Source organism: Dermacentor silvarum, chromosome 5 (assembly GCF_013339745.2).
Source record: "Dermacentor silvarum isolate Dsil-2018 chromosome 5, BIME_Dsil_1.4, whole genome shotgun sequence".
NCBI lineage: Eukaryota > Metazoa > Arthropoda > Arachnida > Ixodida > Ixodidae > Dermacentor > Dermacentor silvarum.
This window is the reverse complement of record NC_051158.1, coordinates 136,842,857-136,977,047: the sequence shown is the minus strand read 5'-3', so window position 1 is coordinate 136,977,047 and position 134,191 is coordinate 136,842,857. Positions and strand designations below refer to the sequence as shown.

The 134,191-nt window shown below is 46.4% G+C and overlaps 1 protein-coding gene across 1 annotated transcript; it reads right to left on the bottom strand.

Annotated features, from left to right (window-relative positions):
• Positions 1-24,355: 24,355 nt before the first annotated feature.
• LOC125946027 (uncharacterized) lies at positions 24,356-112,656 on the bottom strand. The gene is made up of 8 exons (XM_049668501.1): positions 112,533-112,656; positions 71,203-71,355; positions 58,482-58,507; positions 50,850-51,005; positions 44,284-44,309; positions 39,845-39,906; positions 28,652-28,744; positions 24,356-24,528 (listed from the first exon to the last, which is right to left on the bottom strand). Exons 1-8 carry the CDS (start codon positions 112,597-112,599, stop codon positions 24,392-24,394), a joined length of 720 nt encoding a protein of 239 aa, XP_049524458.1. The 5' UTR covers positions 112,600-112,656; the 3' UTR covers positions 24,356-24,391.
• Between the last annotated feature and the right edge of the window lie 21,535 nt (positions 112,657-134,191).

Genomic DNA, 134,191 nt, shown 5'->3' with positions numbered 1-134,191 from the left:
GTATTCGCTGTTCTTTCGACATTTAGTTCGCGTTGACGCGAGAGAGCGCGAAGGTCAATTTGCCCGCTGATGCTGGCGCGCCTTCTTACTCCGGCGTTTTCACAGCGATTCTTTCGAGATGTGTTCATGTTTCCTGTGCGCACGTGACAACATGCTTCTTTATTTAGTTAGTAAGCAAATGTTTACAACTTTATAGGGCCCATTAAACTACTATCCTTCCTTCGTATAGTCCTCTACTAATTTGCTATCGGAAGCGATGCTTCGTCTTTTGGGCGAAACTTCAACTTTTTTTTTAGGGCGATGGTTTCTTGCTGATTTCAAGGCACGTTTTAGTACGCATCTGACTTTGCAAACTCATCAATTCTGTTATAATTATTGAATATAATTAAATGAACATTGATAAAGCTGTCCGAGATCAGGAATCGAGCACATGACCTCTAGCACACAAGTTTGATATTGAATCCATAACGCCACAGACTTGTTTAATTGCAAATAGCATTATTTGCCTACTTCGGCCGTTTTGAGCCTATCTATATATCTTTCTTTCTATCTATCTATATATCTAGCCACTAACGCCGACCCGCTGTCCCAAGTTCACCTGAATGGGCTCCTGGTGGTGACGCGTCGTGGTCGTTCCACTGTTGTCTTTCCAGCTTCGTGACATCTTACTGACATCATGCCTTTTATCCCTCCCCTATGGATCAAGTTGTCTAATAGCTTGGGCTACTAGTCATGGGCTCGTTGTTGTGATGCCTTCATGATCACTGCATCAACGTCATTCCAGCTTTGCCATCCGGCACTCATCATGTCGCCGTTGTCACGCCATCACCGTCATATAGTAGTCATGCATTCGTTGTGTCACCGCCACTAGTCATGCCGTCGCCGTGGTTTCATTATCCTCATTCAAGCTTCGTGATCTGACGATCGTCATGTTGCCGTCGTCATTCCTTCCACTCCCACCCATTGTCCCAAGTTGTGTAATAACTTGGTCCAAAAATATGCGTTCGGGGACGTCAAACTGTGGTTATCATTGCGTCGTCGTCAGTCTAGCTTTGTCGTCCGACTCTCGTCATGCCGTGATCATCATGCCATCGTGGTCACAAAAGCGTCGTCATGCCTTCGTCGTCGAACTTCCGTTTTATCGTTGTCATCACTTAAATAATACAATTCCGTTATCGTCATGTAGTCGCCGTCATACCACCTTCCTCGTTTCATCAACGTCAATGTTTCTGCGTCATTGTATTGTGATAATATTTCCGTCGTCGATTCGTATTGATGCTGCTCTTGTCATGCTGTCATTCTCAGACAGTCGCTATCATGCCTCCCGTCAGATCGTCGTCGTCATTCCGCAGTAGTCGTGCCATCAATGTCTCTCCAGCCTCGGCGTCCGACTCTCATCCTGCCTTCGCCATAACACCCGCGTCGTCATGCAGATCTCGTGACTACGCCAGTATTATCATACACTCGGCGTCATTACATTGTACTCATACCGTTCTCATGCCATCGCCGTCACTGTGCCACAGTCATACAGTCGTCGTCGTGTATTCGTTGTCATACTATCGTCGGGATGCCATCGTGGTCGTTTCATCGTCATCATTGTAACTTCGACATCTTACTCTCGTCATGCAGTCGTCATCATACCTTTTTCGTCATTCCATAGTCATCACGCAGTCGTCCTCATACCACCTTCGTCAATCCATCGATGTCATGCTTTGTTCATCCTTCTATCGTGATCATACTGTCGTCAATCAATCGTAATTATGCCAATGTTTTCATGCGGTCGTCGTCATTGCATCGTCGTCACAGAGACGCTATCATGCTTTCGTTGTCATACCGTCGTCGTGGTGTCGTCTTGGTCGACCCATCGTCGTCATTGGCGTTTCTTCCTCCGGTTCTCGTCACGCCATTGTCGTAAGATAGTCATGGTCCTCTCATTGTCCTCATGCTGTCGTCTTGAGGTTGTCATCGTTACACCAGCATCATAGTTTAAATAACATCTTGTAGTTATGCCGTCGTCGTTATACGCTTATCTTTGTAGTTCCATCGATATCATTCCTTCTTCGTCAATCCATCATCACTGCGTTGGCGTCATATGCAGTGGTCGTCATGCCTCCATGCTCATGGGCCACCATGGCAAGTGAGTGCCACAGCAAAGTGGGACAATATCGGAGTATGTGGCATTTAGCCGAAGCAGCGAAAGCTTTATAATTACCGCTGCACGCGGTAAATAAGGAGGCTTAAGAAATTTGATCTGTCGGTACATTGCTCTATTGCCATTCGCATTACCATCGACAGTGATCATGGGACGAGTTCTGTCGAAATTTTTCTTTATTACCTTTTTTACTGAACGAACAATTACACAGTGTTTAAGTGCATCAGCTGTTTTGTGGCGGACACGTATTAAAACTTTCTGAGTGCTACCAAATCATCAAACAGGTGATCCACTCTGGTGGATTGGGTTGATACCTGAACGCCTCTCTAACACGAACTGCATTCTCAGTCACCAGAAGGCGGCGATTGGACCCATTTAGGGACGAGCGCAGGATATACCCTAAGCTAGAGCACTGCACGGGCCGATTTTTGCGGCCCGGGCCCGGCCCGGGCCCGTTTTCACATTGGGCGGCCCGCCCGAGCCCGATCAAAACTTTTATGGCGAGACCCGGGCCCGGCCCGGGCCCGGAAATAATCTACGTTACCCGCCCGGCCCGGCCCGCCGCCCTTTCACCTTAAGCCCGAGCCTGGCCCGAGCCCGACTCGAAACCGGCCCGAACCCGGCCCGAGACCGAAAAATACATGTTTTTCAGAGTTGAGAAGCCCGAGAATAACTCGCAGAAAGCCCGAGCCCGGCCCGGGCCCGCGTCAAAAAACCAGAGCCCGGCCCGGGCCCGGGTCAAAAAGCACACGCCGTGCCCGAGCCCGGCCCGAGCCCGTGAAAAAACTCGTCTACCGGACGAGTTTCAGGTAAGCCCGAGCCCGTGTAGTGCTCTACCCTAAGCTACACCAAGACATTACAAGGACACAGGGCACACTCATCCGACAAGCCCTGACAAACACCCTGCTCACTCCAGCACGGAAACACCTCCTCCAAGGCATACTTACTGAAGACCTCCCTCGCTGTAGCCACTGTGGTGCCTATCCTCCCAACACATCACATATCCTATGGCAATTTCATTCAAAACTACCTCCCTTACCCAAACCTTCATCCCTCCCACCTACCCCTTCCTCCGAGTGGCTGACCGCCGCAACCACCCTTCACGACCAACGATTCCTTCCGGACTTCATCGGTCTAGCGCTGAAGCACGCCGCAAGCGACGCCCTGGACTGAGGGCGTCGATGAATTTTTTAATCGCAGAATAAAATGATTTCTTTCTCTCTCTCTCAGTCACTGGAGCACCACAGGCGCATACGTGTACAAGAGACATAGAACATCATTGCTCGGGGGCAAGCCAGCGCACTGAGACGCTTGGCGCGTTTTTATTTGGCCACCTCGACAGGCGTTACCGCTGCAAATAATAGCGAGTTCGCAGAGTCTTATTGTGATCTGCATTTAGGAAAGTATATATGGCTCCGAAGTTTAGGCCCATTAGGGCAGATATTCCGTAATAAACAAACATGCTGATATTTAATACTACCATTTATACCTCTAAAACCACACTTCACATAAATACACATGGTTTGTGAGTCAATCAGGCCAAGAATGATGCGCATTACGTAGATTTTCAACTAAAGTTGAGTCTGGCTGATCTGCTTCCGCCCTGTTTTGAGACAAAGCTAACCGCAGGCCATGTTCCCGAACCGTCGCACTTAATATGAGCTTCCACACGGTGCCTGTCGTCAAAGGGCTCCAAGACTACATGTCGCCCTTGGGTGATGAAAGAAAGAGAGAGAGAGAGAGAAAGCGAAGAGAAGAAAGGTAGGGAGGTCAACCAGACGAACGTCTGGTTTGCTACCCTACACAAGGGGTAAGGGAAAGGGGAATAAAAAGAGGAGCAGAAGAAGACAATAAGCATTGTGTGTGCAGCTAATCACCACGACACCAAAGCCAAGTCCCATAGCTGGTGATGTGCGTTGAAGACATCTGACATTAACCAAGGGCCAGTGGTAGTTGCGTGAATAGGAGGCTGCGGGCAAGCCATTGGGCTTGCTCGAGACAGTTCGGCAGCCGGTTACACTCCTGAACCACGTGAAGGCGAAAGCCTCCTCCACACTTAGTAATGCGCCGTCTCGCATCTTCGTGTTGCTGATTCCTCAGTTCAGCTTTTAACAGTGACGCTTTTAGGGGCGAAGCTCCTTATAGCGGAACCCGTTCGTCCCCGTCGTAGTAGGTAGCCACGTCTAGTTTTATGAATTGCTCAATAGATGGCGTTGTGTGTCCCTATACGTATGTATACCCATATATACATATATATGTATATGTATAGTATAACCGGAAGCCGACTTCCGCTTCCGGTTCCACTTCCGGTTCCGCTTCCGGCGTTTTAGGGGCGAAGCTCCTTATAGCGGCACCTTATAGATCACACATCTTATAGAAGCGCACAGGAACACACGCACCACGACGACAATAAATACCCAACATTAACGAAAGACTGCGCGTTTCTAACGCGTTTGTGCTAGGCGTTACGGCCCGTGTAAGAAGCTGGTGTAAGACGCTGTGGCCTCTCCGCCTTAATCCCGTATTCATAAAACGCTCCTCGACTTGACTTGCCACCGCCTTGGGCTGCGCGTTCGAAACGCGTTGAAGGCGGTGGCAAGTCAAGTTCAAGTCGAGGAGCGTTTATGAATACGGGGGTTCTACTCTCTCAGCAGTCATGTGATGGCGTCGGCAAACGCGGTGCACGTTCCGGCATTTGTAAACGGCTGCGTAAGACGCTGTGGCGTCTCCCCCTTACTAGAGAGTACTGCACGTTTGTAACGCGTTTGTGCTAGCGTCCCCTTAAGCGGGAGATGGTGCAATTATAATGAAGGGTGCTGTTATAAAATAGGAATGACGTCACATATGGCGCGTGTCATTGGTGGAAGTCAATCGTTCGATTTAGTGCGGCGAGACTGGGCGAATTACACGGAAGATTCACGGTTTAGCGATGATGCCCTCCGGAGCTTCGCCCACTCATCATCATTCACCCCGTGGATGTGCGGTGTTTTTTTAAGCCAGCCGTAATTTGTGGTGCGTAGCCGTGGTAGCCATGGCAACCCGGAGGAGGAGGAGGAGCAGACCACCTCTCTTCACTCCGCGGCGCCCTGAGCCAGGAGAAAAAAAAATTACAGCATATCCACGGGGTGAATGATGATGAGTGGGCGAAGCTCCGGAGGGAATCATCGGATCTCCCGCTTAAGGGGACGCTAGCACAAACGCGTTAGAGACGTGCAGTACTCTCTAGTAAGGGGGAGCGGCCACAGCGTCTTACGCAGCCATTTACACATGCCGGAACGTGCACCGCGTTTGCCGACGCCATCACATGACTGCTGAGAGAGTATACCCCCCCGTATTCATAAACTCTCCTCGACTTGACTTGCCACCGCCTTGGGCAGCGCGTTCAAAACGCGTTGAAGGTAAGGATGATAAGTGGTTCTTGAGGGAAAGGGAAAGGTTGGCGCTATCTTCTGCAGCCCTTGAGGGAGCACGGCTCAGCGCCAATAAGGTAAGGCAAAGAGGCCACAGCGTCTTACACCACCTCCTTACACGGGCCGTAACGCGCTAGCACAAACGCGTTAGAAACGCGCTAGAAACGCGGCCTTTCGTTAATGTTGGGTATTTATTGCCATCGTGGTGCTCGTGTCTATGTGTGCTCCGTGGCCTAGTGGGCTAACGCCGCGCGCTCGGAAGCGAGGGGTCCCTGGTTCGATTCCGCGCTACGGACACATCGGAATTTTTTTTCTCATTTTTCTCAGACTGGTTACACACTACTACTACGACGAGGGACGAACGGGTGCCGCCTTAAGGAGCTTCGCCCCTAAAAAGGAGACAGCTTGCACTAGGCCGCGCAAAGCTCAAGACACAGCGAAGCGGGCCGATTGATATCGAGCGGCTAGCCTCTAACGCGCTCGGCCTCGGCAAGCAGCAGCGTTCTTGGCACTGTGCCAACCTTGGTTAGACTGCCTGCGTTTGTGGCATGCCAGGAGCACGGCCGCTGGATAAAAAAAAAAAGTGCGGGCTGCCGCGTCGGACGCGTTGCAATGGGAGCGAATGTGACAGCCGTAGTTGCATTGTCGGCCGCTTGGCTGGGCCGAACGGCGCTAGTCATCGGCGATGGAACGCGCCGTTGGCTGGCACGCCCGATGGCGTTCCAAGCGCGTTCCTGACGCATTTGCTATGCCGATGCCAGACAACAGCCCCCGACGTGTGGCGCCGCGGTGGATCACACAGTTTTCGATGCAAGCGGCAGGCCGCACCTTTTTTTATCCAGCGGCCGTGGTCGGCCGCTCGGCTGGGCTGAACGGCGCTAGTCATCGGCGATGGAACGCGCCGTTGGCTGGCACGCGCGACGGCGTTCCAAGCGCGTTCCTGACGCATTTGTTATGCCGATGCCAGACAACAGCCCCCGACGTGTGGCGCCACGGCGGATCACACAGTTTTCGATGCAAGCGGCAGGCCGCACCTTTTTTTTTATCCAGCGGCCGTGCTCTTTGACTACGTCTAAAAACGTTGATCAGAACGGGACACTCGTCGAGCAGCGTCGGTAGTCTTTACCACATTCTCGTCTGGCAATGTTTTTTATATAAAGATAGCCATTTGGTGCAGCAACTACACGTCGCCTCCCCTCCCTCCATCCCGTCCCCCAACGGCCTTTCGCGCGACGGGAGAAGTCGGGTTTGCTCTGTATATATGGCGATTGTAAAGGAGGAGAGAGATGCTTAATTCTGCAGCCCTTCAAGGAGCACGGCGCAGAACGCGCGTTCGCTCCCTGTGAAAGCGCGCGTCCCTCGCGCGCTTTTACTCGAACATACAGCATACGGCGCGGGGTGACGATTCTATCACGTTGACGTCATACGGAGCCTCACGGCGACGGCGACGACAGAAATCCGCTTTGGAGTGTCCATATAATTGCTGTCGAAATAAAAATAATAATGTTTGCCGTTCTAGGCTTGTAGCACCAAGTCAGCTCATATCACATCGCATTCACACAGTACACAACAGTAGAAATGAAGCATAAGAAAGTGAGAATAATATTTGCCTCAACGTCGCGTCGCAATCCAATATAAATATAACCATAGCCCTCATTCAATAATCTCAGATCTTACACCGGTGAGCCTTGAGAGTTTTGCATGAATTCAGCGCAATAGGTTCAGCCAGAGTTTTAACGAAAAAATTAAAAAAATAAAATATGGGGTTTACGTGCCAAAACCACGATCTGATTATGAGGCACGCCGTGGTCGGGGACTCCGGAAAGTTGGACCACCTGGGGTTCTTTAACGTGGAGTTTTAACGAATTACCACGTAAATTTGTCATTAGAGCCAACACACATCTGACATTTCGATGTAAAGATTAAATCAACAATACATTGAAATAATTACCAAAAACACACTTTAATCTACTCTAACCGCACGCGTGCAACCTGTAGGTGTTGTCTAAAACATGCTACTTAGAGAAAAGGCGGGTAAAAAATAAACTTGCAGATCAAATCTTTTAATGTTAATACTATATTTATTGCCTTACATTTTATGGCTATGCATAAGGGCGTTCTGACGGCATTACAGTGTTAAATACGGCAATGCAATCTCACAATATCTCAGAACGCACCGCCACAAGCAAATTTCAAAAACCCTGCAATGTTTCCTATCCATAAATATTCGTCGATGAATGCAAACAGCCTGTGACTTCAAATTTTACTATTCCATATAATAACATTGCCTGTGCTTTTTCAAACGTTTCCATTATTGGCACATTACATGCGTAATTTTCATGAACTAGTGTTTCGCGCCGTGAGATGTAGTCGCGCTTCAATCGCACTACCATAACTGAGAACACTGCTCTTTGGTTTAAGCCGCATTTTAGCCTCTCGAAGTCGAGGTTGAAATGAGAATTGACGATGGGAAGTGACCTGGACGTACGCTTACGTGCGTCAACTGCCTTGCCCTCCACGTCCGCTCACTGCGGCTCCCTACTAATACGAAGTAATTATATGCCCCATGACGCGGAAGCGTCCGGCGTTCACATCTGATGGTACCAAACCCACGTGACCAAGTGTTGACGTCATGTTCCCGTTGCTGTAACTGCTGCGGCTCGGACTGTGAAATCCCACGGTGAACAGCAACGGCGTCGGATGGACGCCGTGGAACACACCAAAAAAAAATGGACTTTGCCCAATTCAAAATTTACTTGACCCACATTCTAAACCGACCTGGCCCACTGCCAAAATTGACTTGGCCCACCCACATAATTTGTTTGGACCACCCCAACATTCACTGAGAGCAGATCCGACATGTCACTCGGATTCCCCCACACAATCTTGCTTGCTTTCCTGCAAAGAGGCAATATTCAACGTTTGCCAAAAATATTGTAAGAGATCAGTTCTACTTGCCATCAGAATTCGCGCCTGCTACACGATTATCAGCCCCATTCTGATGTCTCCACCGGCCGCAAGTGCAATTGACAATTCCGGGCATCAAAAAGAAAGGTGGAGCACCGCTGCAAGCTTTCAAGCAAGCAACCTTGGAACACATTTACAACGTCCACTCATTCCGGCAACATGTATACACAGATGGTTCGATAAAACTCAACAGCTCTGCTACTGCAGCCATCATCCCAGCGAAATCTGAAGAAGTCAAGTTAACTTCATGCGTTACCACCTCGACGGGTGCAGAACTTGGGGCACTCCATGTTGCACTTGATTTCATTAATCAGCAACCACCGCAACAACGGACAGTCTTTAGTGATTCCAAGGCGAAATTGGCTTACGCAACCACGACTTTTGTGGAAGCGAGCTAACCGCTTCCTTCCCACCCCCAATTTTGCCCCTTCAGAGAGTAGAAGGTCGTTTAACATTTTCCCTACCGAGGGTGAAATGGGTATTTTTGTAGGTTACGGCACACTTTTTTTTATCAAGGAACTACTGCACTCAATATTTTATGTAATACAATAACGAAAAGGAGAATGGACGCATTTTCCGCGCATGAAAGCTTTATTAACGAGATGTTATGTCATACAAAGGTATAAATTGCCAGAGTCAAGATTGTGGGACAAAATTGAACAATGTTTGTAAAGACACGCTTGTATCTACTAAGGAAGAAATGCAACAAAAATTAAGAGATACAAAATGCATTGTCGTCTAATAGGCACTATCTCTGAAAATTTTTTATTTCGTTGAACAGGCGTGCGGGGCTGCGGCCGCCGATGTTGTGAGCTGGTTTGCATTGTCGTCGCTCTGAGTCAAAATCCGAGAAAAAGGCAGAAGCGTCACACTCACTGCTGCTCAACCCATTGTTAAAGTCAGCCGCAAACGCAGCGGAATCACGAGATCTACGATCTTTCGAAGCGGGCGCACCGCTGCCGGAGGCGGCCATCTTTATTTTCTGCTTTGACGATCGCAAACCTTCGGAGCGCGTTGAAAAATTACCGCCGGCCGGGGAAAATGCGAACTGCTTAGAAAAACTATGACATATTTAGCCTCTTTCACGTCCGATCGCGCAGTGTGTCCGTGAGCGGCGCGAAAGGTATAGTAAGCGGCGTTTCAAACTATCGATAGCGCGCTAACGATTCTCAATGGGCGCGGAAGGGAAAGAGTTACATAAGCGGGGCCTTCAGCGGGGCAGCAAGGAGGGAGCCTTCGCTTCGCCCTCCTTTACGCAGACACACGTTTTCCCTTACTCCGCACTGCTATGTTCGGAGACCGTACTGGTACGAGCCACCTTTCAGTGTCCATAGATGTGGAAATCGCCCAGTGCCCTTCAAACTTGCGCATTTCGTTGCACACAGTGGCTTTTACTCATGCTCCAAAATACGGCAGCACAAGTCACTTTCAGTGCCTCATATAAACAAATAATTTGGCGGCAACCAACTCGCACAACGTAAGGCGCCCGAGGCGTAGTTTCTTTTTCAAATTTTCGCAATTACTACTTCTTATATATGTAATACAGCGGATAAAATTTATGGCACTGCCCTTTGTGAATCACCTAAGTTTCAATGCAGGATGAAGGTCAAATCTAGGAAATGGGACGTTAGGATGCTCACACATTTTCTCGACATTGCTGTCTGCAATGGGTGAGTCGAATACCCTGCGAAGCAACAGCTTTGCACCTACATCAAAAAGAGGTGCGGTCTCTCCGATCTTTAAAGCAAGATGTGCCGAAACATTACCTACATCTAACCCAAATCAAGATAGTAACAGGGAATAAAGATGCTCAAGTAGACCAGCAGCTCCAAAGACCGGATTAGCCGAGCTGCCAGACGGCGGCACGAGAAATTTGTTTTGACCACTCCCCAGAATTTTGTAAAATTGAAAATGCCATGCGATGCAGGAACAAAAAATTACAAGCAAAGTCAACAATTTGGTGCATGAAATGTGATGTTTTCTTGGGACTGCAAGGGTAAAATTAATTGTTTTTATTTTTACCACGCGCACAACTAAAGTCCATGTTTGTAGACACTGATTTGTACCGTTTGAACACGAAACTTTATGCATGGTTCTCGTCTCTGTATTTCTGAAACCATTTCAAATGAAATGTTGAAAATCTTTGTCTTTCTTGCCTTAATTTTTTTTCGGTAGTGAAGATGTTAAGTGTGATTTGGTACCTCCCTCATATCTTTCCGTCCAGCTTACTGTGCCGCATGAAGCGGAAAAGTTGTAGAACGATCGACGGTTTCTGGAGTGCAGTTGCCTAGAAGACCCTCCAACTTTTCCGGTCATACCAGACGTACGAAGACATAATTTCCAGCCCCTTCTTTGTGACGCCTAGATGAGAATGATGGGAATACTGACTGCATGCAGAACACCGAATACGAAAGCAAAAGATTGGGCGCCACGCTATTGACAGACAGTGAAAGTGGAGGCACTTCTTTAGTGGCGGTTTCATTGAACATTGAATACTTAGCAGAAAGGCAAGTTGACAACTTCTCTGAGAGGCGCTTGTTAGAGTCAAATTGGCAGTCGCCAGAATTTTAAACCTTCCCCCACTCCCTCCACAAGAAAGGCGGCAAAGAGGAGAGGAGATGCTTGAGCCACTGGCATTTGCTTAAACTTAAGTGGCTTGTTCTGTCGGACAGTCAAAGAGGTACCTATTGCAAACACTGCGCATTGTTAGTAACGGGCAGCGTAGTAGCCTACAATAGAAAATCTTCCACTTCAAAAAATTATGACGAGGTCACTTAAATCATTTGCGAGGCCACTAGGCAAGGACGGTGATCGTCCTCTGCATTAAGCAACCACATACCTCAAGGAAGCCATGGAGGCCACAGAGAACTTTGTTGCGTGTGTTGATGCACCTGAAAAATTTCGTCAACCAAGTTTCTAACCAGCGTCTTCTCCGAGTGACTGAGAACAGAAACCGCCTGCTACCTATCGTAGAATTCATCATATTGTTACAGTATGGTATGTGCCGGCAGCGCGAGAACGGATGCAGACGAGGTGACTGTTTTCCGATACTATGGCTGTGGACCCGACAAGGTCCGTGGTGGGAAAGAATTTCCTCTTCCACGCTCGTCAAACGATGTCCGTAGCTTTACAGCACCATGTTCCTTCTTTCGAGGCTTCATGGAGAACTTCGCGGACATCACCGGCACCTTGACTGGTCTTGTCAAGAAGTGCGTTTATTTTTCCTGGGGACCTGATCAGGCCACAGCATTTTCCGAACTTATTGATAGACTCATGAATCCGCCCATTTTGGCTCATTTCGACCCGACCGCCGAAACCGAAATTCGTACAGATGCTAGTGGTCGTAGCATCGGTGATATTCTTGCCCAATGACGGAATGGCTTGTCCCACGTTATTGCCTACGCTAGCCGACTCCTCTCTAGATCTGAGCAGAATTACTCAGTAACCGAACGTGAATGTCTCGCTATTGTGTAGGCCACCACGAAGTTTCGCCCCTACCTTTACAGGCTACACTTTTGTGTTGTTACGGATCACCATGCCCTTTGTTGGCTATCTTCCCTGAAAGACCCCACCGGACGCCTCGGCCGCTGGGCATTACCGTTACAGGAATACTCATTTTATGTGACATATAAACCAGGGCGACTTTATCAGGACGCCGACTGCCTGTCTCGCCACCCAGCTTGCCCACCTTACCTCACCGACGATAACACTGATGCCTATGTACTATCCATTTTGGACTTTCTCAACATCGCCATCGAACAGCGTCGGGACCGTGCTTGCGATCTAACATCGATTGCCTCACCACACAACCCTCCCCTCCCCTCCTCGGGGCCTTCGTTTTAAAAGACAACGTGTTGTACAGGCGCAATATTTATCCCAACGGCGCCGAGCTTTTTCTTGTCGTTCCAGAACACCTACGCTCGGACGTGCACGGGCAGCTTCACAATGCCCCCACCGCTGGCCACTTAAGCGTCACTCGCACTTATGACCGAGTCCGTCGGCGCTTCTTCTGGCCTGACCTTCACCGTTCCGTTCGACGATAAGTTTCAACCTGCCAGAGCTGTCAACGCCCCAAAAAACTCTCCTTTGTCCAGCTGGCTTACTCCAGCCGATCGACATTCCCGGCGAGCCGTTTTACCGTGTTGACTTGGACGTACTAAAACCTTTCCCTGCATCAGCCCTTGGCAACCAATGGATTACGGTCGCCACGAATTACGCGACTCGCTTGGCTATCACGCGAGCTTTCCCCACGAGCTGCGCTACCGATGTCGCCAATTTTCTTCGAGTTGTTATTCTCCACCACGGTGCTCCTCGTCAGCTCCTAACGGAACGCGGCCGTTGCTTCCTCTCCAAGGTCGTTGACGATCTTCTACAATCCTGCTGTAGAAAACTAACGATACGCGAAGATCCAGGCAGAGAGCTCATCATTCCAACTTCTCTTCGCAGTGCCCGCCTGAGCGCGTTTATTCGTCTTTTTCTACATATTCCCGCTCCCCAGTAGCGTTGTCCAATTCAAGCTTGTACATTTTCTGCACTGGCCTTCTTATAAACTTGCCATCTTGAGCTTTCACACGGCAGGCTCGGATTATTCCATCTTGACCAGGGAAGATGTCCACGACACATCCCATTGGCCAAATACCTCTAGACACGTTAGTGTCCTCGATAAGTACTGCATCATCTGCTTGTAGACTGCTACTAGGCTGCGATTTGTAGAGGTTAAGTGCCCGCAGCTCGAGGAGGTATTCTTTCTTCAATCGGATCCACAGGTGTTCCACGAGCTTCTGGCGGTATCGCAACTTCTTCCTGAGGTAACGTCGCGTAGCCTGAGCACTTGGAGCTTTTTTGTCACTGTTGGTTCGCTCTGGAGAGGCAAGAAATGAGCTCCCGACCAGAAAATGAGCACGACATAGTGGAGGAGGCTTTCTAGCGTCCGTATACGTATAGGTCAGGGGTTTTGAATTGATAACCGCTTCTACCTCCAGCAGTATGGTCTCAGTTTGTTCGGGGTTGAGCTTGCTCTTTCCCAGCACTTTGCGTAAAGATGACTTGACTGATTGGACATGTCTCTCCCACCAGCCGCCCCACCAAGGCGCACCTGGCATAATAAATTTCCATTCTATGCGATGCGTCAGGAGCAAAGAGGCAAATAGAGAGCTCTTCATGGTGTTCCAAATGTCCCATAGGTCTCGTGATGCTCTCTTAAATGCGAGAGCATTATCGGAGTACAGTGTTGCTGGCACTCCTCTACGATCGAAAAACCTACGGAACGCTAGCAAGAAGGAGCTTGTAGAGATTCCACTCTTCAATTCAAGGAGTACATTTCTCGTGGTCGTACATGGGAACAACAGAATATAAGCTTTGTATCTAACTTCATCAGTCTCATGTTGCTTTACATATAGTGGGCCTGCAAAGTCTTATCCCACAACTTAAAACGGCCGTGATGTAAAAAGCCTGTCTTCAGTCATTGGTGCATATTGCACCTTTACAGGTTTGACGTTGTATTTTTTGCAGAGAAAGCAAGCATTGATGATCCGTTTAACTTCTTGTCGAGCACGTATAACCCAGTAACGCTGTCGAATATGCATCATAGTGATTGCCACTCCGCCATGTAAAGCTCTACAGTGAGCCTCAGAAGCAACTAAGGCCGTAAAGGGATGTCTTTGCGGTAGAATAACTGGGTGCTTTTCGTCATACGTAGCGTTCATTCTTTCAAGTCGGCCACCAAGTCGAAGCTGCCCGCTGTGATCAAGGTAAGGATGGAGATCGCGCAGTACGGAGTGTTTCTTGACAGTGTCTCTAAGCCGAAGGTGTTCAATATCATTCTTGAATACTTCCGAGCTGGGTACGGCAGATCTAGAACATTTCAGTCTTGTTTAGCTCCTCTGTCGAAATGGTTCCACCGGGCGACGTTTGAACACGACGACATCGGTCCACAAATCGAAATACCCAGGTGGTAACGCGAAGGAACTTCTGTAGGTTGCCAAACTTCCTTAAGTCAATCACAGTGTCCACTACTCTCGGTGCTTGAAGAAGTACATGATGCGTGTCACACTCTGACTTTTCGTAGATCGATGTGCTCAGGTCTGAGTTTGTAGGCCAGGTTGATCTTGGCTGGGATAGCCATTGAGGTCCCCTCCACCAGCTGCGACATGTACATAGAACCTTTAAAGATACGCCCCTAGTCAATAAATCTGACGGGTTGTCTTCTCCTGGGCCGTAACGCCATGACAGTGGGTCAACAATTGCTGCGATATCATTCACTCTGTGCATTACAAACTGACCCAACTTGTTACGGTCACCCCGGATCCAGCTGAGTATGATCGTTTAGTCTGTCCAGATGACGCAGGGAAAATGCATTGAATCCCACGATAAGCAGATGTATTTCAATAGTCTTGCTCCTACTACCGCGGCCATAAGCTCGAGCTTCGGCTATGTTAAAATCTTGGTAGGTGCTACTCGAGACTTCGCTGCTATTAGTGATGTAGCTGTATTTCTACCATCATCAACTGTTCTCTAATAGGCACATGCTCCATAACCCTTCAGGCTAGCGTCGACGAATATATGCAGCTCTGCCTTGTCGACCGCTCCATATTGCCCATCTCTCACGCAAGCCGGAATCTTGATGAAGCCAAGCTGGATTACGTCTGCGCACCATGCTGTCCATGGTGTCTTGATCTCCTCTGGTAACTGGTCACCCCAAGACTGGCCTCAAACACACAGGCGTTGAAACAAAAGCTTTGCAGTGACGGTGAAAGGCGATAGAATACCAAAGGGGTCGAAAATTTGGGAAGAAGCCTTGAGAAGCGTATGTTTTGTGTCCGGCTGAGCTGAGGCTAAATATTGGGCTATAGATTTGGAAGAAAAGTTGAAGTAATCAGTTTCGGTATCCCATTGCATTCGCAAAACTGCCGTTACCGTGATGCACCTTACACTTGATCCTCCTGGTGGTCAAAAATGTTCTAGAGTTGCTGGTTATTGGTATTTCATTTTCTGAAATTCATGCCTGCATCTCGCATAATTGCCTTCGATCGCTCATAGATGCTCAGACCATCTTCGAATGTCTCCGCACCCACCAGTAAATCGTCTACATAAAAGGACTTCTTCAAAATAGAGCAATCGCTTTGTCCCCACAAGCATTGTCCAAGTGGTGATGAATAGTGGCCATGAGCAAGAAAGGGCTTGATGTTGATCCAAATGGTACCCGGGTCATGCGCCACTCTACAATGTTACTGTTTTGGCTGACGGGAATGGCATCTAACCAGAGAAACCGGAATGCATCTCGGTCGGTCTCCTGTATCTCAATGTGTAAGAATGCCTTCTCAATATCCGAGTTGATGGCAACCGGAAACCATCGAAAGCGAAGTAGTACTTGTAGTAACTCTGGATTGAGGTTCACGCTTTTATCCAGGTAGTCGTTGAGTGATGGAAAGCCTTGAGCGTGTGACGATGCATCAAATACGACCCGGTGCTTGGTGGTCAGTGATTCCTGCTGTATAACATCCCGATGTGGCATATAATAGGTGGTGCGAACAATAGGAACATTCTTAGGTCCCACTTCAGCGTGTCCTAGCTCTAGGTATTGTCGGATGACTGCGTCGTATCGCTCCAATAATCCTTCATTCATCAATAGCCTCTTTGCCAGTTTTTGTAGATGTGTGAACGTGGTATCATGGTTGCTTCAAAGAAGCTGTTTCTGATCTTCTTTTCAAGGCAGCGCCACGGTGTATCTGCCATTTTTATTGCGAATTGTTTCTCGGAAGCGTGCAATGGACTCAGTAGAGGGACGTTCGGCAAAATCTGTGATGCCCATTGCTTCGAGCTGCCAGAACGACTGCAGAAACTGCGAGGTTGTGTCATCGTCAATAATTGTTTCCAGTCGCAGAACACAGACCATAATGTCACGTAGTTGTGACGGTAAAGAAAACAGTCGTAAAACTGTGTATGACGCAACTGGTTGTTTATTGGGCGAACCTGTGCCCACAAAAGCAAGCTACACTCAAAGCACAACGATAGCGGCGAACACAGTCGGCGATCGTCGAAAATCTGATCAGCGGCGAAACGCGTTGGCTTTTATACATGAGTCATCGAATGTTCCAGGTTATTCCCTGGTGCCCGCGTGTCTTCCAGAAAGTTCTAGACAATTCGCGTCGGTCAAGCAATCTGATAACATAAGCGTCGGTAAATACAGACAACGGAAAGAAGCATCGATAACGTTCGAGAAACTTCCGATACATGCAGGCGCGTTCTGCGCCGTGCGATAACGGTTAACATTTGTGAGCCGGTGAAGAGCTGTCACCGGTTAAAGATAAACAAGTACACGTGGCAATAATGGTAGCGTCGCATTAAGAAAGGCTTTTTGGCGACTCGGTCCTTACAGTGTCCATCCGAATGCCTTGTTGAGTGCGACCAGTTCTGAAATGTTTATGCTCCTTGCAACTTCTCCCGTCATGATTTCCCAGAGATGGTCAGCTCCAATAAACAAGTTGAGGCCGTTCTCTGTCTCCGCTTCAAGAAAATTCTTGTCATCAGCAAGAAATTTGCTCTCACGTCGCAGCTTCTGAATGAAGTTGTCATCAGCTGTCGGCGGAGCAATGTCGCGACAGATAAGTGGAACTATAATTGCTTGAACAATATGGATGTCGCAACAGTGTTGACTACGCAGTGGTATTTGAACAACCTTGCGTATTTCAGCAGAACTTGGGGATGCGTTGCCAAACGTGTTGAATGCAATTCGGGTTTCTCCAAGTATCTGCAGTTGCAGTTTTACAGCGAGACATTCTGTGATGAATGATCTCTGACTGCCTCCATCCAGAATCCCTCTGATGTATCTGGACCTGTTATTTTTAACGGCAAAAGTGCGCAAAGTCTGCAGGTACACTTCTTTGTCAATCTTTGCGCAAGCATCTGTGGAATCTCTGTCGCAAAGCATTACTGATTGCGACGAGACTATCCCTGCTGTGCTACCGAAGCCACCGCTGTTCGCGAAGTTTCCGCTGTAGTGTCTTTCTTTCTGTAGTTAGGGTCACACGTACTCGAGGCGTGTCTTCCGTGACAAGCTGAGCACGTGAGTTTGACATGGCAAGACCGTGCCTGGTGACCTCGTGATGTGCACCTATAACAGCGGTTATCCTTAGCGAGCTTCTCTTTCTTCAAAACAAGAGATAGGTTTGCGTCGCAGGAGCGTGTACCGTGCTTCTTAGATCGACAGAAGAAACACTCGTGCCAGCTGTATGATGCACTGTGCAGTATGGAAACGGTGCTGCTGCCGCGAGTTATCTCAGCATGGTCATCGACAGATCGTTGTGACCATGTGTTGCACTGCTCTCGGCTTTCTACCTCAACACGTGTGAACATGAACAGCTCTTTTAACTCTGCTTCCAATGTTGCAGCTGCTAGTGCTGACTCCGAGACCTTCGTATTAGACCCGTGTACTCGTAAAGTCTGACTCCGCTCTCCTCGCGTATATGCAAGGGCGATCTCGTATGGCAATGCTTTCTGTAAAATATCAATCAGCATTGCAGAGAAACTGACAGTGGGTACGTTTAGTGCAGTCAGACAGCGGATATTTAGTTGCGCGGCATCATACAGCTGCTTGAGGCCGCGTACATCGCTTCCGGACTTTGCATGAGATATATGGCGAAGCGCTGTCAGATGGTGCTGTACTATCCTTTTACGATAGCCAAAACGTTCTTTGAGAAGTTCTACGGCATCTGCGTAGCAAGCTTCACAAGTCGGTGAACCGACAATTGCCGCTGCCGCTTCCCTGGCAAGATAATGCCGTAAACATAAAAACTTCGTCATTGTCGATATAGCGTTGTTCAGATGAACAGTCTGCTCGAACTGCTCCCAGAAAGCTGCCCATTTGTGAATGTCGCCTTTAAATGTTAGCATATCAAGATTAGGTAGCCTGGGCCCAATTCTGGGCATAGCGTCAGGAAATGTCGGGCTTGAATTCTGAGAAGCAGTCTCTGCTGTACTATCCACGCGTTCCAAAGCGTCGATCTTGCACCGAATCTTGGCACGCATGCTGATACCTCGACCGTTATTTTTCTGCAGCTGCGACGTATTCTGCTTCAAGCTCATCGTCGGCAATGTGCTCTTCGAGTGCATCATTAAGTTTCGAGAGCTCGTTGTTGCTAACCGATAAACAGTCGAAAATACCTGAAAGCTTGGGCTTGTCCACGGTTGGATCTGTAAGCAGCAGCTGAGCTTCCTGCAGAATGTTCGTACTCTGTGCTCGTCGAGCCGACCGCTTGGTCTTGAGGCGATCCATCCGACTCTTGATAGAGGTCTGCTCTCCACGCCGATCATGAACGATGCGTTATCCAGTCAGTCCTCGCCGCCCGCAGCGCCAAGCGGTAGAGTAGAAGGTCCTTGGAGACGTGCGATGAAGGTAACGAGCCCGCACGGAGGTTTTCGGCACCGGAATGCAGAAAACTAACGATACGCGAAGAAACCAGAACGAGAGCTCATCGTTCCAACTTCTTCTTTTCGCAGTGCCTGCCTGCGCGCGTTATTTCGTCTTTTTCTACACCTGCTCCACTCATTATCAGTTCACGACAGCTTACCATCCCCGAACTAATCGGCTGACTGAGCGCTTCAGCCGCACGCCCACCAACATGTGCGTGATGTAGGTGTCGGAAGATGATAGGGATTGGGACTGTGCATTGCCTTTTGACACGTTCACTTGTAACTTTTCGTTACATGACACTGCGGGTCATTCACCTTTCTATCTTATTTATGGCCGCAACGCACTCCTGCAACGCACTCCTACTAACAAATGTAAAATATTTCTTTCGAACGTAAGCGTGACGTTTCCATTTTTTCCTACCACATACAGGGAGACAAGCTTTCGTGGGCATCATGTTATAAATATCTTGGGGTTTACCTTACACCAGGCCTCTCCTGGTTTGAACACATCACTGCTGCGTGCGCGAAAGCCTCAAAAACTTTAGGGTATTTACGACGTAACCTCCGTCATTGCCCCTCAAACGTTCGCAAATTATCGTATCTAACTTTCGTCCGCCCACAACTTGAGTAAGCCTCATCTGTTTGGTCCCCTTCCGCTCATTATCAAATTAACATGCTTGAAGCAGTTCAGAACAGAGCCGGCCGTTACATTTCAAGGAACTATGACAATCATTCAAGTGTGACTCAACTTAAACTTGATCATTCTCTTAAACCATTGGCCATTCGCCGTCAAATGTCTCTCCTACACCTGTTTCACAAGTACGTCTACAGCAATAAAATGGCCTCGTTACATCTTGAACCCCCCCCCCCCCCCCTTTTCATGTCACGCAGGCTACATAATCACCTCAGCTTCAAGCGCATCATTGGCAATACGAACGCTTTTAAGACATTCGCACTTCCACAAGCCATCCGCATGTGGAATGATCTTCCCGATGATATCGTCTGTGATAATAACCTTAACACATTTCGCCACAAGCTTGAGGTACATATTTTTTTGTTAAATAGTGCTGTAACATGGTCTCGTCGTTTAAGTTCTTTTGTTTATTTTGCTATGTGTTGCGTTCTTGTTTTTTTTTTCTTCTTCACTTGCACTCAAAGGCTCTTTTAGTGCATATTTCGGAAACGTTTTCTGTTGTGCCGCATTTTTTTGTTGTTCTTCACTTGCGTGGGAGACTTGTCTTGCATTTCGCAATTTAATCTGTTGCTCTGCGTTTTGATGTTCACTTACATTGTAACCCTGTTCCATACTAGTTTGCTTGCGCTTTCATTGTATTAAGTAAACCCCCCTTACTCAATGCCCTTTGGGCCTGTAAGGTATTTTTAAATAAATAAATAACTAAATAAATAAATACATTTGATTTCTTGCTTCCAACAGATTCGTCTTCGACTTGCTCCTACGTCCTGGATGCCATTGCCTCGCTGAAACTGCCCAACGCATTGCCGTGACCGTATTGTAGAACCTCAGACTACTCACAAAACGCTTTACGATCGCCACCACCGAGATGCCCACTTCGATCCCGTTTCACTGGTCCTCCTCTGGCGTCCTTCTCGTCGCGAGGGCCTCTGCGAAACGCTGATGGCTGTTACGTTGGACCCTATCGCGTGGTGCGCCCAGTGACTGACTTGGCATACGAGGTCTTTCCAGTGGCTGCCCTGCGTATGCGGCCCCGGCTTCAGAACTTACACACATATCAAGGCTAAAGGCCTACCTCTCGGACTAGCACCGTATGTCTTAGGAAGCACCGGGACGGCGCTTTTGCTTCCGGGGATTTATTTTACAGTATGGTATGTGCCAGCAGCGCGAGAACGGAAGACGAGGTTGACAGTTTTCTGATACTGTGGCTAGGAGCAGTCGCTATGGCGTGTAAGTAAACACCGGTGCAGACCTCCCACTCCGTCACAATATTTCTAGGGAGTGAAGGCACATCGCTTCGTGGAAATAGAGACGATGGCTTCCTTCTCGATAGCTCACAGGAGGCTTCGTCAGTCGCTAACGAGGGCAATTTTCGCGAGCTTTTGCGCTTTTTGGTATCCAGTGGGGACAAGGAACTTCAGAAGAATCTTGCCAAAGCGTCAACTTTGGCCACATATATTAGCAAGGCGAATCGGAATGAGCTGATCAAGTGCGGTGGGGAAGAAGTCCTTGCTAGGGTCATTCAACAGGTACAAGAATCCTGCATGTACAGTGTTATGTTCGATGAAACCACTGACGTAGCCATATGTCACAGTTGTATCTTGTTCTGGGATATGTCCACAACAACATGGTTCGAGAAGACTTTGTGCAGTTCGTAGACATTCGTAGTCAAATTGGTAGCTCGGGTCATGGCACCGGTATAAGAGAACACGTTATTGAGGCTATGGAGGCACTGAAACTTGATCTTGAAAAGTGCGTTGATGTAGGTACCGACGGCTGCAGCATCACAGTCTCTGTGTATTGTGGAGCTGTACCTGAAATAAAGCGGTCTGCACCCAATGCTGCGTAGCGTGCTTGCTTCAACCATGCGCTTAATATGTCGTAGTCAGCAAGGGTTCAGTCAATTAGGAACACTGTTGGTGTTATGAAGGAGATAATTTTCTTCTTTGCAGCGTCACCAAAACGAACTGTTGTTCTAAAGGCTATCATTGGTGGCCAACCTAAAGGCCTCTGCGAAAACAAGATGGGTTGAGCGACACAACAGCGTTATCCGGTTTTGGGATTCACTGGGAGCGTGGCGAAAGCTCTGGATTACGCTTCCAGCTGGACAGAAACACACAGCTCTGCGTAAGTTACGACCCTTCGTACAACTATCAGCGACGGCGATTTCCTGGTTGCAATTATTTGCTTGACAGATGTGCTGACGCATACGCTTCTGGTTAGTGGCCTATTCCATAAAGAGTACGTTGACGTCTGAAATGATAAGAACGCGTTTGTAGACACCATGGCTCTTCTTGATAATCAAAGAGTGGACTCTGCCGAAACATTTCCTCAGCTCTACAAAGATGCCGTCACTTTGGTGGATGATATGGAAACGGATAATCGGTCCCCACATGTAACTAAAAGACAGGCGTACAGGTGCAACGTGCCTACGTTTGATGTAGAGAGCTACTACTGAACGGCAGTGTACACTTCATTGCACGACATTGTGCTGACCGATTTAAAAGCGAGATTTACAGTTGAGGCGAAAGTGCCTAAGAACTGTTCCTTTTTGTGACATCTGAAATATGCGCCAAGAGGATGACCAAAAATCTTCTGCAAGTGTTGCTCAGTGATATGCCGCATTTGGGGGGACCTTAGCATCCACGACAGCAGAGATAGGTCAGACTTAGATAGAATTATCGCATAAGAAATGGAAATGCGAAGCTGAAGCCGGAGCGGAAGTTACCACTACTACTGTTTTGGCGCTGGGCGTGTGCGACAGGGCAGTCTTTCCTTTGTTCCATACATTCCTGCAGGTACTGGCCACCCAACCTGTGAGCGTTGCCATTTGCGAAAGGACTTTCTTTGCTCTACGCCCCTTGAAGACTTGGATGCGTTCTCAAATGAGCGAAGGGCGCTTGACTGGACTGGCATTGTTGCATACTCATAGGGACATTGCCATTGACACGACAAAAGTATCTTAGTGGTTTGCAACCAAACATAGCGGACAACAGAGGTTACAGTTTATCATCTAAGTAGCTTGCATAGGTTGGGTCTTTGCGAGGTTAATTGCCTTAAGATTCAAACCCTAATTTAAATAACAAACACACCTGAACCTTGTTATCGCAAATGTACATCTGTGTTCTTGTGTAAATATTGTCTTTCCGTTATATGTGCAGCTGTTCGATTTTTCCGTTTTCGTTGGTAAAGATTTTCGCCAGTTCCGATGTAGATGTGTTTGTTTTTAGCATACTTTGCTGTAGCAGTTTTGCTTCTCTCTACACATCTTTATAATATTTGAATTTTGTTCTCCCAGAGTTTACTTGTTGTGCATGGCTCATGAGTGTTACTCTACTTCCCTATAGGCAAAGCTCGGCAGGGCATTTAGGGTAAATGAAGAAATAGCCGCACTCTACAGGGTATTGCTGTTTCTATAATTTTTCTAATTACTAATTGTGTTCATATATGTAGGCGTTATTATCCAGACTCCTGTACAAAATTTTTGTTTTAGATTTCAGTGCGGTTACAAAGTTTCAGCATGGCCACCGGGGCCATTAAATTATTTTCAATTGGTCGCATGGTTGTCTGCAAGATGTTGTTGATGAAAAATGCACTAAGCGATGCAACTGAGAACCAATCATGCCAATTTGGTTACGGCCGTGTGCTTAGTTGCGCAACCCTCCACCAAACCACATAAGGACCCTCCACCAGCCGACCCCCCCCCCCTTAACGTAGGAACCTAGATCCGCCCCTGGCGCAATTCAAGTAGCTCGTTGAAGGGATACCGGCTGATAGTTATATGTAGATGCCTCTAGTTATCTTCTTTTGTTCGAGTGAGAAGTGAGAAATCACCGGAGCTTCACTGCTCATGTTTATGTGTGAAATATGTGCGAATGTTGCTGCTGATTAAAGAAAAAGAAGTACACCGTAAAAAACGAAGACGGCAGGACGACAAGGCATTGTCATTTCTCTGCTCTTATACGATGTTTCTTTTATCGCGGTAGCAAATAAATGGACAGTCCAAGGAAATGTTTGCCGTCGGCGTAGGCGTGTGCGTAAGGTACCGCGCATATTTAGGTATATATATGGTATATGCTATGCCATATACCGTGCTGCCTGTGCGGGTAACATTGCTACACTACTCTATCGCTAAAATTGCTAATACCAGTTCTTACATTCTTTACTAAATTATTTCTCCGAATATTGAAGGTGGCCGCCCGCAGACAAACGCCATCAATCATAATACACACATCGCATGCTTATTGACCTAAATCTTCCGAGTCTAATGATTATTAAAAGTGCCAAACAACATCAGAGTTCAAACCTGAAAGTGATATAATTGTACTGGCGTGGCTCCTTACTGACAGCGTAATGGAGCCTGTAATATGTCGTTACAGGCTCTACATAGTGTGGCAAACCTTTTAAGGGTGCCTGGAATTTTGTCGCACCCGTGTCTATCGCGTCCGCATTATTCGGACTTGCGTATACTCAGAAGAACGTTCAAGAAATTTAAGCGCAAGTCTAAACCTTGATATCGCACTCGGTGCTTGGCCAGTTCTTCTTTTTTTCGATGGAGCGCTGGAAATGTATTAGGTGTCCACGTTCGCCCTAGCTAAGCTTTTTGCAGTAAGCACTCTGCGTTTTTGTTCAAGTATGGTTGATTAAATGCTTTTACACTTTTGTCAGGGGACTACCGCTATTTATTAAAAAAAACTTAGTGCAACAGCATACATGTTGAGGTCACACGGACAGCATATTTATTTAAGCGAAGCGAGCTTAAAGGCATAAGTCATGACCTTGTAGAATCCCATGAATCAGGGGCATACAGTAGAGTTTAATTATAAAAGTGCACTGCAAAGATAGTTTTGTTATATTTCTTTCCCAGGACCATACCATACATGGCATTTTATGTTCTGCAAAAAAAGAAAAGAAAAAAAAGGTTTTCAAGCACACTACTCTAAGGTTCAGTACTCGCATATCGGTGAACTTAGGGTAATGGGTGTCTGGAGCAAAAAGTTCACAATGAGCGCATGGAGAGCTTTAGAGAAAAAAATTCCACGAACGAATATTCAGTTTACAAGAGCCAAGAAAATGCCGACATCCAATGTAGATATTGTAACCTTCCGACGTTGAAGAATGACACCGAGGCACAACAGCGAGCCACAAAACTATTTGTTGGGCGAAACTGTACCTACTAAAACAAGTTGCACTTTGGCAAAATGGTAGTTACAGACATATGCGTCAATCGTACATAATTTGATCTTTGTATCAGACGTGTCGGCTATTACTACACAGCTCAGTGAAACTCACGCGTGATCGCTGGTGTTCGCAAAAATTCTAGAATGTGCACACTACACGCGTCATGTGTGTAAAATGAAAACTCGGGAGACAACATATGAAACAGATAGAACCAGCAATAACATTAGGAAAACTTGCAATACTGCTGCGCGCGTTTTGTGCTCAGCGTTAACATATAATCATGAAAATTAAAGGTGCGTTATACGTGCTGAAATGGCGATAATATTGTTACGTAAAACGACACAAGGCGGGACTATTGACACTGTATTTACAGTATGGGAGAGACACAGTAGCCAAGATGGTTGTTGTAGTTGTTGACCTGAGAGGTTGTGGCGCATACCCACAGTGGGGGATTGGCCATGAATCGGGTGGTTATATTTGGTGCATAAATACAAGGGAATTAACAAATAGAATACTGGAGTTTAGAAACGAAGATTTTGTGAGACGAGAAGAAGAAAAAAAACTAAATAATAATAGGTTTAAAAAATGAATAAAAGAAAACTTTGGTGGGAAAGGTGACAATAAGTTTAGCATGGTAATCGATTTGATTCTATGAGATAATTTTGGATTGCCAAGAAAGCATTTCTGCGGCTGAACCCAATAATAGAGGCTCCAAACGATAGAATTACAGGTTCCGATAAATCTACGCCAATATTGCGAAGCGGGATTTTCAGTAGTCTTTTCCTACAACGTGCACAACAAAGCAAGCACACGGGCGTTTTCGCGTTTCGCCTCCATCGAAATGCGGCCACCACGGCTGGGATTCGATCCCGCGACCTCGTGCTCAGCAGTGCAACGCCTAAGCTAACTAACCCACCGCGGAGAGCAGGATTCACCGGTAATGAAGGCAACGCAACAGTAAATTTTCAATATACGACAGCATAAGTTTTAGCCAGAAAAAGCTTTTGTACTTAGGCTGTTTTATTCCGTTATATGCCGAAAAGTTCTTTTAGTACTCCGAAGACCCTCATTCCACACGTGAAGTGATACGCCGGCTGGCTGAGACACCAAGAACATTCACTCTGTCAGCAAAAGAGACTTCACCTGAGATTGTATCAGGAGACACCAAACCGCAAAGCGGCCCCTTGGATCACGCCGGATATCCTTAATAATCGTTAAAAGTTATTAAGTTCTAGAAAGTGTAGGAGTCACGAAAAAAAAAACAGGCATGCTGTCTGCATTGGCTGATGTATTAGGCTGATGTAGTTAGAGGAAAACTCGTCACGCTTAAGCCTGAAGCTCCTGCACATAGTAAAGAGTCTAGGCATAAAATAATAACAATCGTCCTAAAGGAAATCCCTACCACACATGAGGGGGCCATGAAATGTCCAATAAGATCCACCATTTAAATAGGTACACTTGATGTTTCAGAGTACAAGGTATCATATGCATTTGTAGATATATATACGGAGGTACATATGTCCGCCGAATGAATGTTCCAGCGAGCTGGCTCATATCACCGTTGTATGGCTGACCAAGTGTGCGCACCTGTTAACTGATTTAAATTACTTCTTACATTATACATGAACATATAATGCAGGCTCACAGGATTCTATAAAGCATACGAATGTGTTATTTGAATGGTGAAATATATTTAACGAATTCTTTGACTTCCTTTATCTTGTTTGATTTAGCCATTCAGTATTTTCCACTGAATGTATGTCTGTTCTTGGCTAATCCTCCAGAATGGGCTTTCCCCACTATGTACGATTCCTACATCAAGCCTAAACATATAATACTGTACCACAGATATCTCTGAAGCACATAGGACTGGTTATAGATATGTGAGCTATACGTCATAGATTCGTTCATTTATTTTTTCTTTGATATAAATATCAGGTATGTGCCACTGGCGGTGTCCGCGTTCTTGTCCAATATTCCAGATTGTGCATGTACCACTGTACACAAGAACAAAATCTCTACGTTTTGCTGAATACGTGACATTTTAGGTGCGAAGCACCTTATGCGTTCGCTCGGTCTGCCAGCGTCTCCTGTCGACGTCGCCACGGTAAGCAAGCGGCTCGTGCTCGCGCTCGGTACGCCCTCGTGCCACAGATCGCACCTAACGCGCTCGGGCTGTCGGCGTCTCCTGTCGTCGTCGAAGCAAGCGGCTCGTGCTCGCGCTCGGCACGTGCTCATGTCACTGCCCATACGTTCGTCGTCGTCGTCGTCGTCTTCCACAGCTGACTGCGTTGCCGCTCATTATTCCAGCGTATAATTTGACTTCTCTTCCGTCGTCCTAATGGGGAGGCCGCGTTTACGGGGTTATGAGCCATTTCTGGGCAGTATGAACCCATTAGCGGTGCATCACTGCATGCTTCGCACCTCTCCACGTTTCACGTTAGTGGAGCTGCATTTCCCTAAATGGGTCATTTGACAATTACACATAAAATTTATTTGACCCTCAGATTATTCCAAACAGGCTCGTATCTCAGCCCAGCTTTATTCCACAAGCTTTATCCGGACACTTATGCCAGTAGGTCTTGCAGGCACTGAAATGACTTCGCTAGCCTAGACCATATGCTCTGGCGTTGCCCCTCGTTGCGAGGCACGAGACAAATCAATGAAGACAAGTGGCTCTTTGCTATCAAGATCCCCGATGGTGGGGCGCAACTATGGGCTGTCCAGAGGGCCCACGATGTGGCACTCGGGCATCGCCTGACTTTCCAACGTGGGAGTGGCCCGTAGCGCGCTGAGTTGCGTACCTCAGGACTTTCAATAAAGTTTTGCATCCGTCCATTCAACCACTCAAACCGAGCCTACGACATAACTCGTGCTAATTGTAATAACTTATAAAAACTAAAAACTGTTTTTGTGCATACACGTGCCATCCGCATCCTTCTCTCGGAAAGCATCATACATCGCATTCGACGTTGTGGCATGGCTGCGTAACAATGCGCATACTGCCTGATTTGAGTTTGCACTGCGGCATCGTTTTTGAAGGATGCAGAGCATAAACATTGCATCACAATAATGTTGTGACCCGAGTGTTGCATAACCATACATATTCCGTGAGATTAAACGTTCCATATGAAGAAAGTAAACGATCTTTACTAAGGCTACGCTTCACATAAACTACAACATGCTCATTGGTTCTGCAGAATTTCTTCTCTAATGTAATTCCACATTTATGACGTAAAAAGTCAGATGGTTCTGTAACTCTGCAATGCCAGGTAAAGGCTCACTTTATGAAAGAATTAGGTTCTTGGCATACATTTCTGCAGCGGTACTATTTAGGTAGCGTTTTTCGCACAGTTCTTAGGCGTGAGCATATTTGTGTAGAGTTTGTTCTTTTATTCAGTGATTTCGTAGAATAGAGTCTGCGACCGCCTCATTTGTACACTTAATAAATTCGGTTGTTCATCTAAACCAACTTGTAACATGTGTATGGTCCTTGAGCCAGAGCTAGTCGTCAATACAACAGAGCCACGCTAAGCAAAGTCACAGATGGTTCACAAAGAAGGCTTCAATTTATTAGACGCTATTAGGCGCTTCATGGCATCTGAACACCTTTTGGTCTCCCCTGAACCCCGAGTGTACAGATATCCGAAACAGCGCGTCGTAGACACCTAAGTATTTGCATAGTTAGCTTCGCAGACTTGAATATGCCCTTTAAATAGGTGAACATTTTAGCCTATTTCGACATATATTATTGATACGAAACAAGAGGCATCCGTTCAAATAATCGTACACAGCAATGTGATAGTGTTATGGCAGACTTGCCTATTTCGCACTCACCTTCCTGAAATGGATGGATGTAACCCATAATTAGGCAGTCAGCGGTGCAGTAGGTGCGCGGAAAATCGGTTTGCAATGTTGACGGCTGATGGCCTGTAAGAAATTCACCTTTTATGCAACTTGTTTCCGTTGTTATGATTTGTTCATCCTGAAACTATGGGTGTGGATAATTAGAGCATATAACGAGACGTAACGTTATTTAAGATGATTATTGATCCCCTTGAAATGCCTTAAAAAGTACATCCTTGGTTTTTCGAAGACTATAGTTTTGATTTTCATCAAATGTCACGCACGCTGAGTAAGCCAAGTGTGGCACTTATCTAGTAATGTCTACTGAGGAAGGAGTTGTGCTTGAAGGTTGGGACGATGGAGCCATTATTTATTTAAAAATTGTATTATTTATTTATTTAGAGCACCCTCAAGACGTTAGAGCAATGCAGAGGTGAGGAGCACAGAAAGAACATTTACAAATTTGACAAGGAGCATTTTACTTAAAACAAAAATTAAAAAAAGCGTAAAAAAATTGAGAGTGATAGATGATAGCATGTAGTCATAAGGTACATGGAATTGCAAAGATAGTGACACACAGGTCATTGCGATATGCACGCATACACGGGCAAAATAGTGAAATACCAATGGAAGAAAAATAAATGTAAAAACAAAAAAAAGTCACGCACCATTCCACTGCTATGAAGGTTTGCTGTGAAGCGAAGCAGTTTAGTACACGACATAGAGGTAACATAGAATTGCGATCAAAGTTATGAGCAAATTTAATTTCTCTTGAGCGGTGATGGCGGTAATACCGAAGAAGGACACACGCACACTCCATTTCATTTCGTCGGCAGTCTTGATCGGTGGCATACATTCGCGTGGAAGACAACCGCCATCTTTGGGAGCCGTAGGAAACTAGACACGCGCGACGGGACCCCCATGCTGAGAGAGCGGAAGAAAACTAGGCACGCAAGCGCTTCGAGCTGCACCAAAATCAGAGCGGTGTGAGCGTACAAATGGCTGACGCGGGTCGCACAGGGCAAATCTTTGAGAAACCCTTATCTACCTGGGAGTCTACTAATGTTAACAATGGTGACTAATAATAACAATTCTACTGAAAATGCATATCCATGTGATGAGACGTATGATCTTTTGCATAGAATTTTGCAAGTGTTTTCGCATCAGATTCGGGGGGTGACTTTTTGCACACGCAGAATGGTTGACGGACGCGAAAAATGTACATAACCCTAGCCAAAGACAGCTTTGCTGTAGAAAGACACCAAACAGACCTGCCAAGTTCTTCGCGGAATCTGTCTGGGCAGGTGATTCCAGTCATAGCAAGTTTTGGGTAAAATTTTTATTAATTTTGAAGAGAGTTCGCTTTGTTATGAAGAATGTAAAGCGAGAACTCTTCGCCGGACTGATCGGCAACCCGACCAAGATCATCGCAAAATTTCTTACGGGTCCACGACCATCAAAATAACGCTAAAAGTGCGATCTAGGCACTACAATCACCAAGTGCTTACCCCAAAGTCGGAAGTCCAAGCACAAGCCTCCGACGACCTCCAAGAGACCATCAAGGCAAGTGTAACAAGAAAATGTTGCCGGCTTTCTAGCCTCAAGTGACCTCGATCTCTGACATCGTCCGAAAAGAAATTCAGCAGTCGCTGGGAGCTCCTGAACCACCTATGACTTTTACGGTGAACATGGACAATCAACAACGTTTTGTCGATTCAGACCACCTCGTAGAGGCAACATTTCCTTTTGCAGTGCTTCGACTTGTTCAGGTGGCTCGTCACCATGGGCTGCTTGCTCTCCAAATATAGGCAGACGCCGTCCCCGTCCAGTTCCTCAGCCTACCGACGCCACACCGTGACGCAACCGAACCTGCCAAGATCTCTTTGTTGAACACACAGCATGAACCAAGAAGTTCACAAGCCGAAGTTTCTATTAGCGGCACGATGGAAGCAACTGTTACTGAATACCATGACCTCAGCCACCCAGGCTTGGACAACGCAGTGGCACCAAGGCCATTGCGTTTTCGGAAAAGCACAAGACAACGTCAACAGCCGTATTTTTGGCGTCATATTTATTCGTCTTCTCCCCCATCAAGCAGCAACCTACATTACTGTTTTCACCTGTCCACCTGTTCCTGACGGAGACTATGTCCTCACTCCCGCGACTTCAGTCCTTCTTTCCAACAATATCCCCTTCCCACACACCGTCATTTCTGTAGCGGTAAATCAGACCTGTCTTCCCATCCTAAATTTCGGCCATTGCCCTCGGGTACTTTTACGAGGAATGTCGCTTGCCACGTTATCACTGTCCCGCGAGTGCCATATTTCAGCTCTAGCTGTTCCGCCATCTTCAACCAGTGCTCGTTCTGCACCTTCTGCCCCTGCCCCGCCCGACGACATTGCAAGGATGATTGCGTCGGACCTCGACCCCCAATCCACTGCAGAGCTTTGTGACCTCTTCGAGGATTACGCCGACATTTTCGACCTGAACGATAGTTCTCGGGGTCAAACTACGGTTGTGAAGCATTGTATAAATACCGGCAGTGCAGCACCTGTTCGCCGACGCCCGTACCGGGTGTCGCCCTCTGAGCGACAAGTTATCTAGAGCGAAGTTGACAAAATGCTTGGCGAAAGGATTATTGAACACTTTTCTAGCCCATGGGCTTCCCTGTATTACTCGTCAAAAAGAAGGACAACAGCTGGCGATTCTGAGTGGACTATCGTCATCTAAACCAGATCACCAAGAAAGATGTCTACCCGCTTCCATGGATCAATGATGCTCTGGATTGTCTCCACGGTGCCACTTATTTCTATCAATAGACCTTCACTCCGGACATTGGCAAATTGCCGTGGATGAAATGGACCGCGAGAACACCGCATGCGTTACACCTGACGGCCTCTATGAGTTTAGGGTAACGCCTTTCCGCTTGTGCAATGCCCCGGCGACCTTTGAACCCTGCAACCGTGTGTCTGTTACGTGTGTCTTTCCACACGTAACAGTATGATGGACATGCTCTTGCGTGGCTTGAAATGGTCCATCTGTTTGTGCTACTTGGATGACGTCAACGTATTCTCTCCAACTTTTGCGGCACATCTTGAAGGACTTTCATCTGTTGTTTTTTTTTGCGCGCCGGTGGCCTGCTGCTCAACTCGTCCAAGTGCCACTTCGGTCACCACCCAATAACCCTGCTCGGACATCTCGTCGATTCGTCAGGCATTCGCCCCCACCCCGCTAAAGTTCGTGCCGTGCATAATTTTCTTGTGCCAACCTCTGCCAAAGATGAGTGATTGAGTGAAATAACTTTATTGAGGTCCAGAGAAGACGCAGGGGACACCCCGCGCCACGTAGTCCCACGTAGGGACCGGCAAGCCGAGCTTGACGGCCCGATCGCCGGCACTCTGGACGGCCAGGGTTTGGTCGTTGAGTTCGGGGCTGCCCAAAAGCGCAGCCCACCTATCCTCGCTGAAGGCGAAGCCGATGGCTTCACACTCGCACAACACATGGTTAAATGTTGCCGTTAGTCCACAGGCAGGGCAGTCCGCACTGGGATACCTTTCAGGGTATATAGCATGAAGAACCGCAAGGTTAGGATACGCACGAGATTGTAAAAGTCGAAGGGTCAAAAGTCAAAGATGGTTGCAATTTTATCAGTCTTCGCTCCTACTTCCGCCGGTTGGTGAAAAATTTCGCGCATGCTGCTCGTCCCCTGAATGACCTCAAGAAGGACGTTCTTTTCTGTTGGGGCTCTGAACAAGCGACTTCTTTCTCGCGCCTAATCACGCTACTCACCACACCTCCTGTTCTAGCCCATTTTGATGCCTCCGCTCAGACAGAAATTCGCACTGACGCCAGTGGATACGGCATCGGAGGAATTTTAGCCCAGTGCCAACGTGGGCACAACCGCGTTATCGCCTGCGCCAGCCGCGTCCTGTCCCCATCCTAGCGCAATTATTCGATCACCGAGCGAGAATGTCTCGCCCTCATTTGGGCTGCGGACAAGTTTCGACCCTACATATATGGTCGACCATTTATGGTTACAACCGATCACCACGCCCTTTGTTGGCCTTCTCCCCTCAAGGATCCTACCGGATACCTCGGTCGCTGGGCCCTACGCCTTCAGGAATACACATACACTGTAGTCTACAAGTCGGGTCGTTTACATCTGGACACCGACTGCCTGTCTTGTCACCCCGTCGATGCACCGAACGATTTAGTGGATGTCGCACCGATCTGCGTTCTCTCGCTTTCCGCCTTGAAAGACATTGGGGATGAACAACGACCAGATTAATCGTTACGGCAGCTTATCGAACGCCTGCTCTCTGACCCGTCTGACCTATACCTGCACATGTTCGTGCTACAAAATGACACCCTGTATCGCCGCAACATGCACCCAGACGGGCCTGAGTTACTAATCGTCATTCCGTCTCATCTTCAGCAGACTGGACTCTAGCAACTGCACGACGTTCCAATCGCTAGACACCTTGGCGTCTCTCGAACCTATGACCAAATTCGGCGACGATTTTTCTCGCCCGTTCTGAACCGCTGCGTTCGTCGCTATGTCGCCGCGTGTGAGTTGTGTCAACGCCGAAAATGACCAGCTGTAGATCCTGCAGGTCTGCTGCAGCCTCTGGATGCACGACCCTCTTTTCGCGTTGGCCTTGAACTTCTCGGACCATTCCCTAAACATTTTTTTTCTGAGCAAATTTATGTGAAGATACCGCATGTATTTATAAAATGTTTCTTTCTTTACCATAGCGTTGTTGCAATTTTTTTTGTAGCGTAATGAATAGCGCCGTTTCTTTCCTAGTGTCTTTTTTTTGTTTTTTTTTTGTTTTTTATGAAAAAGTACCCTTTGTCGTTGGTCTGCTGTACTTCTAAGTTGAAAGCGGGGCAGGACCTCTGTCAAGCTTGCGAGCTTTTAGTCCTGTTTTCTTCTTTATTTCAGAGAAAATAAAAGATTGATGGATTGAATGATCAATTGACGGAAATAAGTAAATTTCCGTCGCTACTAGAGCCCTTCCCACCAGTTGCGCTACAGACGTCGCTGACTTCTTGCTCCACGACGTTATCTTACACCACGGCGCACCTCATCAACTTCTCACCGATTGCGGATGATACTTTCTTGACAACGTCATCGACGACTTACTTCGATCCTGTGCTACTAAATACAAGCTTACTACAGCCTATCATCGTCAAACTAACGGTCTTCCTGAACGCCTGAACCAGACAACTGACATGCTCACGATGTATGTTTCTGCCGATCATCGTGGCTGGGGACACTGCTGTGCCATTTGTCACGTTTGCGTACGATTCCTCGCGCCACAACACAGCTGGCTATTCGCCCTTCTACCTTCTATACGGCCGTGAACCGACCTTGCCTTTCGAGACTCTTCTTTCGACCACACTCGACTCGGCGACAGAGTACGCTCGTGATGTCATAAGCACAACGACCCAAGCACGCCAGATTGCCCGTCTTCGTCTCTGCTTCACAGACACGCCAGAAGTGCCGTTACGATCAGCGCCACCACGACGTCGAATATAAACCGCGTGCTCTTGTGCTAGTTTGGTCTCCATCTCGACGTGTCGGTCTTTCGGAGGAACTCCTCTCGCGATACAACGGCCTCATCGCATCCCCCGCCAGGTGACGCCTATCACATATGAAGTGTCTCCACTGGATGCTACCGTGCCTTCACCTCTATCTGGCATCATCCACGTCAGCCGCCTCAAACCGTTCCTTTCTAGAACCAATGAGTCGCACCGGTAAGGTGCTTCTTCCGACGGGGGTAATGTCACAGTATGTAATGTGGAAAGAAAAGGACATTGTTGGTGCACTGGGGGACGACGAAGAATATTCTGGTTTTCGCTTCTCTACACAGCCATTAAAACCCATCTATAAATACTAGTACTCTTCTTCCTTCCCGTAACAATATTTAACCGAAAGAGGGAAGCGTGTTGCATCATCACACCGGCACCAACTTTCCCGAGTACGCCTGCGCGGCGAGAGTACGTGAGCGTGGTGCATTTCCGAATAAGTGGTAGGGCTTAGCCAGGAACTGCATCACATCCTCCTCAATAACGGAGCCGGCAGATGGAGTAGCACAGTGCGGTATAACATTTACACACAGGGATAAGAAGCCTCATAAAGGCTGGCGAAATTTTCGGTAGAAAGAACTGTCTTCATCAAAGGCGGCCTCGTCATCCTCGGCAGGTTACTTTAACAGGTTAGTAGTGTGACGTCTCGTGCGGTCGCTGTCGGCGGTGGCTGGCTGTAAAGAAAGAGACTAAACATAAATGGACGCTGTCGTTTGACGTCTGTAGCCATGGCTTCTAATACGATGGGACAACGGCAGGGAAGAGCTGGAAAATGAGGACTAGGTGAGCTTAATAATTCTGAAGCTCACCTATTCCTTAGTTTTGAGCTCTTTCCTACCGCTCCCCTATCACTCAATTTAATGTTTTCTTTTCCGTGCTTCTGCGCCTATATCAACCATGGTGCCCTTTTGCCATACACACCTGCCCCCACCCACTTCTGCTGTTTCACTCGTATATCTTCTGCCTTTTATATCCTCGTTTTCTTTTTTTAGACCACCATCACTGACACTTTCCAAAGTCCCAGACGCCCGAATATCTTTTTCAGTGCCTCCACCACACAGGATGGTGCCATTTCTGTATGCCTCCGCGACGACGCCTACGCCGAACTACTCAGGCTAACGTCTCTTGAAAGACCAAGCCGCTTCCTTCCAACTATCCCCAGGTCCCTTGCCCCCAGATTCCAGGTTGGCATCTTAATACCTTCCACGTTACCTGTCACACTGCTGCTTGGTTACAAGTCATTCTTTCTACTCGAGTCATTTTGTTACTCGCACACTGACCTGCTCTTCTAAAATCACAAATACACGCTACCTATATACGATACCAACGGTTTCTGTTCAGTTCTCTGAAATCTTCCTAACCTGTCGCTACCACAGCAACCACCTCAGTCTTTTTATTTTCTTCTCCTGCCACCTTCTTACTTTTCTGCTCTTGTCCCTTCGTTTTAGAAACCACGCCTAGAGACGTCAAATGGCGGCGCTCATTTTTCTTTTCAGACTCCTCCTTTATAGCCAGCCACCGCCGACAACGACTGCACGTGACGTCACCCTACTAAGCTGGTAAAACTAACCTGCCGAGCATGGTATGGTCACTTTTAATAAGGTCCTCCTATGTAAACGTTGGCCAGCAATCATGCGGCACTTTATCGGGGTTTGCAACTTTAAACCTACCCTTCTGAAAATCGTTAAAACTCTCGTCTTTATTTGTCGTCACAGTGATGATGTCACAGCCTTCCTTTGCTGTCACAAGCTGAAGCTGTTGTTAGAGAGGTTGTCGCCAACAAATGGTTGCCTATTCTAAAGGGTTTATGTCGAATGAAACTTTTGTAGAGCAAAGAAGGAATTCCTTTCCAGTCTTGGAAAAACGGTCCGCTTGTGAAAGCAACCACACGTTGGAACTGCTATTGACTGTAGTGACGAACTGTGCATGCAACATTTTGCTCAGCAACTATTTCATACAGGGGAAGGTCCTGCTGATGTTGCACTAGTGGGGAAAATCTGAGAAACGGAAAGCGATTGCTTCGACACAAAAACATGTTTGCTGATCGGCGCTGCATGTGAACTTACTGTGTATATGTCACTGTCATCATTTCATGGTGTTTTGGTCCGGCTTGGAACAGATCACGTATTCTGTAGTCACGGTCATAGATATGTATTCTTGGCATATACCGTAAGACCTACTTCATTTGAATTTTACTTGTCACATTTAAATTTCTTTTGTTCAATACACCAACGCCCTAACGCCTTTCTATCTTCCAAATATAATTCATGCTGTTCACGTTTGCCAACAACCATCAACATTTAGGCAAGAAGATAGAAAGCAGTTTTTTGTGGCTCGTCAGACTAAAGAATTGTTACCAAACGAATATTGCCCCCAAACTTATTGGCGTAGCATAGCGGCTGTTCTTGTTTTACTATCACCATGGCACACTTACCACCTAATTTAGGACGTTCAAAATGCACTGTGTGCACAATGCTTTCCCTTCATGTTCCTTTCTGAAGAACGTATCTCGTGCCTACAAAGACTAGGCGAAGCCCGCCAGCGGACGTCAATGTGGCTGATGTCCTGTCATGTGATTAACAAGCCTCAAAATTATTCTGAAAGGTGTTGGTTCGTTCAAAAAAAGTTACGTTCACGTGCCTGCACCAGAATCCGATATCACACGAGGCACGCTGCAGTGGGGACCTTGGAATAATTTTAAGGACCTGTGGTTTTTGAACGGGCATTGGCACCTAAATACGAGACTGTTTTTGCATTTCGCTGACATCCTAATAGGATCACCGCTGCCGGCAACGAATCTGCGACCTCGAGCTCTGAAGCGCAACGCGATAATTACGGGGCTTTCGCTGGAGACATCTGCAAGGTCGGTTTGTTTAAAGCGCCGATGATAGTTCAATGATAACATCCGCAAGAAAGAGCTGATGAATAGAAAGAAAGCGCATGCCATGAAGCCAACCCTTTTGGCATAGGCACGTGCCTACTGCATTAGGGTATTTCGACACTGAACGAAAGTGGCGGTTGCGCAGAAACGGCTGGTGCATCGGCAGCGTTTGGCTTCTTCTTCTTCTTTCTGGGGTTTTATGTGCCAAAACCAGTTCTGATTATGAGGCACGCCGTAGTGGAGGACTCCGGATTAATTTTGACCACCTGGGGTTCTTTAACGTGCACTACAACGCAAGCACACAGGCGTTTCTGCATTTCGCCTCCATCGAAATGCGGCCGCCGGGGCCGGGATCCGATCCCGCGACCTCGTGCTCAGCAGCGCAACGCCTTAGCTGACAGAGCCACCCCGGCGGGTAGCGTTTGGCTAAAGACCCACAAAGTCAACTATCGCTCAGCATTGTTCAGCATAACAAGCCATCTTTTTACACATCCACAAATTTCAGCATACCTAAACATCCGCACTGAATGGTACTGCCGAGTCCCGACCACCCTCTTCACAGTTGGTGTCTCAATACCCCTCTAAAGTCTGTGATTAGGTTGTGCTGAGTTACACTGGCAAATAATTTATGGCGAAGACGGGCAGAAAGACGGGGATGGACAAAGTGCAGACAGCCAACTATTTTTTTTGTTAAAGAACACTTTAATATAGACAGTGAAAAAGGGGGCGCGGAGGTAGGGAGCGGACACTGATATGTCATGTGACAACGTGATAGCCAGAACCGCAGAGTTCAAATGCACCCATTCCGTCCTGCGAACTCGATTTCGGCTTCTGTAAGCGTGATGGAAGGAGTGCTTACGCACTGGATTCTTTCTTTTTGGATCGTGAGAGCTTCCCATATCTTTTTTTTTTCTTTTCATGATAAATGTTATCTGCGCACTACTTGAAACGAGGACTAGAAACGAGAGACACAAGCGCAAACTTTCAACTGGTTTTAACTCTTTCCCTACCATGTGGAAAATAGGTGTTTTTTGTATGATACCGCAGTAGCTTTTTCTAAGAGAACTACTTCACTCAATATTTACTGTTATGCATAAACTGAAAGCCAAATTAATGCACTTGTCACGCATAAAGGTTTTATTAACGAGATGTATGTCGTTAAAAAGATATAAATTGTTAAAATTAAGATTGTGCGATAAGATTGAACAAAGTTTCTAGAGACACGCTTGGTATCTACAAAAAAAAATGTTACGAAAATTATAAGATATACGAAATGTATAGCCGTCTATTAAGCACTGCCACCGAAAAGATCAAACTTTTTCATTGCACAGGTATTCCGCTACAAAAATTTAACTGCAAGCACTACACTTTGGGTGCCGGGCTGCGGCTGCCAATGTTCCGGGCTGGTTTGCGTCGTCGTCGCTTTCAGACTCAAAGTCCGACGAAAATTCAGTGTCCTCTGACTCGCTGCTATTCGATGTATCTATAAGATTAGCTGCAGAGGCAGCGGAATGGTGACATCTGCGATCTCCCGAAGCGCGCGCGCCGTTTCCGCAGCCGGACATTTTTGCGTTCTGCTTTGAAGATCGCGAAACTTCCGAGCGCGTTTAAAAATCACTTCCTGGCGGGGAATAAGCGAACTACTTATAAAACAAACATACAGTTTCTCCTCTTTCAGTTCCGATGGCGTAGTGTTTCCGTGAGCAACACGGAAGGTATCTAAAGCAGCGTTTCAAACCATCGATAGAGCGGTAATGATGCCCAATGGGCGCGGGACAGAAAGAGTTAATGGTAGGAAGTCGAATGGTTTTATACATACATGTGACAACACACGAAAAAAACATTTTAAAATATGCATGTGTAATCAACATAACAGACTTGTACGCGTACATTCGCAATAGCCAGATATCCAGATAAATTCTAACTAATAGGACTCAAGACACACATATCGATGTGTGTCTTGAGTAACATGTTTCGCAAAATTAGGCCCCGTTAAGATAACTAAGGTCTTTTGTGATAGTCCCAACGAAGCCGCTCTGACGCAGTTTCTCTCAAGACGTAGAATTTCTGCCACATCAATTATATCTCGTGTCATCTGATTATTGTTCCTGGGTGTAACCTTGCAGTCATCGAACAACGGCTGACTACCAAAATCCCGGCAATGGAAACCCAGGTGCACTTGCACCATCCTATGTACAACACTGTTACGTTCCCGAAGCATATCGTTTAACAGACCGGCATATCGCTTAACAAGAACGCTCCGCAGCATGGCCTAGACCGGCTTCGACTGTCGCCAGCGCCGCGAAATGTTGCGCGCTGTTATCTTGGTATGTCTGCGGCGGCTCACAATAGCTTGAGCGCAGCTCGATTTGACTGGTCGACCTGTCTTTCGCTTGTGTCTGACCGGCGGGAAGAGCGCGCTCACTTGACAGGTCCGTTTCGCAACGTTTCTCTCGTGGCTGCGGTCTCACGCGCGGCCCGACAATACGTGGCGGTTTGCTTATCTTGGCAAAACCCTGAGCTATTTCGATCGAAAAACTTTCGAGAAATCGACAAACTTGGCGTCAAAATGGTGTTCTACACTCCGCTACAGAAAAGCCGAGGCACATTCTACACCTAACGTTTTCATAGGCTTGTCGCATTTTTCAATGTAATTACTTCGTGACAACCTTATTCCAGGCATGGTATTGAGAAATCGCATGAATACTTACGTTTAAATACAAGATGCACACTCTGCTTGCTACCGTAGTTTCTCAACTTAAGTTCGAATCTTCTACAAAGAAAAAGAACAATGCTTTTGTGAATGTAGTTTTTGATTTATACCTATGTTTACACTGTCTCAACAGTGGACAAGTTTACAAGTTCATGTATTTCTGCTCCATGAAGAGCACGCCCGGTAGTAGCGTACCATAATATCGCATTCGATCTATTAATATCTTCCAATAATAATTACACTTACTTTCCTGAGTACACGTGATTTTTATAGGTGTAGAAATCCTTTCCAAAGTTTTCTTTAAAATGCCTAATTGTAGAAATTTTTGATATGTAGTGAAAGAATTAAATTTGTGCAAACTTTCATATTTGTCAATCTGCAATCCCGTGATGTCGTGTACGATCAAGACACAAAGCACACACGCCCCATTTCTTGGTTCTAGGTTGTGCAGAGAAGTTTTTATTGTTTGCCCGTTCAACAAAACACCGCATGTCCGTCTCTTATATCGAATTCACTTTGTCTTGAGCTTCAGGCCCTGCAAATCTGCCACTGGGAAAGGCTGTTTCAGTGGTGCAACGACGGGGGGGGGGGGGGGGGGGGTTGTTCGGGTGTTGTAATTAACCCCCACCCCCCGCCCCCGCGCTTCAAGCCCCACCAGTCCAACGTGTTCCTTCAGCGCTCCGTTCACATTGTCATTACAATTCAGGAGGTGGCTTGAGGTCGAACTTTCCTGATTAACAACAACACTCTATCACTGTCTCGTATTTATTCATTCACTCTTTAATTACCTTGAGTAAAACGCTCAAGAAATAAACATCGTAATCAGCCTTGGTGTCATTATTATGCTTATTACGCATTTTATTGGTTGTTGGATTCCTCTGGCTACAGCAAGGAAATTGCATATCATAGAAAGTGCTTGCTTCCCCCCCCCCCCAAACACAAATTTACCCCCCCCCCCTTTGGCACAGATCCTATGTGTGCTGGTGGGCGGTTTAGTCATGAACATAACCGGAGAACATTAAGAGCACAGCTTCGTAATGCAAAAGAATTTCCTTGGAAGTTGTTAGGCTTCGAATCACACAGGCACACGAAGGGCAAGGCGAATCGTGTTATAGAGAAAAAAAAAACGAGTGCGTAGGTGACATATTTGCAAAATTGGTGCCACTAGTAGATCAGATTTTGCTAGAGTAGAGGAATTGTGGAGCTACATTCAGGCTGGGCAACGCTTCCACTGAAATAGGAGTGTTCCTTGATTATTGCATTATATGCTGGAACAGCTACACCAGACTTTGGGACGTTCTTGAGGGTCGGCAGGCGGGGTCAAATTACGTGTGACATGAACACGCACTGTCTCTGCCGCCACATATCTCGTGGCTGTTGAGTGCTGATTGATAAATATAATTGCTTGCGTTGCCATGCCCAGCTGCATGCTGACAAAGTACTACATGCCTCAGCTAATAAATCTGCGCTCTCATAAAGATTACCTGCAACAAAATTCGTTAACTTGTACAGAGGCTAGTTTCACAAAGTTTAGATAGAGAACGCCTTCCAGGCTAAATATTAACGCGAGAGCGTTGAGGGCCCCGTGTCGCAGAATATCCGGCGTCAGCGTCGGCACCCGCGGCCGAGAAAATCATCCCCAGCCACGCAGGACCTCCAAATATATTTAGGTGTGCCACACCATTTTATCATTAATATTGCTGATACCTTGTCTTGCATTCTTGGCAAGGCTATTCCTCGGAATTTTGAGAATGGCAATCCACAAACAAATGTCATGAAACAAAACACCAACAGCGCATGCCTTTTATGTTAAATCTTCTCAGAATGAAATAAGAAATCTACGTAACAAAAACAGAAACCTGAAAATTATGAAATTTTTTTTTTCGCCGCGGCTGTGCAATATCTCCGGGATCGCCCTACGCAACAGGCCGCGTTTCTACCAGAAAGCTCGCCTTCGTGCATAGCGTTCGCCGCGAGTGTTTCGCGGTAACCATCACGGTTGCTTAAGTTGTTGTCGGGAAGCGCGAGAAGCAGTCAGGGATCTTTGAATGCTATCGCGTTCCACTCTTAAAAGCGAAGCTTAAGCGTCCTCCCTATTTTACATCCGGAATACGAGTGCATACGTCACGAAAAGCTTTGAAAAAGTGACATCTTGACAAACTAACAAACTAGTGACAAACCAAAGAAAACGTCACCATGACTAGTCTCCGGGGGACAGAGAACCTGGAAGGTTGAGAACCGACGTGATTATTCAGCATGACCTTCGAGATTACTTGGTGCTAGCGAAGCGCTGAGAAGCTCGTAGGCGACACGCTAGGAATTGCGTTGCTTGTGCTATCCACGAGGGGCGAGTATAGTCTGCTTAGGGGCTACAAAAATTGTTATAGATAAAGTTATACAACTAGCAGTCCCGCATTTTTGCCCCACTCACAGCAATAGTATCTACAACTGTTTCTATAACTAATTAGGTAAAATCGAAATGTGGTTGCAGTCGGCCTTTGCGTATGGCACTTTCTAAGGCGCATGTTGCACAACACGTAGAGTGTACAAAAAAAGAAAGCAGAAGGAACACGCCTGCAGGAATTACAATCTTATGAGCACTGAACAATCCGGCGCATACTGTTTTACAAGAAATTCGCAGCGGGAGTTCCTCGCTCTTTCTTCAACGTTGTGAAAATAAGTGCTGCAATAAACAGGAGTTACAATCTCTTGAACATGTAACCTAATCCGGCCTGCTTGGTCCAGATTCGGGCAAAGTTTGGTGATTGCCAAGGAGCCAGAGATGTGAAGGCACACATGTAAGAAAGTAGACCATTTTTTCTTCAGATTATACGATGACACAGAGAGCCAAGTTTAGTGTAGGCAATGCGTGGCGTGTGTAGCAGATTCAAATATTCGCCGTGTGGAGTGACGGTAGTTGTTCTCCTGATTTGTGATATCTGTAAACTGGCTTCCTTGATGTCATCTTTATCTGCAGCACCAATTTCCTCCATGCAGAGGGGCGCCATACGATAAAAATCTAGGTAAGGAGTCTATTGATGCATACTGATGACACTTCAAGGTAACAGCGTGAAAACAATTTCAATACGAATTTTTGCGCCGGTTACACATTTAGGTGCTGGCGGATTTGTGACACACTGAGAATCTGGCAAATCTGTTCTGCAGAAGCTTGCAAGCTGATGGAAGATTAATGAAATTAAAGAAAATGGCATCCTGCAGAACTGCAGTGCAAAGCTACAAAGAAAACACTACGAGCTTAACACAGAAAAATACTCAAGCTGACGATGAATATTTCCTGGCCCGAGGATGCAACCCACAGCCAACGCCTTTGCTGGACGCTCGCTCTCACATGGAGATAACCAGGAGATTAGCAAACTTAAGGACGTGGCCAAATTATTCATCAATTTCAAGCTTATCGATAAAACGAATGGCAAATCAGGTCTGCGAAACCTGAATGTGGCACAAAAAGTGTGAAATGAAAAAAAAAATGTCATCCACCAAGCTGTAGCCGAAGCTACAAAGGAAACCCGCACTTGTTTCAAAAATAGAAAAATTGGTGTTGAGAAAAAATTCCGCTCATCCTCACTACGGCAAAATGGTAGATGGTGGACAAAAATAGTGGCGTAAAGCTGATGAAAGCATGACAGTCGCAAATAATGCATGGAGTAGCAGTAATATTTATGTTAAAAAGAACACCTTTGACCTAGACTGATTTACAAATTTTGTTATCTCTTTATTTCCATGTGTTTTTACATACTGCATCCAAGTAAGGTCTATTCTAGAACCGCGCTGGAGCTATTCCGCACTCAAAATGTGTTTAGCGGGCGCTCATTTTGAGGCGCACCGATCTCAATGAGATGTCGAAGACAGTGGGGCGCGTTCAGTGTTTGTCGTTATTCCAATTGCCATGTTTGGCAGTGATAGTCCACGAAGTAAGAGTTGCTCGAGTTATCGTAAACCGATGTATATATTCTGAATATACGAAGTGTCTAGTGCGGCCGATGCACATACCATTTGTTACAAATGTTGGCAATGAACGGGTCCTAAACTTCACCTCAGTTACGGTCACCTCTATTTTGTTACATCGCCAGCTATTCTCACCGGCAAGTCATGTCGCAACACCAGGACGACACCGCCAACAGTACTGTTCAGCCTCACTGCGATAAAAAAGCTATTGTGAAGCTCCCGTGAGCTACACAAATACGGATAAGAAACAAGAAAGAAAACAAAGTTTTGTCATATGCGTTTCGAAAACGATGCGTGATACTTTGATGAATCTTTAAGAAAAGCTGTTGATATGCAAAAATAAAGACAGACACATCGAAATTTTTATACTGACTTCTTTTGGGGACATACGCACGTATATGGTAAAGTTTTTCAAAACTTTTTTTTAATATTCAAATGTTCTCATACATAAAAATTTGTTTTCGGACTTACCTTCTTACCCATTTCTTCCCTGCATTCTGGAAAAGAGTGTGCGTGCCACTGTAATATCTCAACAGTTACCGCAAAGTCAGCATAAACTGACGTAGTTTCTCTCTTAGTGTCTGCCAACACGATGCATAAGGATAGTTATGTTCGTCCCCCAAAATATAAAGGTATGGAAGGGCTGTTATGAAAAAATTGCCCAGAAATGAGTAAAGATGATTATCAAAGTAAGAGCGGAACACTCTTAAAGCGCCATTGGCTTTATCAAGTCCAGCAATCTGGGACATCGAATACTGAGGCAAAGCCGACCCTAGGGCAATGCGGTCGGCATAACTCTATGGGCAGCATTTTTAAAAAATCCATTGCTAAGCAATGGCTTGTTTTTCGCAATTTGCACTTGAGGCACTTAATTTCGACCACGCTCTCACGCTATATGTCGAGTGTAGTTTAATTCCGCTGGGTGGATTTTTTTCCTGGGCACTTTTGCAGACCCGTTTAAAATGCATGGGGTGATTTTTAAAATGTCATTTGCAGCACAGCAAAAACTCATCCGCCAATTGCACTCTTGTGGCACATACTATAGGTGTCTCTATATATGTAGGTCCAGTTTTGCCCTGGCTGATTTTTTTCCTGGGGCGCTTTTGTTTGACTACTATGCGGCGAAGCATCTCTACAGGGGCAAAAGATTCGTACGCCGTGGAATTGACGGGAAAGAGCTTGTGGACCATGTTAAAAATGGACCCGAATGTACAGTTGTGATGCATACTTGTGCCCTGACGTATAAGAAAAGATGATGGTGTTAGATTCTGCAAAAAGGAGAGGGCAAAATGGCTTGATGGAGTTGTATCGAAGCGCGAAGCCCGGTTGCGCGCGCCCCTTTTTCTCGAGTTTCGGTGCATGGTAAAGTGTTTCATTTGGTATTTAGGAAGATGACGTATTTAGGAAGATTTACTATTAGGCAAATTTTTGACACAAAAGGACATCGTCAAATAGAGCACTTGTTACTTGTGTTTACTTGGCAGTGCAATGTGCCAACAATGCGAAGCTTTGAATATTATCAGTGTAAAAAATTGAAAGGGAAAACTCATGATCTATAGTACGCGTGACGGAACGAAATAAAGAGGGAAAGAGAGTCCCCACGTTAGAGCGAAAATCAGCAGCTTCGTCTCGTTTAATAAAAGATGCCGTTTTAGTTTTAAATGCATAAGCATTTCTATGCCTACCAAGTGCGAAATTTATCCTTTCGTCACGTAAGACGAATGCAATGGCTCATAACCACGTAAGGCCGAGGCTACAAGCGCTCAGCGAAGTGAAGCGAACAGCGCATACATTCATTGAGATCACCCATACAATACACAGAAGAGCACACGTTTCAATAAAGAACAAGTTCAAACAAGCATCCGAACCATGAATAAAACATTGCATGCCTCCTTCAGCAATTGTAGTGGTGGTTTTGTAACAGCTTAGCTGGACATCCAGGTTGATAAGGACCAATAATAGTTGACGAGGGTCGGATCGTGTCCGATGAGGGTTGATAAGGATTTATGCTGGTCGAATCAAGTTTCATAACATTGATCATGACATCGGGCTGTGTGGCGATTAGCAAGCGGCATAATGCTTGTGCATACTTACGCAACTCCCAGAGGACTTTCTGCATGATTTTTTTTCAGTTCGGAAGCATAACTAAAATCGTGCGTGCGTGTTAAGTGTACGCAAATCTCGCACGTTATACACCAAGGTAAGGTTGTAAAGGTTTGAGAAAGTGAGACCGCAACCGGTGAGCTACACCGGGTCAATTGTTATAGGGCCTGCTGTGAGCCACACGATTGCTTAGCTGCGCAATTAGGTCATCGCTTGACAATACTTCTCGGACACCCGCCTTGTCGGGAATATTTCCTCTCGTAAGGTGACCGTTGAAATGTCCTCGTAGCGCAACACTGGTCGGACAGTCGTTCGGACACAACTAAGCTGATTCCGGGCTTTTATGTTCTGTCGCACCAAAACGCTTGAAAATACGAAGAAAACATACAATGGGTTTGTTTCTCCACAAACTCAGTCGTACTGTGGGGAAACAAGCTTCGAGTTCATGGCGTTGTTTCCCGTACACATCTTTTTTTTAAATTATTATTGTGATAGCAATTATATCTACACTCCAGGCACATTTACGCCGACGTCATCCGCGTCGCCTTCGCTGTCGCCGCGATGTTCCGTGTAAAGTCCGAGTGTGATAACATCGCGGCCGGATGCCGTATCTTGCGGGTGCGAGTGAAAGCGTGCGAGATTTAGCCGAGAAGCCTGGTGGCTCAATCACGAAGATTATGAAAAATGGCGCACAACATTGTCTTAAGCAAGCACGTTTCGCTGTGTATTGTGTGTATTACACGGACAAACAGCAGTGGTGCACAAAGGGTAACGTTTAACATCAACTCACCACTCTCGCATTGCACTAAATGCGGAAGAAATTAAATATTCACCGTCAACATCACCGCGAACTAACATCAGTCAAAGCAAACAGCACAGAAAGCTTCACACACATTTATTACCCCTTTGAGTTCTATCCACATAATTTTATTGCGATAGCAAATATATGGACAGTCCAGGCACATTTCCGCCATCGTCTACGACGTGATATTCCGTATAAAGTCCAAGTACGATAACACATTTGCCGCGCGCCGTAAGGTGTGGGTGAAAGTGAAAGCGTGAGAGGGTGAGCAGAGAATGGTGGCTCGGTGTCGCGCGCGCAAGGGAGGAAGGCGGGAAGAAAGCGCTCCGTCTTCCATCGCGCACAAGGCCGCAGGGAGAGTGGGGGACGTTTTACTTCGGTGGCGGCTTCGTATGACGTGGCTGAGTGCAGCCGCGCGGCCCCGATCTTGAAAACGATTTGTGCTGGGTACAAAGTCTAGGCGGGCCAACGACTGGCACCCTATAAGGTAAAACTATTCCAATCTGTTTTCGCTCCAATCTCCTGATGTCAAATTTACGTAACCGCCAACGCAATCATCGGGCGGTGACTCGCAGCGTTGTTTGAGAAGGCTAATGAAACGCCCTCCTATGTTATAGGAGGTCGCTGTTTCCTTTGAAAAGGAATAGCAATGCCTAACTTGACATATATTTCTTATCTGATTGACTGACCAAGGGCGAGGAATACGCAAAAGTGGAGGCGGGGAGGTGGCGCCGGGTTAGCGCAGTCAAAGAAGATAACCTGATGAGTAGGGTGTTGCCGGCGTCTTTGTTTGCCCTGCGTCTTGTTACTTAGCTTTCGGTGTCTGCTAGAAAATCGCGCCGGCGTGCTACGGAAAGGTAACAATGCAGCTAAAACAAATCCTCAGTGAAGAAAATTTGACATAGCGTTGTCGTTTACATGCCCAAAGGGCTCGAAAACCATATAATGCCACGCAATTTTTTTAATATAAGCACATAAGTTCATTCTCCTCGGAAGCTCCGACTAGCCAGTGCCAGAACGATCGACGGGTATCCACCTTCTATTTATGTCGGAACGGGGCAGTGTCCGGCTATTAAGAAGAAAATTGAGTTTTGATCGGCGTAATAATGCATCTTTAATGCGTACACGCCACTTTGAAGCCGTAATTTTTCACGGTTTTTGGACGTCAGGTGAAAGACAGGCGAAACTGGCGCAGCCCTAAAACTTTTGACCAATTGTGGAGGGCTGATGGTAAAATGGCATAGAATCCAAAAATAATATTTTTCTGTGTTCGGTGTTTAATCAAAATTAAATTAAAAACAAAGCTAGTCCGCCACAACAGATGGACACGACGGGGCACCCTTCCGCACCAATATATCCCCCGCAAAATCATCATGGCTAACATGACACGGGATACCTTAGAAATTTGGCAGTGAAAAGGTGTAATCCATCAAGCAAGCTCTGGAACAAATGAACAAGAAGGAGCTACAGTCGTTCTTGGGAGCCTTAAATTTTTGTGGCCGTTTCCTGAAAGGAACTTCACATGCGTTGGAGTCACTTCAGCACCTCCTGGACAAGGACAAGGCATGGAGTTGGACAAAGACTGAAGTAAAGGCAGACCACAGTGCCAAGAGCCTGCTGGAATCATCAGCCATCCTAGAACACTTTGATGTGGCACGTCCTATAAGGCTCGCCTGAGACACGTCTCCCTGCGGGAGGGTGCTGTACTGAGCCAAGTGGGAGAAGGTGGCGTGAAAAGACCAGTGGTCTTCGCCTCGAGAACTTTGTCAAAAGCAGAGCGTGACTATGAGTTGATAGACATGGAGGCTCAGGCTTTGCTATTACGTGTTCAGAAATTCTACCAGTACATTTTGGGTCAGAAGTTTTAACTCTTGACAAACCATAAGCCGTTGCTGGGCCTCTTGCACCAGGCCAGGCTGGTTCCTGCCGTATTGTCACCTCGAATGTTGCGTTGGAGTCTGAAACTTTCTGCATACAACTACGAACTGTTGTACGTACCAGGCTCCAAGCTGTCACATGCCGACGTTTTCATTCGTCTTCCACTTCCTGTCAAAGATGAGTACGAGCCGGCATTGGGAGACATCGTGCTGCTTGCGGCAGGGCCGGAGGTTCCTCTTGATTCGACCAAGATCAAAGCATTAATGCGGTCTGACCCAGTTCTGTCGCGTGTGCGCCGCTGGATTTTGCAAGTTCCGCCTTCTGGGAAGCTGCTAGAGGAATTCCGCCTCTTTGTGGGCAGGAGGAACCAACTGTCCACCTACAGAAACCGTGTGTTGTGAGGATTTCGCGTTGCGTTTCCAGGTTCCGCGCAGGCCCAAGTCCTGGACACCTGACACACCCGGGATAGTACGGATGAAAGCTCTTGCACGCAGCACAGTGTGGTGACCGGGCATCGAGAGTCACATCAAACGCATGGTAGCTGACTGCCAAGTATGCCAAGGAACTCGGCAAGCCCCCAGTAAGGCACCGGTGTGCCCATAGGAGTTCACCAAGAAGCCCTGGCTGCATTTGCACATCGACTTTGTGGGTCCCTTGAAGGGGACAGTTTTTCTGCTGGTCGTGAATTCGCATTCCAAATGGCTGGAACTTTCCTCGGTGGAATCAATGACCACTGAAAGAACTCAAGTCCGGAAACATGGGACATCAACTACTGCGGCAAAGCCAACCCGGGGCGATGTGATCAGCGAAACTCTATGGAAAGCATTTTTTAAAAATCGATTGCTGAGCAAAGCCTCACTTTTCGCGAATTTCACTTGAGGCACTTAATCCTGACAACCATCTCACGCTATATGTGGTGTCTCGAATAATTTCAATGCCTGGATTTTTTTCCTGGGACGCTTTTGTAGACACGTTCAAAATGCATGGGGTGATTTTTTAACTGCTGATTGCAGCGCAGCGAGAACTCATGCGCTAATTGCACTCTGGTGGCGTATACTCTAGGTACCTCTCGTTGCAACGAGAGGGTAATTGGATGTGACGGACGTTGGCGCCGAAGATTCACAAGATGGTTGTTTTGAAAGTGATAGCTGTGCACTATGACATAGCCAAACTCGGCGGGTTTTAACATTGGATCATGAACGCTATTACAGAGAAGGTTTACTCTGAAGATTGATATGGCGGGTTGAGGCGCGGTGGGGTTTAAAGCGATAGCCCTGTGGTGGCCCATACGCGAAAAAAATTGACTGTCACTCAAATATCCTTACGTGATTTGAATGCGAAAAGCATTATGACTTATTTTAGTTATCATCAATAAAACTTCTTAAGTATTACAACCTGTTTGCGATCCTTTCATCGCGTTCTTTTCTCTGCGTTCATTAATCCCCAGACCGCAACCATTCAGAACTCATCGCCAAGTAGCCACGAGTTAATATGGTGATGCACTTTAATCCACCTTATTCCACTTTAATACATTTTACTTCTCCTTTCTGGGTTTTTACGTTGTGGGGTTTTACGCGCATGAGTTGCGACCGAGCAGATCTGCGCTACTGTAAAAACATGCTCGTACATCTACATCGCGCGCGGCTCCGGAGTTCTGAGATTAAGCAATATGCATACATATAAGCATAGAACGGTCATTGGCCTACCCATCAAAGGGGCATTTTGGGATGGCTGTGACAAGTAGGTCTAAAAATTAGCAGACTTAACTCCAGTTCACACCTACATAACGCGGTTTACCGGTATTTTAGACAATGGTTCCTATGAACCATATGAACTATTCGGCATTGAAATGTTAATGATTTTGCGGCGAGTTGGTAACTGATGCAGAGTGCAGCGTATGGTGTTGTTATTTCTTGTCGTTATATTCGGTGACCCAAGTTTGTGGCAAAGCAGTTCATGGAATAGCGGCACATAAACAGTGACCCTTCAGGCACATACCCAGAGCCGATCGCGATCGACCGATATTTTGAGACTGCACTACATTCAGGATCGGCCAACGAGAACGACCAGATAGCCGCCAGATAGTCGCTACAAAAAACTTAGTTGAATTCGCCAAGAATCCCACGCATTATTTGCCTCATAGTAATGATGACGACAGGAGCTAAACGTTAGTCGCTTCTTTAAGTACCGAACAAGCACAATCAAAATGCATTTGCGAAAACGTGCGAGAGACAATGAAGAGGAGATATCTTACATGGATTTGCTGCTGATAATGCACGGTATGCGCAACGACGTCCTGAGAACTCCAGTCGTAGAGTGTGTTCATACATTTGATGGGAGAGCCAAAATATAGCTTATCTGACATTCCAACAAGACGCAGTCTTTTATTCCTTTTCAGGAACGGGAAGCACTGAAAAAAATGTGCATCTTTAAATATAAAAGACCACTTGGTATGCAGGCGTGCCTTGTTATGTTGTCCCACGGTAATATGAACAATTTCAATTCAAGATACTTAAGGTGGGCACCAGCAATTTCCAGAACCAACAGGAACAAAACGCATGAAGTCCGAAAAAGTCCGTGTATTTTTGTTTTGTTAATACGCACAGCATCGGCTAAACACAACTTCGTGTGATTCGTCAAGCACACGAAGCCACCCGTGAATTGATTCATTGGTGTGGAGTACGAAACTTGACTCTCCTGCTGAAAGACGTACATCTGGCAAACAAACGCTGCTTGAACGTTTGCCTCGGTGAACAGTCTAGCAACATTCGGCAAAAGATAAGAAGCTATTCGGCGTTACATTGTAGCGAGTATGGTTGCGCACCAGGCTTTCGCGTATGCAAGGTAATCGAAAGATACCGACAAGTATATATGCGCACCTACAGTTAGAATATTCACAAAGGTAACGCTGCGTGTGTTAGCACTCCTTCAGAAGGCTTAAACATAAAAGAAGTCGAATTCTTGAAAAGTGCTCCCTTTATTTCCTTCTGAGGGGGACCCAGCGTTTATAAAATGTTTTGATGAGTCGCCATTATTTGCGATCTTTCATCTTCGTGTTCATATTTTTGTCATTGACGATGGGTGTGCGCATGCGGAGGGGGAGGATGGAGGCTGTGCTCGCAATATATATATTGCCTTATTGCAATAAAGACAAGGTGATTAGTCAGCGCCTGTGTAGTCCACTTCCTTTAAGTCCTCGTCTTACCGCTTGTCTCTCCACTTCAAAAGCATAGCTGCATATGCTCGCGACCCAACGACCACTAGTGCGTCACCGAGCTCTCGCAGCAAAGGCTAACGTTTGACAGAATAACTTGCAACGTTACACATGACAGACGTCTAATATCTGCTAACTAGAAGGTTCGCCAGATCTATTGGTAAACCCCACTGTCTAGGCACTCCAAATTTAAAGCTCAAATAGTCATGGGTAGCATTGCAAGTATCGTGTGTGTGGAGTATCGCATTGCAAGGGAACACGACTAGGAGTGAACCCTTTGTGGAAGCATTTGTGGCCACTCGATTAAATATAAACAATATTTTCATTTCATATTTTTCATTTGTAGTAAGAAATAAAACTATTATACATTTTTTCTTTGGTAACATCCTAATTTAACAACAGATTTTTCCTGCTAGTTCGTAGCTTTTTGATCCCGGCAGCATAAAAAGTGTGCTGCGTCAGCAGCCAGTTCCGCACATACTTCACTGTATATCGTCGTCGAATAATTTGCCTCCCAGGGCTTTCTTGAGGAGTCCCAACTGATGAAAGTCGTAAGGCAATTGTCGGGGTGATAAGGGAGTGTTCCAGTTACCTGAAACCTATTTTTCTTATTTGGCATTTCTGACATCTACAGTGTGCGGTCCGCGGTGTCAAGATGAGCCGCTTTACGTACTCGTTGGTCCAACCATTTGCGGTGATAGGCCACTTAACCTCCCTCAAAAGATACCAGTAATATGGTAATCATCATCATTATCAGCCTTTATTTATGTTGACTGCAGGACGAACGCCTCTCCCTGGTCCAAAGGTCTCTCTGGACGAAGGCCTCTCTTGGTATCCATTATGTAACTGTAATGGACTACCGCTTATCCATCCAGCGCATCACATGGCCATGCGCAGCTCCATTTTTTCCTCTTAATCTCAACTAGAATATCAGCTATCCCCGTTTGCTCTTTGATCCACACCGCTCTCTTCCTTTCTCATAACGGTAGGCTGAACATTTTTCGTTCCATCGCTCTTTGAGCGGTCCTTAACTTGTTCTCGAGCTTCTTTGTTAAACTTCAAGTTTCTGCCCCATATGTTAGAACCGGTTAAATGCAAAGATTGTAGACTTTTCTTTTCAACGACAGCGGTAAGCTCTTAGTCAGGATTTGGCAATGCTTGCCGTATGCACTACAACCCAATTTTATTCTTCTATAAATTTCTTTCACATTATCAAGGTCCCTTGTGAGTAATTGACCTAGATAAACGTACTCCTTTACAGACTCTGGAGGGTGACTAGCGGTTCTGAATTCTTGTTCCCTTGACAGGTTATTGAAAATTATCTTTGTCTTCTGCATATTAATCTTCAACCCCACTCTTACTCTTCCTGGGTTAAGGTCCTCAATGATTTGTTGTAATTCTTCTTCCTTGTTGCTGTATAGAACAATGTCATCTGCAAATCGGAGGTTGCTGAGATATTGCTGAGAAGCCTTCCCAGTCTAAGAGCTTAAGTACTACTTCTAAGCATGCACTGAATACCATAGGAGAGATTGTGTCTCCTTGCCTTACCCCTTCCTTGATAGGTCTCTTTCTACTTTTCTTGTGAAGAATTAAGGTAGCTGTGGAATCCTTCTGGATATTTGCCAATATATTCACGTATGCCTCCTGTATTCCTTGATTAAGCTGTGCCTCTACGATTGTTGGTATCCCTACTGAGTCAAATGCCTTTTCATAATCTATGAAAACCATCTAGAGAGGTTGATTGTACTCGGAATATTTCTTGATTACCTGATTTATGACATGGATATCATCCATCGCAGAATATTCCTTCCTGAAGCCAGCCTGTTCTCTTGTTTGGCTAAAGTCAAGTGTTGCCCTCATTCTATTGGACATTATCTTTGTGAATATTTTATACAATACTGAAAGCAAGCCAATGGGTCTATAATTCTTCAATTTTTTACCATCTCCCTTCTTATGAATTAGTATAATGTTGGCTTTCATCCAGCTCTCTAGTACACTTGAGGTCGTGAGGCATTGCGTATAAAGGGCCGCAAGCTTTTCAAGCATATCTCCTCCATCTTTGAATAAATCGACTGTTATTTCATCTTCTCCAGCAGCTTTTCCCCTTGTCAGGTCTTGCAAGGCCCTTCAAACTTCATTGCTAGTTATAGAAGGAGCCTCTGTATCCTGTTCATTACTACTTCGAATGAAAGTAGCTTGGTTGCTCTGGGTACTGTGCAGGTCAGTATAGAATTCTTGCGCTCTTTTTAGTGTGTCATTGAAATTGCTGATTATATTACCCTGCTTATCTATCAGTGCATACATCTTGCGTTGTCCTATGGCAAGGTTTCTTTTCAATGATTTCATGCGGCGTCCATACATTACGGCTTCCCCAACCTTTTCCACGTTATAATTTCGAATATCCCTTACTATCTTCTTGTTTATCAGTGTCGATAGTTCAATGAATTCTATCTGATCTCTCGAGCTTGACACTTTCATGCTTTGTCGTTTCTTTATCAGTTCTTTTCTTACTTGGGAGAGCATACCTACTGATTGCACTTGGTGCCTTACCTTCCACGTGAATTGCTGCTTCTGAGATCAGCCTAGTTACGGTTTCATTCATTACCTCTAAGTTGTCTTCATCTTCCTGTTCTCAAGCTGTATATTTGTTTGTGAGCACAAGCCAGAATTTGTTGTCTTTTACGCTTATTGCGTCTAGGTTGGCCTGTTTCTTGACTAATTTTATTATTTCTATCTTCAAATTGAGAGAAATCCTTGACCTCACTAACAAGTAGTCACTGCACTTTACCCTATCTAACACTTCTACATCCTGCACTATGCTGGCATTGGCAGAGCGTATGAAATCTTTAATTTTTTGTTTCTCCGTTTAGGTTTTTCCATATGGTAATATCTAGCAATAATGGTACGATGATCGTCCAAGAAATCTATGCGGAAAATGCCACGGTGGTACCAAAAAGCTAGCAGTCAAAAGCTGCTTGCCAGCTGACAGCCGGGACTGACTTGTCCGTGGCCGATAATCATGGTTCTAGTTTTTAATCTCCTCAATGCCTTCGAGGAATTTCACATGTCAGGCTAACATATGTCATCGTTTACAACCTCCCGAGTATAAAACTTCATATTAATACCTTGCGCCATTGACAGGTGTGTCTTTTTCTTAGTGATCGTAGGCAGGAATAATGAAGAAATGTAAAGATGTGCGGTAGAAGCACTAGACATTGGGCTAGTTGGTGCGACATTTGAAGTTGGAACAGTGCTGAATTGGCAACCCCCCCCCCTTTGTTTGTCATAGTTTTACTGTTTTTTTTTCCGTTCATGCGACGCGCTACCATTTAGACTAGGTTTAAGTATTTCAGTTTTATTAAGACATCTACAGGCGCCTGCATAAGATATCATTTTTGTATACATGTCGGTGCAGTATCTTTCACAAGGTCATGCACCTTTATTTATTATTTGTTTCTCACGTTTTGGTCAGAAGCGATGTAGTTCACGTGCATGGGCAGTAGACGTTTGCGGGTTTCTTTAGGATTCAATAAAATGAAGAGGCTGATTTCAGAAGTAGAAATGGAAGTGGGAGCTAAGGCACCAAGGGCAACCAGTAGGTAAGCTCCCCCAAGTAACAAAATACCTAATAAAGAAAGGACAAAGCATGAAAATGTTAACTCAAGAGACAGATAGAATTCGTTGAAGTGTCAACGCTTTTCAACAAGAAAAAATAAATCGATATTCAAATTTATAATGTGGGAAAGATTTAGCAAGCAGTAAAAAATGGACTCAGCATGAAATCAGTGAGAAGAAAACTTGGCATAGGACAAGGCAAGATGTATGCACTGAAAGATAAGCAGGGTAATGTCATCAGCAATTTGGACGATGTAGTAACAGCAACGTGAATATTCTATACTTACGTGTCACGCTACCTTCATTAGAAGTAGTGATGAATAGGTTACACAGCCTCGTTCTATAACTATCGATGCAGCTATAAAGGCCTTGCAAGGCTTGACCTGGGGGAAATCTGCAGAAGAAGATCGAATAGTAGTCGATCTAATCAAAGCTGGATGAGACATTATGCTTGAAATGCTTGCCGCAATTTATACGCAATGCCTCATGACTTCAAGTGTACTGGAGAACTGGAAGAATGCCATCGTTATACTAATGCATAAGAAGGGAGATGTTAAAGAATTTAATAATTATACACTCATTAGCTTGCTTCGAGTATTGTATAGCATATTCACCAAGATAACTTCCAATAGATTCAGGACAAGATTAGACTACAGTCAACCAAGAGAACAAGGCTGTCTTCAGGAAGAAATATTCTACGATACATCACATCCATGTCATCAATCGGTAATTGAGAAATCTGAGGAGTACAATCAACCTCTCTACATGGCTTTCGTAGATTATCAAAATGCATTTGATTCACTAGAGATACCAGCCGTCATAGAGGCATTGTTTTATCAAGGAGTACAGGACGCATACCGGAATATCTTGGCAAATATCTACAAAGATTCCACGGCTACCTTCGCTCTCCACAAGAAAAATAGAAAGTTAACTATCAAGGAAGGGGACAGGCAAGGATACACAATCTCTGCAAAGCTATTCACCACGTACTTAGAAGTATTCAAGTCATTAGACTGGGAAAGCTTAGGAGTGAGGATCAACGGCGAATATGTCAGCAACCTTCGGTTTGCAGATGACATAGGCTTATTCCGCAACTATGGGGACGAATTAGAGCAAATAATTGATGACCTTAACCGAGAACGTGTAAGAGTGAGGCTGACGATTAATATACAGAATAAAAATATAATGTTCAACGGCCTTACAACAGACCAAGAATTCAGGATCGTCAGTCAGCCTGTGGAGTCTGCAAAGGAGTACGTTTATCTAGGTCAATCACTCACAGGGGACCTTGATCATGAGAAGGAAATTTACAGAAGAATAAAATTGGGCTGGAGTGCATACGGCAGGCATTGCCAAATCCTCACTGGGAGCTTACCACTGTCGTTGAAAAGAACGTGCACATTCACTGCATATTACGGGTGCTAACATATGGGGCAGAAACTTGGCGGTGGACAAACATGCTCGAGAACAAGTTAAGGACCACGCAGAGAGCGATGTAACGAAAAATGGTAGGCGTAACGTTAAGAGACAGGAAGAGAGCGGCGTGGATCAGAGAGAAAACTGGCAGAACAGATATTATAGTTAACATTAATAGAAAAAATGGAGCTGGGCAGGCCATGTTAAGCGTAGGGTCGATAACCGGTGGACCATTAGAGTTATAGAATGGGTGCCAAAACAAGGGAAGCGCTGTCGAGGACTGCAGAAAACTTGGTGGTGTGATAAAATTAGAATATTTGCAGGTGGAAATCGGAATTAGGTAGCGCAAAACAGGGGTAATTGGAGATCGCAGGGATAGGCCTTCGTCCTGCAGTGCACATAATAAGAGGCTGATGACGATGATGAAAAACAGTTGGCAGTGAGTGGCTTTGCTGTGTGTGTCGGTGTTCTTTCCGTCTGTTTTTTTCTATCGGCAATCCTGCGCCTTTCTAGTTTCAAATGTAACGAGAGCGGGTGGTCGGTCACGTGTCCGCTGACGCACGTACCTAAGATGCCTTCAATCGACAGACAGCGCGCCAAACGAGAGTAGGCGCTTAAGAAAAGAAGTCTCATTTATATTTGATCCAGCCTCGTAGCGAGAAGAAATTGCTGATAATATGTTATCAAGCACTAGGTTGGCGGTCTAATGTTGCTTGCGAAGAACTGTAATGCTAAGAGTGATCATACACAGCTTTCGTCTGTTCGATAAAGCATCCATCGGAGAAAAACAGCGCGAAATAAACACAGACGAGGGAGGAACACTGGACGAGCACTGACTGCCAACTACTTTTGTTTATTGTGCTTATATGCAAATACACCTTTGAAAATGGGAATGATGTGGAGGAGGAATGATGATGAACTTTGCACCATGCTTGTGTCGAGTGATTAAGCGGTTCGAAATGCATAGTAATTCCTCATTCCCACAAACCCAATTTTCAAAGTTATATATGTGTATGAGCACAATGAATCCGAGTAGTTGGCAATCAGCGCTTTTCCTGTGTTCCTGTGTTGTCCCTATTTTTGGTGCTGTTTCTTCAGCGATTGATAGGTAGCATTCATGCCCTTTTAAGTACAGATTGCATACATAGTTGTAAATGCCGCAAATCAATAAAAAGGACTATCTACACATTTCTCGTTATTTGCCCTGTGAAGTGATTCATGAAGAACTGCGGTGGGAATATTTACTAGTTACAGCGTTAGTCAGTTTCATGGAGGGCCTTTATGTGCAGTTATTTGTCGTTATAGACTTCAAGGCCAGGTGCTCAGACTGACACACTTGCACGCAGCATAGATAAACCCTGACCGCGGGATGCTTAGAACTTTTTGGCACTACTATAATGCGCAGTTAGGTAACTGTGAAAACAAATTAAAGAGCTTGTAAACAAAAGTATTGGAACAATGCGCGCTCCAATGCTTGCCTTGGTGAAATTTTCCTCCAACTTGGAATGAATTAGTTAAGAGATGAGCAAAATGCTTGCCGCAGGTCTTTTCAATTAGCTCAAAATCTGGTTTCTGAAAATTTTGGTTAAGTATCATAAACCCGAAGTTGCAGATTCAGTGTTCATATAACGACATACCTACCTGTTTTGAGTCTAGCAGTCCATGAACTTTGTTTCCAATATAAACATATATGGTAAAGTGTTTCCAGGCATTTGGGAAGAAAGATAGAAATAGTTTATTACACGCAAAACAACAGAATGCGCTCAAAATGACAAAAAAATTCGGCGAAAAAGCGCAGAATTTTCGCGGATGGTATATTTAGCAACTAGTGCACGAAGCTGAATGTATATCCTTCGTGAAAAAAAAATCCAGGACTGATTATACAACCCGTCATGGTGGCGTGGGTGCTATGGTGTTTCGCTGCCAAGCGTGAGGGTGCGGTATTAAATACCTGCGGCGGCTGCCGCATTCTGATGGGGGTAAACTGCACTAACGTCAATGTATCGTGCATTTGGTGCATGTTAAAGAGCCGTAAGTGGTCGATAGTAATCTGGAGTCTCCAACTACGGCCTGCCTCGAAATCATATAGGAATTTTAGCGCATTCAGCACCAGAATGATTTTTTATGACCTATGTTATCCTGGATGTGATAGAAAAATATCATATCCAGGTAGAGCACTGCACGGGCTCGGGCTTACCCGAAAGCCCGGGCCCGGCCCGGCCCGTGGGCCGGGCCGGGCCGGGTAGAGCAGTTTTTTCACGGGCTCGGGCCGGGCTCGGGCACGGCGTGTGCTTTTTGACCCGGGCCCGGGCCGGGCTCAGGTTTTTTGACGCGGGCCCGGGCCGTGCTCGGGCTTTCTGCGAGTTCTTCTCGGGCTTCTCAACTCTGAAAAACATGTCTTTTTCGGTCTCGGGCCGGGTTCGGGCCGGTTTCGAGCCGGGCTCGGGCCGGGCTCGGGCTTAAGGTAAAGGGGTGGCGGGCCGGGCCGGGCGGGTAACGTAGATTATTTCCGGGCCCGGGCCGGGCCCGGGTCTCGCCATAAAAGTTTTGATCGGGCTCGGGCGGGCCGCTCAATGTAAAAACGGGCCCGGGCCGGGCCCGGGCCGGGCCCGTGCCACAAGAATTGGCCCGTGCAGTTCTCTACATCCAGGCCTAAAATCGAACGTTTTTCACTCACCTTGTAATGTGTTCATAATAGACGTAACCTTGGAAGGGTTTCTACATGAACTCACTGGGCCAATATACGAACTGACTAGGGCACCAGTGCTGCGATTATGAAGCGAATGTTCAGCTCGGCGTATTTAGTTGGACGTTACACGACCGATGTGTTAGACACATATTACGAGCAAAGAGCTAACAATACATTATGTGTTCGACTTCGTAAAATACCTAATGAGGACTCCAAAAATATACGGTTACGAAGCATTATTAAGAACTCGTATTTTTGAATGGCAGCAAGGAGTTCTGGAGGGCCGATATGCGGTGCAAGACAATACCAGAATTGGCCCCCTGTCCACGTCACAAGTCATTAGAATTGTCGAACGTGTGAGCCAGTTACTTCATGAACATTGCCGCCTTGCTGCTGAAATGAGTGGGCAAGGTAGCAGCAAAACTGGCCAAATATTCTGCCTCCCACGAGACGCTTCAGGACATCGCCCCTGAATATCGAACTCACGGTTGAAGGGCACTCCATACCCCAGGTAGACAGGATAAGGGTGCTAGGACTTCACCTTCAAGGCAACCGACCAAATCAGTGTACCTTGCAAGCACTACAAACAACAGTAGATAACACGCTACGTACGCGTCATAGGAAGGATCTCCATTATCTCCAATAAACACGGAGGGCTTCGAGAGAAGGAACTGATTCAGCTCATCCAAGCTTTTGTCCTAAGCAAAATCACCTTCGCACTACCATATCTCTCACTCTCTAGGAAGGAAGCGGATACTGTAAACTGCTTGATCCGCAACATACACAAAGTGGCTCTTGGTGTTCCGATTAGAGCATCCACACAAAGGGTGATGGCCACAGCCACAATTATTACCCTTGAAGAATTAACCGAAGCACATCTACCATCGCATTATCACACTCTTCACCACTGAAGCTGGGTGTGAGATCCTGAGACAACTTCACTACGCTCCACCACTCAACGAGAACAAGCGACATCAACTGCCTCCGAACATACCCGGCCAGCACCACATCCAACCCCTGCCCAGAAACATCCACCCCGAATTTCACGTCGAACGCCGGAAACTTCGAGCCAAGGCACTACAACGCAGCTATGGACAGGCGGAAGGAGTCTACTATGTGGGCGCCGCAGCCTATAACACTAAACATCGTTATGCTCTAGCGGTCGTAGACAAGCAGGGCAACACTGTTCGTTCAGCATCAGTCAAGACCACCTCAGTGGCGACGCAGAAGAGGCCGCCATTGCACTCGCATCGGGGCTACCTGATTGCGATGTCATTGCGATGTCATCAGTGATTCGAAGACTGCTATCCGGAACTTCAGTAGCGGCTACATTACAAACCTCGCGCACTCTCTACTAGTTGCTCACCCGCCGAAAAACTACATCGCTCGACTCCAGCACATCAAGGACTACCAGGCAACGAAATGGCTCATGGTGCTGCTCGAGGATTCACGGACCGAGTGGACGGAAATGTGGGACTTACCTTAGAACCCAATGACTCCCACCAACAGACCAATAAAGACGCACTCATCACATTCCATGAAATTAGCACACATTACAAACACCAACGCCTTACGTATCCACCTCTCTCCGTGTCGAGCACGCGCCAGAGATAAATATTGTGGCGCCAACTACAAACTCGCACTTTTCTTACCCCACGCACTTTGGACTTATTCTGTCCCGACACATACCCGACACCCAAGTGTCGCTTCTGCCCTGTCCAGACAGCAGATCTCTCCTATATCATGTGGAAATGCCCCATCAAATATCCTCCCCGCAACCTCAAACCATTAATTAGTAGCGAAGAGCTGTGGGAGACTGCCCTGTGCAGCTCCGATCCCACCCTGCAATACCGAGTCCTGAGGTGTGCTGAGGAGGTAGCGGAGGCCTACCATGACTGGTAGGCGGACCTCTGGCAGCAGAAGGTGCTAAGGCTGGAGCACACAGGCCTCCCCCCCCGGCCCCTCCTCTTTCTTAAAAAGGGAAATAAAAGTTCATTCATTCATTCATTCATTCATTCATTCATTCATTCATTCATTCATTCATTCATTCATTCATACATTCTAACGCATTCATTCATTCATACATTCAAACGATGTCTCTTCTTCGTGCAGTTTTTCACCGGCTTGGCTGCTTTCCCAGAGTATACTACGACGGCCTTCCTGGATGAATTACCGCTCACATGTCATCACGCACTGATGTTTCCGCATGCGCGCAGTGACTGCCCTATCTCCGCCCTGGAGGATAGTCATGGTCTGTTCACTGCGGCATTCGACATGATACTGACCTCTGGTGTCGGTGACGTCAGCCTGGACGGCCCACTAATCCTAGTCATGGCGCTGGCTCCGTTCTGTATAAAAGCCTCGCCGCAGCTCCATCGCTTCAGTGGGCAAGGCAGCAGCAAAACTGGCCAGATGTTCAAACGATGTCTCTTCTTCGTGCAGCTATGCTACCTTATTAACGCTTATTGTATTCGATCTGACAACCGCTTCTTATTGCTGATGCTTTGCCCTCACGAATGTCTTTCTAGGTATATTTCTGTATGTGCTGATCTTGTTTACTGCATGAGCAGCCTCCTATTGAGCGGCGATATTGAAACAACTCTGGGCCCTCCTAAACGCTCCGCCACTCAAACGGATGAATCTGGCTCTATGGTATCCGAAAAGTTCGCTCAACTTCTTGGCGGGCAACGATAGCACAGGACATAGCAGACATGCGAAAATCTATCGACGCTCGCTTTAAGGCCATCGAAAAATGAATAGTTGATCTTGAGCAGCAGGCACCCTTATTTAGCGCAGCACACTAGGAAAACCTACAGAGCCAGATTCAGAAAATGTCATCCACTATTAACATACTTTCTTCCCAAAATGATGATTTAGAAAATCACTCCCGTCGGGACAACCTCATTCTTTATGGTCTAACCGAATCTGAGCATGACACTAATGAATCGCTGCAATCGCAAGTTCGAACATTTTTTACTGACGTACTCAAGCTTGATTTTCCCCAAATTGAACGATTACATAGGCTTGTAAGACCTAGAGGTGGGAGACCTCGCCCCGTCATTATGAAACTCCTGGAATTTCGTGAAAAGAGTAGTGCTCTGAAGAGTGGATATAAACTAAAAGGCTCTCAATAGCGCAAATCCGAAGGTTTTCTTCGAACATACGCTCCATCAGTAAAAACTACGGGACGCTACAGCATCATTCCGTAAGAATGGTTCAGTGGTACACCTCAGGTACGACCATGAATTTATTGATAATCAGCTCTACAATTGGGACGTTGTTTCAAACTCGCTTGTGAAAGCTCGTGATGGTGCCACTGACCATTATTTACCGCTCTTCCAAAGGAACAAACCTTGACTTAACAATGACATGCATGATAAACTCTGTATATTAAATCTTAACGCAAGAAGCCTATCTAACAAATATTCAAGTTTTTCCTCTTTGGTGGCATCACATTCTCCGCATGTTATCGGCGTCACTGAGACCTGGTTGCATAGCGACATCTACGACTGCGAGGTAACTCCCCAGGATATAGCGTCTTAAGAGTAGACAGAAAAGCGGGCAGAGGCGGAGGCGCTGCTTTGTTTTTGCGCTCTGACCTACAGTTTTCTGTACCGCAATCCCCACCTGAAATCGAGACGATTTGGTGTAAGGTGCACATTAATAAAACGAATGTATTCATTGGTGTGTTTTATCGACCTCCCAGACATACCTCGAATGAAATAAGGATCCTTAACGCGTTCATCCAAGACCGCATTTTTGGCTCTTCAAATTTAATCTGCATGCGGGACTTTAATGTACCTAACATTTCGTGGGCTTCATTATCGGTAACTGGTGATAACAGCCCTCTTTCTAGAGAGTTGCTTGAATTTTCACTATCCCTTGGATTGAAACAAATTGTATCTGATCCTACGAGAGAGTCCGCCATACTAGATTTGATTTTCTTAATTGCACTGCTCTTTACAAGTGGCTTTGAGTGTGATATTACTGACGGTATTTCTGATCACAAAGCTGTTATTGCTACTATTAATCTTTTAGTTTCAAGGCGCCACTATGAATATACCAGTTTTTATGGTTATAATCATGCAAATGATACATCCATACTTGATACATTAAGCAATTCATTCGACAGATTCTCCCGGGTGTGCACTACCAGTGAGTGATATCAATGTTATAGTATCCCAATATGAAAACATTGTTCATACTTGCATAGCTAGTATGAACAGTATTGCTATGTGCCATTAAAACAAAAAAGAAAAATATCGACCTTCCTTGGATGACAAGGGAAATACTGCATTCGAAGCGTCGAGTAACCATAGCACGTCGGAAGCGCCACAAGAATGCCGAAACAAATGCCCAGTTTCGCTTTATGAAGAAAGAACTTCGTCACAAAATTCATGCAGCTAAGAACTTCTATTATCAGTTCACTCTACCTAATTTGGTTAGAAATAACCCACGAAAATTTTGGAGTTTGATTTCACCTATGAAAAATACCACCCAGACATTTCTATTAGATGATTCCGAAATAACTGATCCTGGAGCTATTGCTAAAGCATTCAATGACTATTTTCAGTCAGTGTTTACACAGAACAATGGCAAAATTCCTCCTTGCTCCACGACAACTAACATATCCTGCGCAATTACCAATGTTACAATATCGAAGCAAGGAGTCCTGAACCTTATTTTAAATCTTGACACCAAAAAAGGCTGCAGTCCGGACAATGTCAACAATGTATTATTTCATTGTTGTGCGCTTTCGACATGCCAATACCTCACAATAATTTTTGAGAAATCAGTGTCTACTTGTTCATGGAAACGGGCTAGAGTCATTCCATTGTTCAAATCAGGGCAGAAACTTTCCTGTCTAAATTACAGACCCATTTCTTTAACTTCTCATGCATGCAAACTCCTTGAACACATAATTTATAAACACATTATCCCTTTTCTCGAGTCCAATAACATTTTGTGCAGCGCTCAGCATGGATTTCCTAGTGGTTTTGTCACAGTCACTCCATTAACTGAATTGACTCATGACATCGCATTTGCTCTTGATTTAGGTCATCAAGTAGATGCACTCTTCATTGATTTCCCCAAAGCATTTGATACTGTACCACATCATAAACTATTACATAAACTAAGCATTATCCTTAATAACCCTCTTCTTGTTGACTGGATCCGTAGTTTTTTTTTTATAATCGTTCACAGTATGTTTCTTTTAATTCATTCATCTCCCCTGAGGCATCAGTATCTTCCGGAGTACCCCAAGCTTCTATTTTGGGGCCTTTGCTTTTTTGCTTTATATTAACGACATTCTAAACTCCGTTTCGGTAAAAATTCGGCTTTACGCAGACGACTGCGTTCTCTACAACGTCATTTCTACACATAGCGATCATAACACTCTGAATCAATCTTTTATAAACTTTTGTGAATGGTGCGAACGCTGGCAAATGAACATTAACTTAAAAAAACAGTCGTTATGTCCTTTCACAAGCATGCTAATTGCTCATTTTTAAATTACTCCTATAAATCCACTTTTGTGCCGCGCGCATATGAATATAAGTATTTAGGCCTCCTCTTCACTCCAAGGTTATCCTGGTCAGAACATATTCCAACAACTTGCAACAAAGCACAAAAAAAACTTGGTTACCTGACCCGAACCCTACGTGTTGCCCCGAAAGAAACTAAACTCATTACATACAAAACACTTGTAAGACCTATTCTTGAATATGCTGCTACCATATGGAACCCTTACAAAATTTCGGACAATCAGAAAATTAAATCTGTTTAGAAAAAAGCGGTTCGTTTCATATACCGCCGCTACGACAGAATGTTTTCACCGTCATCTCATCTGCATATGCTTGGTTTAACCCCTCTTTCCCACCGTCGTCACATTAATTCTATGAAACTTCTGCAATCTATATTTCACTCTCCATATTATGTCTCCCCTAACACATATCTGACGCGTGCAAAGCCCTAATCACAAGAAACATCAATCACTTAAACTTATCAGTATTTTTTGCTCGCACAAACTCTTGTAAATACAGTTTCTTTCCTAGGACTATTGAATTCTGGAATGATCTGCCTGGTTCCATCCGTTGTTTACCACATAAAGAATTTGGGGATGCTGTTGAGAACTCCCTTTAACCATGTTTTCACATATGCTTCTTTTTATTGTGATTTCTATTTGCCACATTTTATTCACCCACTCCTGCAATATCCCTTCTGGGCTGCAGTATTAGTAAAAGAACAAATAAATAAATAAATAAATAAAAATATATACTATCACTACATACTAAATTGAACAATTATATGTGTACCAAAAATTATACGCGAGAATTTAGGGAAATGGAAACTGAATGCGAAATTTGGCCTTTAAACTGACAGATGATCAGAAAGACGCCAGGCGAACAGTTGCAGCTGATCGTTTCAAAAGAGCTAGAAGAGATACGCCATGTGTGCTAAGCGTCATTATCAGAGGTGAATGTTTGTGCTTTCAGTACAACCGTCCATGGAAGCGACAAATTGCCGAACGTAGCAATTTCTCCACATCTTAGATCAGGATCCAAGTGTCTCGTCAAACAAGTGAAGCAACCAATATAAAAAAACAAAAGCAATGATGCAGAATTTAGCTCTGACGGTGTAGGCCAGCTGCGCAATGAATGTATGACTACGAGAAGATCAATGAAGAAAACCTTCTGCATTGACGTGAATGTTTCCAACAAGCAATACGGCGACGTTTTCTTGATTTGAAATGTGCACAGTGTTTCATGATCAGTGACTGTAAAAAAGTTGTCGCAGTTTCACCTGAAAGGCGAAGCATCAATTGCGATAGCAAACTTGTAGAGAGCTATACGGAGTAATGATATTAGCTTTATCAGCTGTGTAAACTTGGACATGCAGCAGCATCGGCAACACGCAGAACTGTTGTCGACGCCATCGGCGTTTTGCCCGCGTTAGCTCAAAATGCGTGCGGCGTTGGTGACTCTTGCCGGAGCCTCTGATATAGATAGGCACTTGGTGCCGCAGCTAAACGTCGCCTCCCTTTCCTCCCCCTCCCCCACGGCCTCTCGCGCGTCTGAAGAAGGCACGTTTGCTCTACATATATGGTGATTGTAAAGGAGAAAAGAGACGCCTACTTCTGCAGCCCTTAAGCGAGCACGGCGCAGAACGCGCGTTTGTTCTCCGCCGTGCGTTCACTCCCCGTGAAAGACGCGCCCCTCGCGCCCTTTCACTCGCACATACAGCGTTCGGCGCGCGGCGACGATTTCATCTGCAAATGACGTCATACGGAACCTCACGGCGACGGCGACGGCGACGCCGACGGCAAAAATCTGCTTTTGAGTGTCCATATAATTGCTATGGCAATAAAAATTTGGCCCGAAACACCGTGTTCGTGCGCTGCTACATCACTACATTCACCGTTCTTGTCGAAAGGTGATTTACTTTTGTTTTCCAAAGTGAAATTTCCGCTGAAAAGGAAGCGTCACGAAGATTCGGGCATCCTCTCCAGGCATCTTCCTAGTATCTCTTACCAAGTCACAGTACTACCTGTTGCATCATGTTACACCACAGTTATTGTAAGACCTATTCAAACAGGTTCTATTGTTGTTTTGTATTATTTTGTATTGTATTTTGTTTTATTACACTAATCTTGACACGTATACCATTCCCGTTATGTTCCGTTTTATATCTGTTATTACACCAATCTCGAAACAGTTTCTATCGTTGCTTTTTGCATTATGTCAGTGATATTGAAACTGACCCCCTGCTTCGGCCGAAGTGCCTGCAGTATGTAATAAATGAATATCACAGCAAGCCAAACGAACAGGACTAATGTGCTGAAGAACATCGTGGTTAAAGCTTTCTGTGCTTGCCTACTTGACATCCAGAAGTGGTGGCAGCTATGTGTACTCTGATGAGTAGGGTCAATTGTATGACCACGGCACGATGGACTCCGATTCGGAATAAGTGCGTGTGACACCGCGGGCTGACGCGCGAGGCCTCAGCGTGCGGGAACCACAGTTCAATTTGGACGAGGCAGAGGCAAGGGGAAATGCGCGGTGGAAGTATCCCAGGGACGACTTCTCGTTGTCGACCATTGCCGGCTACCGGTTCGTTCTGGCGCCTATTCCCGAGGCCTCGGAGGGAAATGCTGAAGCGCACGAGTGGCTAGCGATCCTCTCTGTCTACTCTTCTGAGGTGTCGACGAATCCTTCCCATGACTTCGAGCATCTACCGGTTGGCTCTGCAGCGTGCGCCTGAAGTCTTGGGCGATATTCCTGCTGAAGTGATCGGGCGGCTACGTACTCCGCTTGGCCACCAGGCCCACCATCCCAGCTCTACGCTCGAGGCTGCTGGCGGCAACGGGTGGTTCCCTTCGTCGACTGGCCTGTCGAACAACGACCTTCAATCTAGAAGCTGGCAGTTGTGTACTGCCAACTACCATGTGCCTGTGTCACGGAACAGATCCTCATACCGGCAGCATGCCTAGGTATCGTTAATCATGGGGTTTTACGTGCAAAATCACCATCTGATTATGAGGCACGCAATAGAGCTCCTCCTACCGACACCACCAAGGTTGTGTGTGGGTGATTGACGACCGCCGAAAGGCTGCACGTATTGGTAGTACGTTACCGAGCGGAAAGGGGGCGCTTAGGATAACGAAATACACCGCGTAATTAACCACGGTGCATTTAGCGTTGTTATAAAGTTCTGCTGTTAGGATGTGTTCTTAATTTTAATGAGTGACCATACGTGCCGTATATTAATCTGCTGTCTACGACCACTGCTTCCGCCGCTATGGCTTGAGCTCCTGGGCCTCACCGGGTAGAGACGTCGTCCCAAGCTATGTGGAACTTAGATTCGGATTAACGGAATTGACAGAGAAATTGAGGCAAACAAGCTTGTGGAATGGACTGCATGAAGTGACCTTCCAGAAATATAAACACATCTTTGCAACAGAGTGTAGGTGTGATTCCTAGATTTGGGGAACACTAAAAAAACACAAAAAAGAAACACTATATGCGTGTGTCTGCGAAGACCTTACGCAACATTGAAAAAATCCGTGATTTATTTATTTATTTATTTATTTACTTATTTATTTATTTATAAATACACCACAGGTTCCAATTGGAACATTGAGTGATGGGGCAGTAAGTAGAACAAAATTACATGAAGCATAAACAGGAACAAGAGAGCGTTATTAATGACTACAAAAATTCTATACAATACTGAACACCACTTTTACAAGAAGTGAGAGTGCAAATTCTCGCGGAATGTTTCACGGTTAGTGATGGAAACAGGGCTATCAGGAATATCATTCCAGAGTGATATGGCTTGTGGCCGCGCTGAGGAATGAAAAGCTTAGGTTCTCCCAAATATTCACGTGAGGTTGAGATGATTATGAAGACGCCTGAAAGTACGTAGTGGGGTTAGAAAGGACAATTTGTGTTGTGTTGTGCCGTGAATGTATTTGTGTATGAGACATAACAGAGCGATTTTTCTACGGGTACATAATGATTGAAGGGAATAGACTACATTGATTCGAGTGACACTGGAATACCGGTCTTAGTTGGATAAGATGAATCTGGTGGCTTTGTTTTGCACTGCTTCTAGCATTTAAATTAGATAATCTTGATGAGGTGACCAGATTGACGAGGCGCATTCGAGCTGCGAACAAACGAAGGTTACATGAGCTAATTTGCGTGTGCTAACAGGTTAGTGACTTAGGTTGCGACGTCAATAACCTAATGTTTGGGATGAATTTGCGATATACTCATGATATGGGTTTTCCATGAAAGATTAGACGTGCGATTTAAGCCCAAGTACTTACATTTTATTTATTTATATAAAAAATACTGCGGACAAGAAGTCCAAGGAGGGTGAGCAGGGTACACAAGATTATTTACACAAAGGTACACGATGAAACAACTTTGTAACAAGCTTTTCACACAATGTGTGTCGTCATAAGGTAGACTCTAAAAAAATTTAATCAACTTGGTTATAATAAAACTAACACGAAATAACACCATTATTTACACAAATGGTACACAGGTCACGGGCGCTGGGGGAATGCTTCAGTAAGTTTATTCCAGTCAGCTATTGTTTGTAGAAAAAAAGAGTACTGAAAAGTGTCAGTCCTTGCGAAAACTGGTGTTAGCGAATGAGAGTAGTGGTGTCGAGTGGGTCTGCTTATCAAGGGGGATACCTATGTTGCGGTGTCTAAGGGTAGCCTATGAATAATTAACATAGGCTGTGCCACTAAAGTGTTGTTTATTGTGTAGGAAAAGTTGCAATTTGCGTGATTACGAGAAAATGAGGCTTTTTTGCACTTTGACGAGTTGAGGGTCATTAGCCAATTACAACACCACGTATAGACTAGGTTAAGATCGTATTGCAGGCAGATGTGGTCATCAGGACTTTTGATATATATATATATATATATATATATATATATATATATATATATATATAATGCAATCGTCGGCAAAAAGTCGCATGCAGGAGGAAATGTTAGCAGGTCAGCCATTATTGTAAATTAGAAAAAGTAGAGGACCCAAAACACCACCCTGTGGTACACGAGAAGTCACAAACCGTAATTTTGCAATAGAATAGGCGTAGACAGTGGTGGCGACCACGGGGTGACAAATGATACGTGGTAATCAGTCGCTGATTAACACATATTCATTAAGTTTTAAACATTTAGTTTCCGCGGGATCATTGTTGGCTGCCCGTTGCAAGGTGACGTATGCAGAACTTCGTCTCGAGGGGCGCCGCATTGCGCTCGCTGCAGCCTCCTAGTTACCGTTTTGCGGCCTCTGATAGCCGCATTTCATCATGCCGCACTTCCTCGGGTAATTGAATTTTTCCAGATCCAAAAGTTAATATGGCTTGTACTTAGAGCTCACATTAATTTCGCAATTACCTTGAGCCCGCTGAAACTAACCGTTGAAAAGGTCATAAATGAAAACTTGTTAGTTATTGACTAATTGCCACGTATTAATCGTCGCCCCGTGTCAGCGGTTTTTTTCCCTTTTTTGAAATGTCCCACAGAAGCATCTCTCAACAGTAACTATTCTTCTGTTTATTTTCAGGTTAGAATGTGAGTCTTGAATTGAAAAAAAAAACACATAGAAATAGAAATAAGGCATTTGTTGTGCGTCTCAAAGAAGTCAATTTACCTCTTCTTTATAGTTCATCCCATATTGCTAATTGTGATCTACTTCTGCTATTTTGAGCCCTTCCTAGCTCGTAGGTTCGATTCCGGCTGCATAACTTCAACAAATAGTGCGCTAATTTACGTAATGGGACGCAGTTTACTCACTTGTTTCTCTGCATACCTAGCAACGTTTTATTTGATGTATTTAACATTTATTAGATTTGTCGTAAATCTATTTTATTGTATAGTGGGCAGGAAGAGAAAAAATATCCATAATAGTAAGTTGTGATCGCGTACGGCTTCATTCTTTTCTAATCGCTCACACTGTTGGAACATTCGCTATCAGTACATATACAGAGAGGCCCAATATTTTTTAGCGTAGGCCCAAACTCTGGAGCAAGTCTACTTAAAAAAGTTTTTACATGTGACGATGAAATATTCACAGATGAGTGCCAAAGCTCTTATAGCCTAATCTGAATGCACGAGTTTTACAAGTTCAAATATTTGCTACTCACCGCATTGCCTGTACCGCGTGCATCTACGCTCGCCGTCATGTTTATATTTCACGTGACACTTCCACACAAAGTCGCTGTCTTCACAAGACGCACAGCTCTTGTCCACACACCGAAAATCAGTACTTGGGCATGATTGACTCTTTGCGCTGCAGTCTTAGCGGAGTTAAAAGGGCAAAACAAACTCTTGTTAGCGGGCCGTTTACAGGAATGAACTTATTTTGCTGTACATACAAGGTGGTAATATTTAAGGTTACCGAAACTTTGAAAAATTGCCTGTGGCAGATAGCATAATTTTTTGCTTGAGCTTGTTTATTCGAAGCTGCGGACATTACGAGCACGAGAAATTAAAACACATGCATAACGTCTTACGAAAAAGACTTTCATTACCTTAATAATTTATTGCTTTACGACATGCATTGCAATTTGAAAATTGTATCCGGTGAATTTGCGAGGCATATTCACTCGAAAATGATTTCCATTTTGACAGAAGTTAGGAGATAATTTTTCCCAATGTGTGGGACGAAATACGTGGGCGTTCCATCTACTTTTATGCTTCAATGCATAACATAGCTATTTGTTAAAGGAAGTAAATGGTACAGTGCATTTTGGCGGCGAATTCGTTCACGGGTATGTCGAAACTGGTGTCATGCTTGAAATGAATTCGAAGTGGATACACCTTGCAAACTGACCGCCTACAATACGTTAATTGCAATATGTGCCACAAAGTAATTAAGAAGGTATTTAGCCCTTCTTTAAATTCTTTGAATACGTGTTTCAATTTCTCGCGCAAATAGTGTCCACCCCCCTGAATAATCAAGCTTATGCACTACCATTACGTTATCTGCAGCAGGCCAGTTTTAAAAATTCCGGGAAACTTAAAAATGATCATCCCGTACAATCTTCAATTCTCTGTTGTGCAAACAGTGCAAAATGTTATAGGCCAAACAAAAAAATCACATCATCTCACCCTATGGGCAACCATGGGGGGATGCGAAAGCATCGCGGGGGGTGCGCATTGAGGTTTCTTTCGTTGCACTTGGCAACACAACCCAATGAACCCCCTTCACCGGAACCTTTCCCGACGTTAGAGCCTCTTTGCACGCGGAGCACACCGCGAACTGCAGGAAGTCGCCGGTGTTGTTGCTGAACTGGCGTCGAAGCACGCCGACGGCCGCGTTACGCTGACGTTCGTTCTGGACGCTCCCGACCTTGCTCAGGTTGTCGTCGAACCAAAGCCGGTCGCACAAGTTGAAGCTGTGCCCGAAGCTCCGATCGAGGAAGTCGCGCTTGAACCGCGCGTCAGCACCGTCGAAGCCCGGGCGTTGCAATGGCCTCGAACGTGTTGCTGCCGCAGACTCGTGTTGCCTCATCGCTTCGGGATCGGGAGCGGCCGCTCGACGCTGCCGTTGCGCTTCGACTTTCCGAGCCCGGAGTTCGGGGTCGGCTTGATAACACTGACATTCCACTTCGGCGTGCCGAGCCCGTGTTGCTTCCGTAGAAGTTTCCTGCCGACATTGACGTTTACGTTCGACTTCCCTGGCCCGAAGTTCGGGGTCCGCTTGCCGACGCTGACGTTTACGTTCGGCTTCCCGAGCCTTCCTCTGCTCCGCGGCGCTGCCGCTGCAACTAGCGCCGACCTAGACGTTGTTCATGGCGTTTCGCACATAGTTGCACAGAGAGAGAATGACGGAAGCACAGCGAACGCGTGCTTTATACTGCGCCGCGACACTTGCGCCGCCTACCGGCGTACCCTCAGAGAGAGAGGGAGAGAGTGAGAGAGAGCAATGATTTGCTGCGTCGCACCTGTGGCGGAGAGGGGGAGAGGGGAGGAGGAGAGTGAACACCTGTGTAGGAGAGGAGAATGAGGGAGAGTTGCGCAACGCAGTATGGGTGCGGCCGCCGCAGAACGGACACTGCCCCGAGCATAAGATGCTCTCGCATCTAAAACATGGGCAACAGGAAGGACATTTAGCGGTCAATATACCTATCGACAAATACGCGCAATTACGGATACTGTGTGCTTAAATCTCGATTACTGGTGCTGAGGTCATATTCGTTTCCGTAGAATTGCTGGTAGTGTTGTACAAAGGAGGTTAGAAGCACCATGCGTGTCCTCAACAGATATGGGGTTTTGGGTCAAGCTGTATTAGGATTGCCAGCTGACCGGTATTTCATAGGCACGGCAGGCTTTATTTCTCACCGTGCTGTCTGCCGCTTCGGCAAGCCATTTGCCCGTTTCTCGCTTCTCTTCATATCAGCACATAATTTGCTTCGAAACCAGTCTGTCGCGCGTCAATATATAGCACATAAGTGGAAAGTTTAAAGCCAATTCATTCCTACGAGCGTGAATCAAAATTAATATACGTTTTCCTTTTGACAATTTATATACGCAAGAATAAGTGTTCAACATGCATATAATTTTTCTAATAGTACCCTCTTTTCTGAACGCACTTGGTCCAGCGGTCGACGAGGTTCTGTATTTCATCGATGAAAAGGGTCTTGGATTGGTTGCGAAGCGACTTTTGCACCGATTTCTGTGCGTCCAAGTCAGAGGAATATTGAATACCCTCTCATACCCTCCCAACAGTGAAACTGTATCATTGATCGTTGTTCCCTTCTTCATGCACACTTTCCGCGGAATGACCCCGAGCTTTTCGCAACAAAAGAAAGAAGAATAAAGCAATTAAGATCAAACTTGTGTATTATTGACTCAACAGCATAGCATTATAATAAGCGAGGGCAGAAGAGAGCTATGGCGTAGGTTGACATAATTTGCCCGTTCCCTTTTGATTCCGCAAACTCTCTACTGTCCGAAATCTATCGTGTTGTTTAAAACTCGGAGATTGAGTGGTCCATCCCTTCACTTTATTTTTCTGAACTTTCTTCGGTAAGCCGAAGCGCAACTTCTGCTTTAGTATGGCATGCCTTCTCGGTGGCAACCCACTAATCGTGCTTAACGCGCCAGCTGCACGAGAAATTTGGAGCACATCAGCGGAATAGACGACCATAGTTCGTTCTTCTCTACGCCCCCTCCCCCTTCCCGCACACACACATACAAAACTCTGGACTACAGAAACGTCGATCAAGTGGCTGTTTAATTTACCCGCTGGCCAATTGATTTATTTTAAATGCGTACCAAATATTACATAAACAATTTCAATAAAGTTATGTCATAGAAAGGTTCAACTCAAGCTATAGTCACTTTTTCTTTCTACGTTTTTCTTCGCTACTTATCGTAAAGCACGATCGACTGCGTTTCCTTTTTTTTTGGCACCCTTTCTGTGACTACAGTATAACACCGGCTATCTAACGTGCACCCAACCTGGCCTCTGCAACTTCAATTATTCCTCTTTATGCCAATTACGATATCGGATACCCTTCTTCGCTCTCACCATCGTCTTCATGTCCCTTAATTGTACGCCAAACATTACACAGCGGTAGCTGTTGTGGGCTAACACTTCTAATAAATTTATTATTCGCCGGTGTAGGACGACGTTGTGATGAAATTATAATTTTTCAGAGAGAAAAACTAAGAAAGAAATTATTCTTGTGCGGCGAGGATTGCGACTTACCAGAAGCAGATTGACAGTTCAATGTTCTACTGCTCAACCACTTTATATCGCGATCGCAATGGTATGGGCACGCCAGGCGTGTTTTTGCCGTCGGCGTTGCCTTGATGTTCCGTCTAAAGACCAAGGGCTATAACAGCGTCGCCGTGCGCCGCATAGAGTAGGTGCGACTGAAAGCGCGCGAGGGGAGCCAACGATCGCAGCTCAGCCTCAATATCGCGCGCGCAAGGGAGGAAAGCGTGGAGGAAACGCGCTGTCTTCCGTAGCGCGAGAGGTACCGGGAGGAGGGGTGGGAGGGGGACGGCGTTGTACTCCGGCTGGAGCTGCGGATTGCGCGACCGCGCGCGCCTTATCTTGAAAGCGATCTGCGTCGCGGGCTCTCTTTATGTGCGACGGCGGCTCATAATTCTGTACATGCTGCCTCCTCGCCCCTCAGTTTGCGTTGAAGCAATACACAGCACGAAGGTCGCTTCGCTCGCTGCTGCTGCCGCGCTTCCTGACGCCTGCGTTTTGACCGCGAGTGACCGCGCTCATGCCTGTGCAATACTTCATCATCATCGTCATCAGCCTATATTTTATGTCCACTGCAGGACGAAGGCCCCTCCCTGCGACCTCCAATTACCCCTGTCTTGCGCTAGCGTATTCCAACTTGCGCCTGCAAATTTCCTAACTTCATCATCCCATCTGGTTTTCTGCCGACGTCGACCGTGCTTCCCTTCTCTTGGTATCCATTCTGTAACCCTAATGGTCCACCGGTTATCCATCCTACGCATTACATGGCCTGCCCAGCTCCATTTCTTCCGCTTAATGTCAACTAGAATGTCGGCTATCCCCGTTTGTTCTCTGATCCGCTCCGCTCTGTTCCTTTCTCTTAACGTTACTCCTAAGATTTTTCGTTCCATCGCTCTTTGTGCGGTCCTTAACTTGTTCTCGAGCTTCTTTGTTAACCTCCAAGTTTCTGCCCCATATTTTAGCACCGGTAGAATGCAATGATTGTACACTTTTCTTTTCAACGACAGTGGCAAGCTCCCAGTCAGGATTTCGTAATGCCTGCCGTATGCACTCCAACCCAATTTAATTCTTCTCTAAATTTCTCTCTCGTGATCAGGGTACCCTGTGAGTTATTGACCTAGATAAACGTACCTTTACAGACTCTAGAGGCTGACTGGCGATCCTGAATTCTTGTTCCCTTGCCAGGCTATTGAACATTATCTTTGTATTTTGCATATTCATCTTCAATCCAATTCTTACACTTTCGCGATTAAGGTCCTCAATCATTTGTTGTAATTCGTCTCCATTGTTGCTGAATTGGACAATGTCATCTGCAAACCGAAGGTTGCTGAGATATTCGCCGTTGATCCTCACTCCTAAGCCTTCCCAGTCTAAGAGCTTGAATACTTCTTCTAAGCATGCAGTGAATAGCATTGGAGAGATTGTGTCTGCTTGCCTGACCCCTTTCTTGATAGGTCACTTTCTACTTTTCGTGTGGGGAACCAAGGTAGCTGGGGAATCCTTGTAGATGTTTGCTAAGATATTCACGTATGCCTCCTGTACTCCTTGATTACGCAATGCCTCTATGACTGCTGGTATCTCTACTGAATCAAATGCCTTTTCATAATCTATGAAAGCCATGTAGAGAGGTTGATTGCACTCGGCAGATTTCTCGATTACCTGATTTATGACATGGATATGATCCATCGTAGAATATCCCTTCCTGAAGCCAGCCTGTTCTCTTGGTTGGCTGAAGTTCAGTGTTGCCCTGATTCTATTGGAAATTATCTTGGTGAATATTTTATACAATACTGAAAGCAAGCTAATAGGTCTATAATTCTTCAGTTCTTTAACGTCTCCCTTCTTATGGATTAGTATAATGTTGGCGTTCTTCCAGCTCTCTGGTACACATGAAGTTGTGAGGCATTGCGTATAAAGGGCCGCAAGCTTTTCAAGCATGATATCTCCTCCATCTTTGATTAAATCTACTGTTATTCCATCTTCTCCAGCAGCTTTTCCCCTGGTCATGCCTTTCAAGGCCCTTCTAACTTCAGCGCTAGTTATAGAAGGAGCCTCTGTATCCGGTTCATCACTATTTTGAATGAAAGTAGCTTGGCTGTTTTGGGCACTGTACAGGTCAGTATAGAATTCTTCCGCTGTTTTTACTATGTCATAGAAATTGCTGATGATATTACCATGCTTATCTTTCAGTGCATACATCTTGCCTTGTCCTATGCCAAGCTTTCTTCGTACTAATTTAATGCTGCGTCCATATTTTACGGCTTCCTCAATCTTTCCCACGTTATAAGTTCGAATATCCCTTACTTCCTTACTTTTTTCTTGTTGATTAGTTTTTACAGTTCAGCGAATTCTATCTGATCTCTTGAGTTGAACATTTTCATCTTCTGTCGTTTCTTTATTAGGTCCTTTGTTTCTTGGGAGAGCTTACCTACTACATGGTTGCCTTGGTGCCCTACCTCCCACTTCAATTGCTGCTTCTGAGATCAACCTAGTTACGGTTTCATTCATTACCGTTGTCTTTATCTTCCTTTTCTAAAGCTGCATATTTGTTTGTGAGCACAAGCCAGAATTTGTTCGCTTTTACGCTTATTGCGTCTAGGTTGGCCTGTTTCTTGACTAATTTTATTATTTCTATCTTCAAATTGAGAGAAATCCTTGACCTCACTAACACGTAGTCACTGCAATTTACCCTATCTAACACTTGTACATCCTGCACTATGCTTGGATCGGCAGAGAGTATGAAATCTATTTCATTCCTTGTTTCTCCATTAGGAATGAAATAGATTTCATACTCTCTGCCGATCCAAGCTCATGACTCCGACAATCTGTGCAATACTTACTGCCTTTTAAAACTTCTGACGCATGTGTCGGAAAGTGTCATACGGCCGCTTTCAGCTATGCTTAACAACACTCTTAAAAAGGTTTTCACCCTTTGGGTCTTATCTAGTCAAACGAAAACAATCCTCATCTATCTTGCGCGCCTTTCCTTTCTTTAACGCTGCGCGCCCGGTGCTTCCAGGTGACGAACGGCATGTCCGTAATCAGCGTGGTATAGCGTTATCAATAGGAAAGAAACGAGTGAGAGTTTTCAAAAGAAGAAACACAAGGAAGGCAGATGATTATTGTTGCGTGGCAACATAAGCCCCAAAGTGTGCAAATTTTTGTAAGAGTGAAGGTCCCTAAATATATAAGATTGAATGTGCCTAACTACGTTTGGTGCAAATAGAGGTCATGTTGAGCGCAATATGTGGCCAATCTTTCACGTTTGTGGCTTGATTAGAAGTGTTGCTAATAAATGCTGAACCGTCATCTTGTCTCTTATTTATGTGGTATACGAGTTTCGTGCTAGGTTTCCCCGGTGTACTCGGAGAACAAAAATGGCACCTTGTTTATATTTGTTTACAATGAAGGGCATGATAATGGGCAATATTTAGAGGGCGTTGATTCTGTGCGAAAAAACTTAGCAATACACTACGTATGGAAGGTCTGCGGAGCTTTACAAGTTTGTGCTACGAACAGAGTACTTACCCTCCTGCCATGGAGAAACTACAAACGCAATCAAGACCACATCTAGTGAAAATCGGGCAAATACTAAACACAATGCACTCGCGAAGTGAAATGTATGTGCATGAGGTACTGCTTTTTTAAAAATACCATAAGGGGAAGCTTAACTTGAGCCCAACTCCGATGCCGCCTATCCAAATACAGGTAATACGCAAAAACGCTTTTCTGAAATAACCACTGGGCGGACGTTAATGAAATTTGTTGCATTTCAGAAAGAAAGTTAAATTGTAGTGACTGTTGGAAGTGGAATTTCGTTTTAGGGCCTCCACATTTAAGGGAATTTTCAAAAATTAGCAGGCTTGAAAAATACAGCAGCACAAAGTGTACAAATTCGTAGCTCTGCATCTAAAGCAGATATCTCAGTTCTGTAAACAGCATCAATTAGAGCAATGAAAGGGGGAAAATCTGTTTTTAATATACATCTTACGTGGATTTTTTACTTTGGGTTTAGAAGGGTTTTGCAAACGTCCTACTCACATATTAGTGATTAATAATTTTTATTGCTGAGTTACAAAGCTGTAAACTTTATAGGTTCTTTTTCTGACATATTTTCTTATTTTTATTATGTAATTGACGAGGTAAACAAGAAATTCACCACCAACGGTCACTATATTTTAACTTCTTCTTTTAGGTGCGATGAACCTTGTAACATTTGGTGCTGTGGTTGCCGAGAAAAATGATTTCTCTTTTCTAATGTATTTAGATGGGAGGCCCCGAGTTAAAGCGTTTTTACGGGCCGGGGTTTGGTGAACAATCAGAGTTATAAACTTGATAGTTTCGTTTTCAATTTTTTTTATTTTTCTGATACATTATTGACAACGTTAATAAAAATTCACAACCAACAGTCACTATATTTTAACTTCTTTTAGGTGCCGTAAACCTCATCACATATGTTGCTGTGGTTTCCGAGAAAAATAATTTCTCCTTTACCATGTATTCAGATAGGAGGCCGCGAGTTAAGGCGTTGTTGCGGGCTGGGCTTTCGTTAACAATCAACAGGGTCTACTTGGAGCTCTAACCAGGTTTACCATCGGAGAGCGTCAGGCAGGGAAGACGAGGCGACGTAAAAACAAATAACACAAGTTTATTACATGGTTACCGGTGAGCGGTGTTGTGATGGTTATGTTGGGGGCCCAGGCCTCAAACACACATAGATGGCACAATGAACACAGAGAGGCTTTAATGACACGGGGACAGGACTATGACGACGTACACGATAACACACAAAATTCACTTCTAAGTGGTCTGTCGCTTACATAAGCGTCACTGTAGGAGGCCGTCAATTGCGTTTCGGTATCACGCACTCACGTCACGAGGAGTCGCAGTAATGACTCTAGCAGCGGGTGGCGCAGGGGATGGAGGCCGGGGCGGAGGCCCGGCACACGACGAGCCACTCGCGTGACAGCTGGGTGGGGACGTCCGCCCGCCACAGCTGCACCGCAACACGCCGGCGTCATATGCCCACACAGCAGTGGAGCAGGCCGGATCAGACACACGAACAGCCAGGCCTGTTTCCCAGCTCACCCAGGAACACCGGCCCAGGGTACATGGACAGCTCGGCTCGTCCGGGACGGAAGCCCAGACCAAGCACAGGCTCAGACCGGGCACAGGCTCAGGCCAGGTACAGCGACAGCCCGGAGGACCGTTCACCCAGCTCAACCAGGAACACCAGCCTGGGGTAGGTGGACTACTCGGCTCGTTCGGGACGTAAGCCCAGACCAAGCAGCTCAGCCTGGTGACATGGCTGTCCCTTCCGCGCCTGGCACTGGCCCTTCTTCTTCCTCGTCCATCGCGCACCAGAACAGTCACGCAGATTCGGCCGCGCACTTCAAACATAGTCTATTCCTATCACATTTCCCCCCAAGTTCAAGAAGTCGAGGAAGGGTGTCGCACGGAGGAGTATAGAAAGTCACTTCACGCTATAACAGTCATGCCAGATCAATCCGGGTCCGTAACTATTCGACTTAAATAGTCGGCACCTACCGCAAAACCGGACTGTAGGTCGAACCGTAATATAGGTCGACCCCCGAACTAACCAATTCTAAAAATAAAAAAAAAATCTTTTTCAATGGCAAAAGTACCGAAAGACACCCTTACCTTTAAACAAATGCGACTCAGCCGGTTGCACAATGGTGACAGTATTTATTTAAATGCCGCTCCGTGCCGTGATAAGGTGCTGACAAGCACGCGGGTCGATGGTCGCACGATACGAAGCCCACGGAGGGCTTCCGCGTACTCAATCGCCTTTTTCTTGAAGGCGACGGCAATTCACCGTCGCTTTCCGCTCATTTTGAAATGAAATGTGAAAAAGCAGCCAGAATGCGATGGCGAAGGCGGCTGTTTACTTCATCTGCCCATTGTTGCAAGACTTCCGTAGTTTTTCCGCCAATGTCCGGTATATAAGACGAGGGTCGACTTTTCGCAATGGTTTTCTGAAACAAAGTTCGACCTATATTCCGGTTTTCACGGTACGCTGTCACAGCCACGAATGTATTCTACATGGAAGTCATAATACATAAGGATTAAACTCCAACGTAGTACACGACTTTTCACGTGCTTCACGGTATTGAGGTATCGCAGTGGATGGTGGTCCGACTGCAGGATAAACGGGAGACCGTGAAGGTACACATGAAATTTCTGTACCCCCTACACTATGACAAGGCACTCTTTCTCAGTTGTGGAGTAGGCAGCTTCACGCGGGAGAAACTTCCGGCTAGCGCAGGACACGGGGAGCAAACTTCCGTCGTGTTCTTGCGAAATAACTTCTCCCAGACTTCTCCAAGAGGCCTCCGTACGTAACGCAAAGTGTTTGCTTAAGTCTGGAGCCTTTAGTGCAGGCTGCTGTAACAGCTCCTTTAGGCCCATAAATGTCTCTTCGTGCAGTGTCATTTACAGTCGTCGTCTTTAGTGGAGCGGCTCCGACTAAATAGCGTGGCACCATTCGTTGACAGACGTCACATGATTTCACCTACTGTTTCGTCTCCGACTGAACCCCTGGTCAGAAAAATTCAGCAACTACGCGATCCACTGTTCTCGTCACACCCTGGTGACCGGCGAGCGTCCCTTCATGCTCCAACTTCATCACGGTCACTCTAAGATAATTTGGCACCACTAATTGGTCGACTATTTTCCCACCTGACACTATGTGTTTCCTATATAAAATGCCATCATGTAAGTAATATTCGTCTTCGTGGCCATCCGCAATCATCACCTTGCCGACATTTTCGAAGCAATGCCTCAGAGAGTCATCGTCCTTCTGCAAAGCTTTTAATTTGCTCTGCTCTATTTCGGTGGCTGCGGTTTGCATAGCAGGCAGTGTGAGAAGAGATCGTGTCTTTCTTTCCTTTGAAACAGTGATGAGCTCGGTACCAGCTTCTTCGTCATCTTCTGTTTGTCTCGAGTGGGCGGCTGTGTTTTTACCTTGGGACAACCTGTGGTCCTCTATAGCTCGTAGCTCTGGCTGAGTAGTGAACGACACCTTCGTGGCAGGGTAACTCTTCTTCACGCTGTAATCTTTCTGTGGAGACCATGAACTGGTCGGGTCATTCGGGGGGCGGGCACCCTCAATGTTTCCCAGCACCACGTCATACAGGGGGTCTCGCATACATTTAACTCGCGCAACGCCTGTAAAGAGCGGCGTGTCGAAATATACTACTGCTTCCGGTAAGTAGTGAATCGTGCGGTCCAGTAAGAACACTGCGCTTCTTGTTCCTGTCATTTTATCTTCAGGTACCAAAGACAGGTGCACTACCACGGTATTGCAGCCAGTGTCTCGTAAAACAGACACCGGTTGTGATTCGAGGAAGCCTCTTCCCACTGGCCGATTGCCACCATCACTTTTGGGTCCTGGTCGCATTAACGTCACGGTGACTATTGGGACTCTTTCGCCATCTTGAAGCACGACGTATCCGCCACGCTCTTCTGTCGATTTTTCTGTTTGCGATGGAGCCAGCATACACGAAGCTTGTCCTTGGTTTTTCCTCTTTGAGGGTTCACCTTGTTCTTTTCTGCCGGACCATCCGTGACCATCAGAGTTTTCTTTAGTCCGTGACCAGCACTCCGAAGCTCGATGTCCTGCTTTGTCACAAAGGAAGCACCGATTAGTTGTCCGCGGCGCCGCTGTTGGAGTTGCAGTCTTGCGAGCACAGTCTAACGCGAACCCATCGGACAGCTTCTCTCCCCCTAGATTGGTCAGGTTATGTGCCTCTTTAAAACAATCGGCGTTCTTCGACAATGTAGCGAGGGTCTTACAATTTCTTTCTTTCAGGAACGCTCGCAGCGACGCAGAACATCTTCCTAAAAACTGCACAGCAATCATGTGAGGGATTCGTAGGCCCTCTCAGTATGGGACATTTCAACCCAGCGGTCAATGTAGCCGGATATTCTTCCTGCGTATTGCAGGCCAGACTCGTGGTCTTCGGGCCTTTCGATTCGAAACTTTTCTCGATATCCCTCAGCGGTGCACCGAAAGCGTTGAAGGAGAGTAGCCTTCAGCTGGTCCTAGTCGAGGGCTGAATTTGAATCAAGCCGTCCTATGACCGTCAACGCTTCTCCTGTGAGGCAAAGGCTGAGGGAGAGTGCCCATATTGAACGGGGCCATTCTTGAGTAGTCTCCACTCGCTCAAAACGTTGTAAGTAGGCGTCTAAATCATCTCGGTCTTCGTTAAACGGGGGGATCAACTTATGAGGACTGAATACCTCAGGAGCCGCCCTGGTAACCGACTGTTGCGTCACTTGCTCACTAAACGCGCCTTGTGCGCCAGCAGTCTTTTCCTGGAGCTCAATCTTGAGCCTTAGCACTCGTTATTCCGCTTCCAATCGTAGGCGCTCTCGTTCTGTCTGCGCTTTCACGTCTTCGCGATGTTGAGCGCGCTGGTTCCGTTCTCTCACAAGTTCTGTGTCAACCCAGTGCTACACCTCCGCTCCTGTCATTCCTAAGTCTTTCCCTATAGCGTACCTCTCAATCTCCATCGTTCCTCCTGTGCGCTTGAGAATCCTGGCAGGCTCGCCATAATTGTGATGGTTATGTTGTGGGCCCAGGCCTCAAACACACATAGGTGGCACAATTAACACAGAGAGGCTTTAATGACATGGGGATGGGACTATGACGACGTACAGGATAACACACAACATTCACTTCTAAGTGGTCTGTCGCTTACATAAGTGTCACTGTAGGAGGCCGTCAATTGCGTTTCGGTATCACGCACTCACGTCACGAGGAGTCGCAGTGATGACTCTAGCAGCGGGTGGCGCAGGAGATGGAGGCCGGGGCGGAGGCCCGGCACACGACGAGCCACTCGCGTGACAGCTGGGTGGGGACGTCAGCCCGCCACGGCTGCACCGCAACACGCCGGCGTCATATGCCCACACAGCAGTGGAGCAGGCCGGATCAGACACACGAACAGCCAGGCCTGTTTCCCAGCTCACCCAGGAACACCGGCCCAGGGTACATGGACAGCTCGGCTCGTCCGGCACGGAAGCCCGGACCAAGCACAGGCTCAGACCGGGCACAGGCTCAGCCCAGGTACAGCGACAGCCCGGACCATTCACCCAGCTCAACCAGGAACACCGGCCTGGGGTAGGTGGACTACTCGGCTCGTTCGGGACGTAAGCCCAGACCAAGTAGCTCAGACTGGTGACATGGCAGTCCCTTCCGCGCCTGGCACCGGCCCTTCTTCTTCCTCGTCCATCGCGCACCAGAATAGTCACGCAGATTCGGCCGCGCAATTCAAACATAGTCTATTTCTATCACAGGTGTGCTCCAAAGAGAACATACAAGAAACGTTCAGCGTGCATGCACGTGCACGCTAGGGCAAAGAAAAAGTTTTCTCCGCATGGCTGCTGGCTGGCTTTCTTATCATCATCATCATCATCATCATCATCATCATCATCATCATCAGCCTATATTTTTGTCCACTCCAGGACGAAGGCCTCTCCCTGCGATCTCCAATTACCCCTGTCTTGTGCTAGCGTATTCCAACTTGCGCCTGCGAATTGCCTAACCTCATCATCCCGCCTGACGTTCTGCCGTCCTCGACTGCGCTTCCCTTCTCTTGGTATCCATTCTGTAACCCTAATGGTCCACCGGTTATCCATCCTACGCATTACATGGCCTGCCCAGCTCCATTTCTTCCGCTTAATGTCAACTAGAATATCGTCTACCCCCGTTTGTTCTCTGATCCACACCGCTCTCTTCCTGTCTCTTAACGTTACTCCTAAGATTTTTCGTTCCATCGCTCTTTGTGCGGTCCTTAACTTGTTCTCGAGCTTCTTTGTTAACCTCCAAATTTCTGCCCCATATGTTAGCACCGGTAGAATGCAATGATTGTACACTTTTCTTTTCAATGACAGTGGTAAGCTCCCAGTCAGGATTTGGCAATGCCTGCCGTATGCACTCCAACCCAATTTTATTCTTCTGTAAATTTCTTTCTCATGATCAGGGTCCCCTGTGAGTAATTGACCTAGATAAACATATTCCTTTACAGACTCTAGAGGCTGACTGGCGATCCTGAATTCTTGTTCCTTTGCCAGGCTATTGAACATTATCTTTGTCTTCTGCATATTCATCTTCAACCCAATTCTTGCACTTTCTCGATGAAGGTCCTCAATCATTTGTTGTAATTCCTCTCCATTGTTGCTCAATAGGACAATGTCATCTGCAAACCGAAGGTTGCTGAGATATTCGCCGTCGATCCTCACTCCTAATCCTTCCCAGTCTAAGAGCTTGAATACTTCTTCTAAGCATGCAGTGAATAGCATTGGAGAGATTGTGTCTCCTTGCCTGACCCCTTTCTTGATAGGTATCTTTCTACTTTTCTTGTGGAAAACCAAGGTAGCTGTGGAATCCTTGTAGATATTTGCTAAGATATTCATGTATGCCTCCTCTACTCCTTGATTACGCAATGCCTCTATGACTGCTGGTATCTCTACTGAATCGAATGCCTTTTCGTAATCTATGAAAGCAATATAGAGAGGTTGATTGTACTCCGCAGATTTCTCGATTACCTGATTGATGGCATGGATATGGTCCATCGTAGAATATCCCTTCCTGAGGCCAGCCTGTTCTCTTGGTTGACTGAAGTCAAGTGTTGTCCTGATTCTGTTGGAAATTATCTTGGTGAATATTTTATACAATACTGAAAGCAAGCTAATGGGTCTGTAATTCTTCAATTCTTTAACGTCTCCCTTCTTATGGATAAGTATAATGTTGGCGTTCTTCCAGCTCTTGGTACACTTGAAGTTGTGAGGCATTGCGTATAAAGGGCCGCAAGCTTCTCAAGCATGATATCTCCTCCATCTTTGATTAAATCTACTGTTATTCCATCTTCTCCAGGCGTTTTCCCCTGGTCATGTCTTTCAAGGCCCTTCTAACTTCATCGCTAGTTATAGAAGGAGCTTCTGTATCCGGTTCATCACTATTTCGAATGAAAGTAGCTTGGCTGTTTTGGCTACTGTACAGGTCAGTATAGAATTCTTCTGCTGCTTTTACTATGTCAACGAAATTGCTGATGATATTACTATGCTTATCTTTCAGTGCATACATCTTGCCTTGTCCTATGCCTAGTTTTCTTCTTACTTATTTTATGCTGCGTCGATATTTTACGGCTTCCTCAATTTTTCCCACGTTATAATTTCGAATATCTCTTACTTTCTTCTTGTTGATCAGTTTTGACAGTTCAGCGAATTCTATCTGATCTCTTGAGTTGGATACTTTCATGTTTTGTCGTTTCTTTATTAGGTCCTTTGTTTCTTGGGAGAGCTTCCCTACGGGTTGCTTTGGTGCCTTACCTCCCACTTCAATTGCTGCTTCTGAGATCAGCCTAGTTACGGTTTCATTCATTAGCTCTATGTTATCTTCATGTTCCTGTTCTAAAGCTGCATATTTGTTTGCGAGCACCAGCCTGAATTGGTCTGCTTTCACCCTTACTGCGTCTAGGTTGGCCTGTTTCCTCTTGACTAATTTCACTCTTTCTCTCTTCAAATTGAGAGAAATCCTAGACCTCACTAACCTAAGGTCACTGCACTTTACCTTACCTAACACTTCTACATTCTGCACTATGCTTGGATCGGCAGAGAGTATGAAATCTATTTCATTCCTTGTTTCTCCATTAGGGCTTTTCCAGGTCCACTTCCTGTTGGTGCGCTTCCTGAAGAATGTATACATTATTCGGAGCCTATTCCTTTCCGCGAATTCCACCAACATCTCTCCTCTTGCATTCCTAGAATCGATGCTGTAGTTTCCAATTGCTTGCTCGCCAACCTGCTTTTTGCCCACTTTTGCATTGAAGTCGCCCATGACTACAGTATACTGAGTTTGCACCTTTCTCAATGCTAATTCCACATCTTCATAAAACTGTTCTATCTCTTCATCATCGTGACTGGAAGTTGGGGCGTAGGCTTGTACTACCTTCATTTTGTACCTCCTAATCAGCTTTATTATGACGATTGCTACCCTCTCACTAATGCTGTAAAATTCATCAATGTTGCCGCTATGTTGTTATGGACTAGAAATCCTACCCCGGATTCTCTCTTATCTGGAAGACCTCTGTAGCAGAGGACGTGGCCGTTAGTCAGCACTGTGTAAGCTTCACCAGTTCTTCTAACCTCACTAAGGCCAATAATATCCCAGGCAATGCCTGATAATTCCTCAAATAGTCCTTCTAAGCTAGCCTCACTCGAGAGGGTGCGCGTGTTGAATGTTGCCAGGTTCAGTTTCCATTGGCGGCCTGTCCGGACCCAGAGATTCTTAGCACCCTCTGCCACGTCGCAGGTCTGACCGCCGCTTTGGTCAGGTGCTCCGCAGCCACTGGGGACTGAGGGCCATGGGTTAATTGTCGGAGTCATCAGGGAGGTAGTGGCCCAATACTGCACCAGGGAGGCCAATTCCTGTTCTGGTGAGGGAGTGACTTTGATGAAGCTTAGTGGGCCTGCCTAGTTTAGTTGCACCTGAACTAGTATAGCCCCACTAGCTCTCGGCATTATGTATTTTTGTTTTTCTTTGCCGGTGTCAGGCACCACTTCCACGCCTGAAAATGTAGTGGAATTGAGCAGGATTCGAACTTACGACAGTCAGATTTGAAGTGGGGTGTTCTACCTCTACTCCACGCCACCACTTTCTTATACCCTCCACCATCCGCGCAATCTCCCCTTCTCCTCTCCCCACTCCAGGACATAGGGCAAACCAAATGAAGTAGAGATGGTGGGTGACCGTAACGCAGTGAACGTCCTCAGCGGGGTATGAGAGAGGTTGCAAGGCGGAACGACAGGTTTCGTATTTGACCCTCGCCACGGACACGTCTGTTCATGTTGACGAGCGAGATCGTTAGGTACGCCGACTCCCATGCGTTTGCACGTGGTCCAGGCATGGCCGCTCTAATCGAATCATAACAGCGTCCGCTAAACAAGTGTTCGAAAGCGTTGTATGCGGGTAAATTTTCTAACTGGCCAGTCATTTAGGGGCTGTATCGTACTTAACAAGTCTGCTCAATTCGCGCATGCGCCGATGCGCACAATAGACTTTACAAGTGCTTACAATTACACGTGTCTATCTTGGCCACGTGTGTAGAACTATAAATACAATGTGCCGGGTAGAATAAAGATTCTTTTGTTGGCTTGCCTATAGAAGGTGTCAGAAGTTGCTCCCTGTTAGCAGTGACCACAGTATTTTCGTTGGACGTTGCAACAGCTAGTCAAGAAGACGATCGACCTGCTGCAACCTCCGGAACCACTTCTGCTCTCTGGGAACATCCTGCTCTCTAGGAGCGCTTCAGACAGAAGTTCGAAATATTTCTCAAGGCAACCTACTCGGAATAAAAGCCCGGAACCACATGCGCCAAGACTACCCTTTTGCTGAGCGTCGCTGGGGGCAACGCCCTCACCGTATTCAACATTTTTATTTTCCCGGAAGGACAAAGCAAGCAGATTACGCGACAGTTGTACAGAATTTTGAGGATTGCTGTCAAGAACCGCCAAGTAAGGTATCTGAGAGGTACGTGTTCCGGTCACGAGTCCAAGCAAAAGGAGGGCCCTTTCAACAAGTTTTGCATGACCTGAAGAAGCAAGCTAGGAGTTCTTCGTCGGATTGCCCGACTCCATGAATTTGGACCAAGTGGTGTTAGGAACAAAGAGTGTGAGTTTGCAGGAAAAGCTGCTGAAAGAAAATAAGTCGAAGTTTCGAGCGGAATGCGACGCATCGATTGCGATAGCAAATTAGTAGACAGCTACACAAAGTACGGATAGTAGTTTTATCATGCGTATAAAGTTGTAAACATGAGCTTACTAACTAAATTAACCAGCAGGGTGTTACGTGCACAGAGGTAAACCTGAACACAACTCGCTCGATGACCGCGGAAACTCGCTGTAAAAACGCTGAAGCGAGGAATCAAGGCAGCAGCAGCGAACGAATTGACCTTCATGCTGCCTCTCGCTTCAACTAGAACTAAACGTCGAAAGCACAGCGCATACCAAGCTACCGACATTCGGGGCACTTTGTTCACATCGCAGATCTCTTTCAAAATGAGGCCCGCGCAGACGCGCGCTTTGTCCACATCGCAGATCGCTTTCAAGGTACGGCGCCCGCGCGGCTACGACGTAAGCACCAGCCGCCAGAGTAGAACCCCCCTGCCCCTTGCCTCCCTTCCGGAGGAAGACAGTGCTTCACCCCGCCTTCCTCCCTAGCGCACGCGGGATTGAGCTGCGATCGTCCGTTTACCCTCGCAACCTTTCACTAGCGCATACAGCGCACGGCGCGCAGCGACGATGCTATCGTAGTTGGAGTTTATACGGAACATCACCGCGGCACCGACAGCAGAAATGAGCTTGTAGTGTCCATATAATAGTTGTCTCAATAAAAGAGAACTTTGCTAAGAGAATAGCAAATATGCAAGGGAGCGGAAGTGTCGTCTTTAGAGAATGAGGCCTGGCCCGAGGAGGCAAAGCAAGTGGCTTTGGTAAGAAGAATGCAACTACCAATTTTCCATTTATGTAACAGAGACCACAGATAATGAACACTTCGGTATTCGAGAAGACCTGTTTTGTTTACAATGGCAAGAACAATTTTGCGGCATGCTGCGAAATTAGGTCCGAAGTTGTAAGCGAGGTACTGCAAGACAATCACGATTTCGACGCGCGTGAAGTAAAGAGAGAGAGTAGATTTTAATGAAGAGAAGGGAGGAGAGGTCGGCCTGGAGAGCGTGTCTCTAGCCTGCTACTCCTCACTGGGGTAAGGTGAAGTGGGAGATACAGAGAGAGGTAGGTGACAGGTGATTATGATATCGTACAATGAGCTACTATTTACACACGTTGTCCAATACGCGGTTGTGCACTTTTCACACACTACACGCAGGAGTAGTGTTGTCCACACAGAATGTCATCGCACAAACACATTTCGCGCACTGCACACTGCACAGGTCCTAGAGACGACCGTCTAAGCCCGTCTGACACATAAAGTTCAAAAGTGAACTTATGGTGCGCTGGGCATGATCAACACTTCTCCATGCGCCTAAAACCTTGGCTTCCGAAAAGGGGCGGGAGTAAAGTGTACAGCATCGACCATAAGGTGAGGATGTGCTCAAGTTGAGGGCCGGGGTTTTACATTAATAATGGATATGGGCTCTCAAGCTTACCTATCGCTACCTAAGCTATACCAATGATGTGATTGCCAATGATGATTTACCAAAGGGGAGCAATTGGCCTCTCCCATTCGTAAACTCTGTGATGTCACGGGCCATACATAAAACGGAACGATAGACGTGTGCAAAAGGAAGAGCTGGGGGGCAAAACATTTCCTTCGCGCCAGGGCTACAATGGCATCTGCGCCATGGAGTGGTCTGAGTAGGTGAGTTAGGCACCAGAAGCTGCCCGTCAGGGGTACGTCGACAAGCTCTTTACGAGCGGAAAGCAGTACCCCGATCATTTCCTTATAGAATGGCCGAAATTTAGTGTTTTGGCCTTTCAAGCGGTGTCAGGGCGACACCCGTTTCTTATTCTTTCACCCATTGCCCCCGCCCTTTTTTCGTTCCTTACTTCTCGCCTAGATTAGTTAATTGAGCCTGTCAGTATAGGTTAACCACTGTACACACTGTTAACCTGTTTTCATGTCTAAAAGTTACTCTAAAATAGTTTTTCAATCAGCACAACCTTAAATTAATCTTTGCGCACTTAACAAGCAAGACAGAACCAAGATGTGTTTCACACAAGCTATGATATGCTATGAAGAAATTGTGCATCATAGAGAAAACTAATTTCTCATGTGGTTTCGCATTACACCTCTCTCAGTCCATAATGTGAGGAGTTCGTGAATAGTTTTGCTGTTTTCCTCGCCACAGTGTGCCTAATGATATGCTAACCACTGCGAAAAACCTCCGTTCTGTCTAAGCAGTTGTTTTCACCTAAGGGTATTCCAGTGGCCAAGCATCCGATGCGCAATATTTGTCAGCCACGGTAGGAATCTTAGATTCGATACTGAAGTCGTAATATTACTGCACGCGATCAAGAAACGTCAAGGAGCTACTGCAGCGTGACACAGGCACTGATTGCACATTCCACGCAAGGATGGGTGACTGCTATAGATGAGGTGTGCTCGCCAAACAAGCAATAAGTGCATGATGCTGAACACTATTAGTCGATTATAAAAGGTGACAGGTGAATTTATGTCATAAGAGTGGTGCGCGAAGCAAATACCGTGGATGTTGAGATCAAAAGATGAAGGCAAAGAATGCGCGCATGGACGTGAGTCCACTGTGTTACAAAGGGCGACGACGCCGAAAAGTGGCAAGCCTGAGGACACGCAGCGCGAGAAAAGAAACTTATAGGAAAATATTCCACTCTGGAAAAGCCACGGAGCTCCCAAGAACATAGCGCCAACCTTTCCCTTCTTCATAAATAACCACTTCTCTCTCTGGCCCAAGAACCAACTCGAAAATGGCACAAGGCCTAGAGCAAAATAAGAGCGAGGCGCTTTGGCCAAACACAGCGGATTTCCAGAAAGTGAGCCAGTGTAAGAAGATCGGCTACCGGACCGGGAGATGAATACGGGCCGTCGGGTTCCGAACCAGAGTCACCAGGACTTCGCCAGAGCGCGGACTTCTATCCGAGGACGGACGCATGTGCCCATAAGCAGAGTGTGATCGGTCGCCCTACGGGCCCGAGTTGGCTTACAGCTGCCTGGTCAGGAGGTCCCGGGTTCCTGCCGCTTCCACCTGAACGTACCGCTGAGGGACCTGCGGCATCTTTTAAAGCCAGAACCGCTGGGCTCCAATCATCTATAAAGCATACCCAGTGATTTGAAAGAGTGCGAGACGTGCCATGAGACGGTCGCCCATTTTCCAGTGTACCGCCTGTAGCGGTAACAAGTGGCCTCGTCAGGTTTGAGGACCACTCGGATGGCTTAGCTCAAGAGAAGATAACTGTAACTTATTCTAGTAAATGGAGAATGGATCCTGAAAGTTGCACACACTAACAAGCGTGTCTTTCAGCCCCTGAGAGGCAAACCACACTCTACAGAGGAATTCATACCTCTCAACAACTCAAGTTTAGTTCTTATAAACCTAGTTATCAAGAGCAAAAGATCTGTTTCGCTTGGTTTTACAAAGACTATGCACACAGCGTTTCATTGAGAGAGAGAAATAACTTTACTTTGCCCAAAATGTGGTTAGAGGAGGGGGTTGTGACTAGAAGCCTCCCCCGACCCCCCTTTAGACGGCGGCCGGCAGCCCCTGAGCCGCGGCGGTGTCTGCATCCATTTGGAGTACTCTTGCTTAAACATCCGGGTCCGAGCTGAGCAGCACGGTCTCCCTTATTAAACTTGGTTGTTGTGGTTTTGAACAGTTATTGTTGTGATATTGTCTCTTTGGGAATGCCCAGAATATGTGTTGAAGATCTGCTCGGTTGTTACAATGCTTACATATGTCTGTGTATACGTCTGGGTGATAGTGACTGAAGGCAATGGGGTTGGGGAATGTGTTGGTTTGTATCTCTGCCCGACCGGCGGATTGCGAATGCGTCCGTGTTGGTGTTGCTGACGTCGTATCGGTCTGCGAAACCTCGAGCCGCATCATGCGCATTCACGTTGCCTGGCAGGCCAGAGTAGGCTGGTACCCAGATGGTTTGTATTACCCTAACTCTGTCTCCGTAGAAACCAGCCTGGAGGATTTTTTGCGCCTTTGGCGAGATGCGTCCTTTAGCGTAATTTATTATGGTGGTCTTGGAATCACTTATTATATTTTGATATTTGGGAGAAGATGTCATTGCTAGTGCAATGGCGAGAGTGACGTCGTCTCGGTCTGCGAAACCTCGAGCCGCGTCATGCGCATTCACGTTGCCTGGTAGGCCAGAGTAAGCTGGTGCCCAGATGATTTGTATTCCCCTAACTCGGTCTCCGTGGAAACCAGCCTGGAGAATTTTTTGCGCCTTTGGCGAGATACGTCCTTTAGCGTAATTTATTATGGTGGTCTTGGAATCAAGTATTATAATTTTATATTTGGGAGATATCATTGCTAGTGCAATGGTGACCTCTCCTCCTACCTCTGGCGTTGTTGTTAGGAGTGTGCATGACGCAAGTGCATGTCCTGTATTATTGTCTGCTGCCACTGCCATGGCATCTTGATGTTCGTAGTCGGCTGCGTCTAGATTGAGCACATCTTTAGAATTTTCAAACCTTCTTCCTAGTGCTTTGGCTCTTTCTTTTCTTCGTTCTTCGTTGTGCGAAGGATGCATGTGATTGGGTAACGGAGGGATATATAGGTGTCTCCTAATGTCCGTTGGCATATCTGTTTGGATGTCAGTTCTGGGTTCATAGTTGATGCGCAGTGATTGCAGAACGTGTCTTGCGGTTTGACTTTTGGAGAGCCTCTCCATCTGGGCAGTTCTGTGAGCTTCTGTCAATTCTTCTATGGTGTTATGGAGTCCCAGTGCCTCGAAACGTTCATTCGAAGTGGAGACCGGGATACCCAGAGATTGCTTGTAGGTTTTCCTGATGATGACGTTGATTCTTTTCTTTTCTTCAGTTTTAAGGTCTAAGAATGGCGCTACGTAGATGATCCGGCTGAGAACAAAGGCTTGAATTAGTCTGATCAAGCTATTTTCTTTCATACGGTGGTATTTATTTGCTATGCGCGAAATAAAACGCGTTGTCTGATATGTAGTGCTTTCTAACTGTCTGATGGTTTCAATTTGTAGCCGTTGTTCTGAATCCGCATACCGAGGATCTTTATACTCGCAACCAGCGGTATCGGTTGTCCTTGATCTGTGAAGAGCTGCATATTGGGGACTTCAGTTTTCTTTTTCCCTCTTGACGTTGACAGGTATATCAGGAGCTCGCATTTCTGCGGGAGCATCCCAGACCTCTCGACCCAACGTATGCTTCTACCGCATCAATCGCCTTTTGCAGTGTGTCCTGAATACAACCATCAGTGCCTCCCGCTACACATAGCGCAGTATCATCGGCGCATAGGCTATGATTTAGATCTTCAATGTTATTAAGTATTTCTGGGAGGCATATCATGGCGACATTGAAGAGGAAGGGCGAGAGGACAGAGCCTTGCGGCGTACATCTGCTTCCCATCTCTAGTTCGTCCGAAGCCACTCCTCCTATTGTTAAGATTGCTCTTCTGTCGGATAGAAAGTCTTTGATATATTCGTACGTCTTACGCCCAACTCCAAATTTTTCCAGGTTTTCCAATATTGCTTCATGTTTGACATTGTCAAAGGCCTTGGTTAGGTCTGGTTTCAGTATGGCCCTAGTATCTATCCGGGAGCAGCCGTTTCCGTCTATTATTTGATGCTTAATTCTGAGCATTGTCTTGCGTCGATAACTTCGGGCGGAAGCCCACCATTGTGTGTGGAAAGGCTTCTCTATTCTCCATGTATGTGTTTAATCTGTCGAGGACCACGTGTCCCATCAATTTCCCAATGCACGAGGTCAGCGAGATTGGTCTGAGGTTTTCAAACTGTAGTTTTTTGCCTGGCTTCGGGATCATTATGATTTTTGCTGTTTTCTACTGTTTTAGGACTTTGCCTCTTTCCCAGAAGATGGTCATGTATTTTGTGAGAGCTTCAATAAACTGATCACACAGGTTACGAAGCATCTTGTTGGTAACTCCGTCTGGGCCCGGAGCAGATTTTGTGTGCAGGTTTTGAATAGCCCCTCATACCTCTGCCACGGTAAAAGGACGATCGAGTGCTTCGTTATATGCCCCTGCGTATGCCTTGAGATTTTCTTTGGGATTGGATCCTATGTATTTGTCTTGGATTTCTTTAATTAACTCCTTGTCTGTACCAGAGTAATTATGTATTATCTTGCTTAGGTTGTGCTTTTGCGTCGTGTTGCTCTTATCTGGATCAATTAGATATCAAAGAATATTCCATGTTTTGGCGAGACGACTCTGTAGATCCATTTCTTCGCACGTGCTTTACCAGTTTTGTCTGGTTAGTTGGTCCGCGTAATTTTCTACGTCCTGTTTTAGCCTTGCAATGCGTCTTCGTAGATTACGATTTAGCTTTTGTTTGCGTAATCGTCTTTGCAGGCCTTGTTTCGCTTCCCACATGTGTAGGAGCTTGGCGTTGGCTTGCTTTATCTCTGCTTCCTCTGGTATTGTCTTAATTGCCTGGTCGACACATTTCTGCAGCTGTTAAACCCAGTATTCAATATCTTCAATCTCCTTTGGGTTGCTGCTGGTTTCTTGGGATTCGCGTTCAGCCGTTCTTATTTTCATGAATTCATTCCATTCGGTGATTATAATTTGGTTGCCTTCTCTGGGCTTGGTTGTTCCTGCAACTAGTGTGGCGGCCACTATGTAGTGGTCACTTCCTATGTTTTCTTGTACATTTAGCCGTCCCGCATCAGATTTAGTATCTTTTTACAAATGTCAAATCTGGCGTTGTGTCCGTACACACGCTGTTCCACAGCCTGGTGGGATGTGCTGTGTCGGTTATCAGGGTGAGGCCCTCTCGCTGAACGTCCTGCCATAGGCGTCTTCCCTTCACCGTTTCCAACTTGTAGCCCCAAGTGGTATGGCGCGTATTGAAATCTCCTGTTGTTATTAAAGTTGGCTTTTTTGCTATATCTAGCGCCTTCCGGAAAAGATGCGCGAAGATATGCTTTTTTTTTATTACTGTATACGTTTAGTATGAAGAGAATGTTCTGGTTTCTGTTTTTTTGCTGATATAATTTCAACGAAAACGTGGTCGATGCCTATGCTTATATCATGTCGGATGACCGGCAGATTGCGTCCTACCAGTGTCGCAACCACAGGCTTGTTGTTACTTCCATCCATATAGGCCAGGTCTCCTTGACAGATTGTTTTATATCCCGATAATTTGGCAGTGCATCCGGTTCCTTGTAGGCAGATTGCGTCCGTTCCTTGTAGATTGCATCCGTTCCTTGTAGGCAGATCACTGGCCCCATAACTTTATTATCTACAAACTGTTGCAGGTTCCCTCGTTTCCTACGAAACCCGCGACAGTTCCATTGCCACATTGTATAAGTGTTATTAGAGCAATGGCAACGTTATTGGCTATTCTTTGTAGTCCTGTTTCTGTCAGCTGCGGTTGGCCTAGAGTACAGTTTTTTGGTCTTAATGGGACCGACTTGTCCCCCCATGCCTTCCGTATGCGTAGCATTTTTAATACAGCAAGTCTGGCATTAATATTGCCCATGTATTTGGCCGTCATTCTTTCTAGGCTTGCATTTATCCGTTCACTAATGCAGTTACTAAGAATTTCTAGTTTGCGATCCGTCTCCTAACTAATTGTAACTTTTCATTAAGAAACTTTCTGTCTATGTACTGTGGTTGTGGCGCCTTGCCTACTACCTGTTCTTTCTATGTTATTTCGGCAGTAGCCCTCGTTTTCATGGGAGAGGATGTGGAATCTTGGTTAGCGTTAGCTATAGGCCTCTTCTCTTGACTTTCTTGGATCTGTGTGGTATCCATCTTATTGTTGTCATCTGTCTGCTTCTTGTTTTTAAGCTTAGTGATCTCTTCCTTAAGTAATTTGTTTTCTTCTAACTGATAAGGAGATTTACTGACGGCAAGCGGCAGGCGAAAAACCAGTTCAGTCGCCAGAGAGCAACGGTCTCAACGCCAAGAGCTCGTGATCTGCGCTCGTGCCCTACATCTATGAGAACGCCCCACTACTGCTTGCTCCCTGTTCTTCTTCTTCACTACAATAACCCCGGCGGCGAAGGGGAGCCATCCTGGCGACTCAAGGGGACGCAAGGCTGAGAGGGTCGTGATGCGGCTTGAGGCAGCTGACGTGGACCGTGTCGTGACCGAGACGGCGCTTGTCCGAGGAGGGGTTGACCGGCTCAATGACATAAGTGACGTGAGACCTGCGCTCGATGACGCGGTATGGCCCGTGGTACTTGGCAGCAAACTTGGGGGTGAGGCCACGAGAGTTGAAAGGTATTCGGAGCCATACGAGGGATCCAACGGCAAAACTCTGCACATGCTCATCGGTGTCGCGGCGATCTTTCTGGAGGGCTTGGCTGTCGGACGTGAACGAGCGGGCCAGCTGACGACACTCCTCGGCATGCTGGGCGACGTCAGAAATTGCACTGAATTCGGAGGTGTCCGGGCGGTACGGTAAAATTGTGTCAAGCGTGGAGGATGGTTCACGGCCATATAAAAGAAAGAATGGTGAAAAGCCCGTCGTAGACTGTGTCGCGGTGTTATACGCATAAGTCACGAAGGGGAGAACGACGTCCCAATTGGTATGATCAGAATCAATGTACATCGACAGCATGTCACCGAGCGTTCGGTTGAAACGTTCCGTGAGCCCATTCGTTTGAGGATGGTAGGCAGTTGATGTGCCATGAAGAATACGACAAGAGCGGAGCAGCTCTTGTATCACGTTGGACAAAAACACACGGCCTCTGTCGCTCAGCAGTTCCCGTAGGGCTCCATGACGGAGTATGAAATGGCGCAAAATGAAGGAAGCGACGTCACGAGCACCAGCCGCAGGGAGTGGAGCGGTTTCTGCGTATCGCGTCAGATGGTCCACCGCGACAATTATCCAGCGATTGCCAGCAACAGAGCACGGAAGCGGTCCATAAAGGTCGATTTCAATGCGTTCAAAAGGGCGGGCAGGACATGGTAAAGGCTGCAGCTGACCGGGTGTATGGTTAAACGTCTTTCGTTGTTGACATGCGGAACAAGACCGTATATATTTACGGACAAATGTGTACATCCCACGCCAGTAGTAGCATTGGCGGAGCCGTTGATACGTTTTCAGCCCGCCAGCATGGGCATATTGCGGATCAGCATGGAAGTATGCACACACATCGGCTCGCAAGTGCTTGGGTATGACCAGCAGCCATTTACGTCCGTCCTCCAGGTAGTTGCGGCGGTACAAAAGTAAATCGCGTATTGCGAAATGCTTGCCTTGTCGACGAAGGGCACGGGGTTGGCTAGCGGGTGAAGAGGCGCAGAGAAATTTCAAGAGGGACGCGATCCATGGGTCCTTGCGCTGTTCCGAAGGCATGTCGGTGATGGTCAGAGCGTCCAGAGAAAAGTCTACTGCTGAAGAAGGCCCTGCTTCATATTTGACGGGTGAACGAGAGAGCGCATCCGCGTCAGAATGATTGCGCCCGGATCGGTAAACGACGCGAATATCGAATTCTTGAATACGAAGAGCCCATCGACCGAGACGACCACAGGGATCTTTGAGGGAAGCCAGCCAGCAGAGGGCATGATGGTCGGTTACAACGTCGAAAGGCCTGCCGTACAAATAGGGGCGGAATTTTCCTAACGTTCATACAATCGCGAGGCACTCTTTTTCGGTGACCGAATAATTCGCTTCCGCCTTGGTGAGGGCACGGCTCGCATAGGCCACAACATACTCAGGGAAGGCGGGCTTCCGTTGCGCGAGAACTGCACCAAGACCGATACCACTGGCGTCAGTATGTATTTCGGTTGGCGCAGCAGGGTGATAATGGCGTAGCACGGGGGGCGAAGTAAGTAGGCGGCGCAGTGTCGCAAATGCGTCGTCGCAGGCCGGTGTCCAGTGGGAAAGGTCGCTTCGCTAGGGCCGGCGAGGAGCTTCGTAAGCGGTGCGATGATGGAGGCGAAATTTCGGACGAAGCGACGAAAATAGGAGGCCAAGCCGACAAAGCTTTGAATTTCTTTGAGGGTAGAAGGCTTCGGAAACTCGGCAACAGCACGTAGTTTTTCCGGGTCAGGGAGAATGCCATCTTTGGAGACGACGTGGCCGAGGATGGTTAGCCGGCGAGCCCCAAAGTGACATTTCTTCAGGTTGAGTTGAAGGCGTGCGTTTGTAAGGCAGCGGAGAATTGTGCGTAAACGAGAGAGATGTGTAGCGAAATCGGGAGAGAACACGACGACGTCATCCAGATAGCACAGACATATCTTCCATTTCAGACCGCGTAAAATGCCGTCCATCATCCGTTCGAATGTTGCGGGGGCATTACAAAGTCCGAAAGGCATCACGGTAAATTCATACAGGCCATCCGGTGTGACGAACGCCGTCTTCGGACGATCACACGCCGCCATAGGGACCTGCCAATATCCCGATCGCAAGTCGAGGGAAGAAAAAAATTCGGCACCTTGAAGGTAATCGAGGGCGTCGTCTATTCGAGGAAGAGGATAGACGTCTTTGCGAGTAATCTTGTTGAGGCGTCGGTAGTCCACACAGAATCTAATAGAGCCATCTTTCTTTTTGACCAGTACAACAGGAGAGGACCAGGGGCTGCAAGAAGGCGTAATGACTCCGCGCTGAAGCATGTCGTCAACCTGCTCCGTAATGACACGACGTTCCGCAGGTGACACACGGTAGGGGCGCTGTCGCAAAGGAGCGTGAGACCCAGTGTCAATCGTGTGAACCGCATTAGTTCGGCCTAGGGACGCTTGCGGTAAGTCAAACGAAGTGTGGAACTCTTGTAGAAGGGCAAGAAGCTGCGTCCGTGCAGCCGGATCGAGGTCGCTGTCGATGGAACGGTGAAAAGATTCCGAGAGCACGGCGTCGGACGCAAGGTGAGGGGCCAGGGCATTCAGCGGATGCTGAGTCTCAGGCACAGAGGGGTCAAGGGGTACGATAACAGCAGCGTCTACAGGCTGAACGTGGCCAAGCGTTTCATTTAGGTACAAAGTCAGAGGGCCTGAATTGGGGTTGCAAACAAGTAGTCCGGTATTGTCCTGATGAAGCGCGAGGATGGCGAAAGCCAGTGACGTATTGTGGCGGCGACGAAACAAGTCAGATGGCGTGATCAGAACGGTGGCGTCGGAAAGGGCGGCACAGGAAACGGGAACAATGACGGCACTCTGAGGTGGCAGGTCAATATCGGCGGTGACAACAAGCTTTCTATCCCCAGGACCGGCCACATGGGTGGAAGGCGTCTCGGGAAACCCAGCGAACTCTACCTGAGCACGAGCGCAGTCGATAACAGCGTGGTTACGGGACAAAAAATCCCACCCGAGGATAAGGTCATGGGAACGCGAGGCCAGCACAAGGAACTCAACGCTGTAGATCACGTCTTGTATGAGCACCCTGGCCGTACATGCTGCAACGGGTTGAATATATTGTGCGCTCGCAGTACGGAGAGAAAATCCTGAAGGTGGCGTCGTCACTTTACGGATAGAACGGCAAAACGTATGGCTCATTACAGAAATAGCGGCGTCGGTGTCCACAAGCGCAAGAGTTCGTACACCGTCAACAAACACTTCAATAACATTGGCGGGGGACAAGCGAGGACTTAAGACAGGTTGACGACGGCGCAGCTCGTGCCTCAGAAGCTGCGGTAGTCAGTTTTCCGCCTCACCAGTATTGTACCGACGACGCATAGGCGAAAGAGAACGGCGGCGCGGTGAGGGGGACCGACGAGCAGCAAAAGGTTGGACATCGGAAGTGGGCTGGTGATCACGGGCGCATGTTTCAGGCTCTCGTTCTGGCTGCGTGTGATAGGGAGGTCGGAAGGAGTAGTCTGGATATCTCGGCGTACTCGTGGTCGCCGCGAAGCGTCGGCGACAGAATCGCGCAACATGACCCGGAATTCCGCAAGCATAGCAGATCGGGCGGTTGTCTGCAGTGCGCCAAGGATTTGCGTACTGTGGCTGCACCCCGAAAAGCACCGTCGCTGGTGGTCGAATTGGTGGTTGAGGGGTTAGTACTGGTTGAGGACGTGGCTTCATGGCGGCATCCGCATACGTCAGAGGCGCGGCAACAGGAGACGGAGGAGCAGCAGACGGCACCACAAATGATAGCGGCGCGGTGACACCTGTCGGCTGAAAGGCAGACGGCAAAGCCTCGGTGACCTGCTCCTGTATCACCTGTGGGATGGTTGGAGTCAGCCTAGGCGTAGGCACTTGAGTGGTCGGAAAAAATGAAAGCTGTCGAGCAACTTCCTCACGCACAAGCTCCTTAATCTGTGACAGGAGCGCCGTGTGGTCGCCGCCGATGGTCAACGCAGCAAGGCTATCGTCTGTTGACGTCTGCCGCCGAGCTAGGACGCGCTGCTTACGTAGTTCGTCGAAGATCTGGCACAAGGTCACGAGTTCAGACACGGTGCGTGGGTCCTTGGCCAGCAACATCTGAAAGGCGTCGTCGTCTATGCCTTCCATGATGTGCTTTAACCTGTCTTGCTCAATCATAGAAGGATGCACGCGCTTGCACAAGTCAATGACGTCTTCAATATAGCTCGTGAAGTTCTCGCCCTGCTGCTGCGCACGTCCGCATTGACGCTGTTCAGCGCGAAGCTTGCGCACTGCAGGGCGACCGAACACTTCCGCGAAGCTCTACTTGAAAGCCGTCCAATTGGCGAAGTCTGACTCATGGTTACGGAACCAGACGTTTGCGACGTGTGTTAGGTTGAACAGGACGCTGCGTAGTTTTGTAGCGTCGTCCCACTTGTTGTGCGCGCTCAGCCTTTCAAACGACGTTAGCCAATCTTCTACGTCATAGTCATCGGTGCCGCTCAAGAAAGCGGGATCGCGCTGACGCAGCGCGCTTGACACGATGACCGATGGAGCTTGGGCCGCGTCTTGCTGGGTGGCGTCATCAGGCATTGTCGGAGCAGTGGTGGGCAACGTCCGGCTTCGGAGTTCCAGGTTTGAAGGGGGTACCCAGCGCCTCCACCACTTTGATGCCAAGAGCTCGTGATCTGCGCTCGCGCCCTACATCTATGAGAGCGCCCCACTACTGCTTGCTCCCTGTTCTTCTTCTTCACTACATAACGAAAGATGTAAAAGCGTTTTAAGTTTGGCCAATACTGCTTGTACTTCGGCTAGTGCATCGTGCTGTGTGGAGCTCTGGGAGACCGTGTTTGCCCAGCTCACCTTATTTGGTTGGTCTTCTCCATGAGGCACCTCGGTTGTCCCATTCCTTGATTGGGACTTGGACCTGGATCTTGACCTGGATCTTGACCCGGATCTGGACCTGGACTGCTGTCTCCACGGTGATCTCGACGTCCGTGTGTTGGTAGGGGTTCTGTCGCAGCTCGGTCCTTTGAGGTCGGAGGTCGTTCTCTTGTTACTGTCGTTTTGTGCTTTTTGCGCGCTGTCCGAAATGGGTAGGCGGGGAAGGATTCCGATCCTTCCCTTCCTGTCTTTAATATGTCTGGATTGTTGCTGGATTTGCCCTCGGCGAGGCGTTCTTGCGCTTTCTCGAGTTGCCACTTCTCGAAGAGAAATAGGACCTGGTAACGCTGACTGCATCCATTGTCTCCTGTGCGGTGGTCCCTACTACATAGGGCACACTTGGGGTCAGAGCTATGGCTCTCCAGCGGATTCTTGTATCCGAATTCCGTGCATATTTTGTTTTCCGGCGCCGGGCAGACGTCAGATCTGTGACCTAGCCTGCCACATGCTCCGCAGATCTCGTTTCATTGAAGTTCGGCTTTTGTCACAAAAGAGCGCGTAATCCAAGCGCGCGCCGCGTATCACGCAAGCCAGCGAAAGAACACGCCGGCCCCGCGGCAACTTCAACAGAGGGGGAGAGCGCATACGCCTCAAGCAACAACGCTAACAACGGCGCCGAAACGTCTGGAAGAGACTCGATGGAGCGACGTTGACCAGAGAGAGAGAGAGAGGGGACACGCGCTCGCCGAGACACCTTCTCACCCGGTGAGTCTAAAGCCCCTATATTTATAAAAGTAGCGCCATCCACTTCCCTCCTCCTCCGTTCCACTATCGCGCTCGGCGCGACCAGCGCGATCGAGGCGCGATATCGACAGTGGCGCCGCCTGCGTCGGGCCTGCCGTGGCAGACGACAGCTAACGCGCTACCAGAGGAAATCCGAGGAAAACTTCGATCGCGCCCTGCGGAGACGTTTTTGAGGCGCGATTTTGCTTCGTCAGTCAGTAACTGGCCTTAATAATGCCGTTTTGGAAGTAGCAACGCGACGATGCGAGACGGCGCAAATACCAAGTGTGCAGCAAGCGTTTGCGCACGCCGGATGGTAAACAAACAAAAAAAAAAAACCTTTTGCCCTCGCCTTGTCGGTTGCGGCAACTTAAGGCGCAGCAGCATGCCATCACAACGAAGTTCTTGTCCCTAACACGTTTGATCCGTTTGTGCGTACAGCACTTTCGTCGCACAGGCCCGAGAATGGCAGTCGGAGCGCGCTGGAAAGAAAAAAAATATACAAAAGCGCGACGCGAACTTCCACGTGAAACCGATTGGCCAATGGGGGAGCGGAGGAGGCTGGGGCGACAGGAGGCGGCTAAGACAGGGCGAGGAGGAAGCGCCGGGGTGAGCGAGGTGGCGGCAAGATCTATGAATGGCGCTACTTTTATAAATATAGGGGCTTTAGGCGAGTCGAGAGAGAGATAACTACAGCGTGTACGCGCGCGCCAACAGGATGAGTCATCATCAACCCCCCCCCCCCTTCGACAACACTGAGACGGCGGTCGAAGGTACGAGAAAAGACGCGAAGCTTCCCAAGCTTTGGCCATGCTACGAGATCACGACACCGATAAGAATGTTCGAGAACGCCTGTGGAAGCTATATAACCGCCGTGCGAGAATAGTTCAGGGGAATTCAGGAATTCAGGGAGTTGGAGAGTTCAGTCCACACTGGTGAAGTGATGTAACGTGAAGACCGAGCGTCTGCGGAAGAAGGGGATTCCCCGGCAAGCGAGTCGACGGGTTCATCGAGCGTCTGCATTTCCGGAAGTTCTTTCTTCGAGATTTGCCCCCAAGCTACGCCGAGATCGTCTGACTCCAAGACCAACCAGCACGGTGAATACGATTGGAGACTTAGTCTTCCTATTTTGTACTTTACGTGTTGGACTCTTAGTGCTTGTCGTTAATTATCTTCTTTTGTTTGTTAATACCCATCTGATTTGTATTGTGTTGTATCTAGCCTAAGTGTGCAAGTGTGTGTGTAACTGCCTTGTGTGAAGAATATATTTTGTTGTGTTTTGACAACTCTGGGCTCTGACTCGGCCTTTGGACAGCAACCGGCGTTCACTGACGCACCAGAGGGCCCACTCTTAATTGTCCTTGCTTTCGTGGCATTATTTTCGGAAGCTGATAAGTCGGCTTTGGAATTTAGTCCGGCGTCTGCGCCTCGTACTACGGGGTCTGTGACAATATTTCTGGCGTCCGCGACAGGACCTTTCTGGTGCAAATTGTGTGTCCATAGTAGGGAGAAAGAGCCTAGGGTCGTTTACATTGCTATTGTAAACGTTTTTGAGTGTTGCACCACGTTTCGCTAACTTGTGTGCAGAGAGCAGTTCGATAGTTGAAATCTAGACAGATATTTTTTGCACGCGGCTAGATTTTTGAAGGGCATTATGGATCTTGAGAAATTAGTTGCCCTTGGTGAGAAGATGGGTCTTTCCGGAGCGGAACTACGGAAGTGGTTTAGCCAGAAGGAAAAAGAAGCTCTAGAAAGAGAGAGAGAAAAGCTAGCGGCCGAAAGGGCCAAAGAAGAAAGAGAAGCAAAGGAGCGACAGATAAAAGACGAAAGAGAAGCAAAGGAACGACAGATCAGAGAACAAAGAGAAGCTGAACTAGCTGAGAGAGAAAGACAAAGACAGCACGAGTTAGAACTCGAACGACTTCGTTTGCAGCAGCACACAGACGCTTCGCTCAGGCAAGAGTCGATAGCACTGAAAGGGAAGAAACTAGCTTCCGTCTGAACCCAAGCAAACTGCTTGTGACATTTGATGAAAGAAAAGATGATCTGGATGCTTACTTGCACAGATTTGAGACAGTTGCTAAAAGCCAGAGTTGGCCAGAGGATCAATGGGCCACTGCGTTGAGCACGTGTTTAAGCGGCGAAGCACTTAGTGTGTACAGTAGGCTGACGCCAACCGATGCCTCTAATTATGTAAGGGTGAAAGCTGCTTTACTGAAGAGATATAGGTTCACCGGAGAAGGCTTCCGAGATAAGTTTAGGACTGGAAAGCCCGCCGATGGCGAGACTGCCACGCAATTTGCCGCGCAGCTCAGTCACTATTTTGATAGGTGGACCGAACTTTCAGAGACTGCACAGGAGTACGGTGCACTTAGAGAGCTTCTGATCAAGGAGCAATTCCTCATCAGTTGTCACCCGAGCCTGTCACTATATCTGAAAGAAAGGAAAGCTAAATCGCTTCAAGACATGTTGGAATTGGCAGACCAATTTTTGGAAGCACAGGGAGGCACCAATCTCTGCAAGATCAGAAAAGAGGAGCCAGGAGACGCAAAGAAAGCGACATCCGATGAAAGGAGAAACCCTCAGAAGCCTGTTTCGAGGTGTTATCTCTGTAACCGACTGGGCCATGCTAGCAGTTGTCGTACCAACTTCACGCGCACCAATGAGGTCAAATGTTTTAAATGGGGGCGAACTGGGCACAAAGCCGATTCATGTCGCAACGGAGTGAAGGAAACTCCCCAAGCATCCTGTGTGTATGCCCCGCCAAAACATCAAGAAGAAGACATAAACGACGGCTGTGTAGAACTTCGAGACGGAAAAAGAATTCCGGTCGTTAATGCGGTGATGACACAACGCCCAGAATTTCCTGATAAGGGAATGCCTGTCCTTGCCGGAAAAATGGCAGGAAAACAAATTACGGTGTTACGAGATTCCGGCACCAGCACAGTGATAGTGCGAAGGGACTTAGTAAAAGACAAGGAGCTCACGGGCGAAACCACTTTAGTTTACCTGATCGACGGTACGGTTAGGAAGCTTGCCGAAGCCAAAATTGAGGTCGATACCCCCTATTACAGTGTGAATGTCACTGCGCTTTGCATGGACAGCCCACTGTACGACCTAATTCTAGGGAAGATCGAGGGAGTTCGCGCCCCAGACGATCCTAAACCTTTGGAAGAAGAGTCGAATATCGAACCCTCGACGATTGAAGAAGCTCGCGGAAATCCATCAGCAGCGGTCGAGAGCACCGTGGCAGCAGACAACCGAACTCAAGCAAAGGTACAGACAAAGCCTTTCCAGCTCCCTTCCCCGCCCTATTCCGAAAATAAACCGACCGGGACTCATAAGCACGCCAAACACCACCATCGAAAAACCAAGGACAGGAAATTTAAATTTAAGAACCGTTAACGATTAGTGTGTGGTGCAAAGCGTTTTGATTGAGTGCACCGAATGTTTATTTATGTATCATGGACATTGTGTTTGTGTTCTGTAAACTACCCTGTCATAGTTTTGTATACTTGTTGCACATGTTATATTTCAAATGCTTGCCTTGTTACGCGAGAGATGTATTATTGTATAACTGTACTAGTTACACGAGCGATGTGTTATTGTGTAGTCCAAGTGAACCTGTGTGACTTGTGTTTGCATTCGATGCATCGCGAGTGATGTGTGATTTGTGGTGGACCAATTTATGTGCTTACGGACTCGTGCGTAGTGGACTTTTGTGCGCGCTTCTTTTGTGTTTTCTTGAATATCATTGCATAATATTCTTAAAGTGGGGGGCAGTGTCACAAAAGAGCGCGTAATCCAAGCGCGCGCCGCGTATCACGCAAGCCAGCAAAAGAACACGCCGGCCCCGCGGCAACTTCAACAGAGGGGGAGAGCGCATACGCCTCAAGCAACAACGCTAACAACGGCGCCGAAACGTCTGGAAGAGACTCGACGGAGCGACGTTGACCGGAGAGAGAGAGAGAGGACACGCGCGCGCCGAGACACCTTCTCACCCGGCGAGTCTAGAGAGAGATAACTACAGCGTGCACGCGCGCCAACAGGATGAGTCATCATCAACCCCCCCCCCTCCCCCCTTCGACAACACTGAGACGGCGGTCGAAGGTACGAGAAAAGACGCGAAGCTTCCCAAGCTTTGGCCATGCTACGAGATCACGACACCGATAAGAATGTTCGAGAACGCCTGTGGAAGCTACATAACCGCCGTGCGAGAATAGTTCAGGGGAATTCAGGAATTCAGGGAGTTCGAGAGTTCAGTCCGCACCGGTGAAGTGATATAACGTGAAGACCGAGCGTCTGCGGAAGAAGGGGATTCCCCGGCAAGCTAGTCGACGTGTTCATCGAGCGTCTGCATTTCCAGAAGAAGTTCTTTCTTCGAGATTTGCCCCCAAGCTACGCCGAGATCGTCTGACTCCAAGACTAACCAGCACGGTGAATACGATTGGGCACTTAGTCTTCCTATTTTGTACTTTACGTGTTGGACTCTTAGTGCTTGTCGTTAATTATCTTCTTTTGTTTGTTAATACCCATCTGATTTGTATTGTGTTGTATCTAGCCTAAGTGTGCAAGTGTGTGTGTAACTGCCTTGTGTGAAGAATATATTTTGTTGTGTTTTGACAACTCTGGGCTCTGACTCGGTCTTTGGACAGCAACCGGCGTTCGCTGGCGCACCAGAGGGCCCACTCTTAATTGTCCTTGCTTTCGTGGGATTATTTTCGGAAGCTGATAAGTCGGCTTTGGAATTTAGTCCGGCGTCTGCGCCTCGTACTACGGGGTCTGTGACAGCTTTATGTATTTATTGCAGATCTGATGGTGTGTTCTTTTGTGTTCCTTGAATGGCGACGACGACGTTCTTAGCTTGAGATTTCGCAGTTTGCAGTCGAGCAATATCTACTAGATGATTGGATTCAAACTGCCACTTGCGGTGAAGCGCGCGCACAGATGTCCCAGCCGGCGCACCATACACGGCAAAACTGAACGAGCAAACGCCGGCCTTCACAGAATTTCTGTGGTGTTGTATTTATTTATTCTTACGCCCAGTGAACTTTGTTGGAACTTATCAGCGCTATCTGGTGGACGCACAATGAGAATTGTGTTAAATACGCATTACATGTGATGGGCTGGACATGTCGAGTGCTCAGCGGCAGTTCATCCTTCGACAGAAAAGCTTTTTTAAAAAGGGACTTGTGTGATGAGTAAGGGGCATGAAAAGAAGTGCCCTTGATTGTGAGATGAAAAGATGAAGAGAAAGTGTGCGACAGTCCACGGTGTTACAAAAGATGACGACGTCGAAGAACAGCAAGCAAGAAAACCCGTGGTGCTAGTAAGGAAAATAAAGCAAAAACGATGCCATCTGGAAAACCCATGGACTTGCCAAGAGCCAATCATTGCTAAACACGGAGCTCCGAAAATCACCAATCCGAAATGGACACAAAGGCCAGAGCAGAAGAAGAGCGGTGGGAATTGGTAGAACATGGCCTAATTCCAGGAAGTGACCCAGTAAGAAGGTTGGCTACCAGAAAGGGAAATGGAGACGGGCCATTGGGTTTCGGGCCCAAGCCACCAGGATTTCCCCCAAGACCCACCGCGGTGATTTGGCTGCTACGGTGTCGCGCTGCTAAGGACGGCCGCACTTCGATGTAGGCAAAATGCAAAATACTGCTGGCGCTCCCGTAATCAAGGGTAGATATAAGCATGAAATGGCTTCCGACAATGTACATTGGTGCCACGACGGAGGCCTGAAAGCTTACTGAGCAAAATGAAGCTGTTTGGAACTGAACCTCGTTGCAAGTCTCGTCTCATGCCAAACAACCATCCAAGCCGCGCCGGACGCTGCCGGCCTGGTCACGCAGCGTGGAAATCACGGACCACTGGCGTTGAAAAAAGCACAGGCAACCCTGTCTCATCGCCAAAAGATGACAATCAAGTGCATGGTGCACTGGATGTGCCTGTTGCACGTCGCTATTCTAAATGACGAATAAAAGATCAGCGTAAACGAAGTTACAGCTTGAGTGATATTGTGATCAAACACTAGGAAAAAATCGGAAGTAATATTTTTTGTTGTAACTTGTTTAGGCAGTAAGTCGCGTATGTAATGTAGTCCTCTACAAGGAGTTGGGGGCCAGTGACCACCTTTTCTTATGTTTTGAATGGTTGTGGGGATGATATAGCTTTGCTCTCGCAACGATGCCCAGCTGTTCTCGCTGGTTCTCGTTTCGTCCTCGAGCCCATTCTCGTCTTGAGTGCCCGGATGACGGCTCTGAACTTTCGCTCAAGGTCTCTTGAAGGTCGCCAACAACGGGAGCTAGAAGCACTTCATGCTTAAAACGCCGTGCGCTGTGCAATCTTGGACAGGTGAAAGATCCCCTAGTGGTCAAATTAATCCGGAAGCAGCTGCATGCATTACGGCGTGCCTTATAATAAGATCATGGTTTCGGCATGTAAAACCACAAAATTCTAATTCTTGACCCGACCAGGCACCCTGCTAGCCAGTTCCTCTGCTTTGCGACTTCGTCAGAGCGCGCTGTTCTCCCCGAGGCCAATGGACGCCTGTGCCTGTAGACAGAGCGTGAGCTGTCGGCCTATGGACCCGGGTTGGGTCCTATCAGGACGTCCCTGTCTCCTCCGTCTTCCACCTGAAAGTACCGCTGAGGAGCCTGCGTCCTCTTGGCAAAGCTCCAATCATCAACTTTTCGATCCGCCACATCACTGGCTTGGTGCTAACAGCGCCGCTCATCTCGTCGTCTCGCCCGCCGCCTGTCAACGTCGATCTGCTGTTGCGTTATTCCATAACTCTACTTATTGTGTTGGCGATACTCTAATTTGAGTAATAATTATATCTTGCTCCTAACATTTCTTTAGGGTCTATTATATATTCATTGATGCAGGTTATCTTAAATGTGCCGTGTGTTGTCCTGCAACGAAGGGCTTTCTCCTTGATTTGGTTCTCTGGGGCACGGTGGTAAAATCGGAGAGGTGGCCAAACGGCGCCGCTCCGCAATTGCGCCGTGCATGTCGCTATGACTCTCGAGTTGCCACCGTTCTGCGTAAGGTGGCAGCAGGGGTAGTCTGGGCGCACTTCTCCGCTCCACCGTACCTGAAAGTACGCAGCCGGCGGGCGTCGCGAGCATTAAAACTGTATTTTTACGTCTCCGACTTTTGAGAGAGCTTCGCGTTGTAGTGGTGTACACCAGGGAGGCCTGCAATACCACTGAATAACTACCGTCGCTTAAAACGGACTTATCGCGCGGATTTACGCATGCAGCGTGACTTAAGACGTATCGTGTATTCCTTGTTTATTCGATTGTTGTATTTACTTATTTTGCAGGATACAGATTGGTTCTGAGAAGTATACGGTGACTAATGCGTCATTGCCAAATGAATCACACTTGAAACGTATGGCTGTTTTATATGTTCACGATCGACTACATTTGTTGCTTCGTCCTCATTTTAATATTAGGAAACACCGCTGTATGAGCATATACGAAAATGCAGCAACAGTGTTTACTGTCTTTCCAAAACTACTGTACGCGTGTTAACCAATATATATATATATATATATATATATATATATATGTATATATATACAGGGTGTTTCAGCGAACACTTTCAAAAATCCTTAAAGGTTGCCTGCGGCAGATAGCACAATTCTAGTTCATGAGCTGGTCGACTCGAAGAGGTGGACATTACTTGCACAAGAAATTGACATGCAGATTCGAATAGTTAACAAAAATTCACTAATTAAGTTTTTAATAAGTGCCTGATGGCCCATATTGCAATTTACAAATTGTAGCCGTGGAGTTCGCAAGGCAGATCCACTTGGAACGAATTCTCGGGATGACACCAGTTTCGAGATATTAATTTCCGAACTTTGCGGAGAAATGCATTGGCGTTCCAGTTAGGTTCTTAACAAAACGTTGCTTTATGCATTGAAGCACAAAATTAACTGGAACGCCAATGCATTTCTCCGCAAAGTTCGGGAATTAATATCACGAAACTGGTGTCATCCCGAGAATTCGTTCTAAGTGGATCCGTCTTGCGAACTCCACGACTACAATTTGTAAATTGCAATATGGGCCATCAGGCAATTAGTTAGAAACTTAATTAGTGAATTTTTCTTAATTAGTCGTTTATGAATTTTAGTTGTTTGTGCAAGTAATGTCCGCCTCTTCGAGTGGACCACCTCATTAACTAGAATTGGGCTATCTGTGACAGGCAACCTTAAATAAATTTTGAAAGTGTTCGCTGAAACACCCTGTATATGAACGGGAAGAAAGGAAACCGAGGTGCCCGATTTTTATTAATCACATCATAACAAACCAACAAACAATGACACTAAGGAAAATATAGGGGAGATTACTTGTACTGCTTCATTGAATTAGAGAAATGATAAGTTAATGAAAATGAATAATGGACGAAGAATCAACTGGCCGCAGGTGGGGAACGAAACCACGTCTTCGCTATACGCGTGCGATGCTCTCACCATTGAGCTACCGCGGCGCCGTTTTCCCATCCCCTTTCTGGTGTAGTTATGCCTTACAAGTAGAACTAACTCTGGGAGTGTTAGCCAGCGCCACCACGCACAAACCAAGGCGGCGGATGTGGAACATCCTTTCTGCCGCAGGCGTCACGACGACGTGATCTTTTTGGATGAAGGCAACTGGTCATTATACCCAGATATGCTACCTGAAGGAATCAATGTTGCCGGGTTCGAGCCGTCGTTATGTAATGAACGAGATGAAAGGGAACCGAGGTGCCCGATTTTTATTAATGGTATCATAAGAAGCCAACAAACAATGACACCAAGGAAAACATAGGGGAAATTACTGGTAGTTACTATATATATATATATATATATATATATATATATTTGTTATTATTATTATTAATGAAAAACGTTGCGTCGAGAAATCGTCAGTTTCCAAGCACGTCACTGAGAGATTGAATCACTGGGAGGATCGGCTGATTTAAAAAGCAAAGTTCATCGACCCTTTCTGCACCACTGGTATACTCCTTGTAGAAGCTTCAGCGTGCACGATCTATCTGCAGTGTGCATCCCAAGTGAAGTGCAGTGTGCCGCGTTTACAACGGGCGTGTTTCACGACGTTTCTGGTCGTTGTTCCTCAGAGTGGCCGGTCAAGGTCGGCCGCGATCACGAAGGCGCGGCGGCGCCACTCTGTCTAGATAGAACGGCGTCTACTCCTGTCATTTGCCGTCTCCAGAATTTCGTAGGCGCGTGCACGTTTGCACTCGCCATCGACGCTGCTGGCGCAGACGCCTGAATGGCGCCTGAAGGGATCTGAACAATAACTAAACAATTGGTGACCGCTCAACAGTGAAATTTAAAAGTTACAAGGCGATCATAAATCAACTACGCCCATAAGACCAATGCTACCCACAATGACGTGACAACCCAATATTCTTTTACGTTGTACACTAGCCGGCAATATTTTTAATGCTTCTAGAAAAATACACGCGCGTTCCTTGCAATCGGCGCTATGTGTCAGTCTTGTCGAGATTACCCCCGCCGATTAGAAATTTACAAGCTCCATAGAGCATGATACCCTCATTTTTGTGGGAAAGGCCGACAGACAGCCTCTACAAGCTATTATAACATAAACAACGTTTTAAAGTCACAAAAAGTTGCGATAATAACCGACCGCATCGCAAGCGAAAGCTTGCGATGCGCGTCTTTGAGTCCATAAAACCCCTGTCACCCCCTGGCAACCACTGTAGAAACTCGAAAGGTTCGGCGACGCGCTTGCGGCGGTCGTTTGGCCACCTCTCTATTCTACCACCGTGATCTTGGGTTCTCCTTTAGGGACCCGTTTGAAACATTAGAAAAAGAAACTCCATCGCACTTTACAACGCCGTCATAGCCTACATTCCATTATCACGCAGAGACCCCTCGAATCCCAGCAATATAATACCGTAATCTTTTGTTCAAGAAAGCATCTACAGGTACCTAATTCTCTATCGACTGAATATAATTTGTGGCCGATCACTTAGAGTAGTGGTGATTTCTACAGTGAACTGTATTTTATCTGCGCTTGGGGAAGTTCGGTGCGTTCAAAATATAATATTGACTTACCATATTTGACTGCAAAGCATGGAGCCATGTTGAGAACCACGATAATTTGGACTGTATTCCACCTCATCCTCGCAATTAGCTCGTGAACTGAAAAACAGCGTCGCGTGAGACACTTCGTTGACTCATTTTATTGCATGAGACTCAATATAATTAGAGACGAACTGTTGGCACAGCTGCTATAGATAACGCCAGATGCAGTTGGGAAAAATGTCAGCACATTTTATTAAATGTTGACATTTTGATTTGAAGTTGCAAAGTAGTTTTACGTGACGTGCACTTTTAGTTCGCACACAGTGCAAGATGCAGACCGAGAGACGAGGGTACACGTGTGCGCTTAACGGCGCGCCACTTGCGAAGTAGCTAGCAACAAAAAAATAGGGTCAGATCCATACTTTCTACAGCGAAGCTGTTAAGCGCTCAGTCTTCAATGGTCGCGTCGGGCCATAGAAAAAACCTCTCATTGGCCGTATGCTGTATGTGCTAGTGAAAGCGCGTGAGGGCGAGGGATGCGCGCTTTCATGGAGAGCGAACGCACGGTGGAGAGCAAACACGACTTCCCATTGGAAGGGGAGCAGTGGCCGAGGAAGGCATCGAGGCACGCTAGACTGTGCGTGCCCGCTCTCCCACTGCGGCGTATGCGCGCAGCCCTGCCGGCCTCTACCGCCTGTGCCGCCGACTCTCTGGGCTATCGCCCGCCTCTCCTTTAACAGTGTCGACAACGGCGTTCAGCCGTTCCGTCACGTAGGCAGCGTTTGCACAGCGATTCTGTGAGGTCACAAACAACGCGCACAACTGTTGTCGACGGCGGCAGCGTTTTGCCCGCGTTCGCACCGAACGCGCGTGGCGTTGGGGACGTGTTTATGAGAACGTACCAACCTTTGCCGTACACCCTATGGCGGTGTACCGTAGCCACCATAAGGCCAAGGTCCCTGAGGTCACTAAAAAAAATGTGGTTGATCCCTCTTATATAGGAATCGGTATAGAACACGAAAGTGAAACGTGTCTTCACAGAAGTAGTGTAATGTTTATTGCACATTGATATATAATGTCTATTGGTGTTTTGTGGCTAAAGCGCCCTTAGGCGTTGATGCACCCACGCTGACGCCTGGTGGCACGTCTCCTCCATAACGACTACCAACGTCGATGACCATGAGCAACCGTCGTGCATATGGAAGCTGCACTACGCTGCACACGCTAGCACAACGCGAAAGACGAAGCACGTAACTGACACACTAATACAACGCGCAAGACAAAGCACGTAACTGAATCGTCACCGAGTCAAATCAGCGCGCACAGCGCGTCGTAATTGCAGCCTCCGCGATCAACTTCAGAAACATTTTCAGAGCTAATTGCGGAGGCCACGCTCCGCTGTGCTGAGTACGGTGAACGCCACCTAGGTGGCGTTGGTAGTGCTTCTTGATGCCAGCGTCCCTTCGAATGCTGGCATCGAGGCGTCGTAGTGCTGAGACCACCGAAGCGTTCACTGTCGGTGCGCGTTAGTGTCATAATGCAGTACTTCTCTTTTCTGCTCGTAGGCGGCGGCACCGCCCCGAGAAAGAGCGCGGGTACACGGAGGAGTGTTAGATATATAAGGCGCGTCTGTGTAGCTCTCTGCAAATGCGTTTGTGGCGCAATGGGTTAAACGCTCGGCGATCTATCGTCGCGGACCGAGAGGTCGTGCGTTCGATTTCCAAATTTTGCATGTTTGTGGAACTTTTTCTTCTGGTTTCTTTCTTTGTATTATGTTCGTGTACATTGTAAGCTGACGTATTTCCGTGACGGCAATACGTCAGTGAAGTCTTGGTGGACCCCGGCATAAAACACTTTCGTGTTAATAAATGGCTGAACGGCTGCACCTCGTCGCAGCAAGGTTCAAAGGTGATCTGCACCGCGGCGACATCTAACCTCGCACCCCGCGCAATCGAGGACGAGAGTTCAGGGGGCTCAGCTGTACCTCGGAGAATCGAGGGTTTTAGGTGCCGCGCACCGTGGATGGGTGCAGAAGGTGCAGAGAACCTTGGCTGAATCGAATACACCTATAATTCCCACCATAGTACAGCTTCGCTGGTCTTCCACCTCCACCCCAGTGGAAGGGCTGACAGTTTTTTTTTTTATTTACAGCGAAGCTGTTAAGAGGAGGCTTTAGCTCGGGTGCTTGTATCTAAATACGTGTAAAAGGATAATTCGTTTTTCTCGGCAACCACTGCACCAAACTTGACGATGTTTGTTGCATTTAAATAAAAACTAAAATGTTGTGACTGTTTGTTTCGAATTTTCAATTAAGGTCGTCAATATTTATTCAATATTGGCAAAAAAACGCAAATTAAAGAAGACGAAGCTCTCAAGTTTAGAACTTCTTAACTCCGCAAAGAAAATGATATCACAATTCTGTGAATTGCATATAATAGTACATCTAAAGCGGACAAACTGATAAGTTACACATGAATTTCAAGAACTGTAGTCATATAGCAAAACGGCTTTTGCAGACCCCTTGAACACAACCTAATAAATTCACGTGAGGTATAAATTGAATATTGAATTCGTGCGCTTTGAATTATCTAAAGGGTGCCGTTTACAGAACCGCCAATACTGTTCTTGATGCAGAGCTATTAATTTTTACATTGTCTGCTTGTATTTCATTTTCGAACTTTCGAATTTTCAAAACTCTTTTAACGAAATTCAGTACCTAAATTGTAATTCCGCTTCCAACAGCCACTAGAATTTAACTTTCTCTCTCAAGTGCAACAAATTTCATTAAAATCGGTCCAGGGTTTATCTCAGAAAAGCGTTTCTGCGCTTGACGTACAAGTCTTTGAATAGGCCGCGTTGGAGTTCTGCACGAGCTAAAGCTTCCTCTTAAGGGCAAGTTCCCTCGGGATGGTGTCCACGCGTAGAAAAAAAAAAACTATAATCATCGGCATTGGCTTGAGCGTCGTCGTCTTCTTCCGCAGCTGGCTCGTTGGCGCCTATTTGCGCTCGTGTCGTTGGATGCCGTGCCGAGCACGAGCGCGTGCTCGGCACGCGCAGATCGCGACCGCAGACCGAGCTGCGTGTACAACAATTTCGGCTCTATGTGCGTGGCGTTTTCCTGCTAGTTGTGCCTCAGCACAGGTGTCATAACGGATGACTAACATGACTGACAGGTCATGACATCAATAACATCACATTCTGGTCAGTTAAGTCACGATTAACGATAATAAAATCACGTATCGCGCGCACCCGCATTGGATGTGTGGGTATTTATTTATTTATTTTCAAGTACTGCAGCTATATGCAGGAATATTGCAGGAGTGGAGTACATAGGATACAAAAATGAAAGAAGTAGAACAGTTATATAACGCAAGTGCTTCTCCAAGATCAGACATCGCCATTTCATGAACGCAACACGGTAAATTATTCCAGCATTCAATAACTCTCGAAAAAATTGTATTTAAATATGTTAGTGTGCGGATAAAAAGGGGCTTTAGGTTAAGGTTGTGGCCACGTGCAGTTGGAAGAGCACTAGCATACACGATGTAGTTATCATTAGATAGTCGTGAAGACGAGTGAACAAATGAATGTAAATGTTTGAAAGAATCAATATCAAGTCTGGGTATGGTACGTGAGTGAGGTAACTTCAAAGAGGTCATTGCATATGAGGGTGAAACATCACGTTCATAGCGATGGTGAGTGAAACGAACAGCCTTCCTTAGCATAGATGCAATTTTATTCATGTCACGCACTTTATATGGATTCCATACGCATGAAGCGCACTCTGATATAGGGCGAATGAGTGTTTGGTACATTAGTAATTTAGTGGATTTTGGAGAGTTGGATTACGTTCGTCTTAAATAACCTAATATTTTTAGTGCTTTAGGTGTAACGTAATCAATCTGAGGTCACCACTGCATGTTGTTTTTGAACATAATGCCGGGGTATTTGTACGACTGTGTCCGCGTAACTGTTATGTTGTTGAAAGCGTACACATGCTGCGATGGAGAATAGCTCTATGTAAAGGACAATACTGCGATTTGTTGAAAGTTTATGCGCATCTGCCAATACCAGCACCATGAGCAAAACTGCCCGAAGGAATGCTGAAGTAAAGTGTGATCATTAGGAGAAGTAATTACCTGGTAAAGCACGCCGTCATCGGCATAGAGACGGACTTTGGCCCTAATGTTGCTGAGAAGGTCACATATAAACATCAAAAATAGCAGGGGTCCCAGAATAGAGCCTTGCGGAACACCAGGTGTTACCTTTATTGCCGAGGACGAATTGGAAATAAATGAAACGAATTGAGATTGCGAGTTGAGAAAGCTAGCTATTCAGTCGATCAATTGAGGAATATTTCAAATTACTTTTAGTTTACTTAGAAGCTTGTTGTGTATAAAGGTGTCGAAAGCCTTACAGAAAGTCACAGGCCTGCGCGGCACGCGGAGCACAGTCACAGCGTAAGCTGGTGGAGCGGCTCAAGAGTAGATCCAATTTGGGCACCATGCACAACAGGGTCTTCGCGGCAGTCTGTTCGCGTCGTTTTGACGAGAACGATCTGAACTGTCCGCCCGGCGTCGACGGCGAGCTGCGGCTTGGAATGCTCTCTGCACAGCAGTCTGCTGAGCCCGATCAAGCCTTACAAGTACAACTTACGGGTCGGGTGCGACGCGTTTGCGGGCACCTTAACTAGATGGCGCCACCATACTGGCGGAAGCTCGGCAGCTCGGGAGCGCGTTGATTTCGCGCCTCGTCTGCATCGCATATCGTCGTGTGCGCCTGCGGACGCAGCGTTTGCAGGCACCATATTGGCGGATGCTCGAGTCGTCTCCCCCTATGTTTGCCTTACGGTATTTTCCGCGGCCCGATAGCAAGCGCTTGCGTGGCTCAATGGTACAGTATCCGGCTCCCACGCAGCGGGCGCGGGCTCGATCCCATTGGGAGACGGGTACTCTTTGCGCGTTTCCGGCGATAGCGGTTACGCGGTGGATGCCGGCGGCTGCATCATCGCCACCCGAAACGGCTATTGGAATGAGCCCATAACCGCTTACGCTGTAAAAAAATCTATAAATAACGCTCCTTCTTCTTTCTGGGGTTTTAAGTGCCAAAACCAGTTCTGATTATTAGGCACGCCGTAGTGGACGGCTCCGGGTTAATTTTGACCACCTGGGGTTGTTTAACGTGCACTACAAGACAAGCACACGCGCGTTTTTGCATTCCTCCTCTATCGATATGGCCGCCGCGGCCGGGATTCGATCCCGCGTCTCGTGCTCAGCAGCTCAACGCCTTGTCTGACTGAGCCACCACGGCGGGTCTATAAATAACGCATCAATTTGATTACCAGTGTCTATATCGCTAGCATTGGTATGTGGAAATTCCACCAGTTGTGTTATTGTGCTGAAACCACGACGAAATCTGTGTTATTTGTTGGACAGATGGTCGTTCGATTCAAGATACTCAGTTATATGTTTATGAATGATATGCTCCATCAGCTTCCCGGAATTGGAGGTCAGCGATATAGGTCCATAGTTGGACAGAAGTTGTTTGTTTCCTGATTTATGCAGAGGCAGCGCGTTAGTTAACTTTCAGGTCTTGGGGACGGTATTTGAAGACAAGGATTTGTGAAAAACTATCACCAAATAACGTGAACACCAAAGAGCGTATTGCACCAAAAAGCTATTTGGAATACTATCGGGGCCAGTGCACTTCTTTGTGTGCAACTTGAGAATCAAGCCCAATTCTAGTTAATGAGCTGGTCTACTCGAAGAGGCGGACATAACTTGCACACAAAATTGCAATGCATAATCGACTAATTAACAAAAATTCACTAATTAAGTTTTTATCCAATTACCTGATGGCCCATATTGCAATTTACAAATTGTAGCCGTGGAGTTCGCAAGGCGGATCCACTTAGAATGAATTCTCGGGATGACGCCAGTTTCCACAAATTAATTATCGAACTTCACGGAGAAATGCATTGGCGTTCCAGTTACTTTTGGGCTTCAATGCATAAAGCGACGTTTTGTTAAGAAAGTAACTGGAAGGCCAATGCATTTCTCCGCAGAATTTGGGAATTAATATCTCGAAACTGGTGTCATCCCGAGAATTCATTCCAAGTGGATCCGCCTTGCGAACTCAACGGCTCCAATTTGTAAATTGCAATATGGGCCATCAGGTAATTAGTTAAAAACCTAATTAGTGAAATTTTGTTAATTAGTCGACTAGGCATTTCAATTTCTTCTGCAAGGAATGTCCACCTATTCGAGTAGACCAGCTCATGTACTAGAATTGTGCAATCTGCCACAGGCAACGTTTAAGAATTTTTGAAAGTGTTCGCTGACACATATTGTATGTAGAGAAATACTTACGGAAGTAAATCAGGTGACATCTATCACCGTTGCTCAATTGGTGGCGTGTATCATACTTCGGCAATGCGATTATAAACAATAGTTGTATTTGCGTAAAAGGTTATACTGTCACTCGGTTCAAAATATATTTAATAATGTGTAGCATTAGCAATATCTTTTTGTGTAAAACTAGAGGTAGACAGACAAATACCTTACAGCCCCAACTACTTAGAGATACCATCCATGGATAACGCAATTTGATAATGAGGGCACCCTAGTAATAGATTTCAAGAAGACTGGTGACGCAGGTAATTCATAATGCTGTGTCGCTTAATCACTTGTCGATCATGTGTTAACCAAAATCACACAGCTACAAGGTAAATGTCTGATATGCCCGCATTTACAACACAAGGAAAGTCTTAATAACACGGGTCTAGGAATACGAGATCAAGGATCGAACTAAACGACCCATGTACTCCTGTTGGTTGAGTAACCACTTGATGGGGGTTATGGGTGAGCGTAATATCGGAACGAGTCTCGGAGTTTTCCGAAGTTCCAAAGTTTTCGTTAACCCAGTCAATGCCAGGAGGAGGAGGAGGAGGAACAAACTTTTATTTAAACCAGCAGTTTAGTTGGCTGGGCCTAAGCCTCCCACGTAGGGACATCGAGGTCTTGCCTCTTCGCCGCCTCGCAGGCTTGCTGGGTAGCCCAGAGTTGGTCGTCGAGTTGGGAGCTGCGCAGGGCGGCGTGCCATCTCGACGAGAGGGTCACGGTATTATTTGTCGGATATTGGTTTTTACATTCCCATAGCATGTGGGGAAGCGATGCTGCCTCAGTCTTACAGACCTTGCAAATGTTACTAGGGTAGGTGTCCGGGTAGATCCTGTGGTAACGTGTTAGTGAGGGGTACGTGTTTGTCTGTAACAGGCGAAGGGTGGTTGCCTCTGCTCTGTTTAGCTTGTGATGAGGGGTGGGGAAGGTTCTTCTGTTGAGATAGAATGATTTCGTGAGGTCGTTGTAGCTGGTGAGGCGATCGCGTTCCGCGGGTGCACCTGCGCTGTCTCCGGCACGGTTGACAAGGCCTCGTGCTACGGAGTGAGCGATCTCGTTGAGGTTGGTGAGGTGCGGATGTACGTCGGCAGCGTGCGCTGGGAACCAGACGAGAGTGATTAGCTTTTCAAGTGAGTGAGGGGCTTGGTTTAGGATGCGTAGCGCTTGTTTTGAAATACGACCTTTGATGTAATTGCTGATTGCCGTGCGGGAATCGCTCAGGATGGTATGGCAGTCCGGATCAAGGGTGGCCAGGGCGATGACCACTTCCTCGGCCGTCTCGGCGTTTTGGGTTACGATGCTGGCGGCATGTTTGAGCAAGCCGCTTACTGTGGTAGCCACGGCGAAGCGGTGCCCGTCTTGATATTCAGCTGCGTCGACGAAGGTGACGCCCGTGGTGTCGCCATAGGCTTTAATGAGGGAGGCAGCCCTTGCCTTCCGACGTTCTTTATCGTAGTCCGGATGCATATTTTTGGGAATAGGATCGGCATGTAGCCAAGTCTGTACGTCGTGTGGAATTGGGTATTTGTCTCCCTGTTGACGGTGGTAGGTGATGCCGAGTTTAGTTCGAAAGTGCCGGCCCGGTTCTGTGAGGGTGGGACGCTCCAGATGAGACCGACGCTGTGCTTCGATTAATTCGTCTAGGCTGTTATGGAGTCCTAATTGGAGTAGAAGTTCAGTGCTGGCGTAGTTTGGCAGTCCTAAGGCTAGCTTGTAGGCGCCGCGTATAATGATGTCCAATTTAGTCTTTTCTGTTTTCTACCAATTATGAAAGGCGGCGACGTATGTGATGTGACAGATGACGAACGACTGAACAAGGCGAATGACGCTTTCTTCCTTCATGCCCTGTCGGCAGTTGGTCACCCGTTTGAGTAACCGCGAAGTATTGGCCGTCTGTCGGAGGATCGTGGATATAGCCGTTGAATTTGCGCCGTTGGCTTCGATGGTCATGCCGAGAACCCGGATAGTGGAGACCACGGGTATGGTTCCACCATCCCTCATGTGGAGTTGGATTTCCTCGTAGCGGCGTTTATGCGTAGATCGTAGTGGTGGGCGTCCACGGAGCGTGGGGAGGTATAAGAGGAGCTCTGACTGGTCGGGGGAACATCGGAGTCCCGTGCCTTCGAGATAATTTTCGACGGCATCGATGGCGTCTTGCAGAGCGGTTTCAGTTTGTCCATCGCTGCCCGTAGTGGTCCAGATGGTAATGTCGTCGGCATTGATTGTGTGTTCTATGCCGTCGAGCTTCTGTAGTTCCTGTGCTAATCCGAGCATGACCAAATTGAACAGCATTGGGGAAATGACAGAGCCTTGTGGGGTTCCCGCGCATCCGAGAGTGAATTTCTCCGATTGAATATCTCCAACCGAGAGGAACGCCCTTCGGTTGGATAGAAAGTCTCGTACGTAGTTGTAGGTGCGCTCGCCGAAGTTTAGTAGGGAGATGCGTTCGAGGATAGTAGAGTGCGCGACACTATCGAAGGCGCGCTCTATATCGAGGGCAAGATCGCCTTGGTGTGTCGGGATTTGTCGTCGAGGATTTCATGCTTGAGTTGGAGCATGGCGTCCTGGGCTGAGAGATGAGCTCTAAAGCCGATGATTGAGTACGGGTATGCGGACGCATCTTCGAGGTGAGAGTTTATGCGGGTAAGGAGTGCATGCTCCATAACCTTGCCGACGCACGAGGTTAACGAGATGGGGCGGAGATTGGCAAGGCTAGATGGCTTGCGAGGTTTTGGAATTATAATTATCAATGCCAGGAACATTAAAATAATTTTAACATTTACAAACGTTAAGCTTCATTAGCCAAGTGTTACACCAAACAGAAATAAGTTCTAGATTCATAATGATTCGATCTAATAATTATCTTTCTTGCATTATGAATCCTTACCAACTAGCTCAGCTTTCTGTTGTTCTAAGCTTCATTTCTAGCACTCTGAAAAGTTTTCCTTGTTCTCCTACTCAACTGCACAATCCTGCGTCTTAGCTTCCTTAATTGCGTTGCGTATCTTCCACGCTAGAACTATGGCGTGGTTTACACGTAATCGTGTCGCCCCATTAGAAGTTCAAATGATGTGCGGCTTCCTTCAACCATCAACTAGACATGCCAAGAGGATTTGTGCTATTCTTTCCGCTTAATCGTGGCGCCAAGTTAGGTTTTCCCAAGAGAGTTTAAAGGCCCGTTGTGCAGTACCGGGAAGCGTTCGCCATTGTAACCGCCTTTACGCCGATAGGAAAAGGTCAGCCGAGACCCATGTGGAATTCTGAATTCTTGCCTTCAGCTGTTATTTCTATACTTTACATATATTGGTAACTTAATTCTGGTACACTCGACAGACCACATTGATCTTCTGTCATGAATGTAGAGGAAAAGTAAGTATTGAAAGTAAAAGCAAAGATAATACCTGGAGGGAAGCGTTATTATTGTTGTGTAAAGAAGTGTCATCGTGGCCCTGATGTGAGCTTACAATGTGCCAGAACTTTCTAGGATTCGTTTTTAGGACAAAATGTAAGTCAGAAGTGAGTATTTATGCTTAGCTGAACACAGAGCTGAACAGTAAATTTTAAGCTGTCATTGTATGTGTCCCAAGCTGCTTACTTGCGCAAGCATTTATCACTATTGTATTGGCATTTCTTCCTGTTTTGCCGTAAGTGTAGGCATCTGGGGAACCATGGGTTAGATTTATCCTTGATTATCTTAATGAGAGGGAGGTACTGGTTAACCTAGGAGGACATCTTATTCCTGAAGAGTACGCAATTCTGAGGCACTGACCGACTATGAAATGAAGGTAACAGCACGTGGGAAAATAATGTATCTAAATAGAAACCGCATGGTAAAATATAATGACATCACCAAACACTACAGCTTAGGGAGGCAGCATTACCGCCCACCACACTCCTTATTAAATAAACTGCAGGCGACATCATGGCGCCTACCACAAACAAACACCTTCCCAAACCCAATCGCTTATAATCATTGTTACGCAGAGCTTTACTCAGATAGACGTAAAGACTGTTATCAGCGGGCGGACCTCAGACACATAATCTGGGCTTGCCCCAACAAAATGGAGGGGCCAAACAACTCATATACGAACGCGGAGCAGTGGGAGCGGCGCTGCTCAGTTCACACAGCGGGCACCAACTACAAGTCATCAGCTAAGCCGAAGATGCCGCTAGGACGCAAGGGTTCCTGGCCTTTATCTAAGGGAAGGGAGATAAACTCCTCCTACACTTGCCCTTTTCAATAAAGTTTTTTTCTATCTCTCTGATTAGCAATTCACAACGTTCTAATTCGCTTTATGATAACCACGCATTTTTAGTGGCAAATCCTGTAAAAGGTGACGGTGGGTTTATATTTACTTCCGTAAGGAATGATCATTAAAACCATTTATAGATACAATTTGGTCAACTGTCTCAGGGGTAGTTCCGAGAATTAAATCTTAGCTATTATTACCCCATGTAGGATGCCGTAACACCTGAAACAGATTTGCTGTCTTCAAGGAAAGAAGAAACCTGGTCGCGTTTACGCACAAGGCTTCGAATATTAGTGAATGATGATAATACCGGTGGAAAGGCTTTTAAGACACGTCTTGCCCTTGAGCGATCCACTAATGAATAACCTTGTTAGTAGCGATATCCACTATGCGTGTATTTTGTCTATGCGTAGCCTGTGCACCATCAGAGGGAACTGTTATTTCTGGGTCTTCGCGAATGCAATGAGCTGCCTTCTTGCCTGCCGTATAGAGGCACAGAAATCTTCACTGATAGAAAATGCCGTTCCGTTGAGTTTGCGTGCAGACGTAGGAATGCTTTCTTTGTCCTTCAAAGAGGTTGATTTTGCTATTATTGGCTTGCGTTTATCGTCAATAAACCTGCCTAGTCTATGAACTCGTTCAAAATGGTTGTTTCCACCGTAATTTGAAGCTTTTCTAAGCAGAAATTTATTATTATTTTTTAGATGGTACCCAGTCTTCGATAGGGGCGTTTTCAATTGCAAAAAAAAAATAAAACTTTAGAGCGTCCCATCTGATTTTCAGCGCTATCACACCTAGACGAAATGCCAGACAACTGGCCAATAATACTTCACAAGTTAGTTGTAGTTGAGACAGTATCAAATTTTTGCTGTGCAAATTGGCTGCCTGCTTCCAAAGCGGAAATTCTGGCATTCAGAGGCTTTATTTCATTTTCGGCGGCTGCACGCCTCTCCTCATTTGATATAAATTTGACAAGTAAGTTATCCTGCCCTGTCTGTCTCAAGTTTAGAAATTGTTTCTATGGCTGAAGCGACAGCGTCTGCCTGCGCCTTGTTCATGGGACCTGGATTAAATAAGCAGTAGACCAGATAAACAAGAGCACAAACGATTTTTAAAAAGCGAGGCGTCGGTTGAATAGAACAAACAATTGTGATGGGCGTGACATCGCGATAAGACAGTAATTACTACACCCAATACAAAGTGTGGCAGTCAGGTAGCTAACCTGTGACAGCGGTGTTAAGGGCAGCATGTTTGCTTCTATGTCGAGTCCCAAGTAGATCGTTGCCGATTGGCGATGTTGTACTTCTGTGGCCATTCCAGGCGAGACAAAGCAATGATCAGGTTGTGAGCACAAAAAGACGGTTTCGTCAAGATATGACTCCAGGGAACCCCTGACTGTATATTTGCGGACCCATTCGTTCCCTTGCGCGCAAATATACAGTCAACTCCGGGCCATTCAACGAGCCGAGGAGGTGGCCAGGCACCTCCTGACCACCATCCCTCAGTGAAATTTATTTTCACTTAAATAATGTTATTTCTCTCTCTCTCTCGTTGAATTAGACCAAGTGGCGGCGCTGGATAGCTGCTGACGTGAGCCAAACGGCTTAGTATGAGGTCGCCCAGTCGAAGACGGAAAGTTTGTCGCACGAATGGATCCGGCAGGAACCGTGCGCCGATGGGCACATCAGGGAAGGCCATTCTGGACAGGTGCCATTGGGAAATAGTTGTCTGCAACGGAGCGGTCAGTAGCATATTCCGAAGGTAACCACTGTCTGTAACAACAAAGGTTGTATGTGCGGCATACTTGCTTCGATGCCAAGCCCCCTGTACGATGCAACATTGCCCAAAGCACCAGTTCTTCGGCAATGGGTCGAGCTAGACGTTGCTTGCTAGCGTGCTGGTTAAAAAAAAAGACCTGCAGTGGTCTGTACTAATAAGAAAATATACACTTTTAGAAGAAAAAAAAACAAGCAACCAAAACGGATGTTGGCACAGGCGCATGGTTAAACATGAATGAATATGACAAAAATCTCAATTATTTTAAAGAAAGATCCTGATAGTTTTATCTACAAATTGGTGAAACCAACGCAGAAGTCACGTTTTTTAAATGAAAAAGAAAAAGGCTACAGAAATGCTGACAATTGTCTACTAATCCGCACGCATTGCTTGGCTCGGCTGCGACTTTGCTTTTACTTACTTTCTCTTACTTGCTTATGCGCGTCTACCCATGACATTTCCGGGGGCAAAGAATGAGTCCGATTTTCTCGCCGCGTCCGGTTCCTTCAAGCTATCGCACTAATTGACAGGAAACGCCGAGCACAAGCCTGCCTCGACGGAGCACAGCTGCGGAAACGGAACACCAGCTGCAACTGTAGCGCGTGAGATGCTGCGTCAGGGGAGAGTGTATCGCCTCGAAGCTATGTCACCCTCGGTGTATAGTTATCGCAAGCCTGCGTTATGCGGGCGTTCCATGTCCGCCTGAGGTCTCACCTGCGTTCTAACTGCTCCGCCTAGCTAAGGCCCAATGAAAATGCGACAAGCGTCTCAACGCGCTCGCTTGCCCACGAGTTCATAACTCAAAGGAAGCTCAGCAGCATTCAATTGAACATTGGGCCACCCAAAAATCTCAAGGTGGCCCACCCCCAAATTTAAGCAAGTCCACCCCCAAGTTTCAACTTGGCTCAACCCCACATTTCAGTTGTCCAAACCCCAAATTTCAATTTGGCTCACCACGAAAGTGAAGCTGGCTCACCACCATATTTCAGTTGGGCCAGCCCTCCCCCTAAACTTCAAGTTGGCCCACCCCTTAATTTAAGTTGGCCCACATGCAAATTTCAAGTTAGTCCACCGCCAATGTAAGGTTGCTCATGTAGAAATTTGAAGCTGGCCCGCCCACAAATTTAGGTTGGTCCTACCCACAATAAAGGTGTCCCACACCCAAATTTTAAGTTAATCCAAACTCAAATTTCAGTTTGCCCCCACCCCACCAAATTTCAAGTTGGGGCACCCGTCATATAAGTTGCCTTATGCCTCAATTTCAGTTGGCCCATCCCCAAATTTCAAGTAGGCCCACACCCAAATTTAAGTTGGACGTCCTCCAAATTTTTAGTTGACCCACTCCCGAATTTAGCCTTGACCCACCCCTGCTATTAGCTTCTCCATGCATTTTCTATGTAGCCTGTGTGTCTCTATGGGTATTCTCTTTTTCATTTTTTTCTTTGGATTATTCCTTTGAATCCGGTAGCTACACAAATACACTATTATAACGAATAAATGTCTTAACTTTGCAAATTACGCATTTTTCTGTAGATACAAGGCTTTACATGTTTCGTGGGATACAGCTGGAGTACTCTCCACTAAATTCTTACGCATTAATATGAGAGTGCTGTAAGGAGTGTGGTGGTTGTAAGTGTAAACTGGATGAAGGGTTACATAACTGTGATGATGTGGATAGTGGCGTGTGGCGGAGAGAAGAAGAAGAGAATTGGTGATGGTGATTGCGAAGGAAGACCACGTGCCACGGACAAGGAAGCGGCGCGAGAGCGTGAGAGCGAGCGGCAGCCTCGAACGTCGGCTCGCAGAACGGCGGTTCAAGGCTCGGGTGCTGACAACTGGGTGTCCTGCTGCCTTGCGGACCTGGTCGGAGATCCCGCTCGTGGCTGGGCTTTCCTGCGCACCAGCGGCCTGCTGTTCTAGCGGCCTGGTGCAGTACTTTCTGCTGGGGACCGCGACGCCTCAGCTTTCCGAGCCTGATGACTGGCGACCGGGTGTCCTGCTACCGTGTAGACCTGGTCGTAGATCCCGCTCGTGGGTCTTCTCTCCTGTGCACCATCGGCCTGCTTCTATGGCGGCCTGGTGCAGTGGTTCCTGCTGACCACCGAGGCACCTGAGCTACCTGTCCGCCGACCGAGCCCGCAGTTCTAGCGGCCGAGGCGTTACAAGCCAGGCGTTACTGGCCAGTTGCAGCAGTGGCCTGGTGCTCTACCTGCCTGCTGTGGTCCCCTCCTTCCACGTCACGACAAGGTACGGCGTGGTGGTGACGGCGTAGGACGTGGCCGTCGTAACACCACACCAGCTGAGGTGGTGCGTGACAGCACGGCGACGTAGCCACAACAACCACCATCACGGGCACCACTACAACGACGCACACGGGCGAGTGGTGACGCATGAGTGCAAGGCACATCTTTATATAGAAAGACAAATGACTTCTGAACTCTAGCCCGCGTACATGTAAATTGTCTGTATCGTGTTAGCGTGTGTGTATAAAATCTGCGTTTCGTGTAAAAAGCTCCCGACGGCCGTGTCATTATTAAAAGGATCTTGGGCCCACTGAATACCAGGAATTAGGGACATTTCGTACAGTTTCCTTTTTTCGCCACCACGTGGCGTATCGACCTTAAAGAATTCGAAATTCCCGCTGTGACGTATGCTATGACGCTCAACTAAAGAAAGCGCAATAAGAAGAAACACACCCTGAAGCTGCCGCGTCACCTCGGTGCTTGGAAACGAGCGCGCTTGTGTATCAGCGTTATCTCGAAGACGGCCAGCTACTTGCTCTACTGACAATGAATCGACGGTTTTGCTAGACACCTGGCCAGAAAGCTCGTCCGCATTTTGGAGAGATGTCTGGCCAAGATATTTATTTATTTATTTATTTATTTATAGATACTGCGATCTGAAGTCAGATCATAGCAGGGTGGGTGTACATTGAAATATGGAAGCATGTAAACACATACAAAATTCATCAAATATGCAGGCATTTTTCAAACACTGGTGAAGAATGCAAAAAAAAACATACAAGTGAATATACAAGCAAATAACTCACATAAATTCATAATGTTTGCAAGCATTTTTCAAACATTGATAAGGAATTCTGCGTAACAATCTCAGAATTAAGATTATTCCAGTCTGTTATTGTCCTAGGAAAAAAAGAATATTTGAAAACGTTATTCCGTGCGTTCAAGGGAGTTATTGATAAAGCGTGCCTTCGTCTTGTGTTATAGCCTGATGAGTAAGTGAAAAACTTGGAAGTGTTAATGTTATAATGGCCGTTTACAAGTTGAAAGAGGAACTTTAATCGGCAGATACGGTTGCGCACAGTCACCGGGGGTAATCCACTGCGTCTTGCGAGCTCACTAACAGACGCACGGCCATATGAATTAAAAACAAACCTAACTACCTTATGCTGTACACGTTCCAGTTTTTTAATATTGGTTAAAGTGAATAGGTCCCAAATAATTACGGCATATTCCAACAATGGACGAATGTAGGAATTGTACGCCAATAAACGAACACTAGAGGTAGATGATTTTAGTGAACGCCTCAAGAAAAACAGTTTACGCAAAGAATTTGCAATAACAGTATCTATGTGCTTCGTCCAGGAAAGCTCATTGGTTATCCATAGCCCCAAATATTTGTACCCTGTTACCTCTAATAGAGATATGTTGTCAACACTATATGCAAATTGAAGAGGTTTTTTCTTATGTGTGACTCTCATAAAAACAGTTTTTTCAAAATTAATAGACATTTGCCATTGTTCGCACCAAGCAACGACCTTTGCCAGGTCATTATTTAGACGCACCTGATCATCAACAGAAGATATCTTTTCATACAAAATACACTCATCTGCATAAAGTTTCACGGAAACTGAAAGATCTACTACAATGTCATTAATAAATAATAGAAAAAAAGTGGTCCCAAAACAGATCCCTGGGGGACGCCAGACGCAACATCCGCATTGTTAGAAGAAGTATTGTTTAAGGTGACGAATTGGTGTCTGTTAGTAAGGTAGGCTCTGTACCAAGTAAGTAACTGGTCATTTTTTATATAATACCCTAATTTATGCATTAATTTGTTATGTGACACCTTGTCAAATGCTTTGCGAAAATCCATGAACACAATATCTGTTTGCTTCCCTTCATTAATCGCCTGAGCGAGATCGTGCACAGTCTCAACTAATTGAGTACATGTAGAAAACCTACGTCTGAAACCATGTTGGACATCTGTAAGTACCTTATGCTCTTCTAAGAAACCTATTATATGTTTATGAATTATATGCTCTAAAATTTTGCATGATGTAGATGTAAGAGATACTGGTCGGTAATTCTCTATGTGTGTTTTTTTCCCGGATTTATGCAAAGGTTTGATTTCGGCCGTCCTCCAGTCATCCGGTAGGGAACCATCGCGTAATGATCTGGTGAATATGACATACAGGTACTTAGCACACCATTCTGCATAACGCTTTAAAAACGGATTTGGTATATTATCTGGTCCTGGTGACTTTTTAGTATCAACGTTCAAGAGCAAATTAAAATTAAAAACACCGCTCTCAGAAATAACAACATCAGATATAGCAGGAAGCGATGTAGAAAAGTTGGGAAGGGAACCATTATCTTTGGTAAATACCGACTGGAAAAATTTGTTAAAAGCAGAACAAACGACAGTCTCATCACTTACACATTTGCCGTCTATCATGAAACCACTGGTGGAAGAAGATTTAGGTGCAATTTGGCGCCAAAATCTCTCGGGAGATGTTTTAATAAATGAAGGCAGAATCGTTCCGTAATATTTTTCTTTGTCGCAAATTATTTTCTGTTTTAGTTGTTCAGAAGTGTCTTCCACAATAGATTTTAAAGTTACATTTGTTCTTGATTTCGTTTTTAACCTTTTAAGCCTTCGCTGTAAGCGTAAGGTCTCACGAGAAATCCATGGGTTACGGTGCACAGAGGGTTTTGCAATTTTGGGAACAAAACGGTGAATACATTCAGAGACAATTTCCCTAAAGGAAAGCCATAACTCATTTATATTACAAGTGCTGTTTCTGAAGTAATCGAAGTAGAATGCAAGCATATCTAGAATAGATTCATCATCAGCACGAGAAAAATTGGGAAACAAGTGAACACAGTTTTGGCGATCAGGGTAGACATTTGACAAGCTCAACAGGACAGCTTTGTGATCAGAAATCCCATTTGTGACTTCACAGGTTATCGCATTTCGGATAGTACCACTTAAGAAAATTAGGTCTAGAATTGAGCCTACGGCTCCTTGTACTCTCGTGAAATTATTTACCATTTGCAGCAAGTCAAACGCGAATACAATATCAAAGATTGTGTTATCAACACTGTGGGCAGAATACAATGAAAAGGTGTGCCAATCGATGTTTGCTAAATTAAAGTCCCCTGCAAGTAGTATTCTGTCATCAGATTTTACATGGCAGTGCATATATTCCCTCAAGTTTTCAAGTACCACAGCAGAAGAGTTTGGAGGCCTATAAAAAAGCCAAGGATGAAGCGGACCTTGTTTATGTATGCTTTGCAAAAGACAGCTTCAATATCTTGCGCATCGGGCATTCTAAAAAGTTGTATTGCCGATTTATACAAAATAGCCACTCCTCCACCTCTTCTGTCGCGGTCACACCGAAAGACCTTATAGCCGTTAGGAACAAATTCACTGTCAAATATTTCACTGCTCAACCACGTCTCCGTAAGCATGGCAACGTCTGCGTCATGTGAGAAAAGCATGACGGCTAAAGCATGACGGCTAAGATAAAGGCTCCCGCGAAGATTCTGTTGAATATACATACTTTTTCCTCAGGCGGAATTTTTATTTGTGCACCACTGCGGCCACGGTCTTGCATGTACGTCAGGTTTTTGTTTCATGGGTTTCCTATAGAACTGGCGTGATCCATTGCTTAAGAGGAAGCTTTAGCTCGAGCCTATCTTCGATGCCGGATTCTGAAATACAATTAAAATGCAGGAATGCTTTTATGAGAAAACCGCTGAACCGATTTGAATGAAATCTGTTGCATTAAGAGGGAAAGTTAAATTGCAGAGACTGCAGCAAATAGAATTTTCGTTTATATAGTGTAATGTTTTCAAAGAATCGCAGGATGTTCGTAAATTTGAAAAAAAATAGAAGCATGAAGTTTCCAAATCCGCAACTCAACCATTAAAAACAAATATGGCATTTCTATAAACTGACCCTACCCCGTTGGAGCATCAAAAGCGAAAAAAGTTTTTTGCTTTACCTTAAATCTTACGTGAATTTGTTATAATGTTTGGAAAGGTTTTGCAAATGCAACATTCACAACATAGTGGTATATTTCAGGATGATGTATGATATATGATTGCTATCCGCTTTCGATGTACTTTTAGGTGCAGTTTACAGAATTCCGATATCATTTTTAGCTGCTGAGCTACATAGCTCTATACGCCAGGTTTTCTTTCTCGAAATTTGGCAATTCTTTAAAATTTGACGTAACAAAAGTAGACAGCCTATAATAAAATATCCCTTTCTGCAATCACTGCACTTTAACTTTTTTTTTCTAAATTCAACATAACTCATCAAATTTGGTGCATTGGTTGCTCTGAGAAACTATTTCCGATTTCCCATGTATTTCGATAGGAGCCCCCAAGCTCAATGTTCCCCCTAAGTTCGAGGTTGAATAATATACTTGTTGGCAAGATACGTTTGTAAACGTGTGATCGTGGCCTAATGAGCTAGAGCACTGGCGTACTGAGCTGAACGGCAGAGGATATGTTTGCAAAGCGTCTTAGGAAGGAATAGGAGAAAAGAAAGGGAGAAGGCTGGTATGTTATTCAGAAGCGTGTCTGGTTGGCTAAAAATTACTAAATGCGTTGGTCGTCATACCACCTTCCGTTCCATCAGCGTAATTTCTATTTCATTCCGCTAGTATTGTGCTATTATTGTCAATCAATCGAGATTAGAACACCGGTGTCATGACATTGTATTCCGTCGCCTTCCTTCAAGCCACTGGACTCCATGCACGGCTATAGTGTGACCTCAACGGATGGACATGTACATACGCACCTCCTAATCTTATCATCATCATTCATCGCTCTTTTTATCCCCTCCCCCCTTCCCCAGTGTAGAGTAGCACGCCAGAGCAAACTGACGCTCAAGCCGACCTCTCTGCCTTTCTTCAAATAAACCTCTCTCTCTTGTATTCCGTCGCAATTATTTATCGCCATCACTTCAGAATCATCTCATCGTCGTCATGCCGCCGTCCTTATATGCCTTCGTCGTTCTATCGACATCATTCCTACCTCGTAATTCCATCGTCGTCACTGCATGCACCGTCGGCCTGCGGTCCTTGTTCTACCATCGTGAGGTAATATTGGCGAGCGATGGTCACAACAAAGCGGGTCAATTAGGGAGACAGTGCATGGCCGCATATATCCGAATCACTTGAAACATCAGGGGAAACACGACGGATTCTAAATAAAGGTGTCTTAGCTAACACGGCGTGTCGCTTCTTGCTCGCTAGATTGTGTGAATGTTAATCGCATTAACTTCGATAATCATCTTAACATGGGTTCTGCAGGAATGCTTTCGTCTTCGCGACACTAACGAACTCTTTATTTATTTATTTATTTCAAAATACCTTACAGGCCCCATGAGGGGCATTGAGTAAGGGGGGCATTACTGCAAGACAGTTTTACACATGAATTCCAAAACTCGAGGACCACAAAAATGAGCAGAAATCATCGTCGCAAAACAGGATACAAATGAAGAAGACGCGTTAGCATACGAAACATCAGCCAAATATTAGCACGCATACTGCTCGCGCACATATCGAATATCGTGTAAAAATGTGTATTTCAAAGTATCAAAGAAAAAAAAACAATACAAACAATACGTTGATAAACAGAAATAACAGCTCAAGGTAGTGTACAAAATGCCAGATAAATATTACCAAGCACATTGTTCACGCATATAATCAAACATTGTGTAAGAAAAGTTTATTTAAAGCATGAATAGGAAACAATAGTCAACGTGACGTTACATACAAATAGAGAGCATGGCATACAGAATGACACATTTTTAGGACAGAAACTGCAAGTTCAGGAGTTTCCTAAATTAATCGCTGTCCGTTTGCATGACAGCGCTGTCAGGGAGGGAATTCCACAAGCGGAAGGCTCGTGGCAAAGCCGACAAATTAAATGCATCAGTGTTTCCGTAGATGCGAGTGAAACTTAAATCATTATTCAGTCGTCGTGATATGCAACTTGCACGTTCCAGCAGCAAAGACGATGACTTCAATTGAGGAACATATTTATGGAACAAAGACAGCAGTGCCACGTCACGACGACTACTTAGTGCAGGAAGCGAAAGGTCAAGTTTGATTCGAGTTATGCTTGACTGCCTATTGTAATTGCGGGAAATTATACTACTAGCTCGGTTTTGGATGGCTTCTAACATGCAGCTTAGGCACTCGTGATGAGGAGACCAAATCTGGGACGCGAACTCGAGCTGTGGACGGACGAACGTCAGGAAGGCTAACTTGCGGATGTCAGATGGAGAATTGCGTAGGTTGCGACGAATGTACCCTAGTGTTTTTGAACCATTAGCGCATATGTTTGTTATATGAGAGGCCCAGGAAAAATTTGGTGCGAGATGAACGCCTAGATATTTGTACACTGAAGCTTCGGATACTAGATCCGCATTTATATAATAAGTTCCCAGCCTATTAACATTGTTCCCAGCCTATTAACACCTCGAATTCCTAGAGGTGATCATGCTCAGGCATGTGATGGACGACCCGAAGTTTGATGGAGGTAGCGGAATGATTTCGACAGCGGCGCCGCCAATCGACAAGGGGAAACACATTTGAATGGGTGGGAATAGCGGCGAAAGGCACACTTCATGAGTTGCTAGACATCACAGATTTGAATCAACCTGACAAAGAGTTAGAAATATATATGCATTGCAGTCGCGTTGAAGAAATTGAAAAACTATTGGATTGGTGCGAGACTCGCTGCAAAAACATTCATTAGACTGTCTCAGGTACCCGAGCTATCCTTAACGGAAATCAATGAGATGAGTTTCGATAGAGCTCGTTACATTTTTCAAGAGCGGAAGACGTGCCTAGTGGCAGAGTCGACTGTAATATTTTGTTGCTTCACAAAAATATCTAGATTTTAGGCGCGATCATCTTAAAGGAAAAACTAAAATTACGTAAGTTTTCAAGAATTACTTAGAGTACCTCGATAAAATTGTAGCAAATAAAATCTGAAAAGTT

Coding starts and splice junctions, on each gene's coding strand:
- LOC125946027 (XM_049668501.1), bottom strand. CDS start 112,599: ATGAGGTGGAATACAGTCCAAATTATCGTGGTTCTCAACATGGCTCCA. Junction 71,356..112,532: donor ATGCTTTGCAGTCAAATATG/GTAAGTCAATAT, acceptor AACTCCGCTAAG/ACTGCAGCGCAAAGAGTCAA. Junction 44,310..50,849: donor ATTATCAGCAGCAAATCCAT/GTAAGATATCTC, acceptor ACTCTTTTCCAG/AATGCAGGGAAGAAATGGGT.